Source organism: Cimex lectularius, unplaced genomic scaffold (assembly GCF_000648675.2).
Source record: "Cimex lectularius strain Harlan isolate CLEC.00 unplaced genomic scaffold, Clec_2.1 scaffold249, whole genome shotgun sequence".
Lineage (NCBI taxonomy): Eukaryota > Metazoa > Arthropoda > Insecta > Hemiptera > Cimicidae > Cimex > Cimex lectularius.
The window spans coordinates 155,901-278,874 of NW_019392808.1; the positions used below are offsets into that span (position 1 = coordinate 155,901).

A 122,974-nucleotide genomic window follows, 5' to 3' on the forward strand; every position below is an offset into this window, starting at 1 on the left:
ATAGCGAGGGAGAGGCTGTTCCAGAGAGCGTAAGACGATAAGAAGCATGGAAGATCTTTTTCATAAAAAAAAGGATTATCGCCTCTAGGAGATAAATCGTAAAAACTATTTCTAAAACTAAAATACTGGTTACTTTAATACTGGCGAAAACGGTTTTATTACTTCCATATGTAAAAGATAAAAACATATATTTAGTCTTTGTAACTGCTTTTCAACTTTACAGCCACTTTGAATATGGCAAAAATATGGCAAAAAGAGAAAAATAAATTTAGAACGGTTGAAAATTGAGATGAGAAAATTGTATCCAAGGGATCGAATTCAAGAAGTTCAAATGATTAGAGCAGCGGCGTATTGAGCCGAAGGTCTGTGTTCGAATCCCGCTCGTGACACTAAGTTTTCATCACCAAAAACCTTATGTAAAAAGAATAATTAATTTCCAACCACTATTTATTTCTATTCAAATAAGGTTATTTATTATTATCCAGCGATCGTGAGATGCGGTCTGGTGTTTGTGTTATTTATTATACTACTACAGGGTAATTTAAGTGTTTTCATATAATATATATAACTCTGTAGTAAAAATGGTGTTAGTCGATTGCTAAAGCAAAAGTATTTTTATTAACCACAGAATTTTATACAATTAAAGAATCCAACAGAGAACGCTAGAATTGAATAACAATCAAAATTTTAGAAGTTTTTTTTTACCTAGGTTAGCAACAGCAGAGATCATATGAGGCCATTACACCCTCGAGGTGCCGATGTTATTTAAAAAAGGCCATTTATGCTCGAATGCAGGGCCGCTGGATCCGATCCCGGGACCTTTACAATACAGTGATTAGCGCCTTGTCAACGACTAAACCGTTGCAGCAACCGACGCCCCACAAAATTATAGAGTTAGCTAATTGTTTCTGTCATCTTGCATTCACTAAGAGACATCTCATATTCCTAACTTTCAAAACAAATTAATTCATCAATTTAGGGGGCCATTTATGTCTTTTACATATTATTACAATTACATATTATGTGTTATATATTGGGTGGTTGTTTGGCCAACCTCCAGCAGACACTCAATCCAAGCATGACGTAAAGTTGTTGCAGACTTTGTTAACTATATACACAATAAGAGTAATTGTTAATAAGCTTTTGTCTCTAATATATTATGTAATATTGTTATTATATATTATTGTTTTTAAATTCTCAACTTTTTATTGGGGGAGGGGTCTCCTCAATCGAAGGTATACTATACCAATCATATGCTTAAAAACAGACTTTTTGTAGGACAATTTCTGGAATTGATTTAACTTTTAGCATTTTGACAATTTAGCATCTCATGTATAATATATCCATAACTTTTTATCGATAACCCAATTTTAGTCAAAGTTGCAACCCATTAAGGAGGGATATTCGATTGTTCGGTTAAATTATCCTTATAATGAGCCTACCTGAGAAAGCCATCGTCCAAAACAAATCGTGTGAAGGTGACAAATGTCAATTGTAATGATTTGCTGGGAGAAAGCGTGGCATACCGTAACAACGGCCAGGATGAAAGTTATCACATTAATTTATCACCAGTTAGCCTCTGTCGCAAAGGTCATTCAAGGACGGTTTTCGGCTACTTCGTTCGCCCCTGAATCAAGGGCGAAGAATGACCGTCACCAATCCGTGATACAGATTTACAAGGGAAAAAATAAAGAAACAGCAATCAGTTGGTTGTGAAGTCGCATTGTGACGCCAGGGCCTAGATGATCTTTTGATATAAATTGATTATCTCTGGTCTATCCATCTACACAAGACCATATATTTCGTCATAGTGAAGACAGATGACTGTTTGACAACCAAGTCTAGTTGTTATGGTTTATATTGTTAGAACATTGTTCGTCTAGCTTAGGCTCAGAACCGACCAAGGGAGATAAATTTTAAAAATTTACAAAATATATACTGTAAGTAAATAAGTGGTAACAATTGATTTCAAATTGGAAAATTATATTTTTCGCACGTTCAGACCGCAATCGCGCACACGCACAAGCAATCAAATGAACAAAAGTTTTACTGTATGATATAGCATATTCTGAGAAATAACGCAAGGATACATCTCGCCCCTTTGGAACTATATATTCTCACGGAAGTATAAAAATTATAACAATAATTTCATTATAATCATAAATATCACAATCATCAAATAAACTTCATCTACCAGCATCAATTTTTTTTATTATCTGCAAAATTGAGATTGTTTTGTTGGTCATGAAAACCAAATAAAAAATGCATTGGGGTTAAAATTTAGCCAAGTAAACGTGTAAAAGCCAGGATAATTTTATATATTTACCTTGAAAACTAACATCGTATAATCTATTATTTGGTGTAAATTATGGTGCTATATATTTTTATAGCTATCACCATCACTTTCTCGCGCTCTTTCGCTCTCACACTCACTCTTTCTCTCTCTCTCTCTCTCTCTCTCTCTCTCTCTCTCTCTCTCTCTCTTTCTTTCTCTCTCCCTCTCTCCCTCCCCTCCCTTCCTCCCTCTCACTATCATCTTTCTTTCTGCATACGATTATAGACTTACGACACAAATAGAATCAATGTATCAAAAAACCTTCTTCAAAAGTCTTCGAAATGAAACTTTCGACAATAAAAAAATGCTCATAACTGTTTTATGCATTTCGTATAATGTGAGAAGTTCAATGTTGTGCAGACTACCATCGAAGAAATCTTGCCACTACGCCTTCAGCACTAGCGCTAGGCAATCTGCAACTCCAAACGATATGACCGGCTTGTACAATACTTAATTGGTGATTTTAAGACTCCGACCTGTTAAGAATGATTGGAATGAAATTTTTTCACATTTTCTCTCACCTTTTCAAAGCAAACCTAAAAACTAAAATAAATAGTTTTCATCAATTTAATGCTATTTTAGAATTTTTGTTGTATGTTTTTGTTAATATAATGTTTTTGTTAATATAATGTTTTTGTTGTATTGTATTCTGTGTTATAAGTTTTATTATGATTTTTTTTTCGTTTTCCACAGTATTCTATACATTTACATTAGAAGAGGATTTAATTCTTAGTAGGCAAATTGTATTATAGTATGAATTTTCGTAAAGCATAAAAGATATTTTTTATTTTGTAAATACCACGTTGTATGTAAGAATCGATAAGGAGACCGAATTCTTGGCCAAAAAATCTTTTGTTATTATTATAGTAATTTTCAAATATTCATGTTTCACACACACTCTCTCTCTCTCTCTCTCTCTCTCTCTCTCTCTCTCTAACACACACACACACACACACACGCACACGCGCGCGCGCGCGCACACACACACACACACACACACACACACACACGAACTTTTTTCAAACTTTATAAACAGCATGGACTTTAACTGAATTAATTCTGTCTACTTCGTTCATTGTGAAAAAATTATTATACATTATTAGTTCTATAGAATGAAAATAATTTTGTTAAATGATCTGTAATTATTTTGTGGAATAAGATAGAATAAAATCCCCATAAACATAGATACACTTTTAAGCTAAACCTAATATGTCCATCTGGACGAACCCTGACCAATCAGTAATTTTCGCCCTAGACATTTCACCGATTCTCCGAATTACCCAATTTTACAGCATTTCGTCAATCGGCCCGCGGACAGAATCGCACTCGCGGAGTGAAATTCCACAGATGACGTCAAACCGTATCGCTTCAAAACTAAAAAAAAATATTGCCCTGATTACCACCGTTTTCGGAACAAAAAAAAACTTACGCACGTAGCTTTGAACTAACATTCTTGATTGCTCCAATTTATTCGGGGATTGTACACTTGTAACAATTGCACATACGCGTTGCAAAAATACTACATATTTCACAATTTCTATTTCATAGGTATACATAATAACGGAGAGGAACTAAAGTGTGTATGTGTTCTGTTTGCGTGTGTGTGTGTGTGTGTGTGTGTGTGTGTGTGTGTGTGTGTGTGTGAGAGAGAGAGAGAGAGAGTGAGAGAGAGAGAGAGAGAACAATAGAAGAGAGCAGGAATGAGAGAGAGAGAGAGAGATAGTATGAAAGTGATATGATGGAATATAGACTGGTATTAGAAAAATACACAAAAATGAAGTTGTAGGAAGAGGACATTGAGAGGAACAGTTCATTCCCGTATACTCGGTCATCCTAAAAAGGACTCTGAGGATCTTTAACGCCCGCACCTGGCCTATTCGGCCTTATTGGACGTTTTGATTCACAAGATGATAGCTGACGCACCTCCACATACGACAGAATAGTGTTACTGCCGCAGCATTAGTGTAGAGGTAGCTCAGCCCCGAAGGGCCAAGACAACCTCGCTCCCCGCTTGTCCATTCCAAGTGGACGGGTCTGCATTGAGCATCAAACCGTATGCCGCGCACGGGTTATTGTTAGTAAACAAACACCTGAGCCGAAATACATCAGCCCGGTCTCCCGCGCGCTCCCTTGATAGAGAAGGCCACTCTATCTCCAAGAGTATTGGGGCTTCCCTAGCGTAGAAACTTCAGGATTCGCTCCAGCTGCGGTTTTGTTTCAAGTGGAATGTCTAACCACCCCGTAGAGGAGCACCGCCTACGGTAAAAACCTCCTCTCGAGCTCAGCCTACAAATGCCATGCGTGCCTAACACACACATTGAGAGGAACAGTAAAAGTAAAAATAATCAATCATGAGTTTAAAAGAAATAAAAAATATAGACTCAGGAGGGTAACAAAGAGTGAAGCCGCCTTACCGACAAAGGGGAAATGATAAAGTTTTATTCTAATTAGTTTTATTATATAGGATATAATCTAAAGTAATCGTTTACTAAGCTTTTGCCCAAAGGACTAGCTGATAATTATTACCTTTCTTATCATGTTTTATCTAATTTTTCATTACATTTAACGTGGACAGGTATTTGAAGTAATAAAATGAGCGTACAAAAATGTTAAATAGTAAAACGTTTATTTATATGACAATTGAGAAATGAAGGGCTGTATTTTCAAGTGAGATCGAAGCGACTTGGCGAACTGGCTACCACCATCCGTAGGAGTACGGCCAGTATCCATAACCACCGTAGTATCCTCCATAATATGGCCAATAACCTTGAAAATAAATAATTAAAATTTTGAAAACCTTAGTAAACAAACAATAAATACTCACTGTAGCTGTAAGGGTAGCCGCCATAACCGTAAGGGTAGCCGCCCCATCCACCCCAACCCCAACCGCCCCAACCACCCCATCCGCCCCAACCACCACCACCCCATCCTCCGTACCCGAAGCCGTACGACTCGGAGCCTTCAAGATCTTTCTCAGGAGCTGAACGGGGTACGAGATGTTTCGGGGGTGGACCTGAGATATGCTGTGGTGGCGCGATCCTTGTTAACGTCGGTGGCCTCATGACTTTCTCAGACGGGAAAGCTGCAGCGACCAACAGCAGGGCCGACGCTAACAAGAGTGCCTATGAAAAAAAAAACCATAAGATTTCAAATTTAATTTAATACTCAAAAATTACTTTTATTTTTAAGAAAAACTTCATGCTCTATGGTATGTAATATTCATTTATTATGCAATTTAAAGAACATTAGCGACGGAAAGTCATACCATTCAAGTTACAAGGCATCAAAGGTAGCATCGACAAAAACATAATAAAAGTAGGGAATGTTAAACAAATCAACGAATGCTTAAGAGAGAGAGGTAAAATGAGTAAACAAAAGAAAGAAACAGATTGAGAGAGAATGAGAGAGAGAAGAGCAAACACGGAAAAATTATTGATAGTGCATTTCATATTTGTACTTCACTTGAAAGTTATCGTAGAAATCAGAAAAAGAGGAAAGTTGGAAAGTTGGCTTAATTGTTGGATTTTTGAAATTTTAGTTGCAACCCGATTAGTTATAGGCTCGACTTTATACTACATCATGGGGGTGTCCTTCAAAATTTGTCAAATGCGCTCAGCTGTTCTGTTACAGCGGTTTTTTTTTGGGGGGGGGGGGATCAAATCGGTCAATTGCTCTCATTGGTACACAATAACATATGGTACACCATAACATTGGTTCTGTGTGTGTGGATGTCTCTCTCTATGGAAGTTTCTTACATAAAACCACTTACAAAGGGTAACAAGATGATTTGTGTATAAATAGATATAAAGGTAGAGAGAGAGAGAGAGAGAGGAGTAACGGAAGAGAGAGAGGAGCAAGGGAAGAGTGAGAAGGAGAGAATGAGTGGAAGGGAGAGAGATAGTGAGAAGGCAGAAGGGAGACATAAAAGAATAGGAAAGAGAGAGTATGAGAAAGTGATAGAATAAGTTTGAAAATTTTAGAACAACGCAAAAAAGAAAGAATGAGAGCTAAACTTAGGCATGTTAAATTTGGTAATTATAAAGTAAAAATAGCAATAGAGAAAAACGGCTAATGACAGAAAGTAAATGGTCTAAAAGAAAACGAAAAAATAAGCAGCATTAAGAAATGTTAAATAACGATCTTAATTGAAACCCATCACATTAAATTTAAATCTTGAACTATGATTTACAAGGTAAGTTTTGAGATTATCCTTCAGTTTGTTTAAATTGAGCAAAAAAGCGCACTTACTAAGTTTTTCGACGCCATTTCGAGTCGTAATTCCGATGTCTCCTAGAGGTAAGCTGTTCTGGGAATGTTTGACGAATTGGTTGACAACTGCAATTTATACCGTCATTTTAACTTCCCAGGGATCGCCCTTTTGCTACGTCAATAAGGAACTCTCCAGAGCTCCGGAAGGAAGCTCAAGGACTGGGTTAATTATCGGGCCAAGGGGTTACCCACTCTTCGGATCCTCCCTGACACCCTGTATAATGCTTGGGTAATTCGCCAGTCACAATGACAGCGGTCGTTATCCGTGGAAACAGGACATCAATTGGATCTTTATTACAGTGATTTGCAGCTCATTCTTCAGGGGCAGCCAGATAGGGCGCCGCGACCGATGTCATTCCAACTCTACCTGCTTACCGTTGTGCCCAGCTTTCCCACGGCAATTCGTAAGTTCACCTAATGACTTTAAACGTTTGTTTATTTTATTTTGATCAATCAGAATACTTAACGTTGTCCCATGAATTGTAAAGACCAGCATCGTATTAAATTAAAATTTGCTCAAGCAAAGGATTTTTTTTTATAAATTTCGTCATCAGATCTGTCCATAAACTACAACTCTCAACTGTACAATTTGCCCGAAAAAATAGTATAATTTTTTGCAAAGATGAAGTTAAATTACGTTACATTGTTACCTTTTTTCCACCTCTCTATGTTCCAATTGGCGTTTTTCGATTTATCTTGAACTAAGTTCCTGGTTCAACATTGAACAGCTGTCAAGCTTGGGATAAACTGACAATGTGTTCAATGTTGGACGTCGTTCATTTCATAATATAACCATTAATATTATGGCATAACATAATCAAAAGGCGTGTTTCCGCAATACTCTTGAATAATTTTTGTTCACACTTTTCAATAAAAATTGATAAACCACATTTTTCGATCCATTTCTATCTTCATTTTGTTTTTCTAATCAGCAATTCTATTAGGAAAGAACTGACCGCACCTCCTCTCGCATACTTATTTATATTATTCAGAAATCGTGAGATGCGGTCTGGTGTGAGTAGGTTTCGAGAAAAACATTTTCTTTATCGTGCCAACGTTTCGATCTTTATTGAGATCTTCTTCAGGGCCTGGGATTTAAAAACATTGTTTAAATTTAACCTATATGTATTTGTTAAATTTAAACAATGTTTGTAAATCCCAGGCCCTGAAGATGATCTCAATAAAGATCGAAACGTTGGCACGATAAAGAAAATGTTTTTCTGAAACCTACATCACACCAGACCGCATCTCACGATTTCTGAACAATTATCGATTAACGGTCACTAATCATCATACACTTATTTATATTCGTCAAGTTGCTTCATCATTAGGCTCGACGTTCATCAAATTGGCTACTAATCCTAGATAATAGAAAAACGTCTTCATTTTACAATAGTGGATCCAGTAATTTACATTTATTTGACAATATAACTAAAACATTTTCTCTCCAATCTGCATTACTTTTCAAAATTATATAAGTCGTTGATTGCAAAAGAAGTAAGTAAGGCTCACATAATAATAATTCTAAAAGTTTTAACAAAATGTTTTATTACGATTATCATAAATGTGAACAACTTTTATGCCAAAGACGACATACAGCATTGCTCTCGAATCCGATGTGTAAAGAAAAGTCTTGATTTTGCAATAATCAGTCCTGCAATTCAAAAGAATATAGAGCTTAGGAGAAAATTCTAATAATTTTAGACTCTTTTGTTTTTCAATTTATTTTAAAAAATTGAACTGAATTTGAACAACAAAAGTTAAATTAAAGACCGAGCTCACGGCAGCTGTCGATTTTTTAAAAGAATAACGTTTTAAAAATTTATTTAGCTGCCACCAACGAAATTAGGCCTAATGAAGAAGTCCCCAAGAACTTTGAAATATGTTCGGAGTGTGAAAACATTGTGGGCTATGAACCTGAGCTTTATTCTTGATATTACTAAATATTGTGTTAATTCAAAGTAATAAAGCTTAAAGATATGGACACCATTCATCACCTTAAATAAAAGTTTTTCAGAAAGTTCATATACTGACCAAAAATTTGTATACTTATAATTTATTAATGCTTTACGCAAATAATCATCCGTGCTTGTTTAGACCTCGCTCGTTGTGAAAGGCTGTCAATGAACTTTATGGACTATGGATCAATTGACTGGGTCTCTCGCTTGTCATCTTTCAATCGTTTGAATGGTTTCGTTATCTTGCATTGTCAGAATATTAATTTCATCTATTTTTTCCTGAAGACAGTCAAAAAAATTGTTGTTATTGATTAGCAATGGGTTAATAACGATTCTCCTTGAGTTACTCGTTAGTACGTTCCATACAATATGAATTTGCCAACCACATAGGATATTTAATTAAATTTCATAATGACATCTTCTAGAAGGACTTCCTAGTGCTAATCATTCGATCTCTGCCTGAGGCCTATGCTAATATGTCATATAATAACGATGGTAGCATATCCGTGTATAGGAGACAAGAAGTCCCACGGTCTATCGAACACGCAAATCTTCGCCCTGTCACGTTCAATAACCCGCTGAATACGAGCATTAAATAAATAAATATTTATTGACATAGTAATGTCCGTAGTCAGCTTAATGAAAAATGTGACCCAAAGAAATAAATAAAAACAAGGGTCGAACAAGATAGGACCAACTTTATTGGTATGAATAAGTTCTTTAAACGACAAAACTTTAGCAGTGAACTGAGAACGCGTATGATGAGATGCTGCATATTCCCAGTTCTATTGTATGATTGTGAGAGAAGTACAATTGATCCCAGAAAAGAATAAAAAGAATAGAAACATTTGAAATGGCTTTATTTTTTTTTTTGTCACAATTTCATGGGTTCAAAGGCAACAAGTAAAGAAGTGCTGAATAGAATGAATAAAAGTAAAGAACTAATGACATCTCTGAAAGAGAGAAAACTAAAATAACTGGGACATATCGTCCATGGCGGACGTTACATACTACTTAAGCAAATCATGGAAGGAAAACTGGTGGGAAAAAGATCCTTAAGAAGTAGACAAACTTCTTGGGTTAAAAATTTCAGTTCATTAGTGGAACTTTTCCAGTGGTGATTGCAAATGTTTAAACTCAAACAGCTATACGGATCGCCAACCTTCGAAAGATGATTTCGGCATAGGAAGAAGAATGTCTGCCATAAATCGTTTGTATATAAGTTTTTTATATAATGAGTATAACAAAATAATATTTATTAGAAAACTAATACATTCCACTGAGAAAAACTTATGCTTTTATTATAGCCATAACAATTCACGTTAGAGAAGAAAATACGTTATATTTATAATTATTCTCTGTCTCTCTCTCTCTCTCTCTCTCTCTCTCTCTCTCTCTCTCTCTCTCTCTCTCTGTCNGAGAGAGAGAGAGAGAGAGAGAGAGAGAGATGTGGATCTCACTCTCTCTCTTTCTCTCGCTCTGGCTCTCTCACTCTCTCTATCTTTCTCTCTGAAAGTTTCTCCTATTAAAACACCTATAAAGAGGGAAAATGTAAAAAAACCTTTATATATAAAATTTGTAAAAATCCAAAGGATTTATGAATTTTTAACTGAAACAGCGTACATCTGAGAAAAATATTAAACCTTGCTAATGCAGTCTTAATATGAATATTTTTTATTGCAATAAAATTATTTGCGAATCTTAAAGGATGCTTAAAACGAATTTAAACGTCTTTATAAATCATATTTTTGAGCTACTTCCTTAGGATCGTCTTTTAGTTTTTGTATGATTTTATATATCTAATCTCATTGAATACATTTCTGCGCATTATTTTGTTATCATCATAATAGCTCACACTCACACACACACATTCTCTCTCTTTCTCTTTCTCTCTCTACCTACCTGCCTATCTATCTATGTATCTCTCTCCCTAATAAATAAACAACGAAAAATATAAACCTTAAATAAATTAAACAAAATTTTGTTTTTAGTTTGTTTAATTTTGTATTACATTGTTAAGCTATTTATATTATATGTACTATGAACGTCTTATACTGTACATTATATATATATATTNCTCTCACTCACTCACTCACTCACCCCCTTCCTCACTTTTCCTCTCCTACTCACTCCCGCCCTTTTTCTCTCTTTTCTATTTGCTCTCCATTTTTTACTTCTCTTTTCTCTTATTTTTTCTTGTTGTCTTAATTTATGCCTCGGTTCTCTCTTTTTTACTCTTTATTTTTCCCTCTCCCTCTCACTCATCCCTCACTTTTCCAGGACATAATAAAGTTTTTCGTTCTTTCTCTCTCTCTCTCTCTCACTCTCTCTCTCTCTCTCTCTCTCTCTCTCTCTCTCTCTCTCTCTCTCTCTCTCTCTCTCTCTCTCTCTCTCTGTTTTTCTCTTGTGCATTCACTCTATCTTTGAGTTTGTCTCTCTCTCTCTCTCTATCTATCTATCTATCTATCTCTATCTCTCTTTGCGCTTTCCCTCTATCTGTGTGTTTGTCTCTCTTTCTTTCACTCTCTCTCCTTCCTCTCTTTTCTATTCTCACTATCTATTTATGTATGTATCTATCTTCCCCTCTCTCTTTCACTCCTTCTCAAACTCACACACACATATTCTTTCTCTCTCTCTGGCTCTCTCTCTCTCTCTCTCTCTCTCTCTCTCTCTCTCTCTCTCTCTCTCTCTCCCTTTCATTCTCCCTTTCTGCCTCTTTTTGTCGTTAAATGTAAAAGAGATCCTCTTTCCAATGTTCATCAGTTAATAGCTAGATTTAATTTTCACTGCACATGAATTGCCGTTAGTACATGAAAATTGATTTTATATTTATAATAGATTCATTATTTGTTATTATATTCATATCATTTTTCCGAAAAAACAAACGTGAGTTCAAATTCTCGTCCGTGGCTAGCAGCTTTTAAATTTAGATAGAAAGAACATGTGTGCCAGAGATAGTAATAATAATTATTGATTAATTTATGTTTTCACTAGACGCAAGGACAAGAATGGAAGTTATCTTTTTGTTAACTGCATGGCTCTGTATTTATCGAAATCTTGTAATCACACAAAAAATAAATAGGTTTCAGGCACAACGCACCGCTGCAAATTTGCTCTGGATAAAAAATAAGACTTTAGACATCCAAAATTGTTGTGAAAGTAGTCCTTTCCATAGTATTTTTTCCTCGAAATCGACTCTTCTCACCAGAAAAACGCCCGAAGGCGATGGTTTCAATTGGAACAATGGCCATTCTTTTTGTCCAAAGTTCAGGTTCGCTCCAACGCTTTCTGCATACGCACGTGAACTTTCCAAAAGATCGCTTTTCCTTTGGGTTTTTGGGTTTTTGGGTTTCCTTTAGGTTAGGGTTAGGAAAGGTTAATGATTTAGTAATGATAAATAAGTATTAGTATTTTTTTCATCGAAATCGACTCTTCTTACCAGAAAAACGGTTTTAGAAAAACGGCTTCTTACAAAATTTAGTCATTGAAATTAATAATTTAGTATTACTTGAACTATTTTTTAATAACTACTCAACATTTATCATTTGTTATTATGCTAGGTGGTTCGCTATGTGATGGAAAAAACGGGGCGATAGCTGTACACTGCCGCAAAAATAAGATTTCTAACTCAGTCAGTCCAAATTATACGATTGTTTAATTATTTGCAGAAAAACGAACACACAAATTTTCTTACTTCAATAAAAAAATTAGTCTTTTTCAAAATATGCCTTAAATTGTATAATGTGTGAACCCTAGCGGATAAAATTGAAATATAAAATTTAAACACTGGAGTAACTTTGTGGAATTTCAAACACTCACGCTGGCAAAACTTCTTAGACATTGGAAATTGTCACTAAAACAGCTTCGTTTTCTAAGCATTGGAACCGTATGTTTTTTTGTTTTGTTTTTTTCTCGAAGGAGTATGGTAGATCAAAACCCCCTAAAACACCCTTTATCATGGAAAAAATCAAAGATTTGAGCCAAGAGCAAGATTTTATGATGAAAGAATATATTTATTGTATGAAAAACTAAATCCTAAACATTAAAATTTAAAAAAAAAAAATTTCATACAAAATATAAAATATCTTCTAATACAGAACTGATCATACCTTAGAAATACTACAACACTTTACAACAGAGGTAACAGAGATCCCTCTACAATCTACGATTTAACCAAATTAGTGTGTAAACTATTTCTAAAGCAGGGCAAATAAAATAAATTTGAATATATAATGTGAGTCATATTATACGGTAAATTTTAATATAGCAAATTTACAGCTTTTATTTATTTATTTTTAATAGTGGGCTTCTGCCTTATTAAGATTATATGGTAAATCAAATCCCCCTAAAACACCCTGTATCATGGGAAAAATTAAAGTTTTGAGCGAAGAGCGAGATTTTATGATGATGAAAGAATATTTATTGCATGAAAAACTAAATCCTAAACATTAAAATAAAAAATAAAAAAAGATCTTTTATACAAAATATAAAATATCCTCTAATACAGAAAATATCATACCTTAGGAATATTACAACACTTTACAACAGAGGTTCCCACTACCATCTACAATTTAACCAAATTAATGTGTAAATTATTTCTAAAGCAGAAAAAAGAAAATAAATTTTAATATATAACGAGAGTGATATTCTTAGGTCAATTTTAAGCTTTTATTTTTTTTAATGATGGACTTACTACTACTACTATTGTCTTTATGCTTTAATATATATACAAAATTTACAAATCGGCAGTATATATTACACAGCAAGATAGACGTTCCTCATGGTTTAAAACCGTCCGAGGGAGTCTAGCACATAAACTTATATAACTAAAATCTCTCTTCTTAGTATTTACAAGTAATTATAATTAGTATTTATAAAAGGAATATATACTTTCTTCAAAACTTTCAGTAATGTAATAATAGAACATAATTATATAATAATAACTAAAACATGATTGCAAATATATACATCTCTTATTTATGATTACCTATATTTTTGGGAGAAGGGGAAAAACAAACTTGTCAGGGGGTGGCATATCCTGCAATTTAAAAGAAGCGATGATCGGCATATGATCAGGATGAATTTGAACGTCTACTTTGAAGTCACTCACATGGGGTAGTAAATCTAAATTATTACACGCTAAATCTATCACTGAACTATCTGCACCCCCTACATAAATGACTTCACCATCAATATCGCCATCCATTCTGCAATTTAATATTACATAACGAAAATTATCAAGTATTTCCAATATCTTTTTTCCATTTATATTTACCGTTACATCTTTGGAATTTCTGCTCGAGTTAATCAATTTATCATTACTGGTGAAGTATTTTTCTGGGATTTGCTGCCAGGTACCGATTCTAGCCTTAAAAACTCTAATCATAACAATATTTAAATCATTATTATCTCATACTAAATTAAACAGTCTGTTGAAATGCGTGTTCCATTTATTATAGTTTAAGTATACTGGATAGATGTACATTCAAAAATTATTTGTTTTAACATTTAACATATCTATGTTTTTAATTTTACAAAAAGAAATATACCTTACTGCCACAGTTCTTACATTAACCAGCTATACCAAATTTCGCCTCTTTTGTTGCTGGGATTCATAATAGCTGGAAATCTTGAAAGGTTGAGGAATATTCCTCTTGATCCTTAGCCTCTATGAAGCTCTCAAAGAGGAGAACAATGTCGAAATTCTTGAGGTAGTTAAAAAAAAGTTAATGATGGACTTATGGCTTATTATTATTGTATGGTAGATCAAATCCCCCTAAAACACTTTTATCATGGAAAGAATTTTTATTACATGAAAAACTAAATGCTAAACATTAAATTAAAAAAAATAATTATGTTTTTCATACAAAAAAAAAGAATGATCACTAACACAAAAAGAATAATACCTTAGGAATACTGCAGCACTCTACTATCGGCAAGTTTTACCAAATTAGTGAGTAAATTATTTCTAAAGCAGAATAAAATTTTAATATATAATGAGAGTCATGGTATGGAGAGTTATGATAAATTTTAAGATAGTAAGTTTACATTTTTTATTTTTTTAATGTTGGGCTTACAATAACAATTATCACAGTGCCCTCAAGACCACCGTCTTTCTTTAAACAATTTTCATTGCTTTTTCCTTTTACTTTTTAGGTAAAAATATGCCTAATAAGACGAGGAGACCTCGGTTTTTTTCGCGTCTTTTATGCCTCGGGGCCCGCCCGAGTAATTGATTCGAGAAGGAAGCCGAACGGCGACAACGTGTGAACTGGGCCAAGGGGTCATACGAGGACCGTTCTCGGGTCACAGATGAATGACTGTCCTTGCCGGGCTTTGTTCCGCTTACCAGAAGTCCTTGGAGATGGAAAGTCAACCCCCGGTTAAACAGCGGTCGACAAATTAACGAGGCAAAAACCTGATAATTGTGGAGACGCTAACAATTTTTTTTATCTCTTAATAGCATGTATCAAAACATTTCATCATGAACAGAAATTTACTTTTATACTTCTACTGCCCATAGGTATTCTACAAGACTAAAATTATATGCCTATACAAAAATACCGACTGATTGTATACAATAAAATGGAAACTCTACTATCTGCATTACAAAAATAATTGAGGTACGTATTATTAATGTTGACACTAGGTGTTGGTCTACATGTCTGTGAATTTATACTGAACCGGCACTGGGCTACTTAGTGGGTCCGTCTTCCCTCGCGGGTTTATTAAACTACTCGAACTTGTTTCGTCGTCGCGCCATCTTCAATGAGGAACTCTGAATATTTTCAAGGAAATTTAATTAGTACGCTCAAAACATTGCTTATATGTCAGTCGTCCATAAGCGCCTAACTCACATCTACCGGAAGGGATGTCTATTATTTCACACGTTCAAAAAATTGGTATAAAACTGAATAAGACAACTTTAATTGATCTCCAAAATTCACTCACCCAATCCGACTTAGATACTTATTTGCAATTTACGAAGATTTAATATTTCATTGTAATGCGCTGTTGTACACAAGTTTTACTTCTGAAATGCTCACAGATGAGAATGCACTTACCGCTAAATACGCAGATCACACCGCCATAGTAACATGTCATCCCTCTTCTTTTTAAGCTTCAATTATGTTACAAAAACCTCACATCAATTGAAAAATGAGCAATCTTTGGATAATAAAGTTTAACGGCGGCGTCGGTGGCCGCAATGGTTTAGGCGTTGACACGGCGCTCATCATCCAGCGGTCTTGCAATCGAAACCGACTTACTTACAAATGGGCTTTTTTTCGAAAACACCAGCACCCCAAGGATTTGTATGACCTCTGCTGTTGCGAACCCTCGTAAAAAATAATTTAAAAAAAAAAGTTTAACCCTTCAAAGTCACCACATATGACTTTTACTCCGCCGTTTGACTTGTCCTAGCAAGTCAAAGCATATACTTATTCAATGAACCTGTTCCTCAATCCGACAAAGTTAACTGTTTGGACTTTTTGATAAAAGACAACCTTGGAATCCTCGCACGCAATTAAAAAAAGAGAACTCAACAAAAGATTTAAAATGTTTTATTGCCTACTTAACCGACAATCAAAATTGCGGATTAAAATTTATTAATTAAAATCAAAAGTTTTGACATACATAGACACTCAAACCGTCTGCCAAGTTTTTGGATCGGCCAAATATTCCAATATTCAAAGATTGCAAACTTTTCAATCCAAAATTTTTAAAATTAATTGTATCTGCCCCTTTTTACATAAACAATAACAGAAATCTTCACAGGCCAACAGTTTTTTCATCCATCAAAACATGTTATAGAAGTTTTCATGGTAAATTACAAAATCTCACTAAAACACGAATACGATTATTCCGTCCCCCACAATTACCACAGATACGTCTGAAAACAATTTGGATAAGAGATCTCTTAAATTAATAATAACATTTTATTAATCCAGAGCGGCTGCCAATGGGTAGCTTTCTCTATAACACCCGTAATACCACAATCATAAATTGAAATCCAATCTGTTGGTTGTGTATAATACATGTACAATTTTAGATTAAAAAAATGAAGTCACAAAAATATTTACATGTAATTATGAACTACTTGGAAACTAATGTTGCCTACACGTGTTATTAAAATTTCATATTAAAAATTATGATTATTTTTAGTAAATTTTCCTACCCACCTAGTACGTCACGAACTCGTCCTACAACACGAAACTTTATCAGTACTATTTATTTTCTTTATATTTAGAACAGTTTTCTTTAAAATAATATTGTTTTTTAATTGTCGCAATGTCTGTACAAGCATTGAAAAAGAAGTATTGTACGCTTTGAAAGGGAGAACAAAGGTTTTACATTTTCAAACAATATTTAGCCCTGGAAATTTCAACGGCACGCAAATACCACTAATTAAACGCCTACTAAATGCCAGTCGGACCAATGACCATGTCTAGGACTTATGGATCCTGTGGTGAAATTAATTGTGGGACCTCTTTGTCATCTGTGGGTCCTTGGCCTAACAGTCGAAGGGACAATAAGGACTCGGTTGGTTTCACTTTATAATAGTCGCCAATTTAAGGCCTACAAAAAAAAATTATTGACGTTAGAATACCTCATATTTATAAACAGAAAACAAATTGTTGGCCAAATTGAACCGGTGTTAAAATGTGCTTCTAAAATACGGCTGGTAGAATAGGTAATCTGATTTGTAAGGGATAAATTAAAATTATTTTACTATGCCAGAACAAAATATTTTATAAATAAAAGATTGGTTAAAAAACAGTCAAAATGGATGAGGAGGAGCTCGCAGGATCTAGAAAATGCTTTCCCAAGTCACAAGAAATAAACACCAATCCCAAATAAAAATAATATAATAGCCAAAATTTAAAAAAAGCTACAGTAATTTTTTGTTGTAATTAATTTTTTATCCTGAAATCAGGAATTCTATGCATCATTATGATGGAAAAATATTTTATTAATTATTTTATACATATATTATCATTTAACGAGAATAAATCTGTAATCTTTAAAATGATCAGTCAGATTTTTTTCTGTAAACAGGTTAAACATTATCTAAGAATGTTATAAATTAGTAATTGTTTTTGGTTGTTGTATCGGAGATTTTTGCCAAATTACGGCCTTCGTTTGATGCCAACCAAACTAAAAAAGAAAAAACTTTTTTACAAAAAACCAAGTGAAAATACTCCAGCCTTGACGTCGTTCTGTTGTGTCTCGCACTGATGAAGGCCGATATTTCATTGCAGCATGATCGGGCAATAAAAAGAAATGCAAAAGGCTTTCCAAATCACAAAATCATGTCCAGAAAGATCCATTTTTTCTTTTACGTTTCTTATTACGGAAACCTATAAGAAACAATTGGAACGTAGCAACTCGAAACTTATAGGGAAGAATTTCTTAAAATTTTCTTTCATTCCAAAAAAGCATAATCTTGGAATGAAATAATGTTTTAAAACATGTTAGTTTATTAAACCTCAGCCAAAATTCAAATTAATATCTTTTTAATAAAGCTTTTCAAATTTAATTTTATCAATTCTCCTTTCAAGGAAAAAACATACATCATCCATAATCTAAAACAAGGATATAAGATTTTTCCATGTTTACTTTTTACGGAATTTAAAACGTTTATTCAGTATCATTTGAATTCTGAAGGAATAAACTGTTTACTTTTCATCTTTGTTTTCTTAATTTCAATTTTTAAACGTAAAAATGCCAATTAGTGCTGAGGATGTTGGGCGTGTTGTGGCACTTATTGATGATGGATTTTCAATCAGGTATGGGGCTGTAGCCATCGAAGTTCCCTAACAATGGGAGATGCTGTTAAACGTTTTCGAGAAACTGGGACCTACCATAGAAGGCCCGGTTCTGGACGCCCTAGTTTAACAGAACCACGGATGACCGTTTTTTGACTTTGAGAATTTTGGGAAACCGGCACCTTACTGTTGTACAAGCGATTCATCAGCTCCAGGATGTTCGCGGTGTCCAAATTTCCTGAACGCACTGCTCGAAGAGATTAAATCAGTATGAACTTATGGTTTTTCGCCCGGTAAGAGAACCAGAATTGATCAGAACACAGAGTTGCACGGCTCACATTTGCTCGAGATGACATTCATTGGTCTTTGGGCGATTGATCTGTTGTACTTATTACAGATAAGTATAGATTTGCTCTAAGATCTCCAGATGGGCGTGAAAGAGTATGGGAGAAGGTGAAATGAAAAGAAGTACGTAGCTATAAATTAAATTTATATAAATAATAAATTTATAAAATATAATAAATTAATATAAATTTTATAACATCAGCAACAATCCTATTCTAATGCACGACAATGCCCGTCCACATGTGTGTAGAACAAACGTACCTTTAATAGCATAACATCAGGGTCTTAGCTTGGCCAGTCCGTTCTCCACACTTGAACCCCTCGAACATTGATGGGACGACCTAATAAGAGCACGTCCGTCACTTCCACGATCTTGAAAGGACACTTCGTGAAGAATGGGCTAACCTCCAGCAAAGAGACATTTCCCGACTAGTAGAAAGTATGCTGAGGCGTCTTCCAGGTGTACATAATTAAGGCAATATTGAAATGTTAATTAAAAATCTAAAACAAAATTAAAACTAATTTTAACTGACCGGCTTTTTTTCATTTTCCTTAGCAATTTACATTTTTTAAAACTATTTTAGACAAAGACTCAATTATTAAACGTTCAAAAACGTGAAACTTTGATTAATATATAATATATTTATACAAATCCAGTTATATTACAAGTCGGTGGAATTTTTTGCCTGTCAGTGTATTTAGGTTGTTTTAAATGGCTTGCGTATCTTTTCACATGACAAAATATACTTTTTTTTGGACATTTTTTGGACAGGGGCATCCGACGGTTTGGTCGTTTCCGCACCGAAACACTAACATAATACCGCTACACACTCGATACACAATCACACCAATAAATACATTCATACCTATATACTTTGATCGCACTCATACTGTTTGGTAGATGGAGTACACGATATTCCTCCATCTACCTGTTCCCTGTAATAAACTAATCTAGATTGGGATCGATGGGGTATTTTATAAAATTTCCGCCATCAGCCCAAGTCATACACACCCTCATCATAAGACGCATTTTTTTAATTGATTTTAAGTATTTATTAACAAGCATTAAATCTTCATACTTAGCTAATACGGAAAATAAACAAGCAAATACAAGTGTCTTTGAGTGAATTTTTGGTACCATAACTTAACATTTATTTGTATTTATGTATTGTATCCGCATTGTATTATAAAATTATAATATTGAAGGCTAATATTAATTATATCGGAGATGGTACCCTCATTGAAAATAAAACAGAGACAGTGATTGATATGCCCTTCAATTTATTGTTATGTATCATATGTCATCAACAGTTATTATACGTCATAACGAGCTGAGGAACCGAGTTGCCTACCGATCACCAAATCTATACAAAACCTCAAATTGGTTTGAAATTTTAGTTCTATACATTTCTTGGAAATTCTGAAACAATAGATGTTTGACCATTCAAACTATCTCATTGTCTTTGAAGAAAAACAATATATATTTTTATTTAAACAAGAAACTTAGGCGATTATATCATCTATTTTCACAAGATTTAAATTTTATTTAAATTTTCACCTATCGTATGTGAATTGTTTTGTTTTTATGTAAATGAAATTGTAAGCGTTAATCAGGTGATGGGAGTCGGTATTTCTTTATATAATTCATTTTATAAAGTTTGTAATGCAACTGTAGAGAGAGAGCGAGTACGGAGTGGCCATCTGTCTTCAACTTGCAGAACTTCTTAATTTTCACTTCTTGTCCGATATGTACCAAATTTGGGGCCAGAGCCGTTTCTTCGCCTTTGTGCCTGTTGGAGGGAGTGCACAAAAGCGGCCACGGCCGGCGAGAAGAACGAGAACGGAGAACCGCGTACGGTTCATTCAGAAAATCCCGCCACCGTTTTGACTTCCCGCCTTCGAAGATTGTGCCAACTTTCTGAGCGGGCTTGCTTCGTCGCCAAACAACAAACGGGAGGTCCGATGTGTCCGTGTGTGCTCTCATAGATTCTAATGGAACAAGGAGAAAGAAGAAGAAGATTAAAGAAGAAAAAAAGCCGGACCTGATAAACTGTCAGCCGTCCCGGGCCGCGGGCAGGTTGCAGGCTCGGCACCCAACATACAGGACACAACGTTGACCTCCTTTTTTTTAAATATAAAATGTGTATATTACGCTCATCCCCAGAGATTACGAATGAGCATAAATCTCACCCGGAAGTCGCCTGCCTTACTCCATTCCTTACTCCCACGTACTCTCTCTCGCTCTCTCACTCACTCACTCGCTCACTTACTCCCTTCCTCACTTTTACTCTCCCGCTCACTCCCGCCCTTTTTCTCTCTTTTTCTATTTGCTCTCCTTTTTTTACTTTTCTCTTATTCTTTTTTGTTGTCTTAATTTATGCCTCGGCTCTTTCTTTTTTACTCTTGATTTCTCTCTCTCTCTCTCACTCTCTCTCTCACTCTCTCTCTCTCTCTCTCTCTCTATCTCTCTCTCTCTTTCTCTCTCTCTCTTTCTCTCTCTCACTCACTCACTCACTCACCCCCTTCCTCACTTTTCCTCTCCTACTCACTCCCGCCCTTTTTCTCTCTTTTCTATTTGCTCTCCATTTTTTACTTCTCTCTTTTCTCTTATTCTTTCTTGTTGTCTTAGTTTATGCCTCGGTTCTCTCTTTTTTACTCTTTATTTTTCCCTCTCCCTCTCACTCATCCCTCACTTTTCCTCTCTCGCTCACCCCTGCCCTTTTTCTCTCTTCTTCTATTTCTGTTTGCTCTCATTTTTTTACCTCTGTCTCCCTTTTTCTCTTATTCTTTCTTGATTTTTGTCTTAATTTATTCCTCGGCTCTTTCTTTTTTACTTTTGATTTCTCTCTCTCTCTCTCTCTCTCTCTCTCTCTCTCTCTCTCTTTCTCTCTCTCTCTTTCTCTCTCTCACTCTCTCTCTCACTCACTCCGTCTCTCTTTCTCTCTCTCTCGCTCTCTCTCTCCCACTCTCTCTCTCACTCTCTCTCTCTCACTCTCTCTCTCTCTCTCTCTCTCTCTCTCTCTCTCTCTCTGCCCTCTCCCCCATAATTTAGCCCTCTCTCCGTCTCTCTTTCTCTCTCTCTCGCTCTCTCTCTCCCACTCTCTCTCTCACTCTCTCTCTCTCACTCTCTCTCTCTCTCTCTCTCTCTCTCTCTCTCTCTCTCTGCCCTCTCCCCCATAATTTAGCCCCTCCCATTCTCTCTCTCTCTCTCTCTCTCTCTAACTATATATGCATCCCGTTAACACCTCTCTAACACCACATAAACCAAGTAAAATCCTCAAATCTAATTTATGGATGATAATACATACTATTATCTTGTACAAAAGATTTTAGCATAAATTGAATATTCCAAGAGCGATGACCTGCGAAATTAAATATGCTTAACCTAGATTTTCGTCAAATTTATTTTTAAGAATTTGAACTTAGTCGAAGTGCTGCCCAAACCGCGCGTAACATCAATAATGTTTAAGAGTAGGGAATCATTAGCGAATGCACGGTGCAACGATGGTTTCAGAGATTTCTTCTTGGAGATTTCGATCTCGAAGACAGGAAAGGTCGCAATATGCCTTCCGTTGTGGACGACGGCCAGCTCTAAACGTTGATTGAAGAAAATTCACGTAAGACGACAGGGGAAATTTCGGAAGAGCTTAGTCACCACTCAACCGTTTTTCACCATCTGGAGCTAATTGGTAACGTAAAGAAGCTCGACAAGTGGGTACCGCTCGAGCTAATCCAACTCAAAGAAATCGACCCTTTGAAATCTGCACGTCTCTTCTGTTGCGGCACGAAAATGATCCATTTCTCGATCGAATCATCGGTGCGATGAGAAATGGATTCTGTACGATAACAGGAAGCGTAGAGAGTCTGTGATTACACAAGGATGAAGCGGCAAAACACTTTCCGAAATCAAATCTGTACCCAAAAAAGGGTTATGGGTACTTTTATTAATGCGGACGCCTTCCAAAACAGTATGTGAATCGAAATTTGTATTAACATGTATTTTTATGTGTATAGATTATGATGGAAAATATTTCGAATAAATTTTCTTAATTAAAAATAGTTTTGACTGCCTTTTCAAAACCTGCATTATTTTTGAACCAGCCCAATATATATGTTATATAAAATATACAGGGCGTTCGGCTACTCGTGTCACAAACTTTGCCAGTAGATTCTACATTTAAAAACGAACGAAAAAGTCGTAATTAACTATGGTCCGAATCTCAGCAGTTTCGGAGTTATTCCACTTTTTGTGATTTTTTACGATTTCACGACCTCGCTTCAAATAAACAATGATAAGATCAAAACTGAAAGGTTTTGGACAAATATGTTAATGCCATTGAACACTACGTTAAATTTCTAATAAGATGTGATCAATATTAAACTTATAAACGTTCGTAAAATATGCGTTTTAGTAGCGAGAACTTTGAAAAAAAAAATTTTTTTTCAAAATTGAAACACTTGCTATGGTGATTCTAAACTACTATTTCCAAACCTAGAGACGAACAAATTTCAGAAAACCTACTTCATTTAATATCCTTATAAGTGGTGCTCGTGCTTTTTTAATTACTTCTTTCAAAGATGAAGATATTTTATTTGTACATAACAGCATTTCTGGGTTTTAACAAAAGAAAAATAACAAATATATTACATAATAAGTAACAAAAATTTTGCTTTAATTATATAATATTTGTACCAATATCGTCTCTCACGCTCTCACTCTCCCCCTCCCTCTCTCTAATAGAGGGTAGTGTACTAAAGGACCATGTCGTACGAAAGTGCAGTAGCTATAATTACTAGAAAAAAAGAAGATAATTCGTTTACTTTGTTTGAACAGGTAGGTAACATCACGATGATAGCCCGATCATTTAATAAAGCGTTAAGCTAAAACATTTAAGTAAAATCTAAACCTTTTGATATTATTTTTCCATGCCAAAAATATATCAGAAAGCTGAAAATTTACTCAATCAGGTTGATTAAGTTTTTGGATATTTTTGTAAATAATAAGTTTCATTGCCGAGGGAATTTTTTCTTGATAGTTAAGTTTAAGTCGAAAAATTGTTTAAACTTTTTTCTTCACTTTATTGCTCTGTAGTACAACCATATATGTCTCAAGTACGGAGGAACGTACGAAGGATCGTTGAAAATTTTTACTTTTCATTATTAATCAGAACTTGTGGTACCAGACCGCATCTCCCGATTTCTGAATAATTATTGATGAACGGTCACTAATCACCACTTTGATAAAAATGAAAACAACTATCAATAAGGAAAGTTTAAAATATGAGAATCGCTCTAACTTTTCTTGAAAAAATTAAATATTTTATAACTATGAGAAGTGGACCTCTACTATAATATGAATCGTGAAGCATACTTTTCTTTTATTAATTTATTCTTTGCTACTTTAGTTGCACAAAAAAATTTATAATAGCAAAACTGATCTGATGGAAAGCAAACGAATATGATTTTAATAAGATAAATAAATACCAAATAACATAAACCACATTACTATTTTATCAGAATTGAACTTCTTCTAAAATCATTTCATAGTTAGAAAGCTCCACGCGATCTGTCGTGTGTCACAGTAAATAGCACTCATTTATTTCTTCATCATTATGATGGTACAAATTTTGTTTTTTCATTATTGTACTATTATATAGTAGGCCAAGGAACAATTTGAAAAATTGACCTCGAAAAATTTAATAAAACTGTATATTAATATAATTGTTATTTGGGAAATGGTTACTGAAAAATAATTGCGTAGAAACTTGTACAACAGAAACACGCCTTAAACTTTAAATAGACTAAATAAAAAATTCCATTTGGCAATGTTGTAATGTACAAAAAGGTTTTTCACATATAATTTTCACAATAATTAAAACGTTTTTCTTAATTTCTAGCAAAGTTAAAAATGACAGGGTAAAAATTCAAGTCAGGTATTATTCCTATTATGCATTAGATTAGCAATCTTACAAAATAAGTGGATATGAATATGAATCTTAATCAATATTAAAATTTAGGAACTACAAAACACCTGCTTCGGCTGTAAAATATCAAATAGAAAATAAGTAAACAATTGGAATAATATTTTAATGTGTTATAATAATCAAACAGAGTCCTGGCCAATTGTTATTAATGTGTATTCTTTATTTATTCTATGTACTTTTTTTCATATAAAAGCCGGCCAGGAAAGAGACAAAACAGTTTAGCTTCTTACAAACATTGTATGTAGTTTCAATGTTTCTGATTTAATAGGGTCATTAATACTTCTGTTAATCTGTTAAGTGTGATGAAAGAGGAATTCTTACCCAGATGCAATTGTTGCGCTGTTTAATAAAATTTATAATTTTAAATACAATTCTTTAATGATAAAGTAACAAAAACGAAAAACAAAACTTGGCCGAATAAATATATTTTTTTTTCCAAATTATATTTTACATTGTTATCTAATAAATTTATTAGAAATATTTTTACTACGTCATCTTTTTAATACCCAATTAATCAAGATCATTTGATTTCATGAAATTGCTATAAAACAAAATGATTCTCTACCCCAATCAGTAAATATGAGAGACTTAATTAATACTTAAATTTAGTTTATTAACATAGACAGTAAGTAATATTTTTTGGAAATACTAATGTACAATAAAGTAAATTATATAAACATCTATGTAATTTTTGTGTTTCTAATTATTAACCACTTCACCCTAATTCATTTGGTCATTTGGCATGACGTGTTTGATTAGTCTGGTTTGATGTTTGATGTCTTCACCTTGGACTGTTTCAACCTCAACTTGGGCTTTAAGTGGTGGGCTAATACGGCTTCCACTGTCTCCATTTTCAGGTCTCGGTTGAGGTCTTCATTTTTGGCGTACCAGGATGAGCTGACATCTCAGTACTCTATTTTGAAACCGTTGGACCTGTTGGTCTCGCTGGCCCGCAAAAGATCTGAATGCCTTAAGGCAACATGGACTGGAGAACCTATTTGCAAAGTAAGAGCTTACATTCAATTTGGAATGGAACATCCCTGCCTATCAACAATACTCTTTCCGGAATTTACAATAAATTCCTAGAGCTGGAAGTTTTACTTTTTAAATTATTGAAATTAGGCATTCATAGCTTTACAGTTTGATCATTGTCATATTCCTTTTACTTCTTTTCTCTTCAAGATAATTTTATTTGCAATCTGGTTGCATTTTTTGGGTTTCACTATATGTGCTTTCCAAAGTTCTCAAACTTATGTAATGTACTTTGGTGCTTATTTTTAGGTTTGGTGTTTAATTTTAGGGTTTTTGAGGCCTCTTGGCCAAGGGTTGTGCTTTTCGAAGAAATCCACACTGCTTAGCCGTACTATCGCGTTGTAGACATTATCGCTATTGTTCTTGAACAAAAGGAGTATTGATCTGGTGTATTCCTAAAAATGAAGCAAATCTTCCATTGAATATGGCACTCGGGTAAGTTGTCACCAAGCTTACTAACAGATACTTTCAAGTCATCGTTAGCCCATCTCTATCATAGAGCTATCGCACGAACCCAGGGATACCACAAGGATGTATCTAAAGACCCATCATCTACACAGTATACATCACAGACATTCTTACCATTTTTTAAACTATCCTCACCACCTACGCGGATAATACCGACATCCAAAGCACTCATAAAGATCTTGTCATTTCAACAAGAAACCTGCAAAACCATGTCACATCTCTTGAGAGGTTCAACAGGTGGACTATGGAATAAAAGTACACAAATGTGAACAAGTCACTTTCACCCTTCACAGAGCCACAGAAACTGTCATGTTAAAAACCTTTCATCCCACACCCTTCCAAGTATTCCTCCCCGAAAGTTGAAGTGTCACTGGCCTCGCAGCCATATAAGTAAGAGTGAAAGTGATTTCTTATTCATGTCTATTTTTTATATTTTTCTTGTTCATTTTGTTTTGTTTGATGATCTCTAAAAGCTTCTAGTAGGGGTGTATGGTAATAATTGATATTTACTTATTGTATAAACACTAAACCATCGAAGAGAGTCATCTTTTCAATTAAAAAGTAGATGATTTAAAATAGTTATGACTAATGATTTGTACAAATGTGAAGTTTATAGGAAAAAGTTTAAATTCAAGAAAACTCGACACATTTTTTCCTAAATTTCAATTCTTCTCAAATATAATGCACTGACTTTAGTCAAATTTCGTTGGACATTAACGTTCGACACACATTTTTAAATATGCGTATACTTTTTATTTATCAATTTGATTAAATGGTTTACGAGAAAAATGCATAAATGTGAGGAGGGTTTTCCCACATAGATAAGATTAGTGTTGTCTGCCGTTATGTCACTTTTACGGAAATTTATTCAAAGATTTGTCGTAAAATTTCTATTGTCATAACAACCGATCATAACAAACAATTCCAAGGCGATAAAAATACATTCCGTTTAAGGCTGTAATCGTCCTAGAAAAAAATAGAATTAATTTAGGGTTAAAGAACAAAAGTTTACTTTAAAAAATTAATACGAATTTAATAACTTATAGGTGTACAAATGTATAATAAATATATAATTATTAATGGATCATGCTACAAAACATTAGACAAATCCTTATCGTTATCGTTGAAGACATTCTTCGACGGCGTCTTCAAGGTGGCGAAGTACTCAGCCACTCTGCCAGATATGCTGCCGTATGGAATGCCCGCTGGAAAAAATTTTTCGATAAATTTAATGCATTTCTTAACCTCTTAACAGTTTCAGACAAAAAATGTATAAAAATAAGAGATTTTAAAAAAATTTAATCAAATTTGACATGGATGATATATATGACCTCAGACAGGTAGTCTTGGTCCCAAGCAGTATTGAGTTGAACTAAGTCATGCTACATTCATACATTATAATTTATAATAAACAAGTAGTACAGCTTTTTCGTAAGTATAAAAAGAAATGTCGACATTTGTTTAAAATTCTCATGTGCATGTCTGGATTAAAATTTAACCAGAAATGTAAATTAAAGTTTATGGTGGGTTTTATAAGGTTTCGGGGTCCGTTTGACCAAATAAATTCTTTTTAATTAATTAAAAAGAAAACCAAATAAATTCTTTTTAATTAATTAAGGTTTTGGTTGGGATAAAAAAGTCAGTGTCACAAGCGGGATTCGAACCCACGACCTTCGGCTAAATACGCCGCTGCTCTACCACTTGAGCTATCCTGACTCCGATCCACTCGGACACCAACTTCCCATCTCAACTCACCTTTCGAATTCGAGTTTATGGTGGGTGTTGCTCTGTGAGATGCTGAATACATGCTTACAGTCATTGTGACACTTACAAGGTCCGTCTACACTCGAGGGTTATAGTCTGTAGTTTGTAAATTTTTTGTACATATACGTTTTTATAGATACTTTTTAAGTAATGCAGCTTCACTCCGCCGATTTGCGAGTGTAGCCGGACCCAGTATGGGACACAGTAATAAATCAGAAGATACCTGCAATTTCAAAAACACTCCATGTAGCACAAAATCATTATGATCAAAATCACAAATTTAAAAAAGAAAAGAAGCTAACCAAGAATGGACGGTTCGTAGAACTTATATATTATATACCACTAGCAACTTCGAAATTCAATAAGTTTGAAACCACAAGTTTCAGTAATGTAAGTAAACTTCATACTTGTTATTCTATTATTTTAGTATTACTAATAGTTTTGAAGTCCTGATGAATGGGATATAATCCTTAAAAGCTTGTTTAAGGAACTGAGTGACTTATCACTGACTTTTGTTAAACAACATTATAATATTAAAGCCTCCTATCAATTATAAAGATAGGTTTATACGTGCGGCTATGTTTGTATGGCAATTGTACATATGAAAATGTCAACGAGAATAATAAAGACATTGTTAATTACTATTTGTCAAAGAATATTTAAATAGTAACTGGCTACATTACATATTGGTTCGTTTTGGTTTCGAAACATCCATTTTTTATGATGTAAGTGTGGTGGCGAAACACAAAAGAGTAATCTCTATTCAATTAACATCGTCCTCTTCTTTTCATTAGGCGGATTTCGTATTTTTATTTTTGTGAAAATTATTTGCTTCAAAATGTTCCCATTGCCAAGCGAAGAATTCTAGCGCAATTAAGACTATTGGGTACCGCACCAATTAGATTCTTTTTTTAAAGGCATTCCATACTCTATTAAATGTACACAGTTATGCACAATCTGCAATTTGAAAGTGAACGAAACTTACTTACGAGCATGCCCGATATATTCGTCTTTAAGAAAAAATATTCGCCAAAATGGTTAAAGAATGCACCACCATTGCTCAACAGTGAGAATTAGTATGGTTATTAATTAGGAAGTGGAATATTAAAAAAAATAAATGACTTTTTTGTTTTATATTGGTTGAAGTTGAGAGCTTTCGTGTTGGATGAATCATGCCTGCCAGGGTTTCTATTTACTTTTCTATAAAGTGAATTGCCATGCTCACCCCACCTCAAACCATTTCTAGAGGTTCTATTTGTCCATAATATAATGGGTAATAATGTGTTGTGTTATATAATTAATTAATATAATTTAGTGTAATAAATAATATTTCAAAAACGTCAAATTTGTTAAGAAATTTATACATATTATTATTATTATTATTATTTTTATGGACGTTTTAACGCTAAGGTCATTTAAATAGCTATAGCTAATCTATCTTAGATTAGCAACATCCTTTGTGAGTACTACAAAGCTCCAACTCTAAACATTCACTCATAACTAATCTATCCTATTGCCATTAAAGCTTTAATTTATCCTTTTAAAATACTTAATTTGTAGGCCAACTGTATGCAAAAAAAATTTAAATTAGAAAATTTATTCCTGTTCATTAATTAGGATTTTGAATTTTTGTGTTGTTCCATAATTTAAACAGTTCCCTAGGCTTGAATGGCCGGCCAATAAGAATAATGGAGTCAGACTAGCAACAGCCGTAGCATACGTTGCAACCCTTTAAGGAAAGTACCTTTCGAGTGATTTAAAAGAGTTACTAGGTCCCCTGTGTTTGTTTCGAACAGCACTTTGTAGCTTTCTTAAATGTATTGGAATTTATAACGAGATTTAGGCCTTTACCCAAATTCTTATATTTTTCAATGTTGGTCTGCTAATGTTTGAATGAGAGTTCTGCGTAAGATTCCTATCTTTTTTTCAGGAATTTTTGAGGTATGTATATGTTTTTGCATTTATAAATTACTGCGATACATATGCCAAAATAAGAAAAAATACTCTTCCTAGCATCCATCATCATCAACATCATTTAATAATAAGCGATAAAACAATATTTACATCTCTTGTACATGCCTATATGTAATGTTTAAAAACTTAAAAACAATAAAATATTATATTCTGTTCTATTCCAATATTAAATATGATATATATATCATAAGAGATTGAGAGAGAGAGAGAGAGAGAGAGAGAGAGAGAGAGAGAGAGAGAGAGAAAGAAAGATAAAGAGAAAGAGAGAGAGAGAGAGTGATGGATGTTGGTAGAGAGCTGTTGTCAAAATATTTAGATTTGGTTCGAAGAAGATTTTTGCGGACCCAAACAATCATCACTGAAGAAGAGTTACTAGGCAACGTTTTACGAATTGTTATTTCAGCAGTCGTCTAAATATTTAAAAAATATTTGTTACATATTGTAAACAAATGCCCATGAATAATAAATTATTTATTGATAATATTTATCTAGCTCAGAAGTAGAATTAAATCCACAATACAAAAATAGAATTAGTAAAATTAAAAATAGTATTAAAGGACCCTAATATAAAAATTATAAGAAGAAAAATAGTCCGAGAATAATAGTATTTCTTTAGACTCAAGAAATGGTTAAATTAACCTTCTCAAATGAAGAATAAGCCAATTGAATAGTGCAGGTTTCGTAATAATTATATTTATAACAGTAAGTCTATACAATTTAGACAACAGGTAAGTAACGCAATCACATTGTATCGCAATCGATGCAACATCCCACCGATTGGACTAGATCCTGCACGTAATCGAAAGGACACCTTAACCTCCTAACCGATGGAAGAAAAAAAATGTTTCTGCAGATTATAGTGGTCGACAGATTACTTCTGAAGAATGCGAATATCGCGGCGAAGTTCGTGTCGACCGAAAGCGTGATCGCACAGTCGAGAGAGTCATTTTCTCGACGGGTAACGACCCGAAGCAGGCCTTGACCAACGCTGTTTCTGGACAAAACAATGGATCGTCCTTCTCCATTGTTCCCTCTTTTTGTAGTTCTTTTCGCCAGGAAGGCTGCTGGGATGAATGTGATTTTTTCTACTCGGAAGGGAGAATCCGGTCGTGCACGGGTTTTAACGACTATCGACCTTCTATGCCTCATTTTCTGCACCTTGGTACAAACATTAGATTATATTCATACATAAAAAATACATTAGATTTGCATCCTTCGAACGCCTATCGCCAAGAAAGAAATCATGACCCTGAATTATTAATAAAATTACTTTAGACCTTATACAAATACATAATACGTACAGGGTTTTTTCAGCAAGAGCCTTGAAATAATAATCCTAGTTATAGTTCAGACTACAATCACACAGCTTAAATAATATTGAAATATATATTTGCAAATTTTTAAAAATCAAGCTTAAAACAAAACAAAAATATTTTTACGGTTGTGTAAGTGTGAATTTGATGATATAAAATCCAGGCAGTTAGTGCATAAACAAACAAAAAATAAATTTATCTATCAGCAATAATTTTGAGATATGACTATTCTTTTCAAACATTTAAACTTCTTTGATAGTGTGTGGGTTTGCTACTTTGTGTATTTTGGTGAAATATTGCAAAGCCTTGCTATTCGGCGTATTACGCAAGCTTCATTAACGTATCGTATAAATTCTATAAACCTGTTGATTGTCTTTAACCATATCTGCGTTTAAATAATCCAGTTATGTAATTTTTATGTTATATAAATTTTACTTTCTTTTTTTTTTAATCCACGATATTTTCATCGGATAAATCTAAGATTAGAATTAATCATTATGTTGACAGTTTTTATCATTATTATTATCTTTAGTAAATTTTATGAATAAAGTTCAAGTACGTCAGAAATGAAATGTTGTTGATTTCCACTACTACTACACATTTTACTTTGTTTAATGAAATGTTTTATTACGGCAAATAGTATTTCCTTCTAATGCACCCAAATGTGATTTTATCTGTGTGTATCAGAATCAAAAAAATGAACAATTTTTTTTTATATTCAACAACAACTTAATATTAAAATCATATGTTAAGATGTAACGTACTAAGATGGATTAGAAATACCTTCCATTAATTTTAATCCCACACAACTCGCACCTTCTGCTTTTTTTATGTTAAATTTATTGTTGTCCAAGACGATCTCTAAAACTATAAATCAAAGACAATCCACCTTTGTCTTCGACTAAAAATGTCAACACGCTTGTTCAAGACGAAATAAATTTGCATTATAATTATGTTTGCTCACCGACAAGCCGAGGCGTTGAAATCTCCTCGTACAAATCAATACTTTTCCCATGGATCACGTTGAAGAGGATGGCTAACATTGCTAAGCATACCTGAAACGACAAACATGAGAGATTTTTAGACCATAAAATATAATTTATATGTGATTTATTGTTTTAAAAATTATAAGGCAATTTTTTTTTTATCAAAAGAAGAAAATTATTAGGAAAGAACTCTAACCGTTAATTTTGTTTTCCTTACTGTAGGTAGTTGTATTTATTTATTCAATATAATTTTAAATTAAATTTTACCGAAATGAAAATCATTTTTGTGAAGTACAATCATAGTGGCATATAGGAAATGATATCATGAGAATATAGGGAAATAAACAACAGCGAGGAAAGAGAAACAATAAGATATTTTTATTATATTCTAATGATTAACAAATATGAAAATACTTCGGGTGGTCTAATAGTATCAGCTAACGTTTTATTAATAAAGTGGAAAACATAAAAATATTTTATTGGAGGTACTTACTGCGTATCTAACCATCTCGGAATGTATAGTCGGACTGAAGCCGGAGGCTCTCCCCCCGCCAACGACGCCTTGAAATCTGGGAACGGTTCTTTGGCAGATGCAATTAGACGTTAGACCCTCCAAGTCGGTACAAACCTCCTATGGCGTAACTCTCCTCTAGCGACTCTAAGGTGTCATATCTAAGGAATTTATACTCAATTTTGTTTATGAGTAGCTTTGAACTGAATTGCGCCGTTTTTTCTATTTTAAAAAATCCTAATCCAATGCGAATACAAAAATACACGGTCAAAAGTTTCGGTTGTTGTTTACGTTTAGCATATTAACATATTATAAGCATGCAAAATTTTGAAAAGAAATAGGAGACAGAAGGACATATTCTGTTAAAAAAAAATCATATAAAATAAAATTATATATTAATCTATTTGAACAATCGGAAACACAGAGACGCAGGGCAAGAAAGAATGTCAAACTGACAAACAGACATAGATGGAGATTGAGAAATAGAATGAGAGAAGATGAGGGAGAGGAAAAATAACAGAAAGTACTAGATAGATATAGACAAAGAGACAGAGGGATAAAGTGTGAGAGATGTCAGTGTGTATTTGGTAGAGATAGATGGAGAGAAAACGAGCGACAGACAGACAAATGGAAACGAAGGGAGTAAAAGAAAATGAGCGTGTGGGAGAGGGAGAATGACAGACAGCTATAGACGGAGATAAAGAAATAGAACGAGAGAAAATTAGGGAGAGGAAGAATAACAGCAAGTCCTAAATGGATATAGGCAAAGAGAAAGAGGTATAAATTTGGAGAAAGGTATAGTGTGAGTGTGTGTTTGGGAGGGAGAGATGGAGAGAAAACGAGCGACAGACAGACAAATGGAAAAGAAAAGAGGAAAAGAAAATGAGAGTATGGGAGAGGGAGAGTGTCACACAGAGAATGACAGAAAGCTATAGAGAAGGTAAAGAAATAGAACGAGAAAAAATGAGTGAAAGAAAAAATAATAAAAAGTCTTCGATGGAGATCGACGAAGAGAAAGAGGGATATAATGAGAAAGAGATGGAGAGAAAAAGCGTGATAGACAATTAGAAACCTTAGAGCCTTAGAATGTGATAAGGAAGAGAAAGAATGACAGAAACTATATGTGGTGATTAAGAAAGAGACAGCGAAAAGAAGAAGTGAGGTAGATTAAGAAAGAGCAAGAATGAGAGAGAACAAATAAATGCTTTATAATTAATACAAGCAGATTTAGGATATTGGGGGAAGAGATAGAAAGAGAAAGAGAATGAAAGAGAAGTGCTAGATATATAAAGAAAGAGAGAGAGTGAGAATGAGGTGAAGGGAAGGGGAAAGAGTGAGGAAGATAAAAGCAGAAAAGGATAGATAGAGAGAGACACACACACGCACACACATCGTGGGATAGAGAGAGTGAGAAAGAAAGTACTAGAAAGAAAAAGAAAATAGGCGGGAGAGAGAGAGTATGTGTGTTTGTTACATCCAAACAATTGTCTTGATCGAAGAAGTTTGATCCTATCCGATCATTGTCGTTTTTACAATTGACGTTCCAGCGTTTCGCCAGATATTGATCTGCGCGTATGCTTGCCTTTTGTATGTTCTGATGAAAGGTATTAGGAGCGAGACCAAAAACTAAAAACTGTGTATGTTAATGGTTTGAAAAATAGTTGGTTTGTTTTTAGTTTAGAGATTATTCCAAGGAGTGATGATATTTTTTTATATATCTTGTAGTTTCTATTTTTACGATCGGTCTTTGGTCAATCAAATTTGTCCGTATGTGTAGTATCTTTGATGTCGTCAGAGAACCAAATTATAATGCACAAGTTCATTTATAAAAAATTAACCCTTTTATTTTGAATAGTAACATACTACTAACAAATAACTGATAAATCAACAAGAAATATTACTAAATGTTAGTGCAAGAAATAAATATTTTTCAAACGAGGCTTTATATACACTAAGTTTTCACCGAAGTTAAAATTATTTACATAATGATTTAACTGGGAGATATCAATCATTGACGTAAAAGTATTTTCTTTTGTCGGGATCCCTGATAAACACAGTTGTAGTTCGAGGCGGTGAAGGATAGTTTTCTGGCTCTTCTGTCAAAACCTCTATGCTCCTGCCCTCTGCTGATTCCAACCCCCGCTGACTCGAGACAGACTGGAACTGTTGTTTTCTTTTGGGGTGACGTTGAACCGGAAGTGGTACACTTCTCATCAAGCTGACGATGTACGCCTAGAACATACAAAATATTTACCCATTACAAAAACAACGCTGATATAGGTTTACTGGAAAGTTGTTACCTCATTTTCATATTGGGCTTCTTTTTGCTTTTTGGAGTTCTTTTTAGTTGTTGGATGTGCCTGAGTCTCTGACAAGTTTTCACTTTTTCTCCCACCAGATGGATAAGAATAAATTGACCCTGCTTCTCCATTGCTTTTAGCCTTCTTCTTCGGCTTCCAGTCTCGTCTTCTAGGCATTTCTCCCCAAACTCCAATACCGGTAGCAGGGTCGACGAGGTAGGTCAACGTCCCGTTGGTGGATCTTTCTGACAGAGGATGGGAGTCAGAAATTTTCGCTGAATATTTCATTTCTTCTTCAGAATGTTCACCCTCGCGGTTCTCTCTGGCCTCAACCTGCGGCGTGTAGGTCCTCTTGTAAGTCTCTTCTTTCGTGACTCTTCGATGCTCGACTTGCTGGAGTTCCCTTGGGTTTCGATCGATTTCCGACGAATCAAACGGACTTTCACTGTTTGATGTCTGCGCTTTTAACACTGAAAAAGCGTCTACGGGTGTGCGTGGTACAAATTTTGGGTTTATGATCTTTTTCGGTTTGTACATTCTTGTAACGGTAGTCGTTGGTGATCTTGTTGTAGTGGTAGTGCGCATTGTTTTCTTGTCTGCATTCAAAGGCTTTTGATATTGTAAATATTTCCTTTGTGGAATTTTAGTCCTTGGAAACGATAGTTTTGACTTTCCTGTTGGAGCTTCTAAACTTCTAGTCGTTGGTGCAGTAGGAAGTGGTAAAGAAGAGTTTGCAATTTTAACCATAGGATCCACAAAAGAAGCATTACTTCTACTTATATAACCACCTGAAAGTCTGCTTAAACGAGACTTTACGCTATCCGTCATGTTCAGTCTTAATTGCAATTCATCCAAAGACATTTGAGGTTTGGTAGAACTTTCCGGTCTATGATTTGTGGGTATTTTAAAATAGGCTTTGTTTGAAGCGTCTGAATTTAGCGAGATGTGCACATTTAGTTCGCTCGACATATTTGGTTTTCCTTTATCATCGGGTAAATCCTGCTCATAATCAACATCCCTCCTTTCCCGATATCTTGGCTCTTTTCTCCTATTATCGAACAAACTAGGGAACCACCATTTTAACGGGGTCAATGGGTTCATATAGCTCCAAATGCTCGGCGTTTCCTTTTTCTCCTCAGCAAGTTCCTTATTTTCTGTGTATTCTCCTGGACGAATTATGTACCATTTGACCGGTTTGGACTGGGTGTCACTTGCTATATTGTCAGGACTCTGTGTCGTAGTTGTCAAATACGGGTACATGGGTACAATTCTGTGTGTTTTAATGCTGTGAGCATAAAGCAACGGTCTGTAATGCTGGGGGTTGCCTTTATGACTTATAATCGAATATATAGAAACAGGTTTGGGTTTGTACTTTTTTGGGGTATAAATAGGTGTATACATAAAGTGATGAGGTGGTCTGTAACGTGGCTTGGAAACATCAACTTCAATACCGCTTTCTTGAGAATTTTCGTGAACTGAATAATAGTTTTTATTGTTACTGTTTTCTATGTAATAAGGGTATGGACTGACAATTCTAGAATCATACCCAGGAGAAATCGGTTCAAACTCCTGTCTGTGGTTTTTGTATGGAAAAACGGTTGCATTGTTGTCATGATTCATTTTATGATTGCTGTAATCTTTTTGGTTAGAAGTTGTGTGATAATGTTTTGTAGTGTTCTCCTGATTCAATATTGTAGTTTGTCTTTTTGAGGTGTCTCCATTCCGTAATTTCCTCAATGGCGCCGTTTCCATCTTCTCGTTCGCTGTTCGGTGTGTCATTGGCTCGACGCCTTCTTGAAAAAATGGGTTGTCTAAAGGTTCTTTACCGAAATATTTATTTTTCATGCATTGAATAGAATCTCCCAGTCCTTTCATTCGTGGGGTTTCCACTTGCACGTTTTTATTCCAATCGCCGTCTTCCTTTCTTTCAGGGATAATGTCCTCAGGAGGGCTAGGATCCTTGCATCGAACAAGCCTATCCCTCGATTCGTAAAATTCCATACCACCAAGTGTCTTCTTAGGAATCATGTCTGGATTTGTGGCATATTTCAAAGCGGAATCTTTATTTCCGTTGCTCCCACTTGAGACTCCATGATAGAACGGATATTTATGCTCATCGAAATTTATTGTCGCTTCTCTTTTCACCCTAGGATAATCAACTTTTGCGTTCAACATTTTCGTCAATTCTATCAGGCGTTCTGTGTTATTCTGGATAGGTGTAATTGGATTATTTTCTTGTGAAGAGTAATGTGCTATCGTGAGTTGCTCTATGTATTTTACAGGCCAGTCTCCTGATTTCGGTGCTCTTTTGTCAGGTCTTTCAGCCACTAGAGCTCCAGCGTGTGCACGTTGAAGTTCTAGGAACTTCTCTTTGCCATCTCGAGGCAATGAAGGATGGCGTGTATGTAAATGGGTTTTATTTATGTTCCAGGTAGGTTGTCGAGTTACGTCTTTCAGAGTCTTGTTCCCTCTCGTAAAATTATTATAATGTCTTTCTCTGCCGACAATTCTTGTTTTGGACGACCCCAAGTCAAGGCTGTTATTAGATCGCGGCTGAATGTAACCTGTTCTGTTAGGATGTATTTCAGTAGAAACTGACAGATTGTTCGGGACCAAAGACGCGTACGCTGTCAAGGTCCCAGCGCCGTGTATTTCTCCACGCTTTGTGTTAAGCAAAGGTGATCTTGTCGGTTTCACTGCCAATCGAATTACGTGAGGCACAGGAGACGCATAGGATGTCGGATTGTCTGAATAAAAATTCGGGAAAGGGACGTATGGGACATAATGGTGAGTCAACGAATCCCCTGGGAAAAACGGTCTTTTTAATTGGTAACCAATGCTTCCTTGGATGTAGACGTCGGCAGGTGCCATTGGAGTCCAGTTGTTAATCGGACGACCCAGCGCGTACTGTCTTTTCGTATGTCTACCTGGAAATACAATATGGTTTCCTTTGGGCCTTGGATCGTTAATTACACGGACTTCCGCTTCGTCAACAACTCCGCTGCGAGGAGCAGCAACACTCCCCAATGAGATGTCCTTCCGCTCATCAAGTTTTTCTCTCGAGCGACTTTCCGAATTATAGTCCTCTTTACTTTCAATTTTTTCAACATCGTATTTTTCTGTGTCATTTTCTATTATCTTTTTTCCGTTTATTAAAGAATGTTTACCACTGACTTTCGGATATGTTTCTTTTAGGAGAAAAGCCTCTTCCCCACTGTCTCCCCAAGTGGTGCTTTTCTCACTACTCTCGGATTTTAGATTCTTAAAGTATCCTACTGAAGGAGGTTTCGGAGGTGTAGACTGACTGTTTAAATTTGTTAAAATGCCTACCTCTTCTGCCGATTTTACCTGAGAATCGCCAGCTTTGGGTATAGTGATTTGTTCGTTCTTCTCCTTGTCTTCGTATTTGGCGCCGTGATGGTTGTAAAATCCATGATCGTAGCCACTGTCTTCGTAACCTTCTTCTTCGTACACCTAAGAAAAAGTCAACTATTATCAAAAAATAAAAAATAGTAGGGGCGTTGGTAGTTAATTTTGCAACAAAAAAAAACCACCCCGGTGGTTGATAAGTTGCTTACCCCGGTTTAAAATAATTAAACAATAAAAAAATGAGTGGCTTAGTTTACAATTAAAAGATTAAGGGCACTGATAATTTATATGAAAGGGTATCGCAAGAAATTTTGAACGGTATTGAAAAACACAATTTTAAAAGGTTTATCCTCTATACAAAAATCGTTCCTGGCCAACATAATTCTTTAGCTCTTAGTAATGACAAAAATGAAAGTACAGTGTAATGTTAAAGTGTTAGTTTTATTATAACACGCCAGAATACTTAAATGGCAAGCATATGTAAATTGTTCAGTGAACGTGCATCGAAGGTCCTCTGGTTGTATCTACGATAGCTTTAAAAGGTTTAAAAAATAAGAGGAAACTTGTTCTATTATTGTTTAAATTTCATGGTTCATATTTATTCACGAAATATTCTATTGTTCAAATATACAATATGAGTAACTTATAAAAGCAAGCCGCTATTATTTTATCGACCGCTGACTTTGAAAGACCTAAACTTCCTACACCAGAAGTTATTTCTTATATCTGTAACCGGTTTCTGTTAAACAAAAAATAACCAACCTTGGGTCAGAATTGTTAGGCTTCGAAATAGGAGCTCAGAACATTAAACAGTAATTAGTAATAGGTAAAAAAAACATGAAAAATTTAATGTTAAAAGACTAAAAAGTATAATGATGGAAAATTTGAGAACTTAAATTGAACAGCAAACGACCTCTTCTTAGTTATTGTTATTGTTCAGTAATGATTTAAGATATTTGCTAAAATAAAATCTATATTAAATTATACGTGCCAGATTTTAGATTTTTCAAAAATTTCTTATAACTTTCTTCGCCATACTGGTTAAAATAAATAAATAGCATTATCAGTGATGATGAGACACATTTTAAATTGATTAACTGAGCCCTGTTTTAAACGGACAAAAACATGTGGTAGTTAAAAAGGTTAATTAATAAGCAATTAATTACAATTTATATGGAAACAGTAAAAATGACGCTATTTTGGATTCATTGTTTCCGCGGAAGTTGTGAAAACTGCATTGGTTGATAACTTTTTATTCGTATTTTATTAGTGTCGGCCTATTCCTTGCCGTCGTAGTTTTAAAAACCGTTAACAGGCGTTAAGTTTTTTCCCCTCTTAACGACAGATAAGAAAACGCATGATGGTGCCTGGAGTTTGGTCATTCGACGATCCTATTAGAGCTATCCCGTTTCAGTTAGTTTGACAGAAGTGATTTTTATTTGTTTTATCTATTAATTTTTTATCTCGTTAGATCGTTTATCTATTATTTTTATTTAGCAAATGCTTTATGAATTAAAAGGAGGACTAGAATGACAAAAACAGCACACAAACCAACCCCTGAGGATGGAAATACCGAAACGCAACTAACAATCCAAACCACTGAGCATGGTCAGAAAATACCAAACAGCGAATTAAAATTTGTCCAATCCCAAGAAACATTCTAACATATCGTATGTGTTAAACTGTACATTCATTTTACTGGTTATACCGCGGTAAACGTATTGTTAAGGCGTCCCCACTCTATTTGCCAAGCTAGGCGTTTCTGGGTTTCCTAGTATAGTCCAGAGAATTAATTTTATTGGAGATTAATTTGGAAAAAATTTGGTATGTTAGTTTGACTCCATCGTCAGCGAACATCCAATGTATAGTTGGAAGTTAAGCCCACCGTATGTCACTACCGGAACAGTTCCCCACTTATGATGTTGCAAGCCGAAACATGTTCACTAACATTTAAATCCGCGAGGGAGGACACACCCAGTAAGTAACCCAGTGCCGATCTGATCATATATTTAAATTTAGAAAAATCAGTGGTTATGAAATTTTTTTTCTCGATAAATCGTGTTTGCTTCTGGTTATTCGTGAGGCTCTATGTAATCACTGCAACCGGAGACACATGTACATAATTATTCATGGACAGATAATACAAAGCAAATCACAAATATTGCAACTCCCACTTTCTTCTAAAAGAGCTTTACAGAAAAAATTAAAAGAAACCAAGGTTCTTAAATTTTGCAAGAAAATTATTTTTTCAACGATGTAAACATTTATTTGAGTAGCAACTTCGTTTGTGAAACGAAATCTACTAGTTATTTATACGGTTTAAATTAAAAAATCCATCTACATCCAGTTAAATTCATTGCATATTTCGAGAGATATTGAAAGTTCATGGGCTATTTTTAATGGTTTTAAAGTATTTTTAGTGGCATTTCAACTGTTAAATATCATCATTGCATTCAAATAATTTGAATTCCACTGAGAGAGGAACCTTTACTTAATATTACCTATGCGCCAAAAGTTTACATTTTGCCATTTTACTACAGTACTTTAATGCACTGTGAGTATGATTAACCGGCAAATAATGTAAGGAATAATAATTATATGCGTGACTTTTCCACTCCCGAACTTACACATCAACTATGTTGCCATAACCATTATATTTTCTTGTTGAAGTTAACTCCAGATAAATGTTGTAAATAAAAGAAAACAATATTATTTAAACCTCTTAACCGTCAGTTATGGCACAACCAACAAAAAAGTGGTCAAGCATTATTTATTTAATTTTCAACAACTTTTATCAAGAGCAGCTTATTATATTTTGCATATTTCATTAAAGCTGTTCTAATGTTAAAATGATGACTATATTTTTTTCATTATAATAGCAAAAATTAAAATAATACCTGTTTGAAACTTACAAATGTATATCAAATTAATATATTTGTAATGTTTTTGATCCTCACTTGTTGGATTTTCTTTTGCCTGAGAACTTCTCTCAATCTGGCGGCTGCAGCGACCTCTTCAGCAGTGGACGCTTCTTTCAGTGCGTCAGAACGAGGTAGATGTTTTACCGTGTCGTACTTCCTCACTTGACTGTAGATTTGCAAAGGCACAAAGCCGAGTTCTGTCTCCTTCCCTGGTATTTTCCCTTTGGCCCATTGCCCTTTGTTCGCGTATTCCGGCTTGGTCGGCACGTCCCGCGGAAACTCGTGCTCGCTGGGCTCTTGTTGAGATAAGCCGGATTCCCTTTTAAAGCGCAAACCTTCTCGAAAGTAGCCCGGTCCGTGGATGAGATTGTTCTTCCTCACAGGGTAGGTCCAATACGGCCCGCTGAGATAGGTCTCGTACGGAATCAGATTTTCCTTGAAGCTGTACTCCCCGTCGGATTCGGAAAAAAATACGAACAGTACTAGCAGAAACATGTTATGTTTTAGCAGGATCTCACTAAAGCACAGGCATGCACATCTCCGAAACGTCTCTGACGGGCTTGAGATGAGAAATGGCGGGGTTGTGATCAGAGCCCTTTCCCTGGTGAAAATGGAGAAGGACCGGGGGCGAACCAATCAGCCGTATTGTCTTTGGAAAGCGAGCTCTCTTTTGTTGTTGTAGAGCGAGCGTCATGGGCCAACGGAGACCGCAACTGGGCCGTCAGAGGTTTTATGTAAACTATCCCGCTGCACCCCTTCGGATTTTATGCAATCCCATCTTCGCCGCTATGTTTCACACCGACTTTGGCAACTTCGTCTCTGTTGACCGATGATTTCGCCTCCACTATAACCAGCAAAAAAATTCGTTCTGTAACTAAATTTATTTAAGACTAGTGGGTTTCGTAAACCCAACTCGATTGAAAAAAGAATCATAAAATTTTCTTAATAATTGTATCACCGAATATGCCAACCAGTCAACAAAAAAGGGGGAGAAATAATAGATCAGCAAGTCATTTGTTGCACATGGTTGAGATTGGTTACCTTTTATCCTAACAATTAATGTATAATATTTACACATTGACCTTAAAGAGTTCACAAATCACAACCATATGATTTAATGTACACGTTTTATACCGGGGAAAGATTAGGTCACAGGGGATGAGCGGGTATTGTAGGAGTGAAAAGAGGACTTGAATCGGATAGATTGGATAATGCAATGTGGACGATGGGTGTTAAAAAAAAGGAACCAAGGAAAATAAACTTCAGGAAGAGAGCCAGAATAGGTTCGAATTCAGTCGTAATACCCTGGACCCTCGGGGGTAGTCGACTATAAACTTGACACAATAGTTCATCAGTCTTTTTTGACGCTTATTTTCTTCCTACGACACGGTTGTAGTCGAGAAGATGGATGATGCTTCGGTGTTGTCCACGACTTTTACTTCTAAATACCGACAAATCACAATGCACTTACTGTCACATATTCGGACGACAGCGCCATATTAACAAGTTTTCTACAAGCTTCACTTATTATACAAAACCACACATCAACAATTGATAAATGAGCAATCTTTGGAAAATAAAGTTTAACCCCTAAAATTCACAAAACATTAGTTTTACATTCCGCCGCGAGACTTGCGCTAACATATACGATTGAGTAGATGATGGGGTTTGGTCTGCGAGTTGGCGAACTCATGTTGAACCGGCACGGGCACGACTGGGTCTGTCTTAACCCGCGAGTGAAGACAAACCCAGTAGTGCCCGTGTGCCGGTTCAACATTATACACAATTAACCTGTTCTTCAAGCAGTTAAATTTACCTATTTAGGATATACGTTTCATAGAAGGCTTACTTGGAATCCGCGCACACGATTAAAAACCAGACCCTTAACAAACGATTTAAACGCTTTACTACCTAATGAACGGACGATCAAAATTACTATTAAAATCAAAACCTAGGACAAACACATACTTACTCAAACCTATTTGGATGTAGGGATGTCAAGTTTAGGGATTGACCAAATATTCAAAGATTACAAAGTTTTCAATCAATGTCCTTTATGAAAACAATAATACAGTCAGAGATCTTCGCATATCGTGTTTTTAATCCATTAAAACCTATTACAAACGTTTCTCCAGTAAACTGCAAGATCACATAAACACACAAATATAAACACTCCATTCCCAATTACCCCGTACACGACTGAAGATAATATGGATCAGAAACTTCTTGAATGATTAATCCAGAGTGCCTACCAATTGGTAGATTCTTCTAACGCCAATAACGTCACATTCATAAATAAAAATCCAATCTGCTAGTTACATACAGTTATAGCTATAAATAAATGAAGCTAAAAAATGTCAACTGGACACCATGCTCTAGTTAGTCTAGGTCAAAAAACCCTAAATGTTTTTGAATCAGTACGTGCCAAATTCGTTACGTAAAACTTTGGATGTCCACAATACACAGGGGAAAGCGTGATCTTGTTTCTTTTCGTAAAAAATATCAGTTTTCAGCACACTGAAATGTTTTGCAACGTCGTCATTGCTGGTTTGTTAAACGTTTCACGGATTAACATCCAGCAATGTGTGCTTTAAGGTTTACTCAAATTATTATGTACACTATAACTTATAAAAATAGTTTTGATTTTTTAAAAAATATTTTTTACATTATTTTATTTATACCCTGTACATCATATTCGTACATACTACAAATGCGATTACAAAATTGTTATTTTTTAACTCAATAATGCTAGTGCTGCTCCATGGAAGGACATGGACATGTCACATGGACACATGCCATGAGAAACCAGCCAATGCAGTTCGGGCAGTAGGGTTAGGATGGATCGAGGGTTGGTGAGAAACTTTTAGAATCGGAACGGATAAGTTCGTGACAAAAGGAATATTGAGGTCGTTATGATAGTGAGGTTAGTGTCGTAATAAGGAGCTTGGACAATTGTGTCTGAGGACTTTTGATCGATAGTATTGGATGTTGGATGGCTTGACAGAATCTCACAGTTCCACTCCATATTCTTGTATTTCCGGCAGTAGATTCTTGTATAATGCCAGTTTAGTTTTGATAGTCAAAGCAGATTTTGGTTCTAGAGTTGTTGCCTCTTAAGTCTTTCATGGGGATACCATGTCAGTCTAATCTAGGTACAGTCCTAAGTATTTGACTTGAAAGGAAGTCGGTATCTCTATGTTGTTGATGTGCAATGGAGCACAAAACTATTTTATTAATGTGAATGTATATTGAGTAAATTTTTCTTCATTCAGTCTTGCCCTTTTTGCACCAATCTTCGATAAGCTCAAGGTTTTCTTGAATGTTGGATGTACCTTGGATAGGTGGAGGACAAAATTGCGGTATTGTCCGCTTAGGTGTTGATGAAGATGTAAGGGTGGGTGAGCAGTATAAATGATATATGATATATAAGGACCAAGAATGCTCCCTTGTGGGACCCCGGCTTGTATGACAGCTTACTTCCAAGAAATTTTGCCTCACTCGGATGCAACGGTCTGCAAGGTTTTTTAAATAAAGAAGCGAATTATAACCTATTCTGTTGAAATTAATACGGAAAGGAAATTCACAGGTAGTCAAATTATGGTGAATTTTGTATAAATGGGTAGATTTATATGGCCTATTGTATAGGATTACCTAACGATATTCCTACAATATTACTAATGTAGAATATTTGATCTCATTCACTGCATTACCTTATGCTACAAACAATAGGTTTTAATATTGTAATTAGATGCTCACATTTCTTAGCCTTGTATTTTTTTTTTTTTTTTTTGGAAACTAGAGCAATTGGAAAATAAAGTTTAACCCCATAACCCTTTTTTTTCGAGGTCCTGATGGAGGGGATGCATTTATCGAAAGTTTGACAAAGGAACTGAGTGTTTTCGTTTTTTTTTTTTAAATAAAATAGACGCCTAAATTGTCAAAATCTAAAAAATGACTTATCATCATAGATAAAATTAATCTTTCCATCTATTCTTTTTAAATAACAGACAAAGGAAATATTACATGCGTACAAGGAATAAAATGATTATTATTGCAAAATTATTTATTTTTGTATTAATATGTTATTTGTTCTCTTAAAAATAATTTAAATCTATGCTTTCAGTCGCATTGTAATAGCCGGTTTTTGGACATACGGTATGTATAATAGACATGTCGATTTTATCAACAACGGCTTCTCCGAACGAATAATCACTGTACAATTTCAGAATGTTGCTGGCATCGAAGGTGGTCTTAGTGTCTTCGTTGTTGCTGCTATATACTGTGTTCATGAGGGTAGCGTGGATTTTAACGGATTTCCTCGGCTCCTGCTTCGTGGGCGCGAGGTCACCGAAAAAATCCATAATCCCGTCGACGAGTTTCTGCAAAAGTGATGAGTCCTCCCCGACGACATTTGCAAAGAGGACATTCACCTCAGAAGGATCGTCGTTCATGTAGTCGAGACCTTCCATCTTCAACTTCAAAGGCCGTCCTTGCAGAACGGGGCCGATAACAGTTTCTTTGCATTTCCGAAGTGCCTCGGCAGTTTCCCTTCTTTCTGTCTCGTCGCATATGACGAAAAGTACAACCGTTATGTGCAGTTTGTTTTCGTTTATGAATACACTCTCGACTACACCCCTGTCTGGGCAGTTTTCTAAGACTGATGATTTAAACTTTAGAAAGTTTCGTTTGAACGTATCGTGGGTGAGTGGAATAGAGATGAAATGTGTCGGTTTCTTCCTGCTTCTTGCGCCTTTAACCATCATGAGAATCCTGGTCCTGGCGGAAGCGACATCTCTTTTCGATGAGCCGGTAACCACAATGTCGCCGTCTTTGCCCTGCTTTGGGATCATTATCTGCGTTTTCGTACTCTGCTCGATATTTCTTTTGGTGCCTCCTTTAGCACCGATTATGTACGCAAAATACGCCTGCGGGACGTGGAAGGAAGCACGGCATCTACCGTTGTCGTCGACGGTGACGCATTCCACGTCGTCGTCGGTCGCTTCGAGGCAGTAAGTTTCAACATCGGGTTCCATATAAGATGTTTCGTGGGCTGTAGTATAATTGCCAAGATTCAGCGGATTGACCCTGTAGCATATATTGCCGATCCATTCTAGGTGAGGCTTTAAAACGTCCATCTGAAACAAAGAAATAATAATTTAATCAAAAATTAGAGCTAAATGAGTTTACAATCGTTATTCAATAATTTTCTATCGACATTTCAAAATACTTTTTTTAATATCAGCCAAATATAGAAGCTGCTGACCAAACATTTCATTCCAGTTTGTTTGAATAATTAACTAAAATTCACTTTATTTGTTGCTACTTATTATAGATGAAATAAGGAAACTGCAATATTTTATGGAATATGTGAATTTAGAAATATAATTTGTATTCATACATCTTTAAATATTAGGACCAAAAATAAATATTACCAAGTAAGTGATATTATTTCAGAACAGCACACTCGACTGTAACATGCTCTACGTTCTGTTAAACGGTTTGCAAGTGGGTTATAGTCAGGATTTGGTTCCCTTACCAGTTGCCTATAACGTATGTAACCACAACAGAAAGTAAGAAGAAAGATAAATTTGAAAATGAAGAATGAAATGATCAAAAAGATATTCACATCAGGTTAAAAAAAAACATCAAACGTTTAGCGTTAAAAAACCAATTAATAGTTAATATTTATGAACAAGAATTCAATGACCATTGGAAAACCTATTAAGTAACCTGCTTGAATAACTTATTAAGCACTGTTATCAGATGGAAATCTCAAAAGGTCGTGCGGTACGTTTTACATTTAATTTCTATAATATGTTGATTTTCATGATAATTTCAAATTTTAATTATACAAGGAAAATATAATTCGACTTATTTTAATTAGACACAAAAGACGTCTAAACTTGTGACATGGATCTCGACCTATTTAATTAAGTTTTATTATAACAAAGTCAATTATTTAAAAAAAATCAATAAAATGATTAAATATTTGTTGATATTGTAAGTTGCGAGACTAACCATGCCGAGCCAAGTATCCAAACATATAAATAATAAAATAAGTATGGGTCGACTTAAAATGCCGACGTTGAGCCTTTCATATTTTTCATTCATGGTAATAAATTCTTTCACTCCCAAAAACAGTTTTATTTAAACATTAACTGCTGTTTTCATAGCTAAAAACTATTTTTCCCCACCCAATATAAGAAAAGGACTTAGAAATTCGCTACTATATGCAATTGAATTTTTCGTATCCGGTGGTAAGCATACTAGCTCCCCGTATGGAGCTAAACCATTTGTACATTTCGTTACACCAAGGTCTATTTTTAGAAATGATGAATGATGGAGTGAGTGCGGCGTTCAACCCTTTTTTTTTTTAAATAGTTCCTATTCACAGTAAGTTTATAATCCATTACTGCTTTGACTAGCAAATTAATGGAAATGATGAGTGATGGAGTGAGTGCGGTGTTCAATCCTTTTTAAAAAAAGGAAGATCTATCTTTTTCTGAGCGTGCACCTACCCTAGCTTTCCGTTTTAAATGTAAAATTATTTTTCGAATCCATATAGAATTTGGGTGTAGAATAGTATTTAGGAATGTTATATTATTATACATATCATATTTATTATAATTATATTATATACTATGTATTATCATAAATACTCAATTTTCATGACTACTGTTTATATTCTATCGATTCTACCATCTTAATTCGATTGACTTGCTATTGCCCTTCAGTTTAGAGTCACAAGAAAACATACCCGTTAAAACAACAAATATTTTGTCTGTTTTTCTGACAGAACACACAAAAGAGAATACGAAGTACTAAATTTATCAGTATCGACCAACTTACAGGTTCATCGCTTGGCAGTCCACAAGGAGAAATACAATAAATATTTTGATACAAATGGTTACAATAAGCGAATGGTTTAGTTACATGGACAAAGTTAGTAAATCTTTTGTCTTTGCATACGCGTAAAAGACCTTTTCCAGTTATAATTATCAAGTTAAAGTAAATTTAGTAGACAAAGAAAATTATATTTCATATTTATTTTAAGCAAACAGGACAGTTACGTTTACCATTTATGTAAGGAACATGATTTGTGGTCATCGGCAAATACCATGCACGACCAAGCATTACCGTAATTCTTCATTGCTCTTCTGATCCGCCTATTACCTCTGTAAAGAAAGAAATTACCCGGACCAAACGTTTTCTATGGAGCAGACGTACTAACGAGGGTTAAACAATTTGTCTCACTTTTAAGAAATGACAACTATATACATTAAAAAAATCTGTAGTTAGGATGCTCCTTATCAAAAGGATTTTGGTGTTTTCGAACAGCTTGCAGTCTTGAATATGTGCGCAGGTCTGTTCTCCACCGCCGAATGGACAGTCTTACGATATGGAATTGCTGTATTTTTTCCACGACCTGTAAGGACCATAGTTGTCTTGAAAAATTGAATAAACATGCCTCCTGACATTAATGGATGGAAAATAACTTCTTGTGTTGCCTTCTTTGGGTTTTATTCATATTTCATTCCATTTCTCCATACTTGAATTTATTTCCTGCAATCTAATATATGAGAGAGGTTTGTCATACATGATGGTTAACAATTCCTTTTTTTCGCTCCAACTTTTGCCAACTCATTTGCCTTTTCATTTCCTTGTACCACATGTGTACACATCCATCTTAATGATATCATCCGATCCTGATTTTCTTCTCAACTCCCATCGATTCTATGGTTGGGTAGCGCTTTAAGTGGTCCTCAATCACAGCAAGGGAAACTGCACTATTTTCAACATTAATTTTTTTCACAATCATCGTTGTGTTTAAACACCATCTTCAGTCGCCAGTAGTTCTGCTTGGTTGTTTGTACAACATGGTGCCATCCTTCCTTGAATTATGTGAGTTTGTAATTCGTCCTGTAAATAACGGCTGCCGTCCCACCATTTTATGTATGTGGCTACCGTCGGTAGACTTCGAAGCATTTAGATTTTAAATCTACGCCCAGATCATTTTCCACTTGAGCAGGGTGTACATTTTGGAGAGGACGTAAAAATTACTTTTTAATCTTGCTAACAGAATAACAGGAAATACGTAAAACTTCTGTTTGATGTACGACAGATAGCAATTTTTACAAGTAACATTTTGAAGCAATGTCTGCTTCAGTTACAAATTTCTAAATTTAACGCGGCACAAAGTTAACTCAAGAGATCAACGGTCATATTCGTTGGCTACAGGCAATGAATTTCTACAATATTTTAAGGCATACATTGCTAGTTAACTACAGTTTTGTACAAAATTATTCTTCATAAAATTTCTTTTTTAAATAGCAGTTTTTCGGTTCAAAGCTTTCATTGTTTTTCTAAGAAACTTCAGGTTTCATACCCGTTTAATCAATTTATTTTGTTGTTTCCTCAAATTTTTCAGTTGAGCCCCATTGGGAATTTTTACAATGTGGCTGGATTACCCTTGACCTTAAGCACTCTGTCTTTCGCCTGGATTTGCGTTGGAAGGATTAGATAGGCTTTGGCATAGTTTTAGTGAACAATCGGGACAAGCAGTTTTGTTTATGATTATCAATCATCATTTGTCCTTTTTTTTTAAGCCCATTTGTAAGTATGGCGGGTGTGAATGCAGGGCCGCTGGATGCGAACCCGGGACCTTTATCTTAAAGTGATGAGCGCCGTGTCAACGTCTAAACCGTTGCGGCCACCGACGCCCCCCTTTGTCCATTATTCCTGTATACAATAGTATGGTCTTGTCCAAATAATTAAATCCAGAGTTTATCGTTATGGAAATTTTTCACATTTATCCTCGAACTTACAGGGAGTAGCATTTTAGCATACACCTTCTTTTAAAAAAAAAAATTATTGTAATGATACTTTTGGTGTTGAAGAAGCCTTTTAACAACCCCATACATTTTTTTTTAATCTCTTACGGTCTTATTATTTGGTTGCATTTTATTGCCGATAGCCTTATAAAGTCTCTTAATTCAGTATCTTTGAATGATTTGGCCAATTGAATAAACAAATAAGCTCTTGATTTTATTTTTTCAATCACACGCAACCAATCCACCTTTGTATGTCCATGCTTGTATACGTATAAATTTATTTTTTGTAGCAGACTTTTTTATTTTGTTGTGACTAAAAGTAATTATCTATCTACTTATTTACAGTGTCATACACATCTTTGGCTTTTAAATGAATTTTGGGTAAAATAAAACAAAATAAAGAGTATTTTTTTGATTAGTGATGTTTCAATTTGAAAGAAAACTATGTCAATCACCAATGAGGCCAGGTTTACGAAAATATTGTTAATGGAAAACCAGGAAAACTGAGGACTGGTAAACTCGAAGCTTTTTCGAGTGAAAGCGAATATCCTCGCTCCATCACGGTCATATAGTTTCCAACTTTCAGATAAATTGATTAGTAGATTAATTCCTAAAAGTTAATAAATTTAATGAAATTTTATTTGAATTTGTAATTTGATATCGAACTATTTCAATTACAGACTAAAGCGATCATTGTCCGCTTCAAGGGTAGTTTGTTATCGAAAATCTTCATGGCATGGCAAAATGGAATTAGTTATAAATGCATGCCAGCAAAAATGTTTTGGTGATGTGATTTCGCGAGTGATGGCATGATGTCCTTTATAAAATTATTCTACTGAATATAGATTTTTAACATGAAAAAACCTGTATGTGCCCTGCCGCTTACGCTTAAGGTAACCCCATCAAATCAAACCGTATTCAGTTAATGTTACGTTATTAATACATGCGATTGATCTTGAGATAGGGAAAATGGAAACAACCATGGAAGAAAAATTCGGGGGGAAGATAGGCCGAAATTTTGTTAGGACGTGAAAACGATGTTCGCGTTTTACGGTTTGAGGGGTGTGTAACCTTGCGTAACGGAAGACGGTGACCCGGATAGATCTTCTTCAATCACTTTCCATCCCTTCTTCCACGGCCCCGATGTAGCTATGCCATTTTCCGGAACGGATCCATACCGATCTCATTTCCCTAGCAGTGACCCTGTGGGTGAAGAAAGGAATTAAAAAAACGGCAACGGATGAAATCAAGGAAAAAAATGTTCCGGATGGCGAATCGAAGTACGACATAATTCGATACACTGTCCATATGGCTGGCAATTTCACTAAATTCGCAGATAAGGGCAGCGTCCTTGCGAAATAAGTACAATGGAGTAAATACATAAAATAAACACATCAGATTTGGGAGCAAATAACATTTATAATATTAATCAAAGAAAGGCTATGTGTACAAGTAGATAAAAAATTATCAAAAGAATCAATATGAAATTATAAACTTTCTTTGTTAACTTTATACATTACTAAAATATAAAAGAAAACACAATTTTGACGAATTCACAACTCATATTTATATAACGTACATATAACCAAATGTTTTTTACTTTTTTCATCTGAGTGACTCCATATTTTTAATATATTTAACATACTCAAATAGATTTTCTGAAAAAAGTTTTTGCGTAATATTGAAGTATACACATTAAAATAAATGTACAACACAATAGTATTAAGAAAAATACGCTTAACAAGTTATAGTAAATATATTTTTTATTTGTTCAAATTATAAAAATGTGTTTTGTAATATAAATAGTTAGTCTTTTGTCCTTGCTTTTTATTTAAATAAAATGATTAGTCACCTTGTGGCATTCTTCACATCAACTTTTTCTATTTAGAGTTTTTAGCTTTCCCTGATACCTGATTAATTTTTATTTTATACAGTTTTTATCCACGTTATCTCTTTATAAAAAATGCCTCCAAAAGCCGAAAAAAAGAAAGTCGTGTTTACCGGGGTGGAAGGGGATGCTCCCGAAGAGAAGACGGAACAGTATACGTCTACAACAAACACGACGGAGACAACGAGAACGGTAACAGTAACGAGCGAAGATACAGGCTCGTCAAAGAGAGTGGCCAAGGCGAAGAAGACCAAAGAGAAGAAGAAAAAAAGACAGAAGAGCAAGATCAGCACGAGCACCAAGAGTACTAAGAGTACCAAGAGTTCGAAGAGCAAATCCGGTAAAATGGACATCGTGACAAGCTCCTCCTTAGCAAGAAGAGAAAGCCGAAAATTCAGTAGAGGCAGTAAACATACGCTATCTATCGACATGAGCTCAACCACCAGTGCTGAACATGCAGTTGTTGAGCCCACTCCATCTTCATATCTTGAACAAGTACTGAAAGAGATGAAAGACTACCAGGTATTCGATCCTAATCCTCTTATGCAGAGCGTAATAGAGGAAGCACACCAAAGGGCAGAAAGAGAAGCACGCGAAGCTGAAGAAGAAGAGCGACGAAGACAAGAAGAACTCGCCAGAGCAGAGGAAGAAGCTAAACTGAGAGCACTGCAGAAGCCAAAGAAGAAGAAAAAGAGGGATAAGACACCTAAGAAGAAGAAGGAAAAGAAAGCGCCACCTACAAGGATGAAGACGCCAGAAATTAAAAAGCCCCCTAAGGAAAAAGAAGTCCTCGCATCCGAATCGGCTCCGGAGACAGAGATCGAAACCACTCCAACAGGTACGTAAAACTTAGGTTTAACTCATACTCAACCCAGCCGTACAAATGATTTCTTCTTTCAGAACAACTGCGCGAATATTCCATCGTTTACCCAAAGTTTCCTTGCGATATCCCTGCAGCGTTCCACAACTATTTTGGGCATAAGGTCGGTGTGGGCGGGATGCAGGATTTTGAAAAGGACAGGTCGAGAAAGCAGGTATTTATTCATTTTATTTCTAGCCGGCTGCGACATTACTGTGTTTTCATTCTACCTGAACGCTCCACGTGAAAATAATTTTTCTTCAGATAACTATGATCGTTTCTTCTTCATCTCTGACTTTCGAAGCACACAACTATTTCCACGGGTCTAAATGATAGGAAAACATCGTACTCAATTTTTGAATTTTCTTTTTAAATCCATATGTACATCACACATGTAAAAAACTGTCGGTCTCTTCTAGCTGCGTCATAATGAAAAACAAAATATCTCTTACGGTTGAATGTAACAGTTGCTTCAAGTTGCATCAATTACATATTTATCAATTTTTAAATTAAAAACTTAAATATTTAATATTTCAATGTTTTATCTAAATAATTAAAAGAAAAATGGCACAAAATTTATGGTAACTTAATAACTTTTGACTTTTTTTCCCATAGCCTAATGATAAAATTCCAATTTTCACGCAGGCGCAAAATACTGGTGATCACTTTCCTGTTGTATATCATTTAAATTATATATGTAAATATTGAGTAATGTTCAAAATGATATCGTGAGAATTAGTTATTATAAATTTCATTTTAAAAGGATAAGTGATTTAATTATTTTTTGTAAATTAAAAAAGGTAACAAAATAGATGATGATGTTTTACGGCAACATTTTTTATTTCTCCTAGTTTTTAAATATAGCAAAGAACAGAATTTATTCTTTGCTGTGAAAATTGAAAAAAGTGTAAATTAATTAATTCCATTTTTATTTATTTATTCGCATAGCAATTCTCTGATCCGGAACGTGAAACTAGGCTTCAGAATATTTCGCTACAACAAAAGGAACTTATGGATGTAATCGCGTTCTGCCTGGATGTAATATACATTTTATTTTAATTACTACGTAATCGGTAGTCATCTAATTATATGAACGCATTAGATGCCGTACAATGAAATCGAAGCCGGCTATGTAGATTTTGCAGAGCACGTCGAACTAATCGAGAGCCTGTTCCAAAAAGGGGGAAGAAAATCGCTATTCTTTAGTGTGCACAACTACCCAAAACCAAGTAAACATAGCTGATTTTTTTTCCCTTTAAAATCTGATTAAATTAATACGCATATTGCTCCCAGCTTTTCAAGATGCTAAGGAAGGTAAAACGGATAAATACGTGCAAAGGCAACAAGAAAAAAAACATAGGGTTATTGTGAGCAGTGGTTTCGACAAAAGAAATTTCGAGAACGGAGTCGTCATGGTGTATAGGATAAAAAATAATTTTCAGTTTGACCAGCGGTCATTTCCTGATGTGCGAATCCTCTTTTGATCTGTTTCAAAGTTCGAATATGTTTTTACTTCATATCTTATTTTAGGAGTACTACTTCGTCACCTTTAAGTTGAATCCACACACGCCAAATCAACTCTCGGGTATTTTCCATTATTTGGAAAAGATAGCATATCCAAACGTGAAGGCTACTTCTGACTGGGGAGAGCTCATGAAGTCATACAATGGTCCCTGGCAGAAAAGAAATTTCCTTCTCACACTCAACGACTTCGTCAACTTTCTTTCAAGTAAGTTCTCCATAAACATGCCAAAGCACAGGGACTGATTGTTGTGTTTCAGAATCTCAGAAAGATTGTGATAACTGCATAATGTTCCATGTGGACCCGGAAATTGTGGAAGAAGTCATGGGGTCTCCCGAAGGAGTCAAGAAAGCCGTCGAAAAAGACGAACTCCTCGACAAATTAGAGGTCGAAGTCATGAGATGGCTATCAAAACTTGAAGCTGTAAGTTTAATCCTTACTAATCCTCGATAAACATATATTCACTGCCAATTTTAATTTCTAGGCCACTGTGCTATCAGAAAAACTTAGAAGTGAGAGCGGCCTAGTAACTCCGAACGTAGAGCTTGGGTATTGGCGCTACATTCTCACCATGTTCGACGGCATACTGGCTTTTTCGCAATCTACTGAATGCGCAGCGTACGTTCGGCCCCTCAAGAAAGTTCAGTCGTCTGTTGCGGCAGTACGTTGAGACCTAACGATTAATTGATAAATTATATATTATACCTGTTGTTCTTTTAAGCAATGGGAACCGAGAATAAACCAATGTAGGCTAATAAGACAAGAAGCATTCGAAAATGTTTCATATTTCAACATCCTACGCGACTACTGGGAACGTCTGAGTAAGACCTACCCACCTGATACTGCTCTCTACCTCCCTGGGTTCCTTTACGGCTTCAAGCAAATGTTCCTCTACTCGCGTTACTACAACACGACTAACAAAGCAGGGCAATTTATCAAAAAGGTATAATATTTTTATTTTGAAAATATAGTAATTGAACTAATAAACTGACTTTTCAGATCACGAATTTGATGCTTAAAGTATGTTTGAACTTTATAACCGATGATAATCAGCATTCGATATGGACTATGAAAAAGTCGGATGTTATTAGCAAAATAAACGTAAGAAGGGAAATAAAAATACGATAATAAAACGGGTATTTATAATAAAACCGTGAATTCTGGGCTTTCAGGAATGTCTTTTGTTTTATGAAAAATACGTCCTCATATACGATGACTGCGTGCAACAAATGATAGCCCACCCTGAAGAAACCCCATTTGGCTGTTCTAAAATGTTTGTCTTCGGGAAATTCGAATCCTTCAAAAAACGCTTGCTAAAGGCAAGTATTAAAAATTTCCTCATAGAGCCACTATTTCTAAAAAAATTTAAATATTCGCAGATAGTAGACCTTATCCTTTCGAGAATCCAGTACTCGATATTGGACTCGTCCAAAATTGAAGGCATAGACATATTTTCCCGACACATTAAAGATTTTTACAACTACATGACGGAACAGCGATACGACCCTTTGGACCATCGAGAACCAAGATTCGATGCTGATTACGACGATTACCTCAAGAAGCTGGGTAACGAAGAGCAGGCCTTGCAGAGGTTCATGATCACGACACTCGACACTATGCCTAGTATGACCTCTTGGATTCACATGCTAAACCGGTAATTTTTCTTTTCACACTTACAGCTGAAACTAATAACGACACAATGAATTGTTTTCATTACGCTTTTATTGTTTTTTATATGAATATAAAACAAAGATCCTTTAATCAGAAGAACTTTAATCAGAAATTCTCTAACAATACTTTTAGATTTGAAAAAATCAATCTGGCTTGCTTCAACTTTGAAGAAGCAATATATAACGTTTTGTTTCTATACCTCGATGAGATGGAAAGAGTAAGGGATATCTATAACAAGTTCAGGGACAAGCCAATACTGCCTAGAATCATGCCTCCAATGTCAGCGAGGATAATGTGGATAAAATCTTTAACAGCAAGAATAGAAAACCCTATGCTGATATTCAAGGTATTGCAAATATTTTAGTACAATATGACCATTGAAAAGGCTATTTTTTGCGTGGACCTAACGCATTATAATAATAAAACAACTATGATTTAACAAGTTTATTATCAATTTTGTACTGTGTTTTAGAAATACCGCAGTAGTAATTTGCCATTATTGACCCAAAAGACGACAATTTACTACAACTCGCTCATGGAGACGTTCATATTTTATGAAATGCTCCACCAAAAGGCAGTCTTCAAAAAGTACTACGCTGTAAGTTCTGTAACTCCCAGGGTCAGGAGACGGTTAGTAAAATCGGATTGTTTTCAGATTGAAAAAGCGCTCAACAACCCCCTTCTTCTATACAACAAGAAGGATGGATTCCAGATCAACTTCCACCCATGCATAAGAGAGCTCCTCATGGAGTTGAAGCACTTCTGTAAATTTGGCTTGAAGATTACCGATCTTCAGAAGATGCACCTACTCTTCAAAGACGAGATGCTTTACGGGCACGAACATCTCCGCGACCTCATGAAGAAATACGGTGAAATTATGTAATTAAAAACGACGCATTAATGTTAAAGCGATAGAGATAATTCATTGATTGTTCTCCGCAGATCGAATGTTCCTCATTTATTCTGTAACCTGGTCAAGCCTTTGCTGATAAATTTGGAAAAGTGCTTCGAACCGTGCTTGAAAAAGTTGATGTGGACATCGTTAGGGTTAAACAGGACTCTCAACAAGATAGCCAACATACTGGACTCTGCAGAAAGATTCATCAAAGAGGTGATACTGCTTTTATACATTACGGTAACCGCCAATTACGATGTTTCTCTTTCTTAAAGGCGAACGATATTAAAGAGACGAGGATAGACGCCTCTTTGTCTTGCATCGAGAATATGTCGTTTATCTTCCTCACGACCGAGGTACACGACCACCACAAGCTCCTTCGGCAAAACCTCGGCCTACAGCAGCGAATCCTCGATGTACTGCAGATAAGGTCTGAGAATCTTGAGGTGACCGTTCTCGACCTGATCAATCGATTTGTCAGCAAAGCAGAGATCAAGCAAATTGACCCGGTGAAGCGCTATTACTGGTATCATTCGAACAAGATTATCATCAAGTCTAGCTCCGTTACGGATGTCTTAGTGACTCCGGACGGTATGTAAATGTTCACCATATTTTAAAGATATAAACTATAATGGCACTTTTTTACAGTAATCAAAGCAAGACCCACGATACCAACTACAGACCAGTACAGAGAAGACTGCATGGAACTGTTCAACTATTTCAATCAAAGAAGAGTTGAAGCGATGTCGAAGGCCACTAAAAATTCATTAGAAACGTTGATTTCAAGAGTGTAAGCATAAACTAACGTCATGTATATGTATAAAACGGTCATATTTTTGACGTTTTCGTCGTTCTTTCAGGCCGAGACACGGAACAAAGAAGATCAAGCCAATGTTCACAACGTCCATAGTCCTCCAAAAGCCGAACATCATTATAAAGCCCTCGATGGACGAGATGCAGACCACAGTGAACAAGATAGTCGCCGGTGTGCTGCGGGTATCGAGGGACCTGCGGCCGTGGGGATATCACCACCTCTTGCCGGGCAAGTTCCGCGGCAACACGCTGGCCAATCTCAACTTTGGGGAAGTCAAGGAAACGGAGATATTCCAGACCGGGCTGATCGAACAGGCCGATCACAGGATAACGGAGATGCCCGAAATTACAGATGAAGAGGTCGACCTGCCGGCTCTTTCTCAGAGCCAGACGCAGGTCTTCGACAAGCGCGGGCGGCCGCTGGTCAGTCTTTACAGAGCCGTCAACACTAATAAGGACGTCGTGAGGCAAGTGGTCTCCCTTCAGTCCATCTTCCACACCGTTGCACCGGAGCTCGAGGAGAAACTCAAGGTGATTTTATATGCATTGCTCCAAATCTCACTCGTGAAATATTTTTAAAACAACACTTAAAACTCGTAAGAAATAACAGTCAACAAAACGTGGTTTGAATAATAATGGCAAATTAAAACAAAAGAATGGGTTAAAAACAACTGTCTTCCAATGCTATTGTTATACGGTATAATTTTAGAACTTCACTTAATGCCTTCTTATGCTAAAAAAATATTTTGAAAGTTAATTAAAACAATAACGATTATCCAATTAAACCATCTTATTGAGTCTGTCTTTAAAAAGTCATAATAATATATTTTTACTACCTTGTTACATTACTAATTCTACATGCGTATGAATTTCCCCCTCCATTTGTATATCGATTTAGTTTACACTAAAACAGTTGTTTTTCCAACTAAACCAAAATGAAGCTCGTTATTATTCAGACGAAATTTCTTCTCAAACTTATTTTAACATAAGCATCTACCTAGGACTTATATTATCTGTAGAAATAAAAGAAACTCTAATTTATTACGTTGGTCGATTGTAACCATATAATTTTGTTGCATTGAATAAATGAATAATAATTAATATTTAAAAAGAGATAATATACATTAAATTGAAAAAATTTTCGCGGATTCATAATAATTATATACGTATTTTTAAAAATATTTGCTTGAGGGTGTTCAACACGATAACCTTGGTACTATAAAGTAAACAATATTGCTCATCTATTTCTCGACGGAGGCATTTGACCTAGTCTCGCTCACCTACTATGTCATCCTTTAGTCCTTCCCCTCGGATCACGGTTTAAAGGGAGGATCGGCACCGAACTTTCCACCCATCACGCTAATCAAAGCTGGCGTTCCACAAGTAGGTATCCTATGACAAATCCTCTACACCATCTATACTGCTGACATATCAACACTCCAAACACACAACTCTCAACCTATGCGGACGACACCGCGATCTTATCTGCATACTCCAATCTTATCCTAACCCCAGAAGCAACAACACCTGAACCTCTCATGGCCGACTGGTGCACTCGGTGGCGGATCAATTTAAACGATAAAAAAGTTATATTTACATTCACTCATCAGAACTGTCCAGAAGCGCACATAAACACCAAGATTATACACCAAACCAAGTCCGCTACCTTGGGCTTCAGTGAGATTAAATGGAAAACGACAAGAACTTAATAAAAGATATGGACTACTCACATACCGACTGGGGCCAAAACCTACGCTAAGAATGCATAACAAACTAACCGCTCACAAAACATTTGAACTTCCAGAGTCGAACTGAGCGGCTCGGCCAACCCTCCAAGATCTCCAAACTTTTCCGCTGTATCATCAACGCTCCATTTTACGTCACCAATCAAATGATCCATAAGACATTCAAATCCCATTCATGGAAGTGGAGGATCTGATCAGATCACACTTTTCTCAATTTCCACTCTAAACAATCCTTCCACCCTACCCACTAGCCCAAACCCTTTGCTCTACGTCCCACCCTTACAATCTTCCACATCGTTTAAAACGGCGATGGACTCATGACCTCCTATCTTAATTACTCCCAATTAAATGACGACCTGTCAGATGGTATATAACTACACTATTTGCCCAACGTACTATCATCTTGTGTAGATAGAAATAAATAAAACTTAAAAAAGGAAAAATGTAATATTATAAAAAGAGTAAAATATGTAGAAAAACCATTAAAACTTTGTCTATTAGTAAATAAATGACCGGTATGGTTCTTTTCACAGCATCTTTATATGTTTGAGCAACTATGGCTAGAAGACAAAAAGGTGCGAATAGCACGTTTCTTACGGCGCAAACCGGCTTCATGTCATGTAAGAGAGAAATTCGTCGAATACGACAAACTGGAAGAGCGCATCAACGCACTGCCGACTCAGGTCGATGTGATGCCTTTGGAAATTACATTCGGTAAGTAAACGGAATCCGTTGTAAACAAGCGTCATCGATTTCTTAAACGAATTCTTAATCTTTCAGACAATTTCAACAACGCTTTGTTGAACGAAGTGCAACACTGGAGAGAGACGCTCGGTGACGGCTTGAAAATCGATTTTAGAAAGAGGGCGGACGATCTTTCGGCTTTTCTAATGGAACATATCGCGGTGTTGGAAAAACCTGTGAAGGATCTGGCGAGCGTGAGAATAGCTATGGCTTGTCTTGAAGACATCAGAAACAAGTTATTAGCACTTATTTTAAAAAGTTTCCCATCTTTACAACATATTCACTTTCCAGCTTTGTGGAAATTGACCAAGAGCTTGACCTTATCGAGGATGTATATTCCATTTTATCAAGATACGACATCGAAATCCCATTGGAAGATATGGAAATCACGTACAGTTTAAGACCTAACTTCAAACGCATGCAGAAAACAGTAATTAACCAACCGCTGAGAGCAGTTTTATTTGAAAGCCTAATGATTTTAATTTTTTGATATTTTTAAGGCACTGCAACTACAAGAACTACTCTGTAGCCTGCAAGAGCCGATGAGGAGAGAACTTCTAAGAGGGGTGGCCAAATTCCAAAAGGAAGTAGACGATTTCGAAGTGGAGTTCGACGTCAATGGTCCGATGGTTGAAGGCATTCCTGCCAAAGAAGCTAGCGACAGGTAACGAAAGGATTCTAATTAACTCGAATTACAGTAATGTATCGTTGAAATCCTATGGTTCATGGTTAACAAAATCCATTAACAAAATAATCTAAATTATTTATTTCAGAGTGTTGTTGTTTCAAGATCATTTTGATCAACTGTGGGATAAGTATTTGACCTTTAGCAGCGGTGAGCGACTGTTCGGACTTCCCGTCAAAGAATACCCGACGCTAATCGCCAAGAAGAAACAATTCAATTTGCTAACCAAACTCTACGGACTCTACCTGCTTGTTAACAAAACAATTGACGGGTACTTCACAATCCCCTGGGCCAAGTTGAATATAGAAAAGATCAACGATGAACTTCTCGACTATCAGAACAGATGTCGCAAACTACCAAAGGGCATGAAAGAGTGGCCGGCTTTTAAAGAACTTAAAAAGAAAATTGACGACTTCAACGAGAGTTGCCCTCTGCTCGAGATGATGCTTAACAAGGCGATGAAGGACCGCCATTGGGAGCGTCTCGAGGCCCTGCTCAATGTCAAGTTCGAAGTGGACTCGTACGACTTCACCCTAGGGCACGTTATGGAAACCAAACTTCTTGATCATAAGTTTGAAGTCGAGGTATAAGATTTGAGAATTTAAACAATTCAAGAACTAACATTTTTATTTTGAAGGATATATGCGTAAGTGCCATCAAAGAAAAAGAAATTGAGGCGAAGCTAGGACAAGTTCAGGCAGAATGGAAGAATGTCAAATTAGAATTCGCACACTTCAAGAACAAAGGAGAACTGCTAATCAAAGGTGCAGAGACAATGGAAATTATCGCTTCCTTAGAAGACAGCATGATGGTTCTCAACTCACTCGCTTCCAATCGGTAAAAACCTTTTCTTTGAAATTATTTATCTAAGAGCACGCAATTAATTCCCTTAAACTATTTTCAAAGGTTCAACAAGCCGTTTAAAAAAGAAATTCAGCAATGGGTTTACAACTTGTCTACCACCGGAGAGGTCCTTGAAATGTGGCTAATGGTACAGAATCTTTGGATTTACCTTGAAGCTGTGTTCGTCGGTGGTGATATAGCTAAGCAAATGCCCACGGAAGCCAAACGATTTGGGGTAATAAGTACAACAACACATAGGAATTTCACAACTTAACGATATTTCATTTATAGACAATCGACAGAATGTGGGTGAAAATAATGCTGCGAGCAAGGGAAATCGTAAAGGTAATTGATGTTTGTGTGGGTGACAGCACTATGACGACCACCCTGCCTTATCTAGCCGAACAGCTCGAACTTTGTCAAAAATCGCTTGTTGGGTAATTGAAATGAAATTCTCTTTATATAAAAAATAATAATAATACTAATTTCTTTGATCAGTTATTTAGAACAGAAGAGATTGATGTTTCCTCGGTTCTTCTTTGTATCGGATCCGGTCCTTCTCGAGATCCTTGGACAAGCTTCCGATTCACATACAATACAGCCACATTTGCTTAGCGTGTTTGAAAACATAGCGAAAGTAATTATTTAGTTCATAACCTATAATAATACCTTGATAAGTTTATTTTACAACGTAGTATGTATATTCAGGTGGCGTTTTCTCCTAAAGAGTATGACAGAATAATCTCCATGATTTCAAAAGAAGGAGAAGAGGTGACTCTGGACCGTAGTATTATGGCTCAAGGTGGCGTTGAGCACTGGCTCGGCCTCCTCCTAAAAATTTCAACTGCATCAGTAGGCTCGATTATCGCCAACTGCTGGGATTTTATGAATGATCCAGAATTTCGAGTTCTGAAGATGCAGACCCGTTTCGTGGCGCAGGTCGGCCTCCTCGGACTCCAGATGCTTTGGACGCGAGAGTGCGAGAGAGCGTTTCGAGAGTGGAAGTGGCGACCGGGAATTATGAAAAAGACCAACCGGTATTTTTTGGCTATTCTGAACTTGCTTATCGATCAGACGACGCGGGATTTGAGCAAGTACGATCGTGTCAAATATGAAACCCTTGTCACGATTCACGTCCATCAGAGAGATATTTTCGACGATCTGGTCCAGAGGGAGATCAGAAACCGAAGAGATTTCGAATGGCAGAAACAAGAAAGATTTTATTTTCACGAAGAAATGGAGTACTGCATCGTTAAGATCACCGATGTTGAGTTCATCTATCAAAATGAATTTATGGGATGTTCAGACAGGCTCGTCATCACTCCTCTCACTGACAGATGCTACATAACCCTCGCGCAAGCTGTCGGTAAGTAATCATATATAAATTAATACTACATTTACATTTTGTATAAAAAGTATTTATATATTAACAATGATAATTGTAAGGAATGTCAATGGGTGGAGCTCCTGCGGGACCAGCTGGAACAGGAAAAACCGAGACAACCAAGGATATGGGGAAGTCACTAGGAAAATACGTAGTTGTGTTTAACTGTTCCGATCAAATGGACTTCAGAGGTCTCGGGAGAATTTTTAAAGGACTGGCTCAGTCTGGTTCCTGGGGCTGTTTCGATGAATTTAACAGGATAGAACTGCCTGTACTGTCTGTCGCAGCTCAGCAGATCTGTATCTGTCTGATGGCAAAGAGAGAGAAGAAGCCCTGGTTTATATTCAGGTAAATAAATGTTTAGTCGTCAATCAAAGTTCCAGTTGGAATGATACATCAATATTATTTGCTTAGTGACGGCGATAAAGTAAATGTAAATATGGAATTCGGGATTTTCATCACGATGAATCCAGGTTACGCAGGCCGGCAAGAATTACCAGAAAATCTAAAAATTATGTTCCGGTCTGTTGCCATGATGGTTCCAGATCGTCATGTAAGCACTTCTAATTAAAATTAAATAATTTTAGAACTGATTTTCATGAGTAAATGTAATTTTCAGATAATCATTAGGGTCAAGTTGGCCTCCTGCGGGTTCAGAGAGAACATAGATTTGTCACGTAAGTTTTATGTTCTGTACCAACTTTGTGAAGAACAACTTAGCAAGCAAGTTCACTACGATTTCGGTCTTCGCAACATATTGTCCGTGTTGAGAACAATGGGGGCGCAGAAAAGGTCCAATAAGAACGATTCGGAAGAGGTTGTCCTTATGCGAGTCTTGCGGTGAGGTCCCCTCCCATAGTTTTTATGGTTTGTTTTATTTCTTTATTGTTATTTTAGAGACATGAATCTGTCAAAACTTGCGGACGAGGATGAACCCCTCTTCATGGCTCTAATCGAAGATCTTTTCGTGGGTTTGAAATTAACTTTCTCAACCTACAAAGATCTCCAAGCGGGAATACTACAGACATGCCAGAAACAAATCCTAACCAATTGGCCTTCATGGAATTTGAAAATCGTTCAGGTTGGTAGAAGTAATTTAACTAGCAGCGGTTCTTCCATGAATATCGTGTACTTTTCCAGTTATACGAAACTTCCTTGGTACGGCACGGACTGATGACAATGGGTCCGACTGGTTCCGGCAAGACCACCTGCATCAAAGTCTTATGCACGGCTTTCGGACACATTGGAAGGCCTCACAAAGAAATGAGAATGAATCCAAAGGTTATGATCGAATTAAATATAAGATAATTATAAAATAATAATGTATCCATGTTTAGGCTATAACTGCTCCCCAAATGTTTGGACGACTTGACGTAGCGACTAATGACTGGACTGATGGAATTTTTTCGACTCTATGGCGTAGGTCTCACAAGGTAATAAACAATAATGATTAAAAACAGTAAAATGAATTATTTAAACCATATATTAAATTGCAGATTAAACCTGATGAGAACGTATGGATAGTGCTTGACGGGCCCGTAGACGCTGTATGGATCGAGAACTTAAATTCTGTGTTGGACGATAATAAGACCCTTACACTAGCCAACGGCGATAGAATTGTAATGGCACCCAATTCAAAGCTAGTCTTTGAACCTGACAACGTCGATAACGCCTCTCCTGCTACCGTATCCAGGATGGGAATGGTTTACCTATCATCATCAGTCCTCCCTTGGATGCCCATAATGGATGTATGCAAGCCGATACCTGCCAAATTTACTTAACATTGGAAGAAATATTTTTAAATAAATGTTGTGTAGGGATGGTTGAAAAAAAGAAGAACGATAGAATCGAAAACGTGGAAACCTTTGTTCGATAAAATATACGACGATGCACTTACCTTCGTCCAGACAAAGTTGAAAGCAAAAATGAAAATCTTGGACGCCCTGTACATCAGGCAGACTTGCGATTTACTCGACGGATTGGTACCTGCAATTACTAAAGAAGAAAGTGAAAGTAAATAACCTAAACTAATTTTAAAGTGTAAAACTTCAATTTGTCGTTACCACTTTTTTCAGATCCTGTGGAGTTGACTGAAGGTATGCTTGAAAAGTATTTTCTATTTGCGTTAATGTGGAGTCTAGGGTGTGTGCTTGAACTTGAAGAGAAAAAAAAGCTGGAAACCTTTTTCCTTGATCACAAATCGAAATTGTCTTGGCCGGAGTGCAAAGTAAGCATTCATTATCTTAGTACTACATACGTTCATAACACAATAAATGTTATATTTTTAAAGGGAGAACTAACTATTTTCGAATTTCTTGTTGACGAGGACGGCACATGGATGAATTGGCTGATGAGGGTAGAAGAGTATAACTACCCCGAAAAATATGTGCCAGAGTACGCTTCAATTTTGGTGCCTAACGTTGACAACGTAAGGATGACGTTCTTGATTCACACAATAGCCAAACAACACAAGGGCGTCCTGCTGATCGGAGAGCAAGGAACGGCAAAAACGGTCATGATCAAGGGTTACATGCAAAGTTACAACCCAGAAGAACATCTGAAGAAAAGCTTGAACTTTTCTTCAGCTACCACTCCTAACATGGTTCAGGTAAAAATTTTGTAATTTTTGTATATAGTAATTTTGTTTCTGTAATTTCCTTTTCGGTCCTAATTTATTATTTGTAGAGAATAGTGGAAAGCTATGTCGACAAGAGAGTTGGTATGACTTACGGTCCTTCGAACAACCGTAAGATGACTGTATTCATTGACGACATAAACATGCCGGTGATCAACGCATGGGGTGATCAGATTACGAACGAAATCGTGCGACAACTCATGGAAATGAAAGGGTTCTATTCACTCGAAAAACCAGGAGACTTCGTTACGATCCAAGACATTCAGCTGATAGGTGCTATGATACACCCGGGTGGTGGCCGTAACGACATACCCCACAGACTTAAACGACAATTCAATATTTTCAACTGCACACTACCTTCGATGAATTCCATGGATAAAATTTTCGGTAATAAAATTGCTGTTAAAATTATTCGTTTAAAAATAAAAATATTTCATTATGATCGTTATTCAAGGCGTACTTGGAAAAGGATATTTCTGTGCTTCTCGTTTTAAACCTGAAATAGTTGCATTTATACCCAAACTTGTCCCTCTCACAAGGATTCTCTGGACGAAGACGAAGAGCAAAATGCTTCCTACGCCGGCTAAATTCCACTATGTGTTCAATCTTAGGGATCTCTCGAGAATCTGGGAGGGCATGTTAACTATCCAAGATCCAGAACTTCCAAACCTTGAAGTACTCATGCATCTTTGGAAACATGAATGCACTCGAGTGATAGCAGATAGATTTGTTAGCGCGGACGACCACAAATGGTTCCAGATTACAATGGTGAAAGTTGTCCACGACGTACTGCTTAACCCCATAATGGAAGAATTGAGGCAGAAAGCTGAAAAAGAAGAAGATATCGTCGCGCCGTTTAAGTTCGATTCAACGGAAACGTATTTCGTCGATTTTCTACGAGACATGCCTGAACCGACAGGTGACGAACCAAGCGATGAACCATTGACTACTCCTAAAATTTATGAAGAAGTTCCAAGGTAATTCACATCAGGTGTAATGCTTCCCTCATTTACCTTTATAAATTATACTATACAATGACCGTTTATATATTTCAGTTGGGAATTTTTGAAAGAAAAGCTATTACAATACATGGAATCTTTCAATGAAGTGGTAAGGGGTTCGAAAATGGATCTCGTATTTTTTCACGATGCAATGGTCCATTTAATGATTATATCAAGGATAATACGCACACCGAGGGGGAGCGCTATACTCGTGGGTGTCGGTGGATCTGGTAAACAGTCTCTTACAAAACTAGCATCGTTTATCGCTGAGTATAAATATCACCAGATCATATTAACAAGGTAACTTTATTTGATAAATTAGAAACGAATATTGTACGTATATTCCAACAACAATATTATTTTCAGAATTTATAACGTTCAGAATTTCATGGACGATCTAAAGTATTTATACAGGACAGCAGGAGCACAATTGCAAGGTATAAGCTTCATATTTACGGACAATGAAATTAAAGATGAGGCGTTCCTGGAGTATCTAAATAACATTCTGAGTGCCGGCGAAGTTGCAAATTTGTTTGCGAAGGACGAACTTGATGAAATTACGTCCGATCTAGTCCCGGCATTTAAGAAAAAGTATCCCAGAAAGGCAGCTACGAATGATAATCTTTATGACTTTTTCATATCCCAGTCTAGACGGAATCTCCACATTTGTTTATGTTTCTCTCCTGTTAGCGAAAAATTCAGGTCCCGAGCAATGAAATTCCCCGGCCTGATTTCTGGATGCACCATGGATTGGTTCTCGAGATGGCCGCGAGACGCTTTGGTAGCGGTATCACAACATTTCCTGGGGAACTTCCCTATAATAACCACACCTGCGACGAAGCAAGCCTTAATAGAGCTAATGGGCCAAGTTCAAGACCAGGTAGCAGATGCTTGCATAGATTATTACGACAGGTTCCGACGAAAATCTTATGTGACGCCGAAGTCCTTCCTTGCCTTCCTGGTTGCCTACAAAGAGATCTATTCAAAGAGGCACGCGCATATCGAAAAACTAACTCTTCAAATGAGCAACGGTCTTCTTAAATTGGCAGAAGCCGCAGAGGGTGTTGCCCTGCTGAAAAAAGAACTGGAAGAAAATGAAAGGGAAATAGCAGAAGCTAACGCAGCGGCGGAACTTGTGAGTTGTGAAGTCTAACCTGCATCAAATACCTTACTAATCATAATAATTTTTTTTTATCAGATACTCCTCGAAGTGACAGAGGCTGCCAAACAGGCTGCAAAAGTTCAGGCGGAAGTCAGATTGAAAATGGAGAGGGCGAATGAACTTGTAAAGCAGATCGCAAAGGACAAGATAGAAGCAGAGCGACGCTTGTTGAAAGCAAAGCCCGCTCTCGACGCAGCAGCTGCGGCGTTGCTCACAATCAAACAGGCCGATATTGCGACGGTCCGAAAACTAGGTAGTCCGCCCTATCTCATCACAGTCATCATGGACGCTGTGTGCATACTTTTTAACAAGAAAATCAACTATCCGCTCAAAATAAATCCCGACAAAGGTTTTATAGTACCGAACTGGGGAGAGGCCTTCAAAGTAAGTAAACAAGTGTTACGTTTGAAGCTAGATTTCAAACTGTTTTCTGATTTATTTCTTTAGGTAATGGCAGAAGTCAAATTCTTGGACAATTTACTGACTTTCCCAAAAGATAATTTGACAGGCGAAACTATAGATTTGTTGATACCGCATTATCGCTATCCCAACTTCAATTTCGAAATGGCAAAACAGGCTTGCGGTAACGTAGCAGGTCTTCTGAAATGGGTTGTCGCCATGGGCCAATTTTACAACATTAACAAGGACGTGTTGCCGCTGAAAGCCAACTTGAAAATGCTAGAAGGAAGGCTAGATAGGGCTAAAGCAGAACTCGCGAAAGCAGAGGCTCTTCTTGCAGAAAAAGAACGAGAATTGAGGGCGGTTCAAGAGCTTGCAGCAGCGGCTCTCAAGACGAAGAGAGATCTTCAAGCTAAGGCCGATCGTTGCAAAAAGAAGATGCAAGCAGCCACTGACCTCATCAGCGGCCTTGCCGGAGAGCAAATTCGTTGGACACAGCAGCTCATTCTTTTCAAACAGGAAATAGAGCGACTTATCGGTGATGTACTTCTATTATCAGGGTTTCTGTGTTACACTGGACCATTCAATCAAGAGTATAGGTTAAATATGCAAAATCAATGGTACGACGAATTGCTTAATTTGAAAATTCCAGTAACCAAAAATATCGATTATGTCGATTGTCTCGTCGATGCTGCAATCGTAAGAATTTAAGTACTAAAGGTCTATGAAGGACTTATTAAAACCAAAATTTATCTTTTTATAATAGATAGGAGAATGGAACATAGATGGACTGCCAAACGATGAACTTTCAATTCAAAACGGGATAATTGTAACTCAAGCTTCACGCTACCCGCTTCTCATTGATCCCCAGAGTCAGGGAATCACATGGATCAAGAATAAAGAAAGCAAACACGACCTTATGGTCACGACATTAAAACATAAGTATTTCAGGCAACATCTCGAAGATGCTCTTGCTTTGGGAAAACCACTTCTGATCGAGGACATATTCGAAGAGCTCGATCCAATTTTAGATAATGTTCTTGAAAAGAATTATATCAAGATTGGTACTTCTATAAAAGTAATCATCATTGTTATAATCTATTAAGCATAAAAAAGCATAAGTGCTTTAATAAATGTAACTGTAGGTCAAACTGAGCGACAAAGAATGTGACGTAGTACCTGGATTTAGGCTCTACATAACTACTAAATTAGCGAATCCTTCTTACTCCCCTGAAATATCCGCAAGAACGTCTGTAATAGATTTCACCGTAACATTGAAAGGTAATAGTCATCATTATACACAAACATTTTAAAAGTTTATATCAACGGTTTGATAAATATAATAATATTGACTTTAAACTTTTGGTGCTAAGGTCTCGAAGATCAGCTACTAGGCCGTGTGATCCTTAAGGAGAAATGCGAGCTTGAAACGGAAAGAACAAATTTAGTAAAGGACGTCACATACATGAAACGAAAAATGATAGAATTAGAAGCCAATCTTCTCAACAAACTGAACAGCGTCAAGGGATCACTGGTCGACGATGAGACTGTCATCGAAGTGCTCAACATCACCAAAGACACGGCTGCGACTGTACAACAGAAGCTCAACATCGCCTCGGAAACAGAGAAAAAGATCAACCTGGCAAGAGAAGAGTACAGACCTGTAGCTAAACGAGGCAGTGTTCTTTACTTTTTGGTAGTCGAAATGTCTCTAGTCAACTGCATGTACCAAACATCGTTGGTGCAATTTTTGGAGCGATTTGATCTTTCTATGAACATGTATGTCAACTTTCAGCATGTCCAACAACATTCTAACTATAAAATAGCTTAAAACTTTAATATGACATATTTTTGCAATTTTGTAATAATCGTGTTGCGTATAAAAATATATATTAATGGCAACAATCACCAGATTAAAGGTTAGTAAGTTATATAGATAAAAATGATTTAACTCATATTAAAAAACTACAGGTTTGTTTTTCAATATTAATAACTATGTTATGAAGATGTAAAAAGTGATATCTTATCGTAATTTCAAAGCAGATGTATACAAATGTTTGCCCTATTTAATCATGTAATTCTTTCAGGGCTGAACAAAACGTGTTTGTTGGGAAAAGAATTCAGGCAATCATCGACTACTTCACCTATGACATATTCAAGTACAAGAGCCGAGGTCTGTACGAAACGCACAAGTTCCTCTTCGTGCTTCTCATGGCTCTCAAGATTGATCTCTCGGGTGGTAACATCACTCACAAAGAGTTTCACACGTTCATCAAAGGAGGTGCCGCCCTCGACCTCAACGCTGTACCACCGAAGCCACACTTTAAATGGATCACCGACACGACCTGGCTCAACATCGTTCAGCTCACAGAAATCCCGACATTCACGTTCTTAATAAACCAGGTGAATTATCAAAAAATGACTCTTATGTCTCTCTACGCACTATACTGATTGTTCGTTGTAGATTACTCATAACGAAAAAGCTTGGAAGCAATGGTTTGAAAAGGAAGCCCCTGAAGAAGAAATTCTGCCCGAGGATTATGAAAAACGAGACATATTCAAGAAAGTACTGTTGATTAGGTACTTATTAAGAGTAGCACTCTCTTAAGATCATAAAAACCTATTACCTACGTAATGTTTTCCGCAGGACTATGTGTCCCGACCGAATTTTCGCCCAGTGCAAAAAGTACATAGCATCGTCCCTTGGTGAGCCATACACAGAAGCCGTGATTCTTAAAATAAACACACTTATCGATGAATCTCGACCAAATACACCTATGGTTTGCTTTTTGAGCATGGGATCCGACCCGACGCCGTTAATTGAAACTACATCGAAAAAATACGAGATGAAGCTGCATCCTCTTTCAATGGGACAAGGCCAGGAAGTACACGCCAGAAAAATAATGAGCTGGTGCATGACTGAGGTGAGTAATGATTTTTTTTATAGTGTCCATCCAAATTTTGTGGAACTCCATAATAAGTTTATAGGTAGGATATAAATTGTCATTTCCACAATAGGCGTTTATTTCGTCAGACGCGTTTTGGTCTAATATAGGCCATCTTCAGTAACGTTTTTAAAAATAAAGTAGTGACGTCTCACTCTGTTAAAGTGGCCCTCCAGCGGATATATGTCCGAATCGTCATATCACCCATTCTTGACGGACTACTCGCCGTCCGGATATCCACTTTTAAACTTATAAATATGTAACAAACCGTCAAACTATTTTATTTTTTAAAAAGTCACTGAAGATGGTCTATATCAGACCGCAACGCTGACGAAATAAACGCCTCTTGTGGAAATGACAATTTATTTCCTACGCATCAACTTGGTAATGATATTGTCCACCTGGAACATTGATTAATTATCTTTTTTTAAGGGTGGATGGGTTTTGCTACAAAACTGCCATCTGGGATTAGATTATATGGCAGAGATTTTCATCTTACTGACCGAAACAAAGGAATTCGAACCGAGCTTCCGGCTCTGGTTGACGACAGAAGTTAATGAAAAGTTTCCTATAAACCTTCTTCAGATCAGTCTCAAATATACAAACGAGCCTCCTCAGGGTGCTTTATAATATTTTTGTTTAATCCAAATATTTTTTAATTTATGAACAATTTTAGGAATGAAAGCGGGCTTATTAAGAACGTACAGCTCTATGCCTCAAGAAACTCTAGACTATACACATCTTAAACAATATCATCCATTAATCTATGCTATTTCATTTATGCACACTGTCGTACAAGAAAGACGTAAGTTTGGACCTCTTGGCTGGAATATCCCATACGAATTCAACTTTTCTGATTGGAACGCATCCATACTTTTCATCCAAAATCATCTCGATTCTATGGACAAGACTGTCGGCGTTGACTGGGCTTGTGTCAGGTGCGGATTTTTTTTTTTTTTGTTATTTTATTAAACATATACTTCGATTTTTCGAACAGGTATATGATCGGAGAGGTGATGTATGGAGGCAGAGTTACGGACGATTACGACAAACGACTTTTACTGACTTTCACAAGGGTTTGGCTGAAACAGGCCCTATTTGAGGATAAATTCATGTTTTACCCTGGTTATGGCGTCATGAAATACAAAAACACAAGCGAATATGTTAACGCGATATCAAAAATGTCGAGCGCAGATCCTCCGCCGGTTTACGGCTTGCACAACAACGCCAACATAACGTATGCCTATTTTCATAGTTTAATTTTCCAAAATTACATCCATACGTTTCTATCACAAGGTTTCAAACGAATTCGATAACAGCAGTGCTGGATACGATTTTGAACATCCAACCTAAAGAGTCTGGTGGCGGTGGTGGGGAAACGAGAGAGTCTGTAGTCGGAAAGCTTGCAGACGAAATGTTACATAAAGTGCCGAAGAACTATGACCCATATGAGGTCAAAGCAAGGTGAGAGAACAGTTCGTGGCATAATTGTTAACTTAATTATAACCCGTTTTTCTTATTAGATTAAAAGAGATGGGCGCTATAAACCCCATGAATATTTTCCTCAGACAAGAAATAGACAGGATTCAAAAAGTAATTTCTCTAGTGCGAACTACTCTCATTGACCTCGAACTTGCTATAGAAGGAACAATCATCATGAACGAAGTATGTAAAAAAGACGGTCTGTCTCTTTTTATTTGACGAGTTAATTTACAGGCGCTGAGGGACGCTCTCGACAATCTATACGATGCTAGGGTACCGGCTAGTTGGAGCAAAGTTTCCTGGGTATCATCATCCATCGGATTCTGGTTTACCGAATTTCTCGAGAGGAATCACCAGTTCTCTACTTGGATTTACAACGGGCGGCCCATCACCTTCTGGATGTCGGGTTTTTTCAACCCGCAGGGCTTCCTCACCTCCATGAAGCAGGAGGTCGCCCGGGCGCACAAAGGCTGGGCACTCGACTTCGTCTCCCATCACAACTCCGTGCTCAAAGTTGACAAAGACGGCCTCAAAAACCCGCCATCGGTGAGTCCTTGAAAAACAAAGTTTATTTCATACAATAACAACGATGACTTAAATTTTAGGAGGGCGTTTACGTATATGGCCTCTTCCTGGAAGGTGCCGGCTGGGAATTAAGAAACGACAGGCTCACAGAAGCTGTACCGAAAGTACTTTATGCAGAAATGCCAGTAATTCATATTTTTGCGATCAACACTCTTGCTGCTAAAGATCCAGAATTATATCAGGTAAATTTTAACCTTTTTTCCTGTTGTGTGCCTTGATATGCAACAGTACTCTAGATTTTCTTTGAACCACCATTTTCTGAAAGTTCTATTGCTTCAAAAATAAGCAAGTTTCTTAAATTAAATTTCAATAATCCTCTCCTTTTTTTAAACCAATTCTTCTACTTGTTTAGCTCTATTTTAAAACCAAATGTTTTAATTATTTTGCTTGATCTAGTGTCCCGTTTACAAAAAGCCGAGAAGGACTGGGCTGAATTTCATAGTACCACTTTGGCTCGAATGCAAATACACCCCAGATCATTGGATAATGAGAGGGGTCGCTCTACTGTGCGACGTGAAGTAAAGAGATAACAAAAATTACAATTAAAAAAAAAATCAATAGCGTGGTAAATTGCCATAAAAAATACAAATTACTATAAAAATGATGCTTTATATTCTACTAGATAAGTAAGTAGTCAATTCCAAACAATATTTTTTAACAGATATGTTTAACTTACTGAAGATTAATCACTATAATCTTTCTTTCTGCTGTGTGTTAAATAAAATAAAAATAAAACTCCAGCTCCAGCTTCAAATTAAATTTAGTTAAATTCAAATTTAACTAAAGACCTTACTGCAGCTCGGTCGTCTCCGATTTTCCTGCTCTGACCGTTTTTGCTATTTTTCTAGTAACCTTGAATACCACACAATTATAAATACAGCATGCGCATCAAATATAACAAATTATTAATATAGACGTCTTTTCTTGCACATATTGTCTCTCAGTAATTTAAAATATCCGTTACGAAAAACATATTTGTGTGTGAAATTAATATAGGCCCTGATGATGACCTTTAAATACGTCGAAAGCTTAGCAGCTTTTTTAAAAAAAATAGCTTTTTTCTTCAAGACCTTGATCCAGAGTGATCGAGAATAAAGAATTGGTCGATACTGTAACATTGAAAACTAAAATAATACTCAAATTATTACTACTTTGCTTTACAATGAAGAGAAAAACGCAGCAAAAGAACTAGGAATGCTATTAGATTCAATTAACGACATGCAATCTTCTTTTTTCACATAAAATTTGTGGTAATTCAGTATTTACAATATATCGATTTTCTGTAACATTTTTGACCTGCAACTTTGAAGCTGAGGATTTATACTTCCCAGATTTGTTGGTGAAACTTTTCTTCTCATTGCCCGTTATCAAAGCTGGACAGAGCTATGATGGACTATGATGGTTGGCAAATGGAGACAGTGGGTTCCCCCAGTTCAAAAGTCACACACGTGATGCTGCCTAGCAGCTAAGAGTTCCTTTACAGTGATGTCATTTATGATGTAGCATCACACACCCGAATACATTAAAAACACTAAAAAATCGGGTTTTTAGAAATTTTCGGCTTCTGTCACTTTTCTTGTAGGTGGGCTATATAAAAAAAAACATTTAACGCAAAAACAATTGAAACAAAAGACAGAAAAAAAAGAGTCAGTCCTAAATTTAGAGTTAAACTATTACCTGAAAATTAGCCTAAACGGCAAAAAACTTGACAAGAGTACGCCATTTTTACAAGACCGGATGTTTACAAAGACTACCGCGTCTTTCAAAATCCGATTCGGACGCGCTAACAGTTAATAGACGCAAAAACTACACTAACGCTCTACATCCGCAAAAATTACTGAATCGGCTATAGTTGCAAAACTAGTGATACATTATAGTCGCAAAATCTAGAAAATTTGTTTCGTTGGTTAAAGAAAGGAAGATAAAACTTCACCGTTGTATCTTTACTGCAGGCAGCAGTGGTATAGATAGAACTAACTGGTAACTACCTGCATGTGACCTGGCTGTTCTAGACAAACCATCGAGATTGAAAAAAAGTGCTCCGAGCAGTGTACAAAGAAAAAACTTTAAAAATCGATTTTGTCTTACAGGTATGTATACGTGAACAATTATAAATTATGTAAAATACTAATAAACAATAACAATAACAATGGCACGATGGCTGAAGTGGTTAGAGCAGAGGCGTATTGAGCCGAAGGTCGAGGGTTCGAAACCCGCTCGTGACACCAACTTTCTCATCTTAACCAAGCCCTTACATAAAAAAAATAATGAATTGAAATTAGTAATTTGGTCAATTAGACAATTAAACATGAAATGGATTAATAAACAATGTTCAGTTTAATTTAAATGTGATATGCAATTGGATTTATTAATTTCGTGTACAAAGATAAGGACGATAACCAATTTTGTTTTACTCGTATACATAAACAATTTATCATATAATTATGAAGAATGAATGATCTACACACAGCATAAATATGACGGTGACGATGACGGATCATATAAGGGTCAACGGACGATGATATAATATAGTTCATAGCAATTAGTTCTATTTTGACAAAAAATTATACACCATCAAGTACCAGCAGTACCATTCTAAATAAAATCTAACAGTAAAATTTTACCATTATGGAGTAACTACTTTACTTAATATGCATCTCTATTCAATGAAATGTATACCATTAAGACTGCACTGTTAATAATGAGTACTAATGTAAATAATCTTTGAATTAATAAAATAAAAATAGATAAAAGGTATTTTAGGATGATTTTGAGCAGAAAACAGAACAATGAGTAAAGCGACACAAAATGCATATTATGTAAAATTTATTAGATTATTAAATATTTAAAATAAAATCTTACCTTTTGAAGGAAACTTAATGTCAATAACACAACTTGCTAACCGCAACATTACCTCCCGGTGAGACACGAGAACACGGACGACATTGCTGCCATCTAGTAATTTGTACCATAAACACAAGATTAACTAACATAATATAATAATATATTTTATGGAATTAATCCTATTGACAGGGAAAAAAAACATTTCGAACAAGTAAACAAAATATAAAAGCAAAAGTAAGAAAAAAAGGAAAAATTACTTAAGTATTAAACAATATGTAAAATAAGAAAATTGCTTAAAAGAATGTTTCATATAAATTACCTAAAAAGAACACATTTATCATTGTTATTTTAAATTTTTACATTGTCTAAAAAATTAAAATAATACATTTTACAATATTGCATAAATAATATAGACATATTCTCTTTTTTTTCTCTGAGGATCCCCAAACACTCCTACTGTCTATACAAGTTTTGCTTTTTGACAGCAGGCAGGGATGTACCAAAATATTATTTTTTAATGTAAATTTATATGTAATGTACATTCTTACAAATAATTAGAAGACAATTACATAAAAATATGTTGATTAAGTAAGTAAAAATAAGAGTATTTTGTGTATATTTGATTAGAAATAATATAACTTTAAAATGAAAATATATACAAATTAACTCTTTGTCTAAAGTCTTTTTAAAAAACAATTTTATTTAAGTGTAACTGAATTACAATAGAGACATGATGATATTGAGGATGAAAAGTATGAACAACTTGGATGTTGAGGGACGTTGGTGGCGTAACGGTTTAGGCGTTGACACAAAACAAAAAAAACATTTCGATACATCACTGTAATGTAAAGGCCCCAGGTTCGAATCCAGCGGCCCTGCATTTGAACCCGACATACAAATGGGCTTTTCTTCAAAAACACCATCACCCTGAGGGTTAACCTCTGCTGTTGCAAACCCTTTTTAAAAAAAGAAAAAAAAACTTGGATTTGATGTCTCGGTGCAACTGACTTTTATAATTTACTAGTGTTACTGAAGGTAAGTGCGACTTAATAATGTTCTAAGGACAATTGTTAACTGGCACGTGTACAGAGATCAATTTTACTTAACACCTCGCTCCACAAGTTTAGAAGTTCCATGAAGGTCTAAATCAAAATTTACAATTTATAAAAGTATAGATCAACGTCTCAGTTACATTTTGTAACTTTCATACATTATTTAAGTTTACATTATAATGATGAACATAATTACTCATTAATACATTTGTCTATATTACATTTCCAGAGCATCTGGATTACATTTTTTTTTTTTTTTTCAAGAAAATTATTATAGATTGGTATTAAAATATACAAGAATAACGACCACCAACTTGAGTTAGAGTAAATTGTTGGGATTGTGGGAATTTTATTTACAGGATTGATGGAGGTGTTTTTTAGATTAAGTTTTTTAAGTGTAATACGGAAGTCTGGAAGTTGCTTAGGATGAAGTGTGAGGTTCATATTTTTCATCAGAACAGGATTCCCATGTGAAGTTGATTCATAGATGAGTGGTTTACCTCTGAAGACATGGCACTAGCAGCTTTGATAAGGAATACTCCTATTCCTCTTTTAAAACATTGGGGTCTTCTTGAGGTCCAAATAGCTCAAAGAGAGTCCGGCTAATCAACTGTTGAAACAGACAATTCGATGTTAGTTCGAAATGTTAGCCGTCCTACCGACTGCACCAATTAACTCTTCGTACTCAATGAAAGTCTTTTTAAAAACAATTTTGTTTAACTGTAAATGAATTACAATAGAGACATGATGATATTTAGGATGAAAAGTATGAACAACGTTGACGTCTCGATTCAACTAACTTTTATAATTTACTAATGTACCGGAGGGGGAGAAATGGTGACTTAATAATGCTTACACTTGTAGGAATAATGTTAACTGGCACGTATACAGAGATGAATTTGTCATAACATACACATACCTACATTGTTTACATCCTATTTGCCTGCTGGCAAATAAGGTTGACTTTCTTCAATCAAGAAACAATTCTAGCTGAATATGTGACATTAACTTAATTAAAACCATAGTTTCAAAAAGTACAAGGTATAAATTTAAAGGGTTAGAAAAGAATTGTAAATTAAAAAAATTGATTTTTTTTTTTAAATAATGTACAAACACATTATAAATAAATTTTAACTTTATTTAATAAATATAATATATATACACTTTACAGTTTAATGAATACAAACAAAATATTTACAAAGCATAAATCTGCAATTCTCAAGTGTTTGGTGAACCTCATACTGGTCTGAAAAATTTATTTCGTTTTTATTTTGAAACAACATTTAAGTCAGAGGAACATTATTATGCTGTCATTGACCTCGGACGGTCAATTGGAGTCCAGTCCAGCCCCACTCTTCTTTCCGCTTCTTGGACTTGCGGTCGGAAGTAATCTATAATCGGGTGGTAACTGTAGTTCACCCTCTTAGAAGGGATAGTTGTTGTGGGCGGAGGTGAAAAATTTGAAATGGTCATGGAATCTGAATGCATGCTATCTATTGGAAGGGCAGGATGTCTTTGGTTAGGTGTCGGCGGTGGCAAGATATGTGGCTTGAATTTTCCTCTTAAAAAAAAAAAAAAAAATACATAAATAAAATAAAATAAGTAAAAATAAGCCATTCACAAGCTATTGAATATTACCTATCAACAGTGTTGTTTCTTGTGATTCTTCTAAGTGTATTTTCATAAGGCGGATACCTGATATCCTCTTTTGTAGAACTTTCTCCTTCAAGGGGAAGAGGTGGGCCTCTATGTTGTACCGAACCAGGTCTCCTTTTATGGGGAGAATATGGTCTTATTCTAATACCCTATGGGAACAAAATTGAAATATCATACAAACACAAAGTTAATAATGTATCACATATGACTTTTCCTTGTAGTTTAGTAGTCACTACTGTCATACATAAAAAAAAACCTTTTTAAAATGAAGTGCGTATATGTTCAATAACACCGCTGTAAAACATACCTTTAAGGGAGGGTTTGATGGGGTGTGAGGTGTCAGAGGCTTTCTAATCGTAGTAGGTGGTTCGTCATTAGCGACAAGGTTGATGTCAGGACTTTCAACTGGTGTTATCGGTTGCTCAGTTGTTGACGAGTGGAAAATATTCCCTCCATAGCCAAGTATCCTGCATGAGCAACATGTTGGGACCTTCGACAAAACGTTAGTAATTTTTATGTTTTTCTATTAAATTAATTGGAAATACCTTAAAAACATCCATAGTGAGCCCAGCTGATTCATCCCAAGTGAGAAGGCGGTGATAGTTGTAGACTTGAACACACTGAGATTCAACCTCATCAGCCAGAAATGAACAAGGGCTTAATGGCTTTCTGAAAAATCATTTGAGTATCAAATTTAGCATTTACTGGGTTAATAAGTGTACAAATTTAGGAAATTTTCTTTTTTTAACGTACAAGCACAATTCAAGTCTGAGTGTCTGTGTATAATCCCCTGTGTTGACAATATATTTCCACTGTCCACTTGTTGCCCTTGCTTTCTTAGGTCTTGCAAACTCTAGAGTAGTACTACACATAGTTTTGCCTAGGTCTGCAGGTGTTCCTTGTCGCCTGGAAGAAGGTGGTCATAATTTTATTAAATAAAGCTAGAAACCTATTAATAAGCCATCTATACCTTGCAATAACATGTGGATCATGGTAACTAATGTTTTCCGGAGTAGGTTCTTTCAAAAGTGCCTTGAATGCATCTGGGTTCCTTTCATTTTTAATACTCTTCAGTATAGCCTCTCTGAAAGGCAAGTCAAGTTAGCAAGAGATGATAATTGCAATAATATTTCATTTTTATGTTATTACTCAGGATAATCTTTGGTTTCAAGACAAAGATTGTTCTTGAGCAGGGTGCAATTGAAAGGTGTGATTGTGATCGTGTTAGAAGCAGGTTTCCTCATTCCAGGCCTCGGTGGCCTTTTTCTTGGCAGATTGACTTTATCTGGAAGATAATTTGTTCAAAAATTGTACATAAACTACTATCAATCAAATACTGTTTAGGCGTCGAGAAAATTACCGATATGAACATTGACGTTTCTTCTGTTCATACCGTTCAATGTTGGTGGTGGCCTTCTGATATTAGGACCTGTCGCTGTACTTACACGATTCCCTTGAATGATCTGAAAAAATAATTTGACATTTCAATAAACAATTGGTCAGTGCACTTATTTGGATCAGTCAGAATTAAATAATTTCAAAATATTAAAAACAGGATGTTGCTTTTTGCAATAAAAGAAAGTGGGGTTGTTATATTTATACTAAAAATTGAAGCAAATGACCTAAATTAATATTATTACTTAAGTAAATTATAATAGTAATATTTCATTTGGTTTATTAACAGTAATATCATATCATGCTTTCAATTGTTTCATGAATATTAACTGATTATTATAAAGTAATATATTATTTTTTGTAAAAACAAATACTTATATTGACAAAAATATATAATAGATATAAAATTTATTAAGTATCAATTTGTAAAATATGCTAATTTTTTCCCATCAGGCATACCAACATGGAATGGAAATTTCCGACAGACGAATCTTTCTATAATAAATTCTGTAAATACTTTGTTTTAAAAAAAGTTCTTTTTTTCCCCTTTGATAAAACTGGTGTTTTATCTTTTTCTAATAATTCTGTGTTAATCTAGTTTTTAATAGTTTACCTTCAAGTTTTGTTTTAAGTTTGAAAATTTGAGTTGTATGTTGCACTTGAGAAGAAATATCTTTTCCAAATAGTGGTTTTTAGTGCAACTTGACTTGTACCGTCTCACAAATCGAAGATGATTTACTGTTCAAATGGTGGTGTGATAGGCAAGTACCCAAAAGTACACTGCCCATCAAACAAAAAACTGACCACCTGGTTTTTGCACGAAAAAATGGCCAACTTTGAAAATGTATTTTATATCAGCCTTGTAAGTCACAGACCTTCGCTAGGTCTCATTTACCTCTTTTTCGAAAATTTTACGCTCAACAAGAAGGCTTTTTTTAAATGTTTTCCTAGCTTCAGTCTTTCATCAATAAATTCAAAAATTAGCTTTCAATTGCTCACCTTCCACTTTGTCCGATTTCTGTACCGTTTTCGAGTTATTCGCGATTTTTGGGCAAAAACGTGGCTTTTTCGAGCTCATGGAAAAAACCGATCACTCTCTTTCCCGATTTAACCGAATTAAAAGCTTATTAAAATTCCCTATTGATTGCTAAAGGGCGCCGCTTTCGGGCGATTTCCAGGCTTCACAACTCAATTTGAAGTTTTCGTAAAAAGTGCAAAAATTAACATGTTCCCAAATTTTTGAATTTTTTTCGAATGACTGAAGCTAGGAAAACGTCATCTTGTTCAGCATAAAATTTTATTTAAAAAAATTAGACCTCTTGCACTTAAAACGCAGAGAAAATATGCATTTTCAAAGTTGGCCGTTTATTCGTGCAAAACGAATTGGTCGGTTTTTTGGGGGGTTTTTTATTGTCAGTCTGTATAAGTGTCGGCACATAATGGGATAAATACCAAAAAGTCAAAATATAATTGAATAAATAAACGCCTATTTACTAGGACAATTACATTGAATTTGATGAAATATGAGCACAAAAAATAAAATTTTCAACCAAAATGGAATTTTTACCAAAGATTTAAACTTTAAAATCGCAATCGTGAAATGTTTGGGTTTTTTACTTATCCAGTTTTGCCCCGAGGGTGCAAATTTAGTCTTGATATTGCTCCTTCGATTACCACCTAATTTTGCAATATGGATCACGTTCTTATGACCAAAGCGTTTTCTCAAATCTATAGTAGAAGATATTTTCTCAATAAAAATCCAATGAGTGTCATGAGGGAATTGATCTTTTGAAACCCAATTAAAAAATCACCGTAAAATTAGTTAAATTTAATTATTTTTTAGTCTATGATAGGAAATGATTACTGGAAATATAAAATTTAATTTCAACTCCTGAAAGAAGAATTTTATTTTTAAATAAAATGGCGCAATATTATTTTTATCAATAACATCATAAATAAAATTATTGTAACCTTATTTTTACTATATTTTTTTATAATCTAATATTAGGTGTTTCAATTAGTTAGCCAATTTATTGTTACTTTTCTAAGATACTGTTCTAATCAGAAGTAATTTCTCTTAATTAGTTGGATTGTTTCAATTTTCCTTTTTAAATTATGATTAATACGACGGACTTCAAAATCCTCGCTTTTCTAATCGATACTTTCCATGAAGAATGTTCCATTTTATTTTCAAGCTGCTCGATAAATTGCCCGTTACAAATCGACTACCGAGGCAAAGGAAATTCGAGAAAATTGCGGAGAAATACCTCAAAACGTTAATAATTGAAAAAGATACAGCGGCACGTACCACTAATTGGGCAGACCGTTATTTAACCTTAATATTTCTCGGTGGACGTAACGAAACGACTGACTAATATATGTAAAATATCTCGTAATTTTGCTTTTAACGTAGATTGAAAGAGATTATAGTTTTATTATAATACCTACGGGCCGGTCTCAAGGCTAAACCTACGATGATGTTATTCATGTTATGAATTGCATACGTGACCGTTAGGAAAACAAAAATGCACGAGTTTCTGACGTCAATCAAATCATTTGAGGTTCAGCGGTTGAAAAGTTAAGAAGGGCAAAATTCTTGCCAAATAACATCTAGTCTTATTAGCTTATAGGTAAATGCTAATTTTTCCATCTTCAGTGAAGGGTTTGAATGTTAGCGATGGTTAAGGATGTATTTTATTTTATTTGCTCCATTTTAGGACCAGCACTATTATAAAATGTCTCCGAGGCGTTACTAACAACTTTAAACTGTGCTAAAAATTTCTGAGAATTCTTCAACTATTTTAAGTAATTTGGTTGCAACACAAAAAACAAACTTATTTTTTTAATGTAAAGTCTAAATATATGCTCGTTTATTTTTTGTTCAATGTGATATCTTTTTGTAAAAATATTTAAAAGGTAAGGTTAGTATCATTTCAGTTTACAATAAGGAACGTTATAACATAAAAACCATACGCTTTAAATATAAATTTTATTTTTATAACCAATATTGGAATACAAATAAATAAAGCCTATGAATAAATACATCCGCGAGTATGTCCAACGGGGAAGATAAAAGTGCCGAACTCAAATGTCTTCCCTACATTTTAATAGCCCTGTTTGCCACCTTCACCTCCTGTTATCTAGCACCACAATGCAAAATTAATTTTCGCAATAACTACAAAGCATTACGAGAAAAGCTCACCCCTCCTGCGTAGCTCGTACTCCTTCCGCCTTCAGGCTGCGTCTCTCTCCCCAATCCTCGAAACATTGTGGCGATGTCCACCGCGATCGGGAGCATTAGTTGAGACGTGATGTTCTCAGATTTTGACACCGGTGGCAGCGGTTCTCCAGGACCTTCGTGAAATTTGTAAGTAAGATCTGATTGAAGAATTTAGAGTTTGTGTTTGATTTACCTGCCATGACCTGCGCCATGACGAGGGACGCGAGGGCGAGCCTCTGAGGAGGAGACATGATCCTGACGATCGGGAGTACCTGGCCAAGATGTGTCCAGGCACCAGGTCTTTTGAAGGCAGCTGTCATGGCTTTTTTGATCAGCTCCCGTTTCTCCTCTTCGTTCTGCGGATATCTGAACTTTGGTTCAGATTTGGTCACTTGCACACTGTAACAATTAATAATGTAATTTATTAACATAAACATAAAAATATTTTATTGAACTCATGAAACAGAGGCAATTCCTTCAAAATTCATAAATTATCTTAAATGGATATTGTTGATCTATGCAAGGAGAACTAGACTGTTTAACGTGGCAAATAAAATAAACAGCAATTAAATTTTGGCTGTCTGACTAAAATTAAAGACGGAATAATAAAAATTAAGAATAGTTTACAAAATCCTTTCCAGTAGTCAAATCTAGAAAAATTAATCGATATGGATCTGCTAGATTTCTAGTCAAAAAAATAAGAATAAATAAATAATAATATTAATTATTATTAAATTCACTAGTTTTCGTGGTCCGCTTGTCCAATTAATATCTTTCAATTAATTAATGTTTTTAGTTGAGATTAAAAAATTCTAAAGGTGGGGTTGAGATGGGAAGTTAGTTTTCACTGAACGAAGTTACGATTTATTAAAAAATTATTCACTTCCAGGGACAGTATGGGCCTCCAAAACCGTTCTAATCAAGAAATTGAACTCGCAAAAATTTGAACGTGAATCGTTATAATGAAATCTATTATATTTAGTTACTTCTTTCCCCATCTCAACTCGAGATCGGGAGTTGGTGCCCGAGTGGATCCAAGTCACGTTAGCTCAAGTGGTAGAGCATCGGCGTATCTAGCCGAAGGTCGTGGGTTCGAATCCCGCTCGTGACTCTGACTTTTTTATCTCAACTAAAAACCTTTATTAATTAATTATTATTATAATTTTGTATTATTCATCAGCATTGTACAGTTATACACAATTCAGTAACTACTCATTTATCTAAGTATTCATTTTTAAAATCAAAAATGTACAAAATAAGAATATTAGAGAATAGAATAAGAATAGTAGAATAACTAAGAACTAATGCCACATTAAGTCTTGAAACGGAGGTTCCTTCCAAATCTAGGTAGTGTGAAACGAATATAACAGATGGCTAATTAATTATTGATTTATTTATTGAAAATAGTGATTAAAAAATGAAAGATATTTTCTTCTTAAAATCTTAGAGAAGGAAACTCTAAAATTTACATCTGGACAACATATTTTGCAATGACTTTCGAAAGATAGGTTGCATTCGATTTTAGGTAGTGTGCGTATAACATTACCTATTAATTTTTTATTTATTGATAGTCATTTTATAAAAAGTTTATCTGTCAAATGCGTTTTGCCATCTCCACTATTGGGCCGGGGTCATTTTTGTGATCAAGTTTCTTTTCTAAAGTCGTTAGAGGGCTGTTTGTGTGTGTATATGTCGGTGCCTTTGGTGGATTGTTGGTTTTTTCGTGGTTCGATTGACCAAATAACTTCTTTCAATTAATTAATCTTTATGGAAGGTATTAGTTAAAGTAAAAAGCCAGTGTCACAAGCGGGATTCGAACCCGCGATCTTCGGCTAAATGCGCCGCTGCTCTACCATTTAAGCTATCGTGACTTCGAACCTCTCGGACACTAACCTCGAAAGGTTGTGGAGATCAGGAGTTGGTGTCCGAGTGGATCGAAGTCACGATAGCTCAAGTGGTAGAGCAGCAGCGTATTTAACCGAAGATCGTGGGTTCGAATCTCGCTCGTGGCACTAACTTTTTCATTTCAACCTAAACTTTAAATAAAAGGATTACTTAATTGAAAGAAGTAATTTGTCAATAGTCCACTAAACATAATGGATTTCATTATAACGATTCACGTTCAAATTTTTGCGCGTTCAATTCGTGATTAGAACGGGTGTTTTTGGTGGCCCATACGGCCCCTGGGAGTGAATATTTTTTTTTAATAAATCGTGTTCTGTGAAAACGAAAAATATAAATAATAAATTCGAGACACCTTTATGATCTGTGCCATAGAGATTAATTGAAAATACCTCTGTTTACGAAAGTATATAAGTACATAAGTAAACGTGAAAACGCCCAAGTGGCCAATCTCTGAGATAACTTGGCCAGTTACTGAATGAGCAATGAGGAGTCTGGAACTTTTTTTCATTTTTTATGAGGGCTCTACCTTCCCTCCTGTCACCCTGTGTGAGCAAACATGGTCCTGATGTTTTAATCCTCATTCAGAAACTGTCCAAGTTAACCAATAAAAATAAAAGAACTGGATCGCTCATAAAACTTAAAAGTAGTAGTTAAAAGTATTATTATTATTATTGTTCCGGGGTTTTCCTGGTATAGTGCTTTGTTTGGCATAAACAATGTATGCGACCTGTTGTAAATTTGTGTGCTTTTTAAGTTTTAAAGTTATTTTAGTGTTTAATGTGTCGTGTTTGTATATTTCTAAATTTTCGTGTATGTTCATTTTTCGTTCCTTTTGTAAGTCGTGTATGTGTTCCTGCTTGTTTGTAGTGTTGAGGGTTCGAGGTGATTTCTCTGAGGTAAGTTGTCTACAGAATCCCTGGCCGATCTTATAATTATGTCCTATGTATCTGTATTTTATTTTTCATGCTGTCTGTCTATTTATTTGTCAGCGCATTCGGGTTTTATGCCATTTCTGTCGAGTGTGGTAAGTTTTGTCAAAGTTTTGCTGGAGTTTTCCGATGAAGTTGAGTCCGCGTAGTTTGATTCTATCGTTGTCCCTATCTTTTATTTTTCGCCTGTTTTTCTTTTGTATATGCCTCCATATTCGTGTGTTACGGCGTATTTACAATTTTTGTAGAGTAGGTTTTTCGAACTTTTATCTTAAGAATTGTACAATTGTGTTCGTGGTTTTCAATACTGTTTTAATTAATAATTTATTACATTTTTCGTTAGTCTGTACAATGTTTTTACTATGTATGTGGATGTGGTTTGTTTTGTGTATACGTTTTGTTTATCTTTGTGTTTGTGTGTAACAGTTAATATTTGGTTCAATTTTTCCCTATTTCTCGTTTCTCTGTGGTACTGTTTTCAGTCTGTCCGTCATGTATTTTATTTATGCTATTTTATCTCTGTGGTAGCGGTTCGAGTCGGCTCGGATATGTCAGTCCAAATGATCCGAAACGGCCAAATTACAGGTTCATCCCGCAGACAAGCGAAGAAATCACAAAATTTAATTTTCTAGGCTTCCCTGGATCCATGTATTTGTGTTTCATTGCCATTTGCATGGAAGACAGCTTGTTTAGGTTCTTCTTCATAATTTGCACTTCACTGATGGTATAAATTTGTACCACGAAAGTTCTAATGATGAAGACCCAATAGTCTCGCCTTTTCTAATCATATTTTTGGCACAAATTTCACTTGATTTTGTATAATTGTTTTCTGATTTTTATTGCTATTTTTTTAAGATGTGAAAAGTTCATCCTTTTCTGACAAAAAATTGTAATTAAAGAATGTGCCCACATTATGAAATCTTGGATGTTTAATTTAAGATTTTATCCCTGACTATACTCAATATTTAAACATATTTGCTGTTAATAATGCAATAGACTTCATAATTCGGAATCGTTCATGGCAGTCTGTCTGGTATCCTTACCAAAAATATCTCTGTACCAAAGTTGAAAGAGTATAACATAAAATAATTCAGATATGCTGCTTTTAAATTAAAAATCCCTTCGCACTGATATTTCTTGTGATTATTTTGAACTCAATCCTTAATGTGTTTGATATTATAAGAGTAATCTCCTGTTCCTCCATAAATTTGTTATTAGTAGTAGTAAAATCCGTAAAATCCTCTACCTGTCTATATCCAAACTGTAAAGATCAAATATTAAAAAAAAATCCCATTTCACCAATTTAAATAAACAAAATTGTCAGAGGCGCATCCCAATCGCTCCCATGATCCATCGGGTTCCCTATCGATAGGGCGTTGCAAAAAAATAAAAACAAAAGGGCATTCCGAGTTGGGAGCTCCATGAAAGTACAAAAAAAAGAGCTTTTTATATATTTTATTCATGCTAATAGAAGCAATTATGTTCATTTTTCCTGCGGTTTCATTCTTTTCATTTTAATTCAGAGCAGTTTCTTATTTTATTTTATTTTTATAATAAAAGCGATTTATATTTTCTGTTCCAAATGTTTTATTTATTTCTTTCCCTCTTTAAATTTTTGATTTGTGGGCATACTTGAAGCACAAGTCCTTTTGGAACTTTCAATCTCCATTTATAAAATTGGTAGCAGAGCGTGGTTAATTTCTACAGAACTTGAAATCAGCTGAACAGACAAAATCGTCAGCGTTCTTGTAAGAAACGATATGTCGGAACATGAAGTAATCTTTACTCCTAACCAAGACCCGAACACAATAATAAATCAATTGCTGGACAGTGAAAAGAATGAGATTACACAAGCTTTAACAAAAGCACTAGATTTATCTCAAAACTCATTTTATTTAACATTAATAAGAGACACATTATCACAAGTGTTACAGAATTCACCAGAAAGCATTCGTTTTAAATTGAAACCCCACGTAGGGGAATTAGTAAAAAAATACGAAATTTTAATCACAAATCGTCTAAAAAGAGAATCAAAGAAAATGCAAAAAAAATATAAGGATGAGGGACCTGTTGCTTCGCAGACTCCGAATTTGCACACCAACCCAGAGGGAGCTGTAGGACTAACTTGGGATCGAAATTTTGGCGATGAGAATTATAATGCCGGCAATCAATATGATTCTGATTCCCTTTCCTCATCATCCAGTCTAAATTTTGCGAGTAATCAATTTCTTAAACCAATGATAGGGTCTAACGGAAAATCCGAATTTAAAATAATGTGCTTCCACAGTCACTTATGAGTAAACTTCAAAATGTTCATGTGTTCAAATCGTATGATGCAGAATCAATATTTCAGTTTCTAGTGGATCTCTATCCTATCGCCAATCGATATAAGAATGACTTTAAAAATATATTAAGAGCATTAGCGGACATGCACGAGGGAATGGCAGAAAGTATTTTGGTAAATGCAGCCAACTACCCTAATATTTCATTTGATTTATTAAAAAAAAGTATTATAAAAAACCAAACTACAGAAAATCAAAAACTTGTTTTAAGAGCTAAGCATTTCATGAGGCACCTATTGGAAAAGGAATCATTAAGAAGCTTTGTGAATAAGAAAATTACCTGTGCTAATATTCTAGAAGATATATCTGAAAAAGAATTGATACAACATATCGTAGAGAGTTTACGTCTCCAATACCTAGCGTTAATGGGATCAAAACTAAATTTCTCGACATTATCGGAACTTTGGAAACAAATAGGTTACATTGAAATGATTTTGGCGAACCGTAGTATAAATATCTCTAATGATGATCAGGCAAGTCCTGAGGTGGTCCCTGACTTTTCAAAAAGCTCCTCCTTATTCAGCCAGAAGTTAGAACATTTTGTCGATGAACCTACTAAATCAAGTGATCAATGTGGTTGTAAACCCAACCGTTCTATTCCTAAAGAGATGAAAAATAAAAGTTATAGGTCTCCCCATTTTCAAACAGTCCCAAAGAATCATAATAACTATAAAATACAATTTCGCCCAATGCAGTCGGGGAGGTACTTTAATCAAACACGTAGAAATAGATAAATTTTTGTTTAATAAAATTATTAAAATAGGTTTTAAAAAAGCTTTATATATTTTATTCATGCTAAGAGAAGCAATTATGTTCATTTTTCCTGTGGTTTCATTCTTTTCATTTTAGTTCAGAGCAGTTTTTTATTTTTGTAATAAAAGTGATTTTTTTATGTTCCAAATTTTTATTTATTTCTTTTCCTCTTTAAATTTTTGATTTGTGAGCATACTTGAAGCACAAGTCATTTTGGAACTTTCAATCTCCATTTATAAAACACAAAAATATGATTACTTATTTCACTATAGCATTTCTATAATTTTAAATGCTGGTATTAGGTGATTGTAGTGATATATTAAACACAAGCAACTCTACCTTAAAGGCTCATTTTCTCCAACTGGGTATAACTACTATACCGCATATTGATTTTATAGAATGAATTTTCTTTTAATATTTTATTTTATGTGTATATGTATATTATGTACGGGTTATATATGTGGGAATCTTATTCATCGATTAGCGTAATAAATTAAAAAAAAAGTAATTCGGAAACTTAACCCTAAGCATGTACCATCTGTATATAAAGTAGTCGTATGATCACAATCTCACCGTTTTCAGTTTTCCAGTTATCACATCTGCTCCAATCACTGCTTCAAAAGAGAACTATCACTCTAGACCGCTCCTGGATGACTAAACGATTCACCGCGAGGCTGTAAACCCGAGTAATTACATCCAGGGATATCCTACTTGAGGAGGAGCGTGACCGATAGACCACTTTCTTTCCCGGTTCTGGGTCGGCCGGTGTTCGATGTTTACTCACTGTTGTGTACTTAACGCAGTGCGATACGGATTCAACAATGGTAACCCACTCCTGATAACGCATGTCACATGGTGAAAGTTTCGGCGACAATGAATTTGCATTAATCGGATCTTAATTTGGCGTTAGAGACTTTCCCTCCTGTTGGCTAATCAATTGTGAAAAAACAAACCGGAAACGAATCTCGGTCTGGTTACAAATCGGTAGAGGTTTTCGTGTCATATAGTTACAGTGTAAAAGTAAAGAACATGATGGGTAAACTTCTGATAACTCCAGGTTAAAACAGACTTCAATAAGCTGGTTTTAAGTTAATCTGATGGTTCTGTTACAAGTCAATACTTACCGATAATATAAAAAAGACGAAAATCTTAATATAAGAACATACCCTTTCAGAAAACTTTTAAAATTAGAAAAACTACCTTTGTTAGACGAATGATGTGTAATTTTCGTATCTCCTTCTTATATTCAATCTTCTTTTTTCATTCACTCATTCTTTTTCATAAATTTTAGATAAATTTGACCTTTTACCAATCATATTGGTCTGTTTTCTTAAATATATTCAGCAGTAATTAATGTAACTTGGGAATAACTCTTTTTTGCATACCGTTTCTGCCCTAATTCCACATGGCCTGTTACTATTGTAATAGCTTGCATATAAGATTTTCTTTTTTAGTTATAATTGTATTTAATAATTATATAGAAAGAAATCACGTGTCAACCGAAATTCCTTCTTTTACCCTGCTTTTTTAAAGTTTAATTCTCTTTCAGAACGGAAAAATTGGTCTAATAGGAAATAGATTTAGAAAATTTCCTTAAATTGGTGTTGTGCAAAATGGTGGCCCTATTGGAAAGATGGTGCAGATCAATTGTAACTTTGGAAAAAACTATGCAGCGAGCTTATGTAATGATATAGTTATTTATTTCAATTAATTAATATTTATGTAAGGTGTGTGTGTAGAGATTAGTGACCGTTAATCGTATATGTAAGGTATAGGTTGAGATAAAAAAAGTCAGTGTCACGAGCGGGATTCGAACCCAAGACCTTCGGCTAAATACGCCGCTGCTCTACTACTTGACAGTCTACCATTTGTCGCCGAGAATCAAATTGATTCGAGATGATCGAAGTCACGATAGCTCAAGTGGTAGAGTAGCGGCGTGTCAAGCCGAAAGTCGTGTGTTCGAATCCCCTTCGTGACACTGACTTTTTTTTATCTCAACTAAAAACCTTAATTAATTGGTCAATTAATTGGAATGATACTAATTGGTCAAGTGGTGAATTTAATCAATAATAATAATGACTTTTATATTTATAATAATAGCTAATACGGGTCTGAATAACCAAGCTTTCGGATGCTCCCCACCCAAAAAAATAATAGTTAAAAATGATAAAATTTAGTAGACTGTTAATTAACGTAAAACAGAAGGTTTTTTTAATGTTATATGGAATCTATACAATTATTAATTTATTAAATATATATTCTATAAAAGATGAGGGAACGTAGAATATACAGAATATTTATCATATAATCCCATCCTTTGTAATATGGCTGGCACGCTGGGACACTAGGGGCATAGTGGTAAGTTTGACATGTTGGCCAAAATGGACTCTCTGGGTACTGAACTCTATTGTGGTTAGCATCCTGCCACAAAAGACCTGGAGAAACAATACCAAAGGTATGAGGGACGCGAAGAGATTCTAGCAGGACGATCAGCAATACTTACAAAAGAATTATTGGAAGGCAACCGCAACCGAACCAGGATTCTGGTTGGACTCTGACGGGACATTGCCACTTGAGAATAAAGAAGAAACGCTGTGCAGATACTGCCAGGATGGATAGGAGACTGCAGAATACATTCTGTGAAGGTCTATATAGGTGCAGGTTCTTGCAACTAGGACAAGAAAAACCGCAAGCAAGATACTACACTAAGGAACCGCTGGCAAAGCTATGGAAGCTGATTAACAACTTGATGCTGGCTAGTGAGTTATAAAAAAATCAGGGGAGCACATTAGATCTATTCAGTTTGAAGTGCAGTAGGCCTTGTGGCCGTCTCTTTTATTCCTATCACTATCTTATCCCTAGATAAGCTTTAAGGACATAAGGTAAGTTGCATATTTATTGGTTCACTTTTAAACTATGTAGCATTGAGTGTTACAATACAAATATTTGATTTTGAGATTTCTCCGTGTGGTCGTTACCAATCATTTTGGTCTGTCCAACCTAGTAAGGGATGGTTAGATAGGTCTGTCAGGCGGCTCTATACCATCTTTAATACTGCATCTGGGTGATTTTTTGACAAGATTCTGAAGTGGTGAGATGTATAAACGCGTCGGCTAGACAAACGAGAATAGGCTGATAATGATCGATAACGACCAAAATACAAAAATATTTCAGTAAAGATGACGTTGTTTAGATTTAGAGATGGTATGGCTTAAAGATATTTATGAAGAGCTAGTCCTACCTGACGAATTAATGTATGGAATTCGTACAATATCTTCTGATGATTCTAAAATTAAGTGTTCAATGACTTCGAAATTTCAGAAGTAATCCATTTCCGGTTTATTTTCAAAATTTTTACTTAAGAGTATAAAAAGCTACAGTTTCACAAACAGAAGAAGAAAAAATGACGCCAGATTCGGTCGAGCAGCTACTCAGTGAGAAGACAATGGTAAAATCGTTCGTTAAGAATCGATTTCCAAGGTTTAAAGGGCTCTTTGTTGGCCGAGAGCCATCATTTTGGTTTTTCGACGGTTGCTTTTCAATCCTCTGTAACTAGTAAATTCTGAGAAGTATGGAACTTATTCCCTTTTGTAGATAATCGATTCTAGATTCTAACAAATAATTTCCAACAAAATTTGTTGGGAAATGAAGTAATGGTTAACTCTATAATATGGACCACTTGCTACCACAACTTTTCTCTCTAAAGTTCCTTTTTTTGGGAAAAACTTTTGAGATAATAGAATCCCACATTGTTGCCATTAAAAAGAGCCTTTTTTGATATGCCTATTTGATCGTTTTTGTCTTATTCTGTACGATTTTAGAAAACGATACAATCGTAAAGCGCCATACAAAATATTACCTGTTTTACGATGTTTGTTTATTTTTTTATGCAAATGTTCCACTTTTTCCCAAACAAAAATTTCTCTCTCCTTACTATTAATGTGAAAACATCTGGTTAAAATTTGAAGTCAATGCGACATGGAGGAAAAGTAAAATTAATTAGAAAAAATTGAACTTTTCAGGAGTTGTTTGTAATGATGTCGGGGTTATGTGATGAACAGAAGTAACGTCGCTATTTTATCTTCTTGTACACATGAATAAAATGTTATTTTTATTATTATATATTATTTTACTAAACTTATTTATTTTTAAGAACTTATTTCACAAAAAAGTCAACGATAATAATATGAATATAATTAGTGATTAATCTAACTAGGAGAGAAAAAAATCGTGCTAAGCAACTCAGTAGACGCTCATTTAAATACCAGCCATTTCCGTTTCAAAACCCTTAATAATATGAATTTGTATCAAAATGACCACAATTGTCTAGAGAATTTTTTAAGATAATAATTTTTTTGTCAGTTTTCACTTGTAATAGACATCAATAAAAATACTAAAAATGGAAACCGTCTCGAAAGTAGTCATGGAAAGTGGTCGTTCATTTCTAAATAATTGATAAAAATGGACGGAAGAAAAGTCAGGCTGTCTTGAAAATGAACCGCGAAGTCGGTTGAAAAAACCCATCGCCTGGATGTGACATTGCTTTTCCCTTTTGGTGCCCTTTTAAAAATAGGAAGTAATTTTTTTTAACACGAACAAATAATATTTGGCAATCATGAGAAGTTGTTTGTAGAGTAGTTGTTTCCTTTCCATAGAATTTTTAGAACATGGATTAGAAATCGCTTAATTTTTTGGGATTTACCACCATGTCTAGAAATCCTTTGCAAGCTTAGCAAAGAAAAAATAGCTATGCATTTTCTGACACGTTTCTGAAAGTTAGAGTCAAGGTGTTTCCACCATGATATGGCGACTTTGGTGACAAAAATAAAAAATCATGGAATTCGTTTTCTATTATCTGCTTTCATCAAAATATACCATCCATAATAGACTTAATGTGATTGCGATATTATTGAGATAACAAATTTAACAACAAATTTATTCGTCGTTTGATTGTTTCCAGTGTTTGTTATTATAACCAAACTTCGACATGAACGGAAACGACCCAAATTATAGGGTTCATCATCCCACAGACCCCAACAAGAAATTAGACAAGAAGAAGAAGAAAAGACAGAGTCTGAAGTAGAATGTGTGGGAAGAAAACAGTAACAGTGATATTAAAAGAAAATAAGGAAAGTAAGATGGAATCATAGGTATGTTATTAAATCCATCTAGCGTGTCCGCTTTGCTCGAAACAGTTTATTAGTTGGTCCTTTAATTAAATCCCGGCGCTAAGCAGAGAGAATCTTTAAAATATCTAATTAAACCTTCTAAAAATCAGTGAAAAGGGAGAAATCGTTCTTCATTTTTGAAAACATGGAATATATCGCAGTCAATTTGAATAGGAAACAGACGGGAAACTGCAGGATGATCACGTGAAAGCGTGCGAATTCAAAAATCACTTTCAAATCAAACGTTTTATAATAAACAGAATAAATTAATGAGCAAGGAGACTTACTTGCCAACATCGATATTTTCATTCTCGTCGTCATCGAAGGAAACGTCGTCCAAGTCGTCAGTCCCTTTTATGGACACGATTAATAAGGCCAGCTGTAAAAAAAGCACATTAAATAATTAATAATTATTATAATACATTATACATATTAGTTACATACTACACTTTTTGATATTACATTAAATTTCAACTTCAAGTCATATTTGACTTAAATAATATATGACTACAAAATGCTTATCTTGTATAAAATGTCTACCAACAAAAACTTTATATAAACTGCATTAAAATATGTTCATTTGAACAATAAAATGTTATAGTTCCTCAACTACCTTGGCAACATTAAAATCAATAGTCCCCAATATTGTTAAACCAAATCACCTTGTCATTAGCGTAGTTGCGTTAGCTTCCAAAACACTGGAAATACTCTTTCTTTCTTATTCCATACAAAAATATAATTTTGTATAATTTACTCTATAATTCTAACCGCTTATAAATTTATTCAGCACAAATAAACACGCAAAAATAAAGACTTTCTCAAGTTTTTTCAACTGCACAATTGTAAACAATTATTCCGCATGATGTGTTTTACAGCCCTAAAATTTGCGATCTTATGAATGTGTATATGTGTGATTAGGTTAAATGTAGTTCGTAAATTTAAAAATATGTTTTTGTTGTATTTTTATATATTGGCATCGTCCCACTTCAATGCAATTCGATAATATAAAATAATCAAACCCTTTCCATTTTGTCAAGCTATGTTATGAAATTGATAATTTTTTATATGATCTGTATGTATAACCAGTCTATCTTCGGGAACGCAGTGACCGAGTGAATAGGGCGTCCGATTCGTATTTACCACGCTAGCGGTTCTGGTTTTACGAATTTTTATTTGAGTTTAATTTGGAAAAAAAGAATATCGTGGGATACTGTATGAGTATATAGCATTTTTTTAACCATGTAACTAAGAAAATGTACTCTACAATTTATAGTTTAACAAAATTAGTTGGTTTTGCGAATGGTACTATCAAAAAACGTACAGAACAAGCTCTAGTATTCCCGTATATTAAATATGGACTAGCTGCAATGTGTGCCTTACATTGTATGCAAATCAATAAACTATAAGTTGCTGTAAATATTTGTGCAACTCAACTTAAAATATGATGATAGAATTTATGACAAATATTCTCAACTCAAGCTTTTAAAAATTAATGTTTTAATTTATTATAATTTAGCATGTGTCATCTTTAATGTGTTAAAAATGAAAAAACCTACATACATATACATATAAAAAATAAAATATAGATCTGAGGTACATAATATAAACACTAGATAAAAACTAAGCAATTACAAATTATAAAACATAGAACCACAATTTTTAATCATTCATTTGCAATTAAAAGTGCAAGAGTGTTTTCAAAATAACCACTTGAAATTCAGCATTGTAAAAAAATAAGTGTGTTTAGAAAAAACTAAAAAAATATTTTAAATCAAAACATGTGTAAAATATTAAACTGTAATATTAATTTTTTCCTCAATTTAGTACAAAGCTTGTCATGTTAAAATGTTGATAATGCACCTTTACAACTGTCACTTAAATTTATAATGTTAAACCCTTACAAATGTCTATTGTTAGTTTTTTGTCCTGATAGAAGTTACGTTTGTTACTATTTAAAGATTACTTTGAATGTGTTAATCCACTGTAAACATGTATATAAGATATTGTAAGAGATAATTAATTTGTTTAACTTTTTTGTGAATAGTAGATTGAGTAGAGTTTATAATCATAATAATATCTTTCATAATATTATTAAACGATATTAACATCGTTTATAATATCATGTTGCTGTAATTTTACTTTAGGTATAAGAGTGGTCCTAAAGACTAAACCTTCGGTGATTGTTAAATAAAGCGATAATCAATCTCTCTCTCTCTCTCTCGCTCTCTCCCTCTCCCTCCCTCCCTCCATCTCACAACTCCCTCTGTCTGTCTGTCTGTCTGTCTCTCTCTCTCTCTCTCTCTCTTTCTCTCTTTCTCTCTTCCTGTCTCTACCTACCTATCTATCTATGTGTCTCTCTCCCCCTAATAAATAAACATCTAACAATATAAACCTTAAATAAATTATAAAAATGTTTTGTTTTTATTTTATTTCGGATTACATTGCTACGCTATATGTATATATTATATGTACTATGAACGTTTTATACTGTATATATTTATTTATATTGTTCTACCATTCCATTATTTATTATATTACCAAATTTTTGTTCTACCGCTCAGAGAGCTGTTTTTATATTTGAATTTTTTTCCTTAAAGGAACCTGTTCCCAGGACATTAAAATTTTTCGTTCTTTCTTTCCTTCTCTTTCTCTCTCTCTCTCACTCTCTCTTACTCTCTCTTTCTCTCTCTACATCTCTCTTCTCTGTCTGTTACTGACTTTCTTCTCTTTTTCTCTCTCTACATCCATCTTTTCTGTCTGTTACTGACTGTCTTCTCCCCCTCTCACTCTCTCTCTCTTTCTCTCTCTCTCTTTCTCTCTCTCTCTCTCTCTCTCTCTCTCTCTCTCTCTCTCTCTCTCTCTGATCCTTTATTCCTTTATTTGATATATGTGAGTCGTTTCATTTTTCACCTTTAGAACATATTATATATATGTTCATTACCATAAATCCATTATACTAAAACTTATTATAACTTGTTGGTGTCATGATCCATATTCAAGCACAAACCTAGTGAAGCAATTTCCTCCATCCATTGGAAAATATTCTTTTTTTTTATCTTGACTTGAAAGATAAGTTATACTTGACTTAGTATAAACAGTTAAACCCGCCGTTTAAAGGCGATCCAGCAACGGGAGATTTCAACCCGTACCCTTCTTAAGTGCAGTCGTCTTTAATGATTCAGCGAAAATGATGCAAAAGTCTGTATAAACGGCTGACGAAACGGAAATGGGCTTTCACCGTCGGACTCACGTCGGAAAATGGATTTTCATCCGCGACCTAACCGCGATGTAAGTAATCCCCGTGCAGAAAAAAGGGTATCTGGGTCAATGGGACACAGCCCACCTTGTCACCGGTCCCTGTCTCGCCTCATTCTCACCACTACTTAAACGCCGACCGATTGACACTCATTGCGAAAACAGAAATGAGAACTTTACAAACAATTATAAAAAATTGAATTTTACTTCAAACTACAATATAAAAACCAATTGCATACAATATTATACTAAAAACCAATAAAAAATCTAACGTTGCAATCTCATCGATAATGAAAATAATCATCAAAAGCTATACCTTTAACAAGCAAGAATAGGCTTTTTCATTATGCTTACTTTTTATCACTTATTAATTATTAGCATAATAATGCGGTAATTCTGCGTTTTATAAGTAGGTGGAATTATTTTACGTTTTAATTATAACTTTCTCTATAACAAATATTACTTTCACGAAAAATATGTAGTATTATACTCCCTATTTTAACAACAAAAACCGAATCGGTAGAGAACCTCTTGCGGTTTTGAATAGTAAGGGCACGGTCCGTAAAGAATCTGTGTCGTAGTAGAGGAATCATTAGCCCTTTACTCTGAATAGGCCATACGCGGTTGACACACGTACACTTACACACCAAACCATGCGTACCGGTCCCGCATAGAAAAAGTTGCCTCGAAACGACCCATCTAATAAGTTTTGACTCCTCATAAAGATCGAGACGGGGTGCTACTCATTAACTGAGAAAAACAAAGAATTTCTGGGTCACTTGATTCGTTTTCGGAAGACCTACTTATTGTGTGTGGTTATTTCCACACCATCAATGTTAGCGGAAATGTAAAGCGTGAGATGGCCTCTAGCGAAATATTTACCTACATAATAATAATGGAATATAGAATATAGTAAGCAGAAAAAGGTCAATTAATTGTTTTATTCCACATAATGTAATTGTACGATGCCTTGGCTCTATGTAGAGAGCGAGTAAGCCGCGAGATTTGAGAAGAACTGTGAGGACATTTACTCTGTTTTTCTCTGTTGGAAGAACTTTCTAATTTAATAAGTTGTTTTAGTTAATCAAAGTGTTAATTAGCGTGGATGTAGAACGTGTGAGAACCAATAGCGGCAGATTAAGTACCCTGTCCACCTTCTCTTTCAGATTGATAATTTTCCTTTAGCCCAGCGTGTTTCTCGTTCCCTTGCTCGTCTTTCTGAATATAAAGAATAACCATGTCGAAAAACTGCATTCTGCTCATTTGCCGAAAAGGATTCATGAAATCGCAAATCTATGGTGTCCAGAGCGCCGAGAAAACAGTCCAATCCGGCAAAAAGTTAATTGAGTACATTTTGTCATATAGGACAAAAGACTACATACTAATCTTGGTATTTGGCGAGGAATTGGCTACTATGAACCGCCCTAGAACGAAACGTACAATCCATGAAATAAAGTGTTGAATGGACATGGAGCCACGTCTTGAGCGAGACAACGCCTCGATTTCAAAGATGATCAAAAAATTGTTGCACTTGGATTGGTAGCGCCAACTCAAGACCTCAGATGGGTGTTTCAAAGTGCGATCGGTTCCGGTCAATTCGAAACTGTTTAAAGACAAGTCTCAGACCATGGAAGAATAAAAAACTGCATTGTGTTACTTTGATCAATAGCGGCAAAGCGATTGGAAAAATGACTGAAACGGAACAGCAATTTGTCGATATGTCAAGATCCATGATGAAGGGCTATTACATTTTAAACGACTGTTATTCGTACGATTTTTCGATATAGATATTAGAGTTATTTACTAACAGGCAAGATAATTTTTAGCATAATTGTAATATATGATTACAAAAATTAATAAATAACTAATCAATACAAAATAACCCATAAAAATTGATGTTTCAATCAGTTCTTGAAATCAGGTTTTCGACCATTATTATTACATTGAATACAAATAACTTTAAATCAATGTACCTTGACTTTCAAATTCTTTGAGGCTAAAAAAATATACTTTTTAGCACAATTGTAATATATGATTTAAAAATTAATGAATATCTAATCAATACAAAATAAACCCATAAAAAATGGATGTTTCAATCAGTTCTTGAAATCAGGCTTCAGACCATTTTTTTTCGTTTTAGAAAATTGTATTACATTGAAAAAGAAATAACTTTAAATCACCGTACACTTGACTTTCAAATTCTTTAAGACTAAAAAAATACTTTTTAGCATAAATGTAATATATGATTTAAAAATTAATAAATAAATGATCCATACAAAATAAACCCTTAAAAACTGGATGATTCAATCAGTTCTTGAAATCAGGCTTTATACCTTTTTTTACTTTTAGAAAATTGTATTACAACGAAAAACAAATAACTTTAAATCACTTGATTTTCAAATCCTTTAAGGCTAAAACAATAATTTTTAGCATAATTGTAATATATGATTACAAAAATTAATAAATAACTAATCAATAAAAAAATAAACCAATAAAAAATGCATGTTTCAATCCTTTCTTGAAAACAGACCGTTTTTACTTTTAGAAAATTGTATTGCATTGAAAACAAATAACTTTAAATCCCCGTACACTTGACTTTCAAATTCTTTAAGGCTATGTTGGAAATTTTCTCCTTTGATTTATATGAACTCGACCCTCTCTGCCCTTTGACCATTAATGGCATCGGCCATTAATTTTATACCTAATCGGTAGTGCTACGTGCATTTGTAATGTTTTGTGAAAGTTGCAATAAACCGTTTTATCTTAGAAAATACAATTTAACATAATGTTGCTAACATGAAACCATTGAATGAGGTCGAATTGAAAACAGTATAACACCACTTGTAACGGTGTTATTAATAAAATACCATCCAACTCGTATGCTTTACCATGCTAGCGATTCTGGGTTCCAATCCATCCATAGCACATAGAATTTTAATTGAGAATAATTAAAAGACAAAAATTTATATAGTGGTTTGACCCTCATCACCACAATCAGCATTAAATCCGCTTTTATGACAGGGATTAATTTACTTTTTTAATAAAACGTGAAGGTGATGATACTTTTTTTTAATAATACGTATATTTGCCATTATCTGGTATGACTAATCATGATGTAAACGTCTCGGTTGTAGTCAGGATAGGCAAAACGATAATTGTTGTTGAGTGAATTTTATCTGTATGAAATACAAAAGACGCGACTTAGTTTTTTTTTAATTCCTCGAAGAAGAATAAGTTATTAAAAATATTAAATAGGATATATAAATTTGTTGAGATGGCTAAATAGCATTTTGCCCTGTTTCTACCAGAACTGACGTGCTCCTCCACATATAGCTTAAGGTTTTTTATTAAGCCCATTTTAGGTCTTTAAAGTAACATAATGATCTGTAGAAATATTTATGGAGGAGTGTATATATCAATTCACGCCTTGTAAACAGTTACAACAGGTAAACAAACTGCAGCACAAACCAATTTGTTTTAGGTTACAACATAACGATTTGTACTGCGGTTTCCTGGTCCTCTTCCTGGCAAAACCTACATAGCCTATCTTCACTGCCGACATTTCTACATGCAGTGGTACCTCCAATAAGAGATTCGTACGTTTACGGGCACCTCCGTTTACAGGACAGTTACCGATGCTGCACGGCGTGGAGGATTCATTTTATATGCATTTAACAGCTCTACTTAGGGGTCACTCTAAATAAAGTACAGAAACGTGTCCGAAGGGGAAAGGTCAGATAGATTATGTTAATTTTCTTAGGTAGTGGATATTGTTTTCATTTCTTAATTTCAGTTTACGTTCAAATTTTTTCGTGATATTATGGCTCCGACCGAACAAACGTTTATTTTGAAGAAGATGATTCCTTACGAAAAGTTGTTGGCCTAGGGAACAGAATTAGCTCATAAATTCAAGCTTAGCAGAACGTTATGAGGGAAAATTTTAAAAAATCGTAAACTCATTGAAAATTTACATCTACATCTATACCTTTCACTAAGTATCTGTACATAAACGGACACAGATAGATGTTATCAAATGATTACAAAAACTCCCTTTAGAGGACACCTCCGGAAAGAGGACAAAAGTAGTGACACCATGACTAACCCTTAAGAGGAGGTTCCACTGTACTTATTGAATCACCAATGCCCAGTTAACATATCCTTAATTGTTCCGGCTTTGCTGCAGCAAGCCAATTGTAAGTTTAGGCGATAATATCTTTAATTTGACCCATGTGGCAATTGCTCCATTTTATATGGCAGTTTGAATTGGGACACTAAAGTTTATTTGTGTTATGTCTTACTGTATGTGTCTTATTGTTAGTTTTAAAAGTTTGAGTAGTCCTTCTTCTTCTTGACAAAAGTCATTCGATGTTCTTCCATTTTTAGAGATTTCTCAGCTTTTGGGATCTGTGTCGACTGGATTGGGAAAGGATCTACCCTGTAATAGATATGTTCCGTTTTAATGGAAGCACGTCACAATGAGATTCACTTTCTCCCTGTTGAGATGATGACCGAAGGGACTTTTTGACCCTGTATCTCCCACGGATTCTATTAGCGGAATCTTCAACCGGAAAGTGGGTCCGGTAAACCCGTTTCTATGGAATCTATAGGATAGCCCTTGCCCGGGTAGGGGCTTTCTTTTCGAACTGGCTTAAATTAACATACGCAGAGTACGATCGTCACGAAGTTCATGGCAGAGGATTCCCAGCCGTCTTTAAAACCCGTTAGTAGATAACCGGGATGAGTTCATGACTTAGCTTCACCCCGGGGATCAGGCGCGAATTGATTCCACTCCAACAAAAAAAGTACTAAACGTTCTCTTTTATTTTCACTTAGGCTTTCCAATACGCGGGAAAAAGAAAATGCAATTACGCGGTTTCCGCGGCAGCGATGTATTTTTTTGACATTTACGGTTACCAAGGAAAAAATTTCTTTTCTGTTCGATCATTTAATATTCATTCACTTATATGAAATATCATCAGGGTCGTACAGAAATTTCCCATTTAGTTTAATTATTCGAAGCGAATAAGCATACTTTCACTTTAGGGCTATCATGTCCTGAAAATCACTTTTTAAATCTTATTATTTTTCTCAGTTTTAAATAGGTTTTTTTTTTTTAATTTTATTTGTATCAAATTTGTACTTGCTTCTAGAGATGCAACAAACAAATAGCAATATTATGTTGATTAATAAAATTAACCGTTAGTAAAAAAAAATCTTGTCCATATGTGTATATACAGACACATATATAATATCAAAAATTATACTGGCGTAAAGGCCGGAAAAGGTGTCGCCCAATGACGACCTAACCTAGTTGTTATTAAGTAGGTCCCTTGGCCACAGTCGGTTTATATGGCGGGTTTACTTTGTCGAGATTTTGTCGGGAGCATTTTGTTGGACAAGTGTGTTTACTTATGAAGTTATAGAATTTTGTGCAACCGGAAAATATGAGTTTTTGGCCAAAATGAATTTGGTGTACAGTGTGTAGGGTAAGGTTCGAAACATAATAAAGAGCATCGGTGATATACGGAGAATTTTTGACTGCAGGGTCTGAATTATTTTGGAATTGGAGCGTTTGGTGGAGCCCCACAATTCTATTCCGTAAGTACAGGTGGGTCAGGGTACAGTCTTGTACATTAACAGTTTGTTCCTTAGTGAAAGTTTTGATCGTTGGTTAAGTTTAAACAGGTTTAAGAATCAATCAAGCGGCGTTCATGTATTATACCAGAACTAATGTTTCAAAACTATTTAAACCTGTATTTAGTCCTTCATCCTGGAGATAATAGTGGTTAAATAGTTATTTTTGCTTTAATGTTTTGATTAAGAATGGGTAGTGCATCAGGGTTGGGGTCAGACAGCTGTGAGATATTTATCAACTCCCAAGTTTTCTACCTATGACCATCCTTTGAAGCTCTGCATACACAGAACAACAACAATATTAAAATAACAAATGAACTAATTCCTAACATCTTTGAACAATAAATTATTTATATTTGAACAGAAAATTATTAATCAGGAGAGTTAGATTATTGGTATTTCGATAACAATTAAATAAACCTGGTTGTCAACAAGTGTCAATCACATCAAGCGTTCATATAAAAATATTTTAACATACATAATTAAATATAATTGCCTTACATGCATTATGTCGTTAAGAACAGTGTAAAAGGGAAAAGGTCATTCTTAACAGGTTATGCAGAGATCACACCAACATTACACAGGAATACCATCTAATGGGAGGGGAGATGTGAGACCACGTCGGTGCCTTTGTGTGGAGAACTTAATACAATAGAGCATATACAAGGAAAGAATTAATTCTGCAAAGAAAGAAATAGACATCTGCAATGACCCATGCACGACCTTGAGGCTCGGCAGCAGACAGATTGCTGATCCCAATATCTCAGGGCATATGTATTTTTAGTTGTATGTAGACCATTATACATTCAAGTATATAATATGCATTATTTATTGTAAATGTATTTATTTGCGCGAATGGAAGGTCATATGCTTATTACCCCAAGGGATATCGAGTACAATGGGGTAGTGTGAATATCATGCATTAGCGTGGATGGCAGGGTTTATCCCCAATTGCCCCGAGGAATAGCGAGTACTCTGGGATAGTGTGAACGAAGTTTGGTGTATGAATGTAATTTATTAGCGTGAATCGAGAGGCAAATCCCGAATTAACCCGAGGGATATCGAACACTCTGCACTGCTTTTGTATTTCTGTGTATTTCTGTTTATTATTTGTGTTATTTTATCCAGAATTGACGAGGCCCTGAGGTATAGAGAAGTTAGAGGATAAAGAAAGGATAGTTATAGGATAAAGGAAAGAGAGAGTTGGTTACCGTTATATCTTAAAACATCATAACATGGCAGAGAAGCAATAAAAGAAATTACTATGTTTAAAACGCGAGAGAAATAAGAAAAGAAATGCAAAGCTGAAGAAAATAGGGTGTCGATGATCAACATACTTTCCCGATCCTAAAACTTAATTTAGGTTATAAAAACGTAAATTTACTCTCTAAATTACACATTATGCACTATGTTTATTTTTTCAAAAATTAATAAATTACTTTACAAATGTTTATATTTCTAGAAGACATCAAACCGTAGTCAAATGGATGTTAAAGATAGCGGCTTACTTCATGGAAAAATTGTTTTCTGTTTGTAGAATTGTGAACAAATCTTTATGATTTTTTTTTTTGCTTTTTCCTTTATATTACAACTACCTTCATTTTGGTATCTAGTAATAGTGTATGAATAAGTAATTAAGAAAACAAGAGTGGAGAAACTACCCACTGGTAGTACTCCTAACTATTCTTTATTCAATTGTCACTGGATAGAAGATCCCGTGGCCATTGTCTTTTTAGTCGGCGAAGAGAGTTGGAAGGAATTCGTCCGGATGAGAGGATTTGAATTTGAGGATTTATAGTGGTTGGGAGGTTTGTGTAAGATTTTCGGCAACGGAAGTGGATTACATTTTGGAAAAAGGAATTTAGGTCTATATTGGTAGTGTCGTTGGACACATAAAATGGAGCATTAAGGATTTTTCTGAGGATGATGGATTAGGCTCTTTGGATGCGTAGGATATTGGAATGTTTGGCTGAACCCCATGGTTCGGCTTCACTAGGGTGATGTAAAGTAGTCTTTTGTTTAAGAGAGGTAGGTTAGAACGTCTGTCAAGAAGTAAGCCGTTTTCGGATTTTCCTAAAATCGGTAGTAGGCTAATGGGTCTGTAGGTTTTAGTTGTTGTGTGTACTGTCTGAATTTGTCGGAGCGGTAAGATCTCAGTTCTATGTTTAGGTGGTGAGTTAGTCTGTTCAGCACTTGTTTGTCCGAAGAGTGGCGGGTCCTTTGTCACTCTTGGCGAGCATGTCTTTTTTTACAGATCAGTTGGCTTATGTAAAGTGGTAGGTTTATGTGTTGTGTTGAGGTGTGTTCGTAGGTGTGCAGCTTCGAGACATTGATGGCGTCTGTTATTGTAGATATTAACTGTTCTATGGCAAAGTCGATGTCGTCGTTCGTCTTTAAAGATATGCTAAGGTTTGTATTGTTCTACGTGTGCATTGACTAGGTTCCAGTCTATTGGTCCATTTAGTAGTGTTGCTCTGGGTGCAATAAGGATTGGGTAGGTGTCTATAGTAAGGAGGACTGGACTATGATCAGAGGATAAGTCATTCAGAATGCACGCGTGGTGGTTGAGAGAGATGAGTTTGGAGGTGATGAAAAAATCAAGGATGTCTGGGCGTTTATTAGTGGCTGAGGGCCAATAGGTAGGATCAGGAAGGGAGATGTAGTTGAGGTGAAGGGAAGAGAGGACATTAAAGAGGACACGACCTCGTGGATTCGTCACTCTGCAGCCCCACTGTTAATGCTTCGCGTTGTAGTCGCCACCAGATAGGAAGCGAGGGCCTAGGGATTGAAAAAGGTCGAGAATTGTTGTTGGGAAACGTTCTGGTTTGGAGGACAATCTTTATGACATGTTCCTTTGACTCTGTGCCAAAACAACAATCACAGCTATCATCTCCGACCTATTTATCTTTCTTAAGTATTGTTTGCGCACGTTATGGTTAGATCTAACAATAACGCTACCCGTGGTTTTACTTTACGTCTTTGCTGACTTGGAATTTTTGAACCAACTAATTTCCACTGTTGACGCAGTTTTAAAAAAAAATGCTCCGTTTTCCGACTTTACATATCCCGATTGCCATTTTTGGATTTGATTACTTTTTAACGTGTTTTAGTAATTCTTTATAATTAAGCAGAAATTTTGAAACCTTTTTTGAAGATGAAGTTAGTTTGGCCATACCCATGCCATTTTAATTTCTTTTTTACTCAGCTTAAGGAGGTGAACTTTTTTATTGGACGGGCCTTCGTTCTTTATATTCTAACTTATTGTTAGATAAATAAACATGTTTTCGCTGAAAGCTCCAGATTAAATAAAAAGTGCAGTCATTAGTGACCGTTAATCGATAATTATTCAGAAATCGTGAGATGCGGTCTGGTATGATGTAGGTTTCAGAAAAACATTTTCTTTATCGTGCCAACGTTTCGATCTTTATTGAGATCATCTTCAGGGCTCAATAAAGATCGAAACGTTGGCACGATAAAGAAAATGTTTTTCTGAAACCTACATCACACCAGAACACATCTCACGATTTCTGTATAATTAAATAAAACGAGCGCTTAGTTTATAATGTTTCGTCCAAAACATTTGTATGCAAGCAAGAAGTTTCAAAGTAATACCGTGACAGTGCTAGGTATCTTAGGTTTATAAAAAATATTTCCTCATACAATCCAAGAGCGACATCGTTTTGAATATATTTTTTGTGTAATCGGGCTCGCCCACGACGCTAAAATTCACGGGATTCTTGGGAAATAGTTGTTTTCTACCGGCCTTTGTTCATGTTACCGTTATTTAAGCGTCAGTTGTATTTTTTCGCTGTTCGAAAGATATGAGATCGATTCGTTCTTGTTTTTTTATTTTATTTTTTCACTTTTACAAACATACCTCAGCGTTAGATGTCGTGGGTTCTAATCCCGCTCGTGACACTAACTTTTTCATTTCATCCAAAACTTTACATAAAAAAGATTAAGAAATTATTCAAAAAGAATATTGAATGTTTTGTTCAAGTAGAAAAAACAAAAGGTAGGACGGCCGTGAAGGGGGTGTCTGACCCCCCTATAAAATCTTTACCTTACGACCACAAATATAATTGAACATTATATACATCATACTTTCCTCTATGATCAACCAGAGTAAAGAAATCCTGTAAAAATAAAATGCTTCGTCAAATTTTTTGAGATTGATACAGACCAAATTAGCAGAAATTAAGGAAATCACGGCCAGCCTTACACTGCTTATTTCCTTGGCGTTGCAATTGTTTTTTTAGAACACCTCCATACCGAAGTAGTGATATCAGTAGAAGAAAAAATGACAATTCAACACCAATTTTTATTCCGATAATTACTTATATTTAGAAGAGTGATAACGATGGGTACAATTTTTTGAAAAAGCCACCAGTTCGTTTCCCTGATTATCTTGAGACCAAATTATATTTTCTTTGTGGAATATCAACATATCCATTAAATATCCTATCCATTTCAGCTATCTCGAAGCAGTGAAAATGCTTGTAGAATATTATTATCGTATAACATTTAAATAAATTAAACTACAATAAACTAATATCCGAGTCAACATAATATATTTGAAATTAAATAAATTATGCTCAATTTTTTTAATCTTGGTTGTTGACAGCAGACATGCTGAGTGTGGAGTTTTACTGAATAACTCGTTTCTGGGCCTCCCTGAAGAGCAAGTTTTGAAGATGCTTGTTTATATCAATGCAAAAGGCTTTTTATAAACCTAGTTGTTTTCGATCATTAAAATTGCGAAATTGTCGTCCTGTAGATTTTACTGTTCATTGAGCTATTTATCTATGTTATTTTTAAATAATTTGGTGAAAATATTTCTAGGCCGTTATATCATACGTGTAAATTCATCAAGACTACAATTTCAGATTTAACAATTTGTGATGGAACACGATGCAGTTTCATCAAGTCATTTCAATTTTCCTGCAGGTTTTATGACGGGTTGGAACTCTTTTCCAATATCTTAAGTGCGAATACCATTTAGCTAAACGTCATAAGTCCAAAAGCTTCCATTTCATAATGGGGTCGTCATAGAAAGAAAATATATTACAGCAAAATAGTCCTCATTCTAAATTTTAAACTGTTTTTTTGGTTATTGTTTACGAAATTAACTATGAGCTTTAAAAAATATATTTTATACTAGTTTGGCTTGTTTATGCCTTTCACAGGTCCAACTTTTATGTATGTACAAACAACCTGTACTTCAAAAATCGTACATTCAAAAAGTTTAACTTCAAAATTAGTATATTTGGAAATATTTTGTGACCAGTGGGTGAGATGGTGAGCCAAAGGTGTGATTACAATCCTCAGATACAGTTCAGTAGCATAATTGACCATCCATTATTTACGGACACTTGAGCAAATTTTTCCAACCGGTTGCCATTAATGCCGTTTAACCCCCGAATGTCAAAATATTGAGAAACACTTACCGAAACAAATAGCCAGGCGATCTTCATCTTTTTGAACGCACCACCAGCACTTCATCAATTAAAAACTGCTTGTCTAATCGACCCCTGAAGCAATTAATCACGTGTCGTTGGAGACCGAATGTGCCATAGCACGGCTTTTGCTTTCCGAATGCTTTCTGAGTCGTACCTTGAACTTGTACCTGTTCCCCACCACGGTCAGCGAAGGAGAGCGTCCCCTCTTCTTCCTCATTTGATATTCGATACAGGATGTCCATACAGTTGGAATCACTACCGCTAACCTTCCTTGGTTCCAGCAATGTTGTTTTGTACATAAGTTAAACAGTTACTGCAACTTGATTCCTTAATAGTTACAAGATATATTCAGCGAAACAACTACAATACAGTGACACCATACAGTTTTCATACAACTTTTATTAATTAAATTTGAACATGTTGCACTTAATTTTATAACGTCAGCGAGTGTTTTTTTCAATCCTTATAATGTTTATGTCATGTTAACTTAAGAGATTTTATACAATTAAAAAATACATTTGCGATATCGTTTAATTTGCCAGATTATCATTTTTGGTTCGCATTTGGATCGTTCAGGTTTATAGAGTGATTTGCACTTTTTAAAAAATATTTTTCTTATCGAATTTTGTATATTCAGAGTGTTCGGCTAGAGGTGTTACAAACTTTTCAGTAGATTCTACATTCAAAATGGAACTAAAAAGTTCTAATTAACTATGGTCCGAATCTCAACAGTTTCGGTGTTATTCCACTTTTTCTGATTTTTTAAGATTTCACGATCTTGATTCAAATAAACAATCTTACCTCCAAAACTAAAAAGTTTTGGAAAAATCCGTTGATACCATTGAAAACCACGTTAAATTTCCAATACGATGTGATCAATACTAAAGTTGTAAACGTTAGTAAAATAAGCGTTTTCGTAGCGAGAACTTTGAAAAAAAATTTTTTTTTCAAAATTGAAAAACTTACTAAGGTGATTCTAAACTACTTTTTCCAAACCTAGAGATCAGCGAATTTCAGAAAACGTACTCCAATTAATATCTTTTTCAGTGGTGTAATTTTTTCTTTAATTACTTTTTTCAAAGATGAAGAAATTGTTGGAGGAAAGGAAAAAATCGGTGGCTGACTGATTAATGAAGAGGCAAATAAAAAAAAAATCAAGAATATTTTGAATGAATTTATTAAACTTTTTTTAAAATTTGGGCTCGAAAAAATAGCCCGAATAGTGCAAGTGTTTATTTATTACACGACTGCAACTTTGGTTAAAGTATTATAGCATTATTATTCTCCGAAATAAAAAAGTTTTAAGATTCAAAATTTTTTTATTTATCTATGTGGTATCTTGTTAACACTATAGCAACTTTTTCTAGTGAGAAAACGCTGTATATACGAAGATGAATATCTTTTGTACGGATTTTGCGGGTTTTATGCGACGGCAGTGCGTCGAAAATACATTATGGAGGGTGAAGAGCATTTCGAATCCAAATTAAAAAATGTTTTATCAATTAATTCAAAATTTCCTTAATTTTTGTTTATTTTTTATTATTATTAATCTTTCCTCCTTACTAATCCTTCAACTACGGTTTATTCGTTTATTTCAAAAATTTCTTCATCTTTTAAAGAAGTAATTAAAAAAGCAATTGCACCACTAAAAAAGATATTATATGGAGTACGTTTACTTAAATTTTCTGGTCTCTAGGTTTGGAAATAGTAGTTTAGAATCACCATAGTAAGTTTTTCAAATTGCAAATTTTTAAGTCTCGCTTCTAAAACGCTTCGCAAGTTTAGTATTGATCACATCTCATTGGAAATTTAACATAGTTGTCAATGGTATCAACAGATTTGTGCAAAACCGTTTAGTTTTGAAGTTATCATTGTTTATTTGAAGCAAGGTCGTGAAATCTTAAAAAATCAAAAAAAGCGGAATAAAGGCAAAGTTTGTAACACGAGTAGCCGAACACCCTGTAACTTTATATCGCGTGAACACACGTCAATACTACAGTCTTAATTGCATAATTATTCTACATGTCAGATTGGACTAAAAAGTTCCGATTGTCAATAATCTGATTTTACATTGTATTCACTTTTTCTGTTATTTCAATCTTTCACTCCACCCACGTATCTCATAAAATATTTATCTTACTGTAAATCGGATTACTTCTATGTAAAATGCATTAAAATCCTATTAGATATATTAGTATTTTTTTATTGGAACCTTAAACGAACAGTACAAAATCAGTTAGAACATAAAATTTTACTTTATTTTTTCTAAAGTTTATGCCGATTTTCTTATCGATCGGAACTGTATGTACTGACAAATATGGCGCGTAAAGAAACATACCGTTTCAAGCTAGTTCACTCTTATTTAAGTAAAAAGGAAATTTTTTTGAAAATTAAGTCAAGGGGCGTCGGTGGCCGCAACGGTTTAGGCGTTTATACGGCGCTCATCACTGGAAGGTAAAGGTCCCTGCATTCGAACCCGACATACTTACAAATAGGCTTTTTTTCAAAAACACGCACCCCGAGGGTTGATATAACCTCTGCTGTTGCGAATCCTCGTTCTCGAAAAAATATGGAAGGTAATGATAAACAACGTACCCAATTAACGTACCGAAATGTCAAGCAATTTTGTTCACAAAAAGGCGCAATAAGATAAAAGGAATTCCTATCCCTTGGTCCGGTAAGGTAAATTACCTGGATTTAACTTTAGACAGTTAACTTTATTTTGGCCCTCACATTAAGGAAAAGGTCACCAAACAGTTTATCAGACTAGTTTTTCCACTGTTGTCAAACGAATCCGGAATGTCTATCTGTAACAAGCGTCTCATTTGTAATGTTTTTTTGCCTGTCCTGTATGGAATTTAACCTGCAAATCTAATTTTATGAAAATGCAAAGAATCCAAAAAAAGTTCCTAAGGCTAGTGACCTCATCTACCAGAAGTACCAGGATAGAGTAAGTGCATGACAAAGCTGAAATCTCTTGGATATACGAAAAACAACACCATTGTAATATTTTTTAAATGAATAAATTAATCTTCCAATTCCGTATAATATATTGACATTATGTATCCTATTTATTTGTTTTATTCTAATAGAACACAAATAGAACGAAAGGAAAGTCCGTATCACACTAAATTCGCGTAGGAATCTCATTTGAACAGCCGTGGGCGCATTGATGTATTACCGGTTTGCGACACTTTCACATCCTAAACAAAAGAAACCCCGTGGAGCAATAACCTAATGACCAAGTGTTGCGAAGGCTTTCAGACCACTCCGATCAAATAAATGCTCAATTTATTATTAGTTTCTATTTAAACCCAAACATTTACAAGAATATCAAGGAAAATAGAAACAATAAATAGTTATAATATCCTTGTTCCCCTTAACAACGTGGGGTTCTTTCTATTATTCATTCAGCATTGTTTTGATCGTATAATGATAAAACTATACTTTTTAACGATAATATCCATATAAATTTTAAACCTTGGTGTCTATCAGTTATCCTTACAACCTACTTCTGAATTGTTGGAAACGTTGATACATCCGGAAAAAAACACGCTGTACTACTCCTTATAAGCTAATCAGATGAGTCATGGGCAATCGTCCGAGGATGTTTTGTACCCGAGAGCTGTGGTCAGTCACGTCGGCTGGAAGGAGACACAGACTTCAAGTTCTACTGCAATTGCTGCAAAATCGTATAACTAAACATTGAACTGTCCTCAAACTGAACCTTGTTACTGCTCTCCGCTATTGAAAGGACCGATATGTTCCTCCGTGTTACTAGTTCGTGGTATGATTAGACCATGAAATTACCGGCACCAGTTGGTAATTACATGCCTTCTTATACTTGCATCACCAAACAATTGGTTTAACTTATAATAAATGCCGTCAACCTTTGTGCCAAAGTAGCATTGCCTGGTAATCCGAGGTGATATAATGCAAATGCTGTAGCTATGCAACCATAGGAACTAAACAACAGTTTAAAAAAAAAAACTGCAAAAGTATCATGAATAATACAAATCATTTGCCACAAAATACGAAGCTTCTCCCATTACCCTACTTGTTTTATACATAACAAAAACTAATTTTCTGTATGCGAGATATTCCTGATACTGCACTTAAATCCATTACTAAAAATGAGGATTAACATTTGTTTATTTTTGGTTAGTATTTTCTATTTTGTTCTAGCCACCACAAGAATATATCAGTTAATTTGATTAAAATTAATAAAATAAGAATAAATTATAAATTTCCCTATTCATTTTCGAGCAATTATGCTGCATAAGTCAAACTGGTTTGAACTTAGACGGCTACATTGTGTAGTTTCTTTGCGCTTTATAAAGTTTTCTTTATTAGCACTTGAAGAATGGTAGTTTCCTATCATTTGGAACAATAAGCATATCTCGACATTCATTGGTTGATAAATTAATAGGGGATATCAAATATGATTAATATTGAACTTAAGTAAACTTGCTTTTAGAAAAATGATAAAGTTTTCACATCAAAATAGACAGATTTATCCAGCAGATAGTTAAGAGAGATAAGGAAGCTGTATAAATGAGAGCGCGTTCCTCAAAACATTTTCCCCCGGCCACGGAAGAAATTTTACCCACTTAATCCCGCAAGTCGCATACAGAAAGTTTGACATGAAATGGTGAAAACGATCCCTGTTGCATTTACAGACGATTAACAGGGCGGTTTCGCCGTTGGGGAAGGCAGGACATTCTTCAACTCCACATTGACCTATATCAGGGATTCCGTACCGTTAACCCAGCAACCACACCTACGTCCTCACGAGGTTTTAATTTCGTGAAAATGGAAGTGAGGCGATCGGCCCCAACAGGAGAGATCTGATTTTTCATTTCGATTTAAATCGATTTTTCTTAAGTCGATTTTTCACACATTTTGATACCATTTTCTGAAGATGTGAATATTATTTTTAAACGACTATGTCGATTAAAGCAAAGCTGTTCGGGGTGTCAATAACTGGATCTTCAAAATAATAATTGGGTATTTAATAAGAATGGTTTATATGCTTACTACCGTTATTTTTTCATTTGTAACAAAATGAGGAATTGATGAGGATCAGATACTAGACAAACAGCAGAACATATTTACAAAATTGCGAAATGTTCTAGGGTTTGGGAATAAGAAGAACCAAAGAATTCCTAATTCTTTAAATAGAAATTAAAATGTACGAAACTGGGGGTTTGTGGTGGTGGCCGGAAATGTTTCGGCGTTGACCCGGCGCTCATCACTGTAAGGTAAAGGTCCCGGGTTCGAATCCAGCGGCCCTGATTTCAACCCGACATACTTACAAATGGGCACCCTGAAGAAACTGAGATGACCTCTGCTGTTGCGAACCCCCGTTAAAAATACAAATTTACCAAAGTATATCCAGCAATTTAAAAGTTCCTATGTAAATTTCTTTTGCAGACTAATTTGTTACTTTAACTACGATGTATAACTGTAATAAATTTCAGTGTTTAAAACCTATTTTGTGATAATTTTAAAACAATAAATAAAGATGTAAATAATTTTATTTTGTTTATTGGTTTAATATGGTGTCAATAACTGGTTTGGGGGGGGGGGCGTCGGTGGCCGCAAGGTTTAGTCTTTGACACGGCGCTCATCACTGTAAGGTAAAGGTCCCGGGTTCGAATCCAGCGGCTCTGCATTCGAATCCGACATACTTACAAATGGCCTTTTTTCAAAACCACAGGCACCCTGAGGGTTTATATGACCTCTGCTGTTGCGAACCCTCGTAAAAAAAATAATAATAATAAAAAAAATAAATAAATAACTGGTTCCTTTCCATGTCGAAAACTGGTACACGCATGTCAATAATAGGTTAGTTTCCCAGTCGATAATTAGCTTTTGCACGTCAACAATTGGTGAAAAAACTTGTAATGGATATTCGACTCAAAAATATTCAATTCTAGTATTTTGGCAAAGTTTAAAAGCAAAATGGAGAAGTATGAAAAACTTTGAAAAATAAGGCAAAATTAATTAATAAAAAAAGTTATTGGAAAAAACTCAATAATTGGTGACTTTACTCTACCAATCTTCTTTTTATGTTCAACTGCCTGTCCTGGTTTAAGATGGAAATATTACTCTCTTTAACCACTTATATGAGAGACCCTGTATAAGTTAGGCTTTTTCTTCGAACCCATACTTTCATTTCGTATATTCATATTGGTCTCAGGAATATCTATTTGTTGTTAGCGAGGTTTAAGGGAAATATGTACCGTCGATTAGTTTGCTACATTTTGATTCGAGATCCATGTTAGTTGTCATAGGAGGTCAGGTAGGTGGATGTGGTTTAATTTATCTGCATGCCAGGAACAAGGCAGTAAGGAAGAATAAGCAGGTACAAGGGAGAGTTGGATTGCAGTTCTAGAATAGAATCGTGTAATGAAATAGACTTGATATTCTGCTAATGGGATTTGTGATACAATAAATTATGTTATTCAGAGTATCTATACTTTTACAGAGTTCGTTTCTCTCTTCTTAAAAACATCAGACAATGCATTGTACTTTAAAATATTTATTTGAAAATACAAATGGATTGAAATTATATATATTAAAAAAATTGTAAGAGAAAAGTGTGAAATTGTCTAATTAATGTCATTAATGCTTTGTAAGATCAAAGATTGTCCAAGCCTCCATAAAGAGTAAGAAATGTTTAAGCTGTTTTTCTATTTTTATAGATCATAGTTTGGTTTTTTCAAAATTCAACTTTTTCTTTTTCTGCATTCAGAATTTCAAGTGGTAAACGGTTAGAATTTCTTTGAAATTAGGAACAATGACATTTTCCCGTTTGGACATCTCAAAAATTATAACATTGCGGTAACCCTTACCACGGAATCGCAGTCCTGTGATTTCTTAAACGACTGGTCTCGCAAGGGACAAAGGAAAATCCCACAAAACGCAATAATTAAAAATTTAATTTGGAAAACACAACTGTACCTTCGCGAACTAGGACTTGCAAAGCATTACCATAAGATCCGAGAAGTTTTCTTTATAATACTGTTATGATGAAGTTGATATGATTAATAATCAAGATGGTAAATTGGATAATAGTTACTTCTAGTACACGAGAACGAACTAATTACATAACAACAGTGCAATGTACATAAAAATAATTAATGATTATTAATTTATGCGTGATGTTTGACTTTCATTTATACAATATGTTAACTCTTAAATAAAACGGAGAATTACCATTGTTACGCCAAGGTTGGCGTAGTTGCATATAAGTATTTTTTTACTTTTAGATTTGGTACGATTATAAAAACTTGTTAGTCCAGAACAATGTACAAAACTATGCACGTTTGTATTTAATTTTTACAAAATAACAACACATAGAAATCACATGGGACGGGCAAAGAGAAACAGGTTTACATTTCAAAAATAAAATCATGAACGCACAATCATTTTTTTAAAGGGAAAAACTTTTTTTATTGTTCATTCAATTTTACGTCAATGAAGATCAAACCATCTTAAATATGCAGACTGGTAACCGGAAATATTTCTTTATTTTCAGTCTTTATTATCCTACCTCTCAAATCAAGAAAGCTTCAGGTTGTGATATTATTATTCCTGCAATTCTCCAACATATTCCAAAACAGACTATTGAATTTTGTGTGGTGATTGATTTGAGTGAGGGCACTCTCAGCACGACACGCAAGAATGGCACAATTACGCAGAAAACAAACATTTTGAGCCCTGAAGATGATCTCAATAAAGATCGAAACGTTGGGACGATAAAGAAAAGGTTTTTCTAAAACCTACGTCACACCAGACGGCATCTCACGATTTCCCAATAACTACTGAACTTTTTGTTCGTACAACTTACTAATCCTATAGGGTATGTTCACGCTCAGGGCAATTACCTCTCCGCTTGTTACTCTAACTATGCTGGTGTTCCTCACGGAAGCTTTCTGGTACCCACGCTGTACTAGGTGTGGAAAGCAGACATTACAACCCATCCTCGAACCTCCACCTTGAACATTGCAAATGATTTCCTCTCAGGTGACTGATACTGTCGTCTTACTCTCAGTACAAAAGATCCCTCCTCTAGTGCCCTTCCTTAATTCATGAACCCTTTCTCCACCCAATCGCGGTCGAAGCGCGGCATCAAGGTGTACATCGACACACGTATGACGTGAAATCCCCACAAGTACCGTCAAGGAGTTATGACAGCACACAGGGCTCTTTCACGGCATAAGCAATAATATAATACATAATCATTCATACGCAATCACATCTCACAAATGAAAAGCTACTTTATAAGCCCATAATGAAGCCGATATGAACTTACGGATTGGAAGTGCCATTCAGCCTAACATTCCAATATCCGTCGCATCCAAACTGGTCAATCCTTAATCCTAAGAAACACCCTTAATTCTTCGTTCTGTATGTTCAACGAAATACCCTTGCAGACTTAAATATTCTTTTTTCCGTTAATCCGCCCCCGTTATCGCAAGTTTCAGAAAACTCACCACCCAATATAAAGAAAAATTGGCATTTTAGTCGACATATCTTCCGATACAGTTTCACAGATTTCAACACCAGCAAAAAATTGAAGTTCAAATCGGTCGGTATAATATTTCATTATGAAAGAGAGAGAGAAAGAGAGAGAGAGAGAGAGAGAGAGAGAGAGAGAGAGAGAGTGAGAGAGAGAGTGAGAGAGAGAAAGAGGTTATATTTTTCTTTTTATTATATATTGCATCTTACAACTACCCCCCTATGGGGTAACCAATAAAAATGTTATGGAAAATTAATAACAACTAAATAAACACAAGTTATATTAAATGCAGAAAATATCCAATTGACAACGCTTCACTAGTTCACAAACACTAATAGCGCGAAGGGTTCGCTGGAATAAGGAAGAACGAGTTATTCATTTAATGGGTTTTTAGTGATAGGAAAATTTATGTTAATTTATTACGGGAATACTTCGTAAATAAAGAAAACATTTCATCCTTTGCGTGCGGTTTGATTTGATTTTTAAAAAACTTCAAGTCGGTATGTTCATAGTATTTAGTTCGTATTATGTTGTAAATTAATTTGTTGACCAGTACATTGTTGGGTATACATTTAAAAATCGTTCAAATTAAAAATTTAAAACAATTGTGTTTTTGGACCAAAAATATTATAAAATGTGTTCATTTCAAAATTCTAAATGTTGTAGAACACGTAAACACACTCCTTCAATCTGATGATGAATAAAAAGCTCGAAATCCGGATTGTTGCAAAACAACTTACTGTGAATAGGAACTATCTTTTTTAAAAGGATTGAACACCGCATTCACTGCATCATTCATCATTTGTATTAATTTGCTAGTCAAAGCAGTAATTGATTATAACACAATATTACCTCCACTTATTTAAAATCAGTTAGTAAACAAGTACTTTTAAATCTTTATTATAAATTAAGACTTTCATACTCATAAATCAACAAATCAATCTGGTTCAATACCCAATGTTCGAAATTAAATCTAACCCCAAAATTCGTTCTTGCTAAATTGAATATTAAGAATGTTCAACTCTCTTACAACGTAAATCCAAAAAAACCATTTTAAATAATGAATTACATAAATTGTACAGTCAAAGAAATACAAAACGTTTTTATCATATAATGGGATGAATTCGATTGTGATACGCGATCAAAAGTTAAATTTTTCATTCATAAAAAACGAAGTATATTAGATACCAAAATTAAAAATTTAAAGTGCGGTACACTTAAAAATAAAAATACTCAAAAGGCCAAAAAACTAGAGTTACATTTTACCCAAGTGTTATAAATTTAACAAACATGGTACTAAATAAAAAAGAAAACAATTTATTAAACAAAGACTTAAAATTTGTGCCTAAAACAGAATTGGATATAAAAAAGCCACTACATCTTGGTTCATCGGTAGATTGTTGTAACATAAATACAAAGATAAAATATAAATGTGCTGAAATAATTAAACAAAACTTGGTAAATCTAAACGTCAAAAAATCAAATATCCAACGTGCAATTAGGAAAAAAAAGATAAAAAAGTAACAACAACGTTATTTTAAAAGGAAATAGTACAGTTATCATTGAACATCAAAATTTCGTTTCTATAGTTGAGGAATTCCTAAATAATAACTAGTGTAAAGAAATTAAAAAAAGATCCCACCTTAAAATTAAAAACTAGAGTTCAAACAACCATAAAAAATAATGATTTTTTATTCTCAGATAGCCAATATGCAGTTAAAAAACTAATACCAATGAACCCGAAACCCTAATGTTATACGGTCCAGTCAAAATTCACAAGGAAAACATATCTATAAGAACAGTAGTGTCCTTTTATAATTCCACATAAAGTTGTAAGTACATTAATAAAAAAATAATAATAAAAAAGTTTCTGTGAGTAGGAACTATCTTTTTAAAAAGGATTGAACACCGCACTCACTCCATCATTCATCATTTCTATGTCAGTTAGGTTTATTTTTCCCATTTAGGACGAATTAGTGAATATTTTGACTAATTGTCATTCTCGACACATGCTTTATACCGATTTCTGTTTGTCATTCAATAAAATTTTTCGTATCGAGGTAAAATATGTAACCAGCGGGACAATTATACGATAAAGACATATCGCCGGTCACTTTCTCCTTAAGCTTCGTCCACACCTGCCCGCCGGTTCTTCGCTCCAGATTCACCACCGGCTAAAGATTGCACCAATCAAGTTTTATAATTAGTAGTAATTTACGTCAATTGGACTTTCACCGGAGACGACGGGACTTTACGCTTCCTTAGCTCAGATTGTGCACGCAGAATCGCTATCTGATTTTTTGGCCTGCGTCTTGTTCCACCCTTGGTGAAAGTTATTAAAAAAAGATTCAAACACATCGAATATGATTAACCTAAATTTTGGCCCGAAGCAATTATAAAAAACTTACAGGTCAAAAATTTGTTGATTTATTTTTGTTTTCAATTCAAACCTCACACTAAAAATTAGAAAACAAATTTGAACAACTTTTTTAAACAGGATGGGAAAGGTGCACGACTTGCATCCCGTTTTCTCTTTGAATATTTTATTTTCTTCAGTTATTATATAGATAAGTTACTTATCCAAAGTAGTACCTATTTATGACATCCCGAAGTACCCAAATGTAAATTTTTGTTGTTCCTGAACTAATTTTATAGGACAAATGAAATCCCACCTCCCATAACCTGTTTTGGGTGAGAGATTTCACATTTTAAAGCTCGTTTCGTATCCATGAAACATCACGAATCCTCAACTACAAACTAGCATAAACATATTCGCGACGTACAAAAAGGAAGAAAAATAAACATCTAAACCCAACACACTCAATTAATAAACTAATAAACACACAAATTAACAACAGTTAACGTATTTATTTTACACCATTCAAAACACTATATCAATTAAAAAGGATCCTTCACAAAGACAGCAAATACGAAAATTAAAAAACCCAGACTTAATCCACATCCATTCAAAGGTACTAACAAATAAAGAAAACCCCGACATACTTCACCCCCACGACCTTATAAAAGAAACATGACTTAGCAGAATCGCATAGACACTCTGAAGATGTCGAAATGCCGAGACCGTGTGACAACCGACACAGCGAGGATAGGCAGACCAAATCCAATCATTTGCTTTCCATTTACATCGTATTTTTAACAAATCATTGAATTCCGGTATTTTTTTGTATAAATGGAAACAGTTACATTAAAATACTTCAAATCGCCTTTTCATACGAGTTACTAATTATCGTCCAATTTGCCATCATGCTGCCATTGTTAAACTTTTTGGGTCTGTTGTGTATGGTATTATTCTCTGTAATAAGTTTATAAATCTCGAACAACATGGTTATCACCTAACAATCATCCACCTCAAATCAGCTGTTTGAAAATTTTATACGAAATGGTTTTTCCCACAATAAACAAGTTGGCGTAATTTACAGAAGTAAAGCATTTGAATGTGCCAGTTTTAATTTGCTTTTATCAGAAATAAATGTTCTGGGCTTCCATGGAGCCACATTATTGAAGTTTCATAGTTATTTTCATGCATTTATGTTTTAGTGGTCAATTGACCAAGTTACTTCTTTCAATTAATTATACTTTTTATGTAAGGTCTTGGTTGAGATAAAAAAGGCAGTGTCACGCGAGGAATTCCAACCCATAACCGCTAAGGAAGCCGAAGGTCGTGGGTTCGAATCCCGCTTGTGGCACTGACTTTTTTATCTCAACCAAGACCTTAAATAAAAAGAATAGTTATTTTCATGGTAGCTTTAAGTAAAAATTTATAATTTTTTGTATAAATTTATTGACTCAAAATCTAGAGTCCCCTAGGATTCTATTTTAGATCCTTCATTATTTCTGATCTTTAGTAATGTTCCAGAATTTTTTATTCAGTCGATAAACTTTTTGCTCTTTCCTGAAGATGTCAGGCTGTACCATTTTATTACTAATGAAAAAAATCTTCAAAATTCATTTTCTAATTTTATTGTTTGGTGCTCAAAACTCAATTCTGATAAATTGGACGAATAAAGGAACGAGATTGGTTGGTCCTATTTCAATGGTTGAATTTATTCTAAGGTTAAATAGTACATTCCAAAACACTTCTTCCTGCTGTATAAAGCGACACCACAATTTGTTAGTAGGTTGTAGGTGGCTCCTCTGTTTCTTTGCAGATTTTACACGTGACGTGTTCTGTTGTACCATTCACCTTCAGATGCCCATTCAGTCTGCAGTGTCTTGTTAAGAATCCTGTTAGGATTTGAAGACTTTTCCTGCCCCCATTGATGCATTATGTTCTTTCCTTCCAAAATTTTCTTGGATTGTTTATGCCCAATGAGTGAATTCGACTGCTACTCATTTCTATTTTGAACTGTTGTCTAAGGTATTGATAGTGTGAATCTCTATGGCACGTAGAAGAACTCAGGTCATATCAGTGATATGGCTTCCCCTTTCCTTGCAAGGCGTCCGCTCTCTACTCCCACATCCTGGGAATCAGCAGAGGGTGACTATTTTCCATGGCTAATATATTTAGTTTAGTTTTGTAATTCAGAACCATCCATGATTCAGCACCATTCCATATCCAGCACCACTAATGATGTTTGAAATGTGGGCTTCGATGTCCTTGGCAATGATATCTCTATTCTTATATGTTTACCCTTTGTTCAGATTGAAATGGGTGTATCTCTCGATCTGACTTCAGCCTGGAAGATATGGTGTATTTACCCGTGGATTCTGAGTATTTGAACCGAATTCTCCTGTCCACATACATTCCTGCATTCTAGATCCGTCATCCAGCAGTTGGTGCCNTTTGATTTTACAGTTTTTTATTGGTTTCATAACCGGTTTTGTTGCAAATTAATTAGGCGACGTTATTAAAAAATCGTAGTATTATTGTCGGAGAATATTTTATTTCTGAGATTACCTTTCAAACTTCTAAATTTTTTGAGTCTAATGCCATTTTTGAAATGATTTTATTGCCTTAGTTGTCTAATTCACAATCTCTCTACACAATATTGTCGTTTAAATTAAATTTATTGTAAATTGGCTCAGTCTTGGTTGTTCTGTTCTGTTTTAGCGATTTCAGTTATACCATTTTCAACAACGGACCAATGCCATCAGGAAACGCTTTCGAAGAAAGCGAACTCCCTTCTTTCCTGTTCGGGACAATTATCCATTTATTGCTTGGGATCCATCTCCCAAGATAGAAAGTGCCAAAGATCGTTGAACATCAATTACCAACGAAAAAGGTGAAATTCGTGATGGAGGCACCGGATTTATGGTGTTAATTACAACTCTATCACTAATCGTTACTTTCTTAGCCATGCTGAGATCTGTTACAATAAATTTAGTTTTATTGGGATTTTTTTTTCGGACGTTCAGGGTGTTGAATAGTTGAAAAGTGTAAGAGAGATTTATCTCCGGGAAAGGGGAACATACTGGATCAAGGTCCTTCT

The 122,974-nt window shown here is 35.1% G+C and overlaps 4 protein-coding genes and 1 long non-coding RNA gene across 7 annotated transcripts; 1 reads left to right on the forward strand and 4 right to left on the reverse strand.

Annotated features, from left to right (window-relative positions):
- Nucleotides 1-27,165: 27,165 nt before the first annotated feature.
- On the reverse strand, nucleotides 27,166-32,792 carry LOC106668979. Its single transcript, XR_001340844.2, has 3 exons — nucleotides 32,689-32,792; nucleotides 32,174-32,264; nucleotides 27,166-27,363 (listed from the first exon to the last, which is right to left on the reverse strand). It is a non-coding gene; the product is annotated as an uncharacterized LOC106668979 (long non-coding RNA).
- A 1,735-nt stretch (nucleotides 32,793-34,527) lies between these two features.
- On the reverse strand, nucleotides 34,528-42,972 carry LOC106669021. The gene is made up of 3 exons (XM_014398269.2): nucleotides 41,333-42,972; nucleotides 35,007-38,480; nucleotides 34,528-34,938 (listed from the first exon to the last, which is right to left on the reverse strand). The coding sequence occupies exons 1-3, from the start codon at nucleotides 41,789-41,791 to the stop codon at nucleotides 34,711-34,713; spliced, it is 4,161 nt and encodes a 1,386-aa protein (XP_014253755.1). The 5' UTR covers nucleotides 41,792-42,972; the 3' UTR covers nucleotides 34,528-34,710.
- Nucleotides 42,973-45,341: 2,369 nt separating this feature from the next.
- On the reverse strand, nucleotides 45,342-76,326 carry LOC106668993 (activating signal cointegrator 1 complex subunit 1). Of its 2 annotated transcripts, none has more exons than XM_014398223.2 (2): nucleotides 76,248-76,326; nucleotides 45,342-46,431 (listed from the first exon to the last, which is right to left on the reverse strand). In XM_014398223.2, exon 2 carries the CDS (start codon nucleotides 46,429-46,431, stop codon nucleotides 45,391-45,393), a length of 1,041 nt encoding a protein of 346 aa, XP_014253709.1. In that variant the 5' UTR covers nucleotides 76,248-76,326; the 3' UTR covers nucleotides 45,342-45,390. The 2 variants fall into 2 exon arrangements, with proteins under 2 accessions (XP_014253709.1, XP_024083932.1); XM_024228164.1 differs by lacking the exon at nucleotides 76,248-76,326 and adding an exon at nucleotides 51,199-51,326.
- Nucleotides 51,932-73,982, forward strand: LOC106668992 (dynein heavy chain 8, axonemal). 2 transcript variants are annotated; one of them, XM_014398222.2, is made up of 59 exons: nucleotides 51,932-52,853; nucleotides 52,916-53,049; nucleotides 53,823-53,912; nucleotides 53,977-54,103; nucleotides 54,168-54,340; nucleotides 54,405-54,603; nucleotides 54,656-54,819; nucleotides 54,881-55,057; nucleotides 55,118-55,339; nucleotides 55,396-55,497; nucleotides 55,569-55,715; nucleotides 55,776-56,050; nucleotides 56,200-56,413; nucleotides 56,540-56,665; nucleotides 56,723-56,946; nucleotides 57,010-57,178; nucleotides 57,238-57,553; nucleotides 57,611-57,752; nucleotides 57,823-58,306; nucleotides 60,054-60,234; nucleotides 60,301-60,499; nucleotides 60,556-60,694; nucleotides 60,765-60,928; nucleotides 61,038-61,533; nucleotides 61,587-61,786; nucleotides 61,856-62,027; nucleotides 62,084-62,229; nucleotides 62,291-62,429; nucleotides 62,501-63,158; nucleotides 63,239-63,524; nucleotides 63,591-63,729; nucleotides 63,796-64,016; nucleotides 64,074-64,257; nucleotides 64,317-64,457; nucleotides 64,514-64,609; nucleotides 64,673-64,924; nucleotides 64,994-65,189; nucleotides 65,252-65,403; nucleotides 65,467-65,784; nucleotides 65,862-66,198; nucleotides 66,266-66,788; nucleotides 66,867-67,112; nucleotides 67,179-67,947; nucleotides 68,011-68,358; nucleotides 68,422-69,072; nucleotides 69,140-69,451; nucleotides 69,519-69,654; nucleotides 69,747-70,152; nucleotides 70,461-70,776; nucleotides 70,838-70,953; nucleotides 71,021-71,297; nucleotides 71,751-71,937; nucleotides 71,995-72,256; nucleotides 72,316-72,555; nucleotides 72,615-72,782; nucleotides 72,842-72,983; nucleotides 73,035-73,346; nucleotides 73,406-73,567; nucleotides 73,782-73,907. In XM_014398222.2, the coding sequence occupies exons 1-59, from the start codon at nucleotides 52,091-52,093 to the stop codon at nucleotides 73,905-73,907; spliced, it is 14,763 nt and encodes a 4,920-aa protein (XP_014253708.1). In that variant the 5' UTR covers nucleotides 51,932-52,090. The 2 variants fall into 2 exon arrangements, with proteins under 2 accessions (XP_014253708.1, XP_014253707.1); XM_014398221.2 differs by having other exon boundaries at nucleotides 56,540-56,946; nucleotides 73,782-73,982.
- Nucleotides 76,327-78,444: 2,118 nt separating the features above from the next.
- Nucleotides 78,445-109,139, reverse strand: LOC106668961 (neurotrophin 1). Its single transcript, XM_014398185.2, has 12 exons — nucleotides 108,986-109,139; nucleotides 94,937-95,028; nucleotides 83,746-83,951; nucleotides 83,535-83,686; nucleotides 80,298-80,400; nucleotides 80,087-80,222; nucleotides 79,908-80,021; nucleotides 79,691-79,843; nucleotides 79,483-79,606; nucleotides 79,245-79,427; nucleotides 78,920-79,086; nucleotides 78,445-78,842 (listed from the first exon to the last, which is right to left on the reverse strand). The coding sequence occupies exons 1-12, from the start codon at nucleotides 109,010-109,012 to the stop codon at nucleotides 78,584-78,586; spliced, it is 1,716 nt and encodes a 571-aa protein (XP_014253671.1). The 5' UTR covers nucleotides 109,013-109,139; the 3' UTR covers nucleotides 78,445-78,583.
- Nucleotides 109,140-122,974: the final 13,835 nt, after the last annotated feature.

What these genes read in the sequence shown, in the direction of transcription:
- LOC106669021 (XM_014398269.2), bottom strand. Translation starts at nt 41,791, where the DNA reads ATGTTTCTGCTAGTACTGTTCGTATTTTTTTCCGAATCCGACGGGGAG. An exon ending in GGCAAAAGAAAATCCAACAA is followed by an intron (nt 38,481 to 41,332) that starts GTGAGGATCAAA and finishes ACTTTTTCTTAG; the next exon opens with GTGTACGAAGAAGAAGGTTA. An exon ending in AAGCCCAATATGAAAATGAG is followed by an intron (nt 34,939 to 35,006) that starts GTAACAACTTTC and finishes TGTATGTTCTAG; the next exon opens with GCGTACATCGTCAGCTTGAT.
- LOC106668993 (XM_014398223.2), bottom strand. Translation starts at nt 46,431, where the DNA reads ATGGACGTTTTAAAGCCTCACCTAGAATGGATCGGCAATATATGCTAC.
- LOC106668961 (XM_014398185.2), bottom strand. Translation starts at nt 109,012, where the DNA reads ATGAAGATCGCCTGGCTATTTGTTTCG. An exon ending in CTCAGACTTGAATTGTGCTT is followed by an intron (nt 79,607 to 79,690) that starts GTACGTTAAAAA and finishes ATGATTTTTCAG; the next exon opens with AAAGCCATTAAGCCCTTGTT. An exon ending in CATCAAACCCTCCCTTAAAG is followed by an intron (nt 79,087 to 79,244) that starts GTATGTTTTACA and finishes TTGTTCCCATAG; the next exon opens with GGTATTAGAATAAGACCATA.
- LOC106668992 (XM_014398221.2), top strand. Translation starts at nt 52,091, where the DNA reads ATGCCTCCAAAAGCCGAAAAAAAGAAAGTCGTGTTTACCGGGGTGGAA. An exon ending in TACTAAAGAAGAAAGTGAAA is followed by an intron (nt 65,190 to 65,251) that starts GTAAATAACCTA and finishes CACTTTTTTCAG; the next exon opens with ATCCTGTGGAGTTGACTGAA. An exon ending in AGATTGGTACTTCTATAAAA is followed by an intron (nt 69,452 to 69,518) that starts GTAATCATCATT and finishes ATGTAACTGTAG; the next exon opens with GTCAAACTGAGCGACAAAGA.